We start from the raw sequence: 112,609 nt of genomic DNA, 5'->3' as shown, positions 1-112,609 counted from the left end.
TGGAGAGAAATTAATGCATCCGGGAGTTAGACATCATTTCCGAGCTTGGTGAACCACTGTTGATTATCCGCCAATCCCCGAGCTTTGCTTTGTTCGAGCATGGGAGCTAGCAAATCCGAGGCCGCCCAAATTTCATTCTGTACGTACCATTTGATGTTCAATATCCATCCAGTCACAATATATATAACCACCTGGGTGGCATCGGTCAAGGCGTCTGGGAGGTACATGCGATGATGGCACTGGATGCATCAAGAATTGTCGCGGGTATGTCGATCAACTTTGGTGCCCTCATGGCCAGGACACCTCTCGAGCAACTTTCCTCTCTCTCTTCATTACGCCCCGTGTCCTTTGGGGAGATCAATTTGCTATATCTTGCAATATCAATCGGCATCTGAACTGTGATGAAGCAATTTGACTGATAAAACGAATTTTCCGAATGCAGGAAGACTCACTGGGATTTTTATAGCCTTATGAGCCGATCAACCAATTGATCACAAGCCATCACCGATCAGTGTCTAGGTTTTGGGAAGGTATAACTGGGTCTCCTCCTGTCTTCTGCATTGAATTTCTGTTCCGTATAATCACATGCCACATGAGTGACAGTCAGGGCCCAAGTGCGCAAGAGGGTTATTTCATCATCGGAAGTGGAAGAAACATCCATGATTGAATTGATCTTGTGAGATCAGAAGCTGAATCCTGAAGTCCGCACTTGTGTTAAAGGGGTGGAGATTAGAGGATCAGATAAGGGAGCCTTGGATGATCTGAGCTTTCAAAGATCTATTTCTCTTCATCTATTGCTCAATGAAATACCACCACATGATTGGAAGTCTGTTGGATGTCAGATACTCGTTTGTCGAGACCCGGGCCTGGATCTCGGTACTTCACTCGATTTTGATACCCGGGACACCATAGTTGGAACTTGTCTCGAATCTCGGGTCTCGGGTCTCGGGCGTCGGGTCTCGGGTCTCGGGCATCGGGTCTCGGGTCTCGATGGTCGGGACTCGGGCTCGATGGTCGGGACTCGATATACGGGACTCGTTGGTCGGGACTCGATACTCGATTGTTGGGATTCAATGGTCAGGCGTCGGTTTCATGACTCGGTAGTCGGGACTCAATAGTCGGGACTCGATGGTCGATTTTCGGGATTCGATAGTTGGGGCTCAGATATTGGTACACTTCACTCAATTTCGGTGGTCGGAACTTGGCATTTGGCATTTGGCATTTGGTAGGCTTGGATGATGTTGGCTTTCAAAGAATCTATTATCATCCATTGCTCAATGAGATACCAGATGATCGGAAGTGTGCTGGACATCACATATTTGTTTGTCGAGACCCGGGTCTCGGAACTCGGTACACTTCGCTCGAGTTTCCACTTCACCCCTTTGCAAAGCTCCGTGCCATACCACATCATTAGATGACTTTGAATAATCACCTCCTTTGATTTGGATGATATACAACTAGCTGAGCTCCATCAGTCTACAATTATCATTCTCCTGGGCCACCCGTCTATCTTATATACCCCCCAGTCGGCCTACCCATCGATGCAATATGAGGTCTACCCGTCGGCCCACCTGTATATAATACATCTTTACCGCTCCCTCGGCCCACCCGTCCTACAAAATATATTAATTTCGTCGGCCCACCTGTCTAATAGATATATATCTGGGCCCACCTGTCTATGTGATAACAAGCACCCTTGATATACCCGGCTATTTGATACATATCTACCTTGGTACAACCCATCTACATAATATCCAACTACCTCGGCCGATCCGTCTATTGAAAATTCATGTCCATCGGCCCACCCATCTACTTTACATATTCCCCACCTGGGCCCACCCGTCTCCATCGGAATAATAACACTCCCGGCCCATCCGTCACAGTCGAGGATATATCTACCCTCAGGCCCATGGTACGCTGGCCCGTATCATACGGGATATTATGCACGTCCGTCCACTCGTATAATACGGAGATATGTTACTGCAATATGTGGTATCCGGACATTTTGGTCAAAACCGAACCCTAGACCTCATCCGACGCGAGTATACATGGCCGGGTATACGCACCTATGTTAAGGACTACGTCCGGTCCTGCACTACCTGCGCCCGAGCCAAGGTTCTGAGACATAAACCCTACGGATTGCTCAAGCAACTACCCATACCGGAAAAGCCTTGGAATTCCATATCCATGGATTTCATAGAGCAACTTCCGGACTCATCAGGCTTTACAGCCATCCTCGTTATCATAGATCGTTTATCCAAACAAGCAATATTTGTTCCGACTCACGATACCATTACCTCTCCGGATCTCGCTCGTCTATTCCTACTTCATGTGTTTTCCAAGCACGGAGTTCCGTCCCATGTCACCTCGGATCGCGGTACAGAGTTTGTATCCCACTTCTTCCGATCCTTAGGAAAAGCATTGGATATGGTCCTCCACTTCACATCCGGATATCATCCGGAAGGGGATGGACAAACCGAGCGTGCCAACCAAACCCTGGAACAATACCTTCGGATATATTGCAATTATCAACAGGACAACTGGTCGGAACTACTTCCCTTAGCAGAATTTGCCTACAATAACGCTCCAAGTGCTACTACCGGAGTATCGCCTTTCTTTGCTAATAAGGGTTATCATCCGAACATATCCGTCCATCCGGAACGCGATCTATCCTCCATCCGCGCTCGCGACTATGCTATAGACCTCGACGACCTTCACCAATTCCTTAGAGAAGAAATGGCTCACGCCCAAGAGAGATATCAAGGACCTGCGGACGCTAAACGGAAACCTGCTCCGGATATCAATATCGGAGACCAAGTCTTTGTCAAGGCTAAGTACTTCCGGTCCACTCGTCCGTCTAAGAAACTCTCGGAAAAGAATCTAGGTCCGTTTGAAGTCATATCCCGTCCGGGTACCCATTCCTTTACCATCCGACTTCCCGAATCCATGAAATCCGTCCACCCCGTCTTCCATGTCTCACAGCTAGAACCATCCGTTCCGAACACAATTCCCAATCGGATCCAGCCTCCTCCACCTCCGGTCGAAGTCGACGGAGAACCAGAATATGAGATATCCGAAATCCTAGACTCTAAGCTGGACCGTCGTAGAAGACAATGCCAACTCTTATACCTCGTCCGATGGTCCGGATACGAAGGAACAGACGAAGAGACTTCATGGCTACTAGCCACGGAACTCGGAAACGCGTCCGATCTAGTCTCGGATTTCCACACTGCATATCCAGACAAACCCGGTCCTATTGCTATACAATGAATATACAAAGCGGATATACAAGTACATTAGTAGCAGAGAAGGCAGATCCGAAAATCCTCAGCCATCCATCTCCATGTCCCCACCCGATCCGGATCCGGATTCTTCAACGTCCTTGTCAGTGGCCTCAGAACGAGCCGCCTCTGTAATCCGGATTCCATTCCGGATCCCCTCAAGAAGGATGGTCTGGAACTCCCTCTGCTGCTCCAAAAACGCCTCCAAGTTAGTATTCATCCGCTCTATAGCAGTCCTACTCCCTTCCGCCGCTCTGATGCTCTGCTGGAGCAATCCGTTGGTCCGAGCCAGTTCCGCTACAATGCTGTTAGCGGCCGCGACCCAGGCCTGATCATCATACTCCACTTCCACCTCATCCACTACTACCGTCCTCATATCCGGATCCGGAGTCGGACTCTGCTGGCGCTTCTTACCCTTGCCTCTCGGAGATGGGTTCTCAGCAGCGCGCTGCCTCTTCTTAGACTTGGAATCCGTAACGGTTCCAGGTCGTCCGGGACAAGGAGCCTTGTCCTTCCGGCACGCGTTACAAGCCTTGATCTATCCGGATGTTAAGAGTCACGGATCCGAAGATTCAAGGATGACTTACCAAGGAATTGCTATCCGCATCGGACCACAGACAGGCCCGACCCTTCTTAGCGCAGCGGGTACAAGCCCCATCCTTATCCGCTGAGATGGCGCGAGACTACGGATCCGATAAGGGACGGATCCGATAGAACAAGTCATAACTCACCATTTCCGCCACTATAGCCCTGCGCCTAGCCTCCTCCGCTTCCCTTCGGGCCTCAGCCCGTTCAATCTTCTTAATCCCTGCCAAGCGCTTCCGTTCCGCCTCTTCCGCTTGTTGCTTCAGCTTTTCAGCCTCTTCCTCCTTCTGAACCTCGGCCTCAGCAGCAGCCAGCGCGGCCTGGATATCCGCCAGAGTCTGCTTAGCGGTCTTCTTAGAGCCGGATCCGTTATCAGTCATGGTTGAGATAAGCTAGTGGTAGTGAAAAAGTAGGGAAAGGAAGGAACACCCTGCGACGCTTTGGCATCCGTATATCTGTCAGAATCCGAACTCAGCAACTTCTCCCATCAGCTTCTCCATTGTCTCGCACTCATACCATCCGTTCCGGATCGCTGATTCTTGTGCCTCTAGGGATCGGCCCTAAGGGGGGGATACTGTCATATACCATATATCCGGTTACAGATCCGATGATCTGGATCTCAGATCCGATCCAGATCCGATGAACATATCCGTCGTCCGGTCCACAGATCCGCTTTGATTCTTATTTCATTTCCTGTTCATATAACTCTAACTATCGTTCATCCCCTTTCGGTATTCCTGTACACCGGTATACCGGTTATCCTTTACTTCCGCTTTGCTTACTGATCCGCTACACTTACGAATCCGCTTTTACTTGTACTTCATTCCCGGTTCATGATTCGTGATCCATCCAACTTACCAATACGCTCCACTTAGACTTTGCTTATACTTTCGTACATAGCCTCGCACCTTTGCTTATTGATCATTCTGTTAGCTATCCGTAGTATATAAACCTTTGTATATGCGCTGTAGTAGATCAGTTCGAATATCATCTTAGATTGCACTCATTCCGTCTGGACTCTGAGTCCCTCCGTTATCCATCCGGACTTGAGTACGCTACTCTTGTCTACTCCGAGACTTAGGATAGATTCCTATAGTCTACATATCCGCCTCTGTCTTCGGACAGTCCTCACCCGTTAGTTTCTAGTCCGGATCCGATCCGGATTGGCCGTTACTCTATACGTTCGATATCCGGAAGTCTTAACGGATCCATTGCAATACTTATCTGTTTCACTAGACGCGATACTTTAGCTCTCTGAAATAAGGGGCAAGACTCGGGAAAGGGGCACAGCGCACGAGCTGAGGCCGAAGCCCTTCGGATCCGATACTACTTGAGTACGGTCTTAACACATGACTTGTTGGGGTAGATGCGCTCCATCAGAGTCAGCTTCAACTGAAGTCCCTCGCACTGCAGGTCCCCTAAGAGACGATTGTGTTTGCATTGAACTGCTGGCATTTGTTAAGGTCATACTCAAGAGGTATCGGATCCAAAGGGCTTTGGCCCCAGCTCGTGCGCTGTGCCCCTTTCCCAAGTATTGCCCCTTATTTCAGAGTACTAAGGTATCATGTCTAGTAGGACGGATAAGTATTGTATCCGATCCATTAAGGCTTCCCGATATCAGACAAGTAGAGTAACAGCTAATCTGGACAAGGTCTGAACTAGAAACTAACAGATGAGGACTGTCCAAGGACACAGAGGTGGAGATATAGACTATAGGAGTCAATCCTAAGTCTCAGAATAGTCAAGAGTAGAATACTCAAGTCTGGACAGATAACAGAGGTCAAATGGAAGGACTTAGAGTCCAGATGGAATGAGTGCAATCTAAGATGATATTCGAACTGAGGTGTTACAGAGTTGTACAAGAGTTTATATACTGTAGGTAGCATAACAGAATGGTCAGTCAGCATGGAACAAAGCTATGTATAAAGCATATCAAAAGTCTATTGGTAAGTCTAATGGATCAAAGGAAATGAAGTTTGGATATGAATGCATAGGGTGGATCAATAAGCAAAGCGGAAGGGAAGATAACCAGTGTACCAGAGAAGGTAACGTCCAAAAGGGGATAGACGCTGATTTAAGGTTCTGGGTTTGGGGATGAGTTGTGGACTGGTAGAACTGCATTGTGGACTGGATAGCGGATCAGTGGACCAGATCAGACTAGTGGACCGGATCTGTGGACCGGATCTGGATCTGATCTGAGATCAGAATGCATGGATATGATAGCATTGTTGCTTGAGTTTCCAGGATCTGACATGTATTTGGAAGTATGACCAAATTTGTGTGAAGGAAAATTCAATTGTAGATGAAAACAGATGGTGCAACATGTGCATGAGCAGACAGTGCTCAAAGAACAAGCGTGCAACGTGTAGAACAAGCCTCATCTGTTAGACACTTATATCCAGATTGAAAGGTGAAGGAAAGTCAAGCTCCAGAGGTCGAGCTGCTGATACTATGGATGTAGGGACAATGATCCCGGCAGGCTTACTGTCTCATACCGTAGTACAGGTGGCTGCTCCAAATGACAAGAGAGGTACTGACACACGAGTGCAACTAGACTTCAAGCAGTTATTCTACAAACTGGGTGAGGACTATACATGTGGTGGATTGGCTACTTAGTATATATGTATGGCTACTGCGCACGGACCATGCTACCTAAATAGGCAGGTGAACGATTCTATTCCAACAAAAGGGGCCTCTAAGGATAATGCTGAGTCATGAGGATAAAATTTTGACCAGCGTCGCAAATCGATTCAACTTGTATAAACAAGTTTAACCCCGATTTAACTGTTTTTTTGGTATTTTCATAGAACACCTTAAATCCCTTGACATCCTTTTTTTGCCTTAGTCACTCCTTGTCTACATCTTAAAATATTCTTATTTTTGACCACCTTATGTATTTGCCTTGACAGAGTATTCTAAGGGAAACACTGTGGATAGTAGTTCCAGTGAAATTCATTGGGTGAAATCATATGATAATGGTCTGAAACTCAGAGCACTAGGTGCTGAAATCAAGGTGCTGAAATTGCCATTTTTTACTCTGAAATTTTACTCTGAAAAGATACTCTGAATTTATGCTAGAATGACAAGCAAAACTATTCAACCATACCCTAGGAACATCACTTGAGCCAATTTACCTGTGATAGGTCATAATTGAACCAAAGACCTCATGTTTATAGGTGCAGTAATCTAACCACTAAGCCATAAGTCCTGTACAATGTATACATGGTGACACCAATATATACTGAAAAGATGTCATAACAAAAATGTGAAAATTCTGCTGTGACGATGCCAGGTCATTCAATTATCAAGCTCCACAGCAGATTGATCTCCTGAGCTAAAATGCTAGTAGGATTGGAGTATGGTGCTGAATTCTGATTCAGTAGATTTTCTACTGAAATTCAAAATCAGCACTCCAATGAAATTAACTGCATCCAATTTCAGTGGAAGTTACTCTGAAACATTCAGCATCAGCACATTTTCCAGTGATTTTCATTGGAACTACTATCTACAGTGAGAAGTTCCTCATCTCCTTGGTTTAAGGGGATGGACCTCCTTTTCCTCCTCATTGTAAATGTGAATGAATGGCCTTGAATTTACCTTATTGTGCAAAATAAGGTAAGTAAGGAACAAGTTAAGTATGAAAAGGAACTTGGTGATTTCCTGATGGATTGCACACAGCTCAAACTTCAAGCTAGTGCAAGTTAGGAATACTATGAATGCATGATGTATCCCTGTGTCACAATTTGTGATAGTCATGCATGCTTACTTCTAATAGGGTTGCCAAAGCTGACAGTCAAAGCAAAATCAATATCTACTCAGAATTTTTTGTATAAATACCAACATGATTTGGGAGCTGGCAGAGGGACAAATTTCAGCTTTGAACAGGCAATGCTGCAGAATCAGCCACTTGTGATGGCAGAGAGGTAAGGCGGGGACTAGAGTATATTATATTGCTGTGTAAGTACAGGGCGGCCTGACTTGGGTCTGACAGTATGTTGCGACAGTGGATACTGGAGATGGCATGCAAGATTCACAGAGGCGCACGGCACGGTGGTGCTCAACAGCTTAATCTTTTGCAGATGAATAGACATACAGCAATAACTGCCACATGCAGTGCGGGGTGAGCTGATAGTTGTACAGACACGGACGACACAGTGATGATAGGTGGAATGAGCAAGGCGGCAGTAAGCGAGCGTCTCATAATTGCCGCCAGCACTTGCCCAGTTACTTATAAGGTTGACTCGGAGCCTCGGCCGATTTTGTTCGTTTGAGTGTCTATATCTGATCCTTCGACGTTGCCAACCGCAGAGTCAATAAACTGTGCAGTCACTTTAAGGATTAGTAGAAAAAGGAACACGATTTCTTGGCAGCACTTGGTTCAGGGTTTCGCCGATCACTGACGTGGTTGGGGTCCAGCACTGCATAGTGTGCGTTCCGAAAATAACAGTATCACTCTCCTTTGCAATTAGATCTCCTAAGCCAGCTACTTATCTCCCGGCATCCAGTTTCGCGTTCCCTAGTGATGAGACTCTGAATTTCTCTCATATCCATGTGACGCCTGAGCCCAGCTCCAGGGATCGCCGTGTCACCTATTGTAGGCCGTATGCAACATCGGGTTGGAATCACACATTTCCAAGTGTTCTTCTCCCAAGAAAAGAGAAAGTTAAACCTGAAGTCTGCTGGCAATGCGCTGGCAATCCAGATGTCATCTGTCTGAAGGAGTATTTCGTGTGGACATCTTATGCAACAAAACATTATTCAGGACATAAAAGCAAGCTGTCTTCGTACCGTACCCTTCAGATTTATTTTTGGAGTCCCATACCACATCTCACAAATAATGCGTCTCTCCTTCGTCCTCGCGGTTGTTGCCACTTTCAAGTTGGCAGCGTCTATCGCTATCCGTGATGACAGTGATTGTCCCGAGGACTGCGCCTGGAATAATTGCTGCTCTGGCTATTATTGCGAGGTTATACCTGCTGGCGACACTGATGTGAGTATGCGTGGTTTTCATCTGACCCCGTGGCTCACCGACGTGGTAGGCGTACGTATGTACACTGGGTGACGGATCACTGGGCTACTAGAACAGTGAGTCATATTTCCGTTTTCGCCCTGGTGCACACTGCAGCGTGGTTGACGATACGACATGTAAGTAGTTCGTTTCTGAGTGCTCGGCTGTCATGGTGAACAAATTTCACCCTGCTGGAGCATTGAAGACCTTAAATTAGAGGAACATCTCAAACACTTGACTGCATAAAATATGACTGAAGTACTTACAACGTGTTGTTTTTCGTCTCGTTGCAAGCTTGCAAAATATAATTTATGAAGCCTCGCATGATGGGATGGACAGTCGGACATAATACATGTCAGCCGAAGGGAGTCTGAATAATGCACAGTACTTGCGCGGTCACCATGATGCCATATGTGTAACAGTGGATGAATCAATGACTTACCGCAGCGTTTAGAACTACGTTCGAAATCTAAATCGTAACGGTGCCAGCGCCAGCGCCTGACTTGCTTATTTCTGGCATGTTTTGTTTCCATCGAATTAAATGCAAACTAGTCTTGGGCAAGATTATTGCAAGTGGCCCACCACGAACTTCCGACCTCTTGCAAGCAAAAATGCGAGCACTAAGTGTCACTGTCAGAATAGAGGCCGACAGATGGCCTGTGAGCTGTCACGGTAACATTCATTAGTGTAATGGAACAATTGAGGGTCGTGGATTGTCTTGTTGTCACAATGCCTCGCAAGATCATCAGCAGAGGTGTCGGAGATCCGGCCGAAGACAGAGGGATGAGTCTATGAGAATACCTCTCAGACTCAAAGTGAGCATGACCGAAAGTCATATATATGCCATCAACTCCTATGCACAAAGAGATGCCATCAAAGACGAGACCCTTGACAGTGAGAACTCAAAGAAGTCTGAAACCACGAGGAGAAATTGTGGGGCACAAGCCCAGACCGGAGTATGATATTGGAGGATACAAGGGATCATAATAGAGGAGATATGAAAGAACTTCATGTGCAATATGATTGTGCCAGGACAGACAATTCCCGCTACAGCAGTATACTACTTAGCGGGTTTTGTGGTGTCATGGCCGTTTGTCCAAAACACACGCCTGTTTGATTCGCACGGCCCTGAAGGGACACTTGAAAATCCATGCTGTTCTTAATAATTGTGTCTGCCTACACCGATCTTCGTTAGTCTTCGACTACATATGTCTTCTATTGATTGTTACAAAGTCCTCGTATCTTCCGCTGATATCCCTGCTCTTATTCGTATCTCCTGATTCCACCGTGTCGTCGTCTTTTCTGCACAATTGCAGTGTGCCACAATCTGTCACCAATCATAACGGGGGTACTTGTCGAATCTGGCCTGGCGCGCGTCCCTACAGTCGATGGTTGGTGCAATTCCCGACAGGCCTTTCGACCCGTGGTGTGATGTCGAGTTTTGTCGTGATTGGCTCGTGCTTAAATGTTGGTTGCGTCCTGCCTTTGAGTCTTTACCTCCATGTAAGTTTTTCCCCTCCCTTGCGAACACCCCCTTATATTTTGTTCATCAGGACAATTTTGGTCCAGGCGCCTTCGCGCATCCCCCATGTGATGGATGAGGACATTTGTCTACCTTCCACTGTTAACGTTATATGTGATTACCCTGAATATTATGGTGCTCTTTATTATCCCCAGTATCATCCCGCGATATCTGCTACTCCTCAGACATTCTGTGCTTGGCTTCTGAAGTGTCTCGTGTCCCATCATCGCCGCTCTTGCTTAGTATGTAGACTCCCGCTCATCGCACTATTCCACCATCCGTCGACTCTCCCTTGGTTCGTGCCGAGGTGTTTCTTTTTCGCACTCGTTCGAACAGTATCCCCCTTGGCTCTATTCAAGTGAAGAGACAATCAGATCTCATCTGGATACTGTTTTGGCCTATCCTTCATCTCAGTCTGTCCCATGTATTCCAGTTCTTTCTGTCGCCCGCCGCACCAAATCCAACTTTGTCGCTGCGATTCGCGTCCACTTCCTTGAGCTACGTGCATCGCTTCTGGCGAAGTCTGTTCCCGATGTCTTGCGTGAACTCGCGTCAGTGCAACTTCCGGTTGAATGTGATTGGTAAAAATACTGATGGCTGGTTGACATGATGGAGTCAAAGTTGGCAAGCCTGGTGGACGGATTGAAAATTTACACACAGATAAATGATTGACAAAACGTGATCAACAACAGCAAGGTTGAAATAGGAAGCAGACGGTGGAGTCGGGAACTGGCGCATCTGAGGCGCTAAATACCAACATTCGGGGGCTGGCAGAGGGACAGATTTTGGGTTTGGAACAGGGTGATGTCACAGAATCGGCCGCTTGCGATGCCAGAGGTAGGTAGAGTACACTATATTGCTGCGTAAGTACGGGGCCTGACTTGGATCTGATAGCATGTTGCGACGGTGGAGATGGCAAGCAAGATTCACACGAGACGCACGGCACGGTGGTGCTCAACAGCTTCATCTTTTGCAGGCAGTGCAAGGTGAGCTGATAGTTGTACGGACACGGACGACACAGTGATGATAGGTGGAATGACCAAGGCGGCAGTAAGCGAGCGTCTCATAACTGCCACCAGCACTTGCCCAGTTACTTATAAGGTTGACTCGGAGCCTGGGCTGATTTTGCTCATTCGAGTGCCTATGTCTGATCCTTCGACGTTGCCAACCGCAGAGACAATAAACTGAGGAGTCACTTTAAGGATCAGTGAAAAAGGAACACGGTAATTCCCTGGCAGCACTTGGTTCAGGATTTCGCCGATCACTGACGTGGTTGGGGTCCAGCACTGCATAGTGTGCGTTCCGAAAATAACAGCATCACTCTCCTTTGCAATTAGATCTCCTAAGCCAGCTACTGATCTCCCGGCATCCAGTTTCGCGTTCCCTAGTGATGAGACTCTGAATTTCTCTCATATCCATGTGACGCCTGAGTCCAGCTCAAGGGATCTTGTCACCTATTGTAGGCCGTATGCAACAACGGGTTGGAATCACACATTTCCAAGTGTTCTTCTCCCAAGAAAATTTCGGGGAAAGAAAAAGTTAAACCTATCTGCTGGCAATGCGCTGGCAATGCAAACGTCATCTGTCTGAAGGAGTATTTCAGGTGGACAGCTTATGCAACAAAACATTATTCAGGACATAAAAGCAAGCTGTCTTCGTACCGTACCCTTCAGATTTATTTTTGGAGTCCCATACCACATCTCACAAATAATGCGTCTCTCCTTCGTCCTCGCGGTTGTTGCCACTTTCAAGTTGGCAGCATCTATCGCAATCCGTGATGACAGTGGTTGTCCCCTGTACTGCGCCTCGAATGCGTGCTGCTCCGGCGATTATTGCGAGGGTGTAACTGTTGGCCACGGTTATGTGAGTATGCGTAGTTTTCATCTGACCCCGTGACTCACCGACGTGGTAGACGTGGATATGTGTAGGGGGTGACGGGCCAGGCTAATAGAACAGTAAGTCGTATTTCCGTTTTCGCCCTGGTGCACACTGCAGCGTGGTTGACGACACGACATGTAAGCAGGTCGTTTCTGAGTGCTCGGCTGTCAGGGTGAACGAATTTCACCCTACTGGAGCATTGAAGACCTTAAATTAGAGGAACATCTCAAACACTTGACTGCATAAAATATGACTGAAGTACTTACAACGCGTTGTTTTTCGTCTCGTTGCGAGCTTGCAGAATATAATTTATAAAGGCCTCACATGATGGGATGGACAGTCGGACATAACACACATGTCAGCCGAAGGGAGTCTGAATAATGCACGGTACTTGCGCGGTCACCATGATGCCATAGTGTGTAACAGTGGATGAATCGATGACTTACCGCAGCGTTTAGAACGAGGTTCGGAATCTAAATCACAACGGCGCCAACGCCAGCGCCTGACTTGCTTATTTCTGGCATGTTTTGTGTCCATTGAATTAAACATGCGTCGCAAACTAGTCTTGGGCGAGATTATTGCAAGTGGCCCACCACGAACTTCCGACCTCTTGCAAGCAAAAATGCGATCACTAAGTGTCACTGTCAGAATAGAGGCCGACAGATGGCCTGTGAGCTGTCACGGTAACATTCATTATTGTAATGGAACAATTGAGGGTCGTGGATTGTCTTGTTGTCACAATGCCTCGCAAGATCATCAGCAGAGGTGTCGGAGATCCGGCCGAAGACAGAGGGATGAGTCTATGAGAATACCTCTCAGACTCAAATTGAGCACGACCGAAAGTCATGTATATGCCATCAAAGACGACACCCTTGACAGCCAGAACTCAAAGAAGTCTGAAACCACGAGGAGAAATTGTGGGGCAAAGCCTAGGCCGGAGCATGATATTGGGCGATACAAGGGATCATAATAGAGGAGATGTGAATGAACTTCATGCGCAATATGATTGTGCTAGGATAGATAATTCCCGCTACAGCAGTACTTAGCGGGTTTTGTGGTGCCATGGCCGTTTATCGCCAAAACACGCCTAACAGTTCAAACGTTCATGGTGTTTGATTCGCACGGTCCCGAAGGGCTGTTTCTAATAATATTTTGTGTCTGCCTTACACCGATCTTCGTTCGACGTTAGTCTTCGACTACATATGTTTTCTATTAATTGTTACAAAGTCTTCGCATCTGCCGCTGACATCCCTGCTCTTATTCGTATCTCCTGATTCCACCGTGTCGTTGTCTTTTCTGCACCATTGTATCTGTCACCAATCACAACGGGGTGGTTGTCGAATCTACTTTTGGCCTGGCACGCGTTCCCAACGTCAATGGTTGGTACAATTCCCGACAGACCTTTCGACCCGTCTATCTGAGTGGGTGTGATGTCGTGATTGGCTCGCGCTCAAATTTTGGTTGTGTCCGGTCTTTGAGTATTCACCTCTATGTAAGTTTTCTCTCTCCCTTGCGAACACCCTCTTATCTTTTGTTCATCAGGATATTTTTGGTCAAGGCGCCTTTACGCCTCCCCCACGCGATGAATGAGGATATTTTTCCACTGTTCACGTTATGTGTGATCACCGTGAATATTATGATGCTCTTTATTATCCCCAGTATCATGCCGCGATATTTGTTACTCCTCAGACATTCTGTGCTTGGCTCCTGAAGTCTCTCGTGTCCTATCATCGCTCCTCAGTGTGTAGACTGCCGCTCACGGTTTGTATTTTGTTTGACGGTGCCGCCATTGTAGTGACCCTCCATGATGTGTCTGTTTCACTGTCGCTTGCTGATGTTGAGAGCGCTGGTTATCGCACTGTTCCATCATCCGTCGACTCTCCCTTGGTTCGTGCCAAGGTATTTCTTTTTCGCGCTCGTTCGAATCAATATCCGCCTCGGCTCTATTCAAGTGAAGGGACAATCAGATCTCATCTGGATACTGTTTTGGCCTATCCTTTATCTCGATCTGTCTCAGGTATTCCAGGTCTTTCTGTCGCCGTACCAAATCCAACTTTGTCGCCGCGATTTGGGTCCACTTTCTCGAGCTACGTGCATCGCTCTTGGCGAAGTCTGTTCCCGATGTCTTGTGAGAACTCGCGTTAGTGCAACTTCCGGTTGAATGTGATTGGTAAAGATACTGATGGCTGGTTGACATGATGGAGGAGTCAAGGTTGGCAAGCCTGGTGGACGGATTGAAAATTTACACACAGATAAATGATTGACAAAACGTGATCAACAACAGCAAGGTTGAAATAGGAAGCGGGCGGTGGAGTCGGGAAATGACGCGTCCGAGGCGCTAAATACCAACATTCAGGAGCTGGCAGAGGGACAGATTTTGGGTTTGGAACAGGGCGATGTCACAGAATCGGCCGCTTGTGATGACAGAGGTAAGGTAGGGTACATTGTATTGCTGCGTAAGTACGGGGCCTGACTTGGATCTGACAGCATGCTGCTGACGGTGGAGATGGCATGCAAGATTTGCACGAGACGCACGGTGGTGCTCAACAGCTTAATCTTTTGTGGATATACGGCAATCAGGGTGAGCTGATAAGTATACGACACGGTGATGATAGGTGCAATGAGCAAGGCGGCAGTAAGGGAGCGTCTCATAGCTTGCTCATTCGAGCGTCTATATCTGATCGATGTCGATATGGTTGACCGATGACGTGGAATTTCACTAGCGGCAGCCAAGATTGGAACTGATTTGAAATCCACGGCAGACTTGTCACTTGGGGCATACAACGTCCTGTGGCGATCAACCAGCAATCGCGGAACAACGATCATACTCGTAGTGTGCAAGTCTTCAGAGGCGCAGTCGCACAGAAGTACAAGTTGAATTCTGCGTACAGCGAGATACAAGATCGGCACATAGTCAGGAGAAGGGCTCTTGCAGGTAAAATTCGTGCGAGTTTGTGATTGAAGAGGGAAATGTCGAATCTATTTATGTCGAAACCCAGAATGCAAGGCTGGCTTGCTTCGCAAGTATACGGTATTTGCCTGGCCAGGTAGACAAAGGAGCCAGAGGGATGCAAAACATTATCTTGTGACACCGGTGGTCTAACATCCATGGCTGAATGTTTGCACGTAAAACGCTGGAGCTAAGGGGGTAAAATATGTTCCCTTGATTTGCCTCTGCTAGTCGTTATTCATATACAGTAGAGCAATCCTCAATACTGGTGAGTCTGAGATGTTGAAAGAGATATCCGCACATATTGGTGGCACTGGTGCGATGCAGCACAAATCATCAAAAGAGTACCAAGACTCTAGGAAGAGCTGCCTAGCCATGAAGGGCCTGAATGTGAAGGAAAACAGTCATGTGCTGACCTTTGATGACTATCACCCGTGGTAACTTTAACACACGTGACCGAACACGGTCGCGACTGTGCCTGCCCTGAATTCGTCTTGGTTCGATTCGATTGTTGAAGCTGCTTAAGACGTACATCGTGCTTTCCAAATACTGATGAGCTTGTACTGACTATTTGACAGTGACAACGACGACGACAATCTAGAACTGACAATTCACAGAACAGACGCGGGCGATGTCGAGCCTCGACCCGCGCTCGCCAGGTTATTATGGCACAACGACGTATTCGTCTATCTCGAATGACTCTGATTCGGGTCAGTGGCATGTTACCTGTCCTTATCAATATTGAATTCACCAAATTTTTACACATAGACACCCCCCGTGCATCTACAGATTCATCCGCCTCTCCAGGCCTCCTCCGACGCGTTGCATTCAGTCCCCCTCCCCGATCTGAAACCAGCTTCGAAGCTCACGCTCACGACGATAGTTTCGGAGAACATGCTGAAGTCGAAGCAGCTCTCACCGATTTTGACCTTGACGCTGAGATTAATGCTACCCAGGACACCGTCTCCCAATGGTCCTCTTCCCGCCCGTCCTACACGTCCTTGAGTACGTCTACTCCGTACAGTGGTACAGGATCCTATACTGGTACTTCTGCTTCATATTCGGCGGACACCGCAACGGCAACAGGAACTCATTTCACACGCGACCCTCGAGTCCTGAGCACCATCTCAGAACGCACCGAGCACCCCAGCCGACCAACTTCCTTTGCCCAGAACCGTCTTTCTGCACACCGCCTAAGCACAATATCCAACCCGCATGCCCGATCAGCTGTTGAATCCCCTGTAAATGCCAACAGACTTAGCACGCACTCCCAGGGACACACACGCGGTGCCACAGATCTTCCCACAACTAGCCGTCGCACGGGCGACCTTATTGCATTTTTCGAGGACCGCGCAGGTACCCCCAGTAAAGAAAAGGAGAGAAACACCAGCCCATTTTTACCTACAACCCAGAGTACGCCTCATTTAGGGAGTACCACGGGGTATACCTCAACTGGATACGGTTATACCACGGGATTCACTTCGACTGGGTACGGATATACCACAGGGACGGGGACAGGTGGCTATACCACCACGGGCTACACCACATCCCGCCCCTCCTCTGTCACTAAAAGCAGGTCCGACGATTCGCGTTCCACAGTCTCGACTTCTTCAGGTGGAGGTGGGACTGACCTGAGCTTGTCGAGTTTGTTAAGTCCACCAGTACGCGGATTAGGCACCCCAACCGGGACGTATGGTGGCAGTGGGACAGCGACAGCGACAGGGACGACACAGCTAAGCCCAAGCGATTTTGCGAGTACGTTTTCGAGTGCATTTGGGGTTGCTAGGGGTGCGTGTGCCAATGCTTCTTCTACCCTCACCTTTACACCTTTACTTCGTGCTGACACTCTTCTCGATACAGGCAGACAAGATGATACCACACCCACGCGCCAGACCCAGACCGCCCTCCGTCGCAGCACGGTTCCCCTGAACGAGGCCAACACGAGCCCCAGGAGCCCGTTAACGAGCGTACGGAACATCGTAGCTGCGTGGAAGGAACGCACACCAGGGCTAGGGAAAGTGAAGAGTGAGAGCAGTGAAGGCGGGAGCGAGCTGTCTCCACCTGGGGCATCAAAGGTATGTGTGATTTTGCAAGTTGGCGTATACGCGTGCTGAGGGGCTTAGATGGAGGGCTTGTTCTCTCTTCGTAGACGCGCATCGCGGCAGGGGGCGCGGGGACAGCCGCCAGTGACGCCTGATAAGAACGGTGGGAAGGGCCATGTAGGAGGCACCAACAGAAACAGGGAAAACGAAGGAATCACTAGCAGTGGAAACAATGTCATAAGGAGGAGAGTGAGCTCTACGAGCAGCCTCATACCCCCGCCTTTTGATATGACAGATCTAGGGGCAAGAGAGAACCGCGAGGTGTGCCTTATTCTAATTTTGGCTTCAAGTTCACATCTGACCCTCATACTCAGCCCATCCGCATCGGTACCCTCTGGTATCTCAATGTGCATTCCCCAACGCCTTACCGCTGGAAAAAATGCTCCGCACTACTCTACCCACACGTGCTTATCCTTTCTTGGAGTTCCTCGGGGGGCGGTCGGGGCGTAGTGAGCTTAGATCTGATCAATTGTACAGAAGTGAGGAGTACCCCTGGCTTTACACACCCTGGAGCGAGGGGCGATGTCGGGGGAGTGAGTGCAGCAGCGCAGGTACGTGCACTGACGAGTTGATAATCAGACGGAAAGCGCTGATATGGAACGTATCGGTAGATGACTGAGGATGGCGTGAGTCTTGTGGAAGTATTGTGTCCGTTCCAGCTGTTGTATAGTGATGGCGTTGAGCGACTTGCGGCGGAGAGTGCGAGGGAGAGGGTGAGGTGGGTGAGTGCAATTTGGTGAGTGATCCGTGTTACACTTAGATTTGGATAATTCTAATGAGTATCTATTTAACCTACGCGGCGATATGTACACAGGGAGGCACTTGACCGCTCCTTATCGCTCCCCAATCGCTCCCAATCCGGTTCGCCCACAGGCAGCATAGGCACCATCCACTCCGTGGCCTCTACCACATCCACGTCTGCCGGGAGCAGGAGTACTGTGTTCGTACCTCCACTGCATACGATCCCGAGTCTGTCGGATTTGGGGAGTGATTCTGGGGGGTTAAGTCTAAGTACCAGTAGGGTGCCCAGTGTGGGTGGCCATGGGCGCACTGCGGATGATTCGTCGTACCTTTATCCCTCTGACCCGCGCATCATCGCTCCATCCCGATCTTCATCCTTGCGCCGCACCTCATCTCTCACAGACCTGGACGAGGAGTTTGCTAGTGCTGTGTCGCGTGCTCGTTCTGCAAAGCCTGGTCTAGGCTTTGGTCTGAGCTTGGTCAATGAACGCATGAGTTCAGAGAGTGGTGGAATACTGGGTGTGGTTGAGGGAAGCCCTGTGACTGTGAGCAGTGGCCCCAGATTGGGGGGCGATGTTCGCGTTACCCCGCCTCCTACTGGAAAGATAAGGAACCGAGCTCTCAGTGTCAGTGAGGAGGAATTCTTCAGCGCCGGTTCACGCACGTCCAGCGTACCAGGCTCTCGTCCCGAATCGGACTTTTTCTCAGCAGACAGCTCCAGGACAAGCAGGAGTGGCGATGGCCGGACAACGACAGGCTTAGTGACAGACGGGACTGCGTTTGAGTTCACGAGTGGCGAGTCAAACACGCAGATCGTGCCTAGCACGCTGAGCTACAGACGCACGGAGAGTAATTCTTACTTGGGGGACTCGCATGACGGCAGTGGGAGCTATACGCCATATACATCTAGCGATGGGCGTTCGCGAACACCGTTCTCGTCGAGCGACAGCCGGTCAAGAACGCCGTACACCTACTCATCCAGCGGATACACGAGCAGCACGCCCTACACGTACACGAGTGGCAGTTACGCCCCCGCCTCTACTTCACCGTCCTTATCTCGTACCCCTGAGGTTCGGAGACGGCGGTACGGTGCATACTCTACGAGCGAGGAGCCATCTGATAGGGAGTATTCTGCAACGACGAGATCGACACTGAGCGGATGGACGAGGAGCAGGACACCCACAACGACAACGGAGGGATTTTTAGCTGTGGAGGAGAGGGAGAGCAGTGGAAGTGAGGGATACACCACAGCCCATGCGTCGCCCAGCCCGAGCACTGCGTCATTTAAGAGCCTTCCAACGATCCCAAGCGAGTCGGACTACCAGACGTTGGACACGTGCAAGACTTGCGTGAGCTCGGAGTTCGTAACTGCGGAGCGGTGCGCAAGTGATGTGGAGACAGACTATGTGACAGCGGAGAAGTGCAAGACCGAGACCGAAACGGATTTCTGGACAGCGGAAGTGTGCAAGAGTGACAAGGATGAGACACAGTATGAGACGGCGAGCGTGTGTCTTACGATCCCGAGCGAAGAGGGGTTGAGCACGCCGAGGTCAGGATTGATTCTGGAGCTTCCTGCTGAGGAACCCATGGACGAACCTATTGACGAGCCCACTGAAGCCCCCATTGGAGCCCCCATTAACGTGGCCATTGACGTGTCCGTCGACGAACCCATCGGCGTACTTATCGACATGCCCATCGACGAGCCCATTGGCGTACTCGTTGAAGCGTCCACCGACGAGCCCATTAACGTGCCCATTGAAGCGCCCACTAACGTACCCATTGACTTACCTATTGACGTGCCCATTGAAACGCCCATTGACGTGCCCATTGGCGTGCCCGTTGGCGTGCCCGTTGATGTGCCCATTGGCGTGCCCGTTGATGTGCCCATTTACGTGCCCATAGAAGCGGCCATTGACGAGCCTATCGACTTGCACGAGGAAGAGGAAGTGGATGAGGAAGTGGATCTACCCCCCCGCCAAAGACACCGAGCGAAGTCCCCAGTATCATCTCTGAGGAACCAGCGCTGGAGGTGTCGGTCACGCCTGAGGCTGTCACTGCACAGGAAGAGATCGCAGAGGACAGCCTGCTGGGGAGCGCCCCGCCTACCACCCAGGCGCCCGAGACACCGACTCCCATCGTCAGTTTCCACACCGACTCGTCATTCTCCTATACCGAGAGTGATCTTAGTCCTGCACAGCCAGAGCTTGACACGTCTGTCTCGAGTTTGACAGAGTCGAGCGACCCCTTCGTTATCGCGTCACCTCGGACCGTACAGACACCAGTTCTCTCGATATCTGACCATGACGAAGAGGCAGTCACGCCATCTATGCACCCATCTCAATGGCCTTCTGAGACGGATGTGTCGTTTGATTCGTCTGCACTGCAGCCTACGCCTAGTATACAGAGCGCCGCATTGCAGGAGGGTATCGATGGGAGCTTTGAGACATCGTTTATGCGCCCGAGTATATCGCCGCTGAGCAGCATTGCGAGGCTGACGCCTATCACGGAGACCATTTCTTCCCTTACACCGTCTCCTAGGCAGATGTTCCACCCAGTTGAGTTGGTGTCTTCGCCATCCAGTGGACCGACTCCGCTGACGATGTCGACGAGCGCATCGAGTTCGCTTTCAAGGACCGCGTCCACCGTGAGTGGTGTGTCAAGTATTGCGATTGAGGCGGAGGAGGAAGATGCGGTGAGCGTAAGAGCTGCCAGTGATATTTCGACGGTGCCGTCTTTGCTGTCGACGAGAAGCGAGGAGTCGGTGCGATATGTGGGTAGTTCTTTATTGTGTTGTGGTTGGAATGCTGATGTGATGTGTTGATTTTTTTGCTGTAGATGCCAATGCCCTCCCCGCGGGCTGTGCCTCTCCCAGTATCCCCTGCCCCTACTTCGGTGTCGATGAGTGTGAGTGTGACGACACCGCACGAAGATGTTCCTTCCATCCATTCTGTCCTCGAGACGGAGCACACGCACACGCACACTGAGCAAACTATCACGCACGATATTGACCGTCTTCTTCACCATATCCAAGAGATTGATCAGTTCCGTGGCCAGGAAACGCAGGAAATCGCAGAGAATGTGCGTGCTATTCGAGACGAACTGTATGATTTGTCGGAGTACGTCCGTACGAGGCTCGTCGTGGAGAGATCGCCACCTGTGCCAACTAGAGACACATCTGTCGGGGGCAGCAGTGTGCCCTCGACGCCAAGAGGACCGCGCCCGAGGCCGGGTCTCACCCTTGTCGAGATGTCCCCACCCCCTATGCACCCCTCCTCCCCGAGTTCGCCCAGTTCGGTCATGTCGTTCTTGTCTTCACATCACTCGGATGATGACTTAAGTCTGTTGGAGACAGAGGTGGAAGCGCAGACCGTGGAACGCTCATATTCGATCTCCAGAGAGCCATCTTGGCCCTCCTCATCGTCCTCATCTTCATCCCCGGTCACACCATCAGAAATTTCTTCCAGCGAGCCATCCCCTGGTCCAAGCTTGTCGGCCACGTCTTCGTCATCACCGACTCCTCCACCCTCGTCACCTACGCCTTCGACGGCGTCGACCACCACTGTGCGGCAGCGTGATAGCATTACGATTGAGACGCTGAGAGACATGTTGATCTCATTGAGAGAGCAGACGACTGCGCTTTGGGAGGGCCAGATGTCAACAAACCATATGCTGGACGAGTTGCGCGAGACACGCTCAGGTCCTCTGGACACCACGGAGTTCAATGACCGGTTTCAGGCCATCGAGGTTCTTTTGCGTCAACTCATCGATAGACGAGTCGAGACTGAACGACCTGTCCATATCCAGCCGCCATCAGAGTCTATTTCTGATGTCGGCACAGATGTAGACGCAGAGGATTTTCAGCAGCGCTGGCAGGATTGGACGCGGCTCCTGAGGGACCGCGTCCCCCTTGCTGCACCCCAGCCACGCAGAGCTCGTGGAAATCTTGACGATGAGCTGCTTGCATTATTACAGGCACCCCCACCCCAAGTGCCTATAGGCGTCCAGCCGCCTCCAGCATTGATCCCCTTCGCTTACCAACCTGCGGTACGTCCTCCGAGGTCGAGGAGTACCAGTCCCATATTACGGCCCTCGACGTACCCGATTGCCACAGAGCCAGTGCTGTTCTCACCCGAGATTCAACACCCACGTATCCGCCGTCCTCCTCGAGGTCCACGTGTCGGTGAAAGACTGCCCGACCGACCCGCAACTGAAACTGAGACAGTATTTTCTGGTCCGCGTAGGCCGCCTACTCAGCCACCGGTGCCACCACCACCACCCGGAGATTTTTCCGATCCCAGACCTCTACGCCCGATGCCTCCTCCTGAGCCAGTGAGTACTACTGTTGAGTGAATCTAATCAAATACCAACCTTTCGCTTAGATCCCCTGGCCGGGAAGAGCTCCAAGCGCGCCTGCTGACCTTGGGGGCCATGACGACACTCGCGAGCCTCAAACCTGGTACCGTCCCCCAAGATCACAGGGCTTAGTACGTCCTTCAACGGATTTGATTTCAAGATGTAACTTTGATCATTCTGCAGGGCATGCCTCCTCAGCCTGTTATTCCTGGTCAACAAGGTGGTCGCCAATACGTGCCAATGCCTCCGGGACCGGTAAGTAAATCTTAAGGTATAATCTCCGAGGTTCTGATTGCTCTCCCCTAGACCGTAGTGCAATTACCACTCTTTGACACATTGATGAACATCCTTCGGGCAAGTTACGCTATTGATATCCTGTCGAGACGCTAATTATTTTTTTTGCGTTAGGAACATCGTCTTGCCCAACTTGCGACGGTAGATCAACAACGAGAGTTGATGAGGTACATGAGAGGTCTGAATGAATGGCTTGAAAGGGACGTGCAGGACCGTCAAGCAGAATTACGGGGGGTGACCGCTCGTGTTGATGAGCTCAGAAATGATCTTGCACGACTAGGATTAGGGATGCAGCCCGGAGTGCAGCCCGGCGTGCAGCCACCAGGTGCGCAACTGCCAGGTGTGTTCCCAGGTTATGGAGTGATCCCTGTTGGACCTATCCCCCATCCACCTACTGGATTTGTTCCTCAGGGAGGCCCACGGCCTCCCGTCATTCCCACCTATGATGGTTCTCCTCCGCCAGACCAATATAGTCCTTTCATACCCGATGAACCCCAATGGCGTAGGCCGCTGGGCATGCCAGAACCTCAGCATTACCTTCCAGGTGCGCAAGGACCAGTAATCCCCGGTGCTTCTGGTGGTTTTCCCCAACCACAACATGGCGATCGGCACGAGCGCCGCCCTGGCGATGAAGATGAAGGATTTATTCCCACGAGCTCTCCTCAGTTTAGCGATGCTGGGCTCCCCACCAGACCATTCGTGCCAGAACATACATTCATAGTTCAACCGAGTGATGTTGAAGGGAGTGATGATAGTTCGGATACCCAACACACCTATGCGCCCGACGTACACCACGTACCACACCCTCCGGAGGATCAAATGTTACACATTCCACAAGATATCCCTGACGTGATACATTCCGGGGAGCATACACACAGCCATGGAAGCCCTCCGCCTCAGACTATCAATATCAATGTGCCTCCACAATATCCTCAGGAGCCTCAAGTAGGTGTAGATCAGCGTGCGCCAATACAGCAGGGGCTTCCATATGTGATACCACCGCCACCCATGTTTCCAGGGCCTGGTGGCGGACCCGAGTTTCAAGGACCTAGTTCCGGACCCCCCCTGGTAATACACCCACCGCCTAGGTCCAGGTCTGGATCTAGTTCCGGGAGACGCCCAGTGGTCATACAACAAAGCCCTCCTGTCGTATTACAATTGCCGCACGGCGAACAGGTCGCCAGACATCCCACTCGCCAAGAATTTGATGTTCCTCCTTCGGGTGGCGGCGCTGGCGGTCCAGTAGTGAGGTTACCTGGTAGCGTTGGACACGTTGATCGTTCACGATCTCGGTCTCGGTCACCTCGTGGATGGTACCGCGATAGACATAGATATCCTCCATACGACGATCCTTATTATCGACGAGGTCGACATCCTTACTCTCCTGATTATGATCACCCAAGACATTGGGATGACCGTCGACGCCGATATTACTCACCTGAATATGGCCCCCGTCGCCGTTATTATGACGACTACTCTCCCCGACGGGGAGGGCCGCGTGATTACTACTCACGATCGCCTTCACCACGACGAGGCGAGAGATATAGAGATGATGACCCAAGCAGGAGAGAGGGTCGCTCACCGAGTCACAGAGCTCCCACACGTTCTGAAGGAGACCCAAGCAGGAGAGGCGATCGCTCACCGACTCACAGAACTTCCAGACGTCCCAGTCACGACGAAGGCGATCGCTCACCGACTCACAGAACTTCCAGACGTCCCAGTTATGACGAAGGCGATCGCTCACCGACTCACAGAACTTCCAGACGTCCCAGTTATGACGAAGGCGATCGCTCACCGACTCACAGAACTTCCAGACGTCCCAGTCATGACGAAGGCGATCGCTCACCGACTCACAGAACTTCCAGACGTCCCAGTTATGACGAAGGCGATCGCTCACCGACTCACAGAACTCCCACACATCTCAGTCACGACGAAGGTGATCGCTCACGGACTCGAACTCCCACACATCTCAGTCATGAAGAAGGCGATCGCTCACCGACTCACAGAACTCCTTCACGCCCACGGACTTTCACTCGTCTCAGTCACGAAGGCGATCACCCACCGACTCAGTATTCAGAAGAGGATGTGCTTGGTCCTAGCCGCCACACATCTAGTCATGGCCGTCGTACACCTAGTCATGGCCAACGTACACCTAGTCATGGTATCCCTGCTTCTCCGCGGTTTGAGGATCCTCCGCGGTCACCAACTGTCATCAGGATTGAGCAAGAGCGCGGGTACCCTGAATCACCCACCGGTCAACCAGTGATCATAGCTCCGGCCGAACAACTCCCATTTCGTGGTACGTGGGTTACTGTGGACATGGACTTACTCTGACAAACATTCCAGAACGACGTTCTAGGAGCCCCACTAGTGAGCTTCGACGTCAACTGCGTCATTCCCCTGATGTATACATTCCAACAGTATATTCAGTGCCTTCTGTAAGGGACGATGATGGACGGCGTAGCCGTCGAACACCTCCAGTAACGGAACATGATGATGGACGACCACCACGCCATCGATTGTCCCCTGCAAGGGGTGACGAAGCTGACCCAGGTGGACGTCGCAGTGCTTCACGATTTCCGGACGACGAAGCTGGCTCACGTCGCGCCGCTTCGCAAGCTCCGTATGATGAAGCTGATCCCTACGGAGATCGCGCTGCTTCACAAATTCCGGATGATGAAGCTGACCCAGGACGTCGCGCTGCTTCGCGGGTCCCATCACGCACAGGATCGCAAGCAGGACGTGTGCCAGCCGTTATTCAACAGGATGATGGCAGCCGCCAAGAGAGCGAGATGGTTCATATCCCACCGCCTGGTGATCATGGACACCCGCCAGATCATGATCCTCATGTGCACTTTGACCCAACGGCTACCGAATTCGATGATGCCCTTAATCGGCGGCACGAACGACTGGACGAAGTGGAACGTGAACTCAACCAGGTCGTCCAAGGCGCCCATGAAGCTGAAGACCGTCGTGAAGCGGAGTTCCGAGATAGTGAAGACCACAGAGAGCAAATCTTCCTCCAGAACGAACAACGTCGTGATAATGAGGCAAGACAGCGCGGTGATGAACTATTTTCTCAACTGGAAGAGAGAGCGCGCAGTGTACCCCCCTCTACCGGTTCCTCCTCCTGGATCAGGGGATAATGCTTCCATCCTCGAATCAATTCACTCAGCTACTCACGAGGCGGCTTCTCGCCATTCCCGCGACATTTTGGAGACGGTTGGACTTGAGCGCGAGCAGGCTGCTCGCGAAAGGGAGTCTTTTGCATCCGAGAGGGAGCAGGAACGTGCTGAATTTGCTGCTGAGCGCGCTCGCATGGATGAAGAGCGCGAACGAAGGGTTCACGAGCTGGAAGAAGAGCTTACGCGCGTTCGTGGGGAGCTTGACAGCGAAAGGCAGCTACGACAGACTGAGAACGAGGAACGGACGGCTGCTGATGAACGTGACGAAGGCATACGCGCGCAATTAGGTGACATCACACAACTGGTCTCGGAACAACGCGATGAGTGTACCAGGAAAAAGGAACTTATGGATCAGCGATGGGAAGAAAAGCAGGGCAGGCGTGCTGAGAAAGATGCGCAGTTCCATGAACTGAAGGATATGGTCTCCAGGCTTATTCAAGACCGTGAGGCGGATCGAATTCAAGAGGAAGAGCGCAGACTACGGGAGGAGGGCAAGCCCGACATTCAAGTGGTGCTCGATGAACTCACCCGGCAAAATCACGAAATGCGGGAGGCGCTTCAAATTCTTTCTCAGGGTGTGTCTTGGGCATGTCTTTGAGTGGTGCTTTATTGACTTCATTCCTCATGGCAGACTGGCGGGCTGACAGTGAGCGGCGGCATGAAGAAACTCTCGACGCTGTCCGTGCTACTGCCCGGGAGCAAGTCCCGTTCAATGTGCAAATGGTGAGTACTTGTGAACTGTGTATTTCTTTTTTTAATGCCCATACGAAACTGTTTCTAGTATCTTGACGAATTTAGCAAAGCACTCGCGGCTGAGGTCCGAATGCTCCTTGGAGAAGTTGGCAAGCTTCGTGAAGAACGCCGTAGCATCCAACAGTGAGTTTTTGCTTGAATACGTCGTTCATGTGCCTGAACATCTATCTCTTCCAGTGAACTTGGATACCTGATGATGATGAAAGCTAAATACGGACCAGGAGGGGAGTTTGATCCTGACTGGTAAGATGTCTCGACTTCAACGTAGGCCGTTCTTATCTGTTTTGACAGGAAACCGCCGATGCCTGGTCCTGGTGGGCCTGATGCGCCGCCACCGCCCGAGGCACCTCCCCCGCCTCCTGAAGAACCTGGGCCTACTCGTCCGGCATGGCGCACAATCCCGCGCAACACGAGGCGCATTCGCAAGCCGCGTCCCGACCAACCACCGCCCCCTGAACCTGGTCCTGCACCTATGAGGCAGCCTGTACATTCCTGGGTCACCTGGCATCGTGAGTATCGCTTTCTCATCGCATCGTTAAGAAGGTGAATTGACGCCATGGTTACTAGCAAATCCTGCGCTGGCACCTACGCCGCCGTCGATTGAGCCTAACCTGATTGTACCTGACCAAGGCAGCCCTGGTCTCTTCGGACCTCGCTCGCCACGCAGCTACCGGTAAAGACTCATTGATTCGTCACAAAATAAAACCCAGGAACGATATTCTACGCATCATATCTTACTACTATCTTGATGACATCTAACGAGTACCTTTGCCTCCTATCTTTATCTTGCTCTTCATTTATCCTCCCCCGCATCTGCTTTTATTTTTGTGTTCGTGCTCTGCTCTTGGTTATGCTGCATGTTTTATGATCTTATCGTATGGCTTCTCTGAAGCTGGACTCACGTTCTATTAAATTTGTGAATGGATGCATACTTTTCATTTTCGAACTGCAAGCCAGGAGGTTTGGCTGATGGGTCGTAGCTATGCGAAGAAAAATGCAAGTATGAATGTAATACTGGTGCTCGTTGAAATAATGCAAATAATAAGTACTGATTGTCCATGATCGACTAGTGATAATCGGGCGAACATGGGATTTTATGTAAAACTTCTGCTGCTGAGTGTGCTCGTGGTAGTAAGGACGATAATGCGACCACAGGAGACGTTACTGGGCCGCTTCTCGGGTGATGGCGCCCTCAAGCACCAACTTCAACTTGGTTGCAAAGCCCTCTGTAAGAAGGGTCGGGCCATCAGAAGTGCAAAGGCGATAAGATGGCATGGGCTGGTACGTATCAGGAAGAATCTTTCAAGGACCTGATGAGCGATACTGAGTAGAACGCACATCATCCAAGCTCACCTTGCTATCCCGCACTAATACAGAGGCGATGATATCATCCGGGTTGCCTATTCTGCCTAGCGCTGGAAGGTTGCGGCTGTCTGTGACATTGTTTTTGGTTCCAGCCGAACGTAAGCAAAAGTAGGAGACGTCACGTACCATGTATATGCATCCAGCCTTGTTGCAATTGCAGTGCACCGTTAATCCAAATGTCGTCCACTTTTTCCCGTAACCCGGATTGAATTGCCTCGTGCATGATTGCACGAAACTTGGCTGTGTAGACAGTCAGTGGGTATATGCGAAATAATGTAGTGTGAGTGACGTACGGTTCTCTACGAAATCATTTAGCCCGGCTTCCGCGTCCGCTTCTCCTGCAGTCTCTGCAGGCAACCATCCCATGACAGGAGCACTGAATCGGGGGTCGGTGGTGGTTGAGTGAGGAAGGAAAGTGCATAGGCTGAGCCTATCATTGGAAGCGAAACGGGGTGGTAGAAAAGGTCGGGCCGAGATGGGTCTGATATTGCTTGATTTGAAGTTGAATAGCGCGTGAAGAGAGCATGCGTGCGACTGGTTGGAGACGCAGCTCGGGAAGCGTGCGCTGAGGGGATACGGATGGAAGTGAAAAAGCTGAAGGACCTTCTACACGGCAACGAGCTGGACGGTCGTATCGTGCATGCAGCGAACCGTACCGCCGCGTTAGTTGATGCTCGTAGCATGTTAGTGTTTGAGCCGCAAGGTTGGTCCCCGAAGCAGTCAATAAAATCCCGTCATGGTAATGATCGAGATCGGTAATCGCCGATTTTGATTTTCGATTAACCGTCACGTCATCTGCAACCTCCGCGACCCTAGTTCAAGGACCAAAGTTGAGTTTTCCAAACTATGATATCATGTTATATTCTTTTTCACCCGCCATCATGATATGACACCGAGTATAACGATACTTGAACAGATGCCCGTAACTTCGCACTGATTTCCAAGATATCATATCGTGACTTCAAGTGGTATCCCATTGGATTCTGCTAATGTGTTGTCGACATGTATTCTATATGGTGAGTATTCAATGTGTTCGTCCCTCCCATGCCATCTGGGTTTTTCGGAGACATTACGGGCCAAAAATCATATGCGACCAAGCGTGCGTTATACCTCTTGCAAACTCTACCTGCTAATGGGGTGCTGGTGGATTCACATTTTACTGCTATTCCTCTGGGCTTATAGAACTTCCTTCTGTTATCAAAGGTCTATCGCTGTTTTATTGTTTGGCACTCCATCTGCCAGGCTGGGTTTTCATCGTACCAAGCTTACTGTGATGCATCTCCGTAGGTTAGGTCGCAATTTCTCAGGAAGTGGTATACTCTGATGTTGCCTCGAAGTGACCGGTGTTTCTGCAAATTACTATATTGTGCAAGCCAGTACTGGTTCTGCGGGCATCTTCACTAAACCGCTTGGACAGTGGATCACTGCGTTCGTAGTTTTGACTATTACCGCTAATCTCTTGAGTTTCAGGTAAGTATGTTTCCATGAACACAATACAGAAGCGCGCTGAATGTGTACAGGATTACTGGCATATCATATCTGAGTAATTGACCGCGATAGTTCTGTAATTCGTGATACGAAGAGCACTAATTATATGATGCCGATAGTGCGCGTGCTCATGGATGCCGCTATTTTGTATTCTGCAACGGTTGTCACCTAACTTGTTTCCTTTTCTCGAACAATGGAGTCTGGACGGATGGTTTTGGCGGACATGGTAGTTCCGCTGTTAACATCTATCATAAAAACTGATCATCAACCCATTGGGTCGCGTCAATCATGGCGATTTCCTTCTACATGGTGCTCATTCGCTTCGCAATCACCAGGCAAACTCGCAGTTACCTCTTAACTGTCCTGTCCCTCCAGGAACAACCAATGAGATGGAATAAAGCAAACTACGGCCTTTGCAGGCCAGTATCTGCTAGCTACGCTCAAACACGGTATCTCGTCATATGGAATAGGGTTAATGCCGTATTAGAAAAATATTGCGCTTTTTCGCAGCGATTATTCATGTTGTAACTTTACTGATCTATCGCTCGTTCGTTGTACTTACCATCATTTGATGTACCGAATATTGTAACTGTATTCCCCTGTCGCTCCTATATCCCATGTACAAGCACATTTTTAGATATCTAAATACTGATTCATTCTCTTGACAATGATGTCTCTTTATGCTTGTCCGCATGAATCCACATGACGTCAAGGCATCCACGTAGCCGTGAGACTGTATTAGGTAAGCAGCTGTACAGTACCGTCAAGCCCCACCAATAGTACCCCACGCTTCCAAGGCGTTCTCCTTAGACACTTCCATCATCAAACAGGTATGTCACAATCTGGTTTCTGTTACTTCTCGATTTAACCCTCGGGTATCACCAGGATGAGAGATAAGTGGAAGAAAAAGCGTTCCCGTAGGCTCAGACGCAAACGCAGAAAGATGAGAGCCCGCTCCAGTTCGTATTCATTCCATATCCTTTCCGTCATCCTCTCACCAGACTAAATCAACAGAGTAAACGACTTAGCAGAGTGAGCCTGTGACGCTAAGGCCTCAACAAAATCTGCGGTGTGCTAACGCCGGGCAGGTCTTGCCCCGTCCTCCTCCGCGCGCCAAACATCTTTGGAGTGGGACGGATTCTTCTCAGCTGGACATACTGCTGGGGGGTGCTGCTGGTCGTGAATTGTACTCTTGACAAATGAATCAAATGTTGTTCTGTCCCATTCGTTTTGCATGCTCCTGTTATATATTGCAATTGTATTGTGATGTCAGATTGCCGTCAAGCATGAGTTTTGTGAACCAAAATAGCTTCGACTGCTAAGTATACGCGACGCGTCTTGCAAGATTACGCCTGAGAATTCCAAATTCTCATCTGAATGTTGAACGCATCTATCAACTGTCTCTCCTATCATCACTAGCTACAAAGCATTACTGCACCCTTGTCTCCGCAAAAACCAAGAACCAATTTTCGAATTGATAATGAAGCGTGCCAACACATCTACATCTACTCCCAAAATCATTCTCAAACCGCGCCTCGCGCAAACGCCAGCTACGCCGTCTGTCGTAGATGAAGAGGATGACGACTCTGTCGAAGAAGGCGAACTCCAGACCAAGAGAGAGGATTCAGAGGGTGTCCTTGACGAAGACGAGCCTGGTGATGAGGAACCCGAAGAAGGTGCTGCCGAAGGTGAAGGAGACGAAGGTGAAGGCAGCGGAGCGGAGGAGGTAGGGCCTGAAGGCGTGGAGCCACGACCGTTCCCTCGCCCACGGGGACGCCCGCGTGGAAGAGGTCGAGGTGCAGCCCCCACTGGGCCCGGTCGCGCAAGAGGACGCGGGAGAGGAAGGGGACGAGGACGAGGGCGGGGTCGTGGGTCTTTGACTATTCGACTACCAAAGCGTGACGGCGAAGACGCTGACGACGCTGAAGCAGAGGAAGGGGAGCAAGATGGTCGTCCATTCATGCGAGTAGGAGGAAAGGTGTACTTTATTGACGGGGATGAGTTTGTCGCGGACCCGGACGAGAAAGGTGACGAGAAGGTTGACGTGGATGGCAATCTTCTAGGAGGTGTGTACCATCTTTCTACCTGCTCAGTCTCTTGACCTTGTTGAAACCTGCGTCATGGAAAATCCAGGTCGTAAGTTCAAATGCCACACCTTCGTGCTACCCCAGCGGCACCCAAGCCGGCAGTATATGCTCGCCATCGATGCCGCGCGTGCGTCAGGGTTTCGTGATTCTCTATATTTCTTCCGGCGTAATCCACTCGCGCTCAAGCTCTCCGCCACGCAACCCGAAAAGGAGTTCCTCATCTCCGCAGGCAAGCTCGGTGCACACCTGAAAACGCGTAGTGTCACCCTCGTTACCGCACGCAGTGCATATAAACTCCATGGTGCCAAAATGATCCTAGGTACGCTCTTATTATTTTGCAATGAAATACGTCCAGAATTTATTATTTCTGGCTATAGATGGCCGCTGGGTCACAGACGACTACTACGAATCGAAATGTCTCGCTGAGATCACAGAAAAAGGACTTAAGCCAGGCGACCTCGTCGGCGAGCTTCCCGACCCCCTGGGTGCCTCATCTCAAACCGCACCTTCAGGCCAGCAGCCCGCCACCTCTACGTCATCGGGTATATATCGAGCGGGAGGACCTACGACCATTTTCGGGAGCACTGGTTGGGGACCGTTTAGTGATGGTCCACACAGCGCGGTGCGCAAATCGCTGCTAACAAGGGAGGGACTCACGGAAGAGAACTGGATGATGGAGGCTGCGCGGCGTGTCGGAGATGCCGGTGATGACTGGACGCGGATGAGAAGGGAGGCAAGGGTTGCGTGTGGTGGGATCCTCGGGGATGGACTTGATAAGGGGAAGGGGAAGGAAGTGCAGGCGGCCGATGGAGAGGAGAAGCGAGGGGCAACTGAGGAGCTGGAGGGTGCGGAGAGGAAGAGAGCGAGATCTGAGGAGTCCCAGTATCCGCTTGGCGTGTATGAGCCACACACAGGACTGGTGCATTGTATGTATATCTCTATTGCTGTTTTTTCCCGTGTTTTTATTTTATTTTCTCTAGATCGCGCAGATACGCAACCTACCCGCTGTCACTGGGAACAAATTGGACAGCGGAAGATGCTTCGGGGAACGAAGGCAGGAAATGGCGCTTGGGCGCTTGCGTGGGTCGATACACATATTGAACTGCCCACGCCAAAAGAGGCAGATCCATATGCACAAACGAGAGCAGACATTTTGGAGGCAGTAAGGGAGATGTGTTAGGAGATCAGTTCCTGTCCCCGCTGTTTACACAATGGATAAGGTCATGCGGTGTTGCCTGATAAAGTTTAGTTATATTCAGGGGTCCGTATTTTTGTTTTTGTACTAAGCTTGGACTGATTGTGTAACGAAAACACCGTCACTATGCATGTAGGGTCATTATCGATCTTTACGAGCTTAAGGCTTGAAGCTTGAAAGCTTGATACCTGATACTATTGAGAGTGTCTGATAAGGATCTTGTACGTTTTTTTTCGCGTTGCCAAACGGCAATTCACTTGACGTCCTTCAACTTGAAGTGCAGACCGCGTCGACTGGATTTGAGTTTGAGTTTGATGACCTTGCACAGTTACCACCCATCCTGGAAATGCACTGCTAAATGTCTACCCGATCTAACCATGCCGGTGAACTTCAAGTCTACCATTATGCATATGGCTTGTCCTAACAAATCTAATTCATTGCCTCCCATTCACTAGTAGCGGCAACCCGTCAAGTGGTCTCTGGTTGCTTAAGTCCAACTTTATGGTAAGGTCGGCAACCATCGACTCGAACGGATCTCTAATAATAAAAGCTGTCACTGCCAACTACGCATGTGACATGACCATGCGACATGTCAGGGACGAAAGACCCTGACGCCGCAGTGTTGTGTTTGGACTCTGTGGGTACATAATTGCTTCAAATTCAGACCTGTTATGCTGTGATCGTACGTACTTATCGGCGAAATCCCCGCAATGCTGATATAACCCTGTGTCATCAGTGAACAAGTGCTTGCGGAAAATAATGCCGTTTTCTTGTTTGACAATATCGGTACAAGTCAAGTATAAATAAGTCAGATCTTCGGTACTGAATTGAACAGATTCTTCCCCCTACCAGGTGCACGCCGTCTTATAGCAATGCGGCTAATCTCGTGGTTTATAACGATGGTAACATTGTCTGGATCTTGCCGTATTCAACGTCAATAAGAACAATATCCGAGTCTGACGGTACTGCCTTTGGAATCGAGCGCCGTGACCTTAATCAATTGATTTTTTTTCTGATGCTGATAGACGCTGAGAAATGTTCTTTAGTGGCGGCGGTTTTCGTTGTTCTATACCGGTCTTCCTTCGTGCCCTTTGCCCAATATCATCCGTCTGGCGGTGAGTTTCGCCTTTCACTGCAACTCCAAGTCAAGGGATTGGAATTAACCACACAGCAGAGCAAACGATGCGACTGCTACATACCTCGAGACTAATATTAGAAACGCCCACGGACACGGATGTGCAACCCTATGCCATCTTATCTCACCGATGGCTCGCCGACCATAAAGAATTATCTTTCCAAGACTTACAACGCACGCAAGTTCCTCCTGAGGAAAGCCCTCACGGTGATCATGCGGTATGTCATTTCGTTCGAGCTTCTGCTTGCTGGTATTTACCACCAATTCACTTCAAGGGGGCCGCCTTCCCTCCCAGCGTTCAAGGCAAAGAAGGCTTTAAGAAATTTCAAGGAGCGTGCGATCGTGCCTCTCTAGATGGCCTCGATTATATCTGGATTGACACTTGCTGCATTGACAAAACCAGCAGTGCCGAGTTATCAGAAGCGATTAATTCCATGTACGCATGGTATCGGGACTCCGCTGTGTGCTATGTTTACTTGCACGATGTCGGTACTGAGGAGGACCCCCAATCTGGTTTCGAAGACACTGATTGGTTCCAAAGAGGATGGACCTTACAAGAGCTAATCGCTCCAGATAATGTCTATTTCTTTAACAAGAACTGGATTATGATCGGGAGCAAGGCGACATTTGCGCATATCCTGAGTGAAATCACCTACATCCGCCAAGATGTTCTACTGGGTAACCCATACGTTCCTAGTATCGCGGAGAAGATGTCATGGGCCGCAGGACGAAAGACACAGAAAATAGAAGACAGAGCTTATTCACTGATGGGGTTATTTGGCATTCACATGCCTATCATTTACGGAGAAGGAGAGAAGGCTTTCAGGCGCCTGCAACTCGAGATCATGAAATCATCTGATGATCAAACCATTTTCGCCTGGCACGATTCACTGGAGTACCATGATTCTGTCAGAAATCGTGGATTGTTGGCATCTGCACCTGACGTTTTCCCGCGGGCTTCTCCGGCCGTCACCATGGAATATTCCCATTTTATCAACATTCTTCATCGCACTTCAGGGAGTCACAGCCTCTTTCGTGACCTGCCGCGTAGCTATTCCATTTTGAACGACGGCATTCACATTACTCTTCCCATGAGGGAAGTCGGAGATGGGTGGCTTGCCATCCTAAGATGCAAAAGGGAAGGTCAAGAGTTTCCCTGTGGGATCTACTTGAAAGAAAGACCAGGTTGCGATGGTTTTCTTCGGACTTTGCCCACAAAGCTTCAAGCACTCAAGCCCGCAGATCTCAAAGGCCTTGTCCCATATAAAAGACGTATTGTGATCGACCATCATATACTACCAATCATTAATCGCCGACCATTCTTCACTTTTCAGTCTAAAGGTCCCGTTTCGGAGCACCGCGGTTACTATATATGCCCTAAGCCGGGAGGCCATGACGTGGGTCAGAGGGTTGACCACCAAGTTCTTAATCCCGACACTCGGATTGAGCTTTCAGATGACGTGCGGTGTGCCTGCATTTACTCGCAGGACTCACGTGGCAACGTAATTGTCCTTCTCATTGGCATCGAACATCACCGTCCTTGGGTACACCTTCTCATAGATGTCGATGATGACCTACACCAATATGTCGACACTACACGACTTCGCCGTCAAACCTTCGATGACGCCCCTCAGCCTCAGAGGCCTCATATATCTGCTCCTACTTCCACCCAATCTAGCAACCAAGCCGATCCACTTGCGCCATCTTCCCCTACTTCCCCCCGATCTCCTTCTTCTCCTCTTTCACTGTTTACCTCCTTTACTTCCGCCGGAACCAACCAGTACAGACCCCGACCTGAGAGGCATTCCACCGCCCCTCCTCTTACTCAGCCGCACAGAGGTGGTACTGGGTGTCCTGTGTGTTCTATAATTGAAAACCACCCCAAGAAGAATATCATCAAGAACCGCAGGGTTGATTGCGGGTATGGGACGATGTCAGGCAATAAGATTGAGGTTAATATCCGAAAGGGACAGGTTCGCCCCGTCTCTGAGGCGATGCTTGGAGTTGAATATGTCATAACGGTAGCTGTATCTCCCCTAGCCCTTTTGATTTAGCGATGTGGCCGAAATTTACCTAGAGTACACGTACAGAGTATACTAATACCCTCGGGTACCAGTGTAAATTCCAGTACGTACAGCTGTGTACAGAACGCTTACCAGGCTGGACTTATATCAACAACAAGTCGGATCACGAATTTTCAAATTTCAACTTCCGATGGTCGATCGCGATCTACGATGGACCATACTCGCATGCTTACGAAGAAGCTGTGGGGAACTTATCCTGGTATCTGCCGAACATTACACGATTGACAGGTGAACTCAGCTGGGCTGAGCCCCCGAACTGAGCCTAAGAATTGAGCGCTGACTTGGTCTTCTTCTTGGAAGCTGAAGCAGTTCCGTTATCAAACCTGTGATGAGTGTCCATATAATATGATGGTCGCTCGGCGCTCAGGGTCCTCCGAGTCATGCTTAAAAGTGCGAGAAGGCTGGTCATTTCCTTTCCTACAAGAATATCATGCCCCCTAATCAATCACCGCTCAATTTCTTCACCAGTACCTCTGCTTACTCTCGATTATCATGGCCGCATTATGACCTTGGTTTCGCTTCCGGAATAGCAATTTTTTTCGGAGGCGAAGCAGCCGTATCCACTCTTGCATTACAACCGCTTTATGGTCGCACTGGCATATGGCATGGATGGTACAACACACCGGGATGCCACACAATTGCGTGGGAGATGGTTAGAACATTGTTGCGGGGTCCCTTCTCATCGTATTCAGAGAGACTCACGCTTTCTCTCGGCCTAGATGGCAAGAAAGGGCCCAAATACATTGCATCACATTCGGGAACGGTCATGCAACATACTCGCCATCTTGCGTACGTGCTTGATAAGAGCGACTGTAGGAGCATGGGGTGCGAGCCAGTGGACGTGGGTCAGAGGCATAGCCCGACGCCAATGCAATTGATAATCATGGACTTCAAGAACACAGTGCTGACGGGAGATGACACACTGCCCCCAAGAAGTTCTCGTTACTCCTCATTGCCCATAATCGCTAGTATTGCAAGCATCGGAGCTTGTGCCACTTGTGCCCATGTTGAGGACTGGTCGTCCTTCGTGATGATTCTGCTCGGGATGATCTCCTCTGGAATCACTTCTTTCATCATGTCCACCGGGAGCGTCACCCTTGAACGGCTCCAGCCGGCAGATGGAGTTCCACCTGGAGACGGCATGCTACTGTCGGATAATCGCATCGTGATATTGAGAGGAAACGAGGAGGACGTAAACGCTGTGACCAAGGGAAAACTGCGACTGAAAATCAAAGGAGGGGGTTACACCCTCCTTTTCTGCGCGTCCATAGCGTTGTTGCAAGTTACCCTACAGCTCATCTACATGCCTTCCGGATCGCCAACAGGACAACTCATGTTCCTGTTATCGCTCCTAGTGTCCGGGGGATGCAACCTATATCTATCAGCAAAGGAAGATGATGTGCAGTCAAGTGCCCTCATTACCCTACTGAATACTCCGGAGGTGAAAACGTACCAAACCAATTCTAGAACAACCGCTGCCGTTCTGGCGTGCCTAGCACTCTGTTGGAAGTCTAGCATGCCAGCTACGCAAGTCCTCCAGCAGATTGTCCCCATCGGGCCAAGACCGTGGGAGGCCTTGTCTGAAATCCTCGTGGAGAATATAACTAGCAGGAGCGAGGGATTCAGATATTGGCTTAGAAACGATCTGAGCGATCAGGAAAAGCAGCTTTTGACCGAGCTCATCGGTGATGCTCATGCAGCGTACGATCAGTATATTCAGGATTACGGTGGACGTTGAATAGTTGTATTCTATTATTCTTGCTTCCTGGTACTGTATAGTGATTCACCTTCATCACTCAGCCACACGATTATGTGACAACTGCGTTTGAGGTTCTACATGACTCGGATGCAAGTTGCTGGTGACGTTCGATATTAGTAGCGGTTCGCTTTGCCTCAGCGTTTGTTTCACTCTCGCTGAGGTATGTTATTCTTTTGTAGTCTGTATGCACTAGCACTTGTACATACTTACAGAGTTTAGTTCTGAGTCTTCTGACTTGCTGAATATGGCGTTTGTTTCACTCACTGAGTTCTGACTCGCTTTGCTAAGCCATCAGCTTATACGCGATATGCTCGTTCGGACCTAGATCTGCATGCGTTGCTTGTAAGCGTAGCATACGCTGGCTTCTTCTGCCGGGGTTGTGGATCTGATGGTTGTACATGCTCGAAGAAAATAGATACATCTCACCTGTCCGAGTCGGCCATACTTATATAATGACAAAAGACAAGTTTCTACAACATATCATGCACGACATGCCACCTATCATTGGCATTGCGTCCACCACGTCATGTCACTGTGTGGGCACGGAGAGGAAGAGAGCGAGAGCTGAGGAGTCACAGTAGTATCCGCTCTGCGTGTATGAGCCACATACAGGATTGGTCAGTGCATTGTGTATATATCTCCATCGCTGATTTTTGTTTTGTTTTCTCTAGATCGCGCAGACACGCAACCTACCCGCTGTCACTGGGAACAAATTGGACAGCGGAAGATGCTTCGGGGAACGAAGGCAGGAAATGGCGCTTGGGCGCTTGCGTGGGTCGATACACACAGATGAGAGCAGAAAATTTGGAGGCAGTCACAGGGAGATGTATTAGGAGATCAATTATCGGTCAAATTCTGTCCCCACTGGTTGCACAATGGAAAAGGTCATGCGGTGTTGCCTGATGAAGTTTAGTGATACTCAGGGGTCCGTATTTTTTGTTGTTGTACCAAGCTTGGACTGATTGTGTAACGAAAACAACGTCACTATGCAATGTGCATGTAGGTTATTATCGATCTTTACAAGCTCAAGGCTTGCAAGCTTGATACCTGATAATATTGGAAGTGTCTGATAAGGATTTGTACTTTTTTTCGCGATGCCAAACGGCAATTCAGTTGACGTCCCTCAACTTGAAGTGCAGACCGCATTTGAGTTTGTCTCTTGCACAGTTACTACCTGTTCTGGAAATGCACTGCTAAATGTCTGCACGCAATCTAACGATGCCGGTGAACCTCAAGTCTACCGTACATTACGCATATGGTTTGTCCTAACAAATTTAATTCATTGCCTCCAATTCACTAGTAGTGGGAGCGGCAGCCCGCGAAGTGGTCTCTGGTTGCTCAGGTCTAACTTTATGGTAAGGTTGGCAACCCTCGACTCGAACGAATCTCGCTGCCAACTAAGTAGTACGCACGTGGCACGACTATACGACATGTCAGGGACGAAAGACCCTGACTCTGCACAGTGTTGTGTTTGGACTCTGTTGGTACCTACTTGCTTCAAATCCAGACTTGTTATCCTGTGATGGTACGTACTTATTGACGAAATTCTCGTAAAGCTTGTGTCATCAATGACCAAGTGCTTGCAGAAAACTTTATAAAGATTCCATGCCATTGTCTTGTTTGACGACATTGGCACATCAATCAAGGAAAGTCAAATAAAGAAGGCAGATCACGGTACTAAATTGAACAGATTCTCCCCCCTACTAGGTCCACACCGTCATATGGCAATGCAGCCTCGTTTTTCATAACGATGGTAACTAATAACTGGATCTTGCCGTACGAAAATAAGCACGGCCCATCCGAACCTTGAAGGCACTGTGACCTTATCGATTGATTTTTTTTCTGATGCTGATAGACGCTGAGAAATGTTCTTTAGTAGCAGTCGTTTTCGTTGTTCCATACCGATCTTCCTTCGTGCCCTTTGTCCATTATTATCCGTCTGGCAGTAAATTTCCCCATTGACTGCAACTCCAAGTCAAGGGTTTGGAATTAACCACGCAGCAGAACGGACAATGCGACTGCTACATACCACGAAATTAGTATTAGAAACGCCCACGGGTGCGCGACCTTATGCCGTCTTATCTCACCGATGGCTCGCCGACCATGAAGAAATATCTTTCCAAGACTTGCAACGCATGCAACTTCCTCCTAGTGAAGGCCCTCACAATAATTATGCCGTATGTCATTTCGTTCGAGCTTCTGCTTACTGGCATTTACCATCAATCCACTTCAAGGAATCCACTTTCCCTCCCAACGTTCAAAGCAAAAAGGCTTTGGGAAATTCCGAGGAGCGTGCGATCATGCCTCTCGAGCTGGTCTTGAGTATATCTGGATTGACACTTGCTGCATTGACAAAACCAGCAGTGCCGAGTTATCAGAAGCGATCAATTCCATGTACGCATGGTATCAGGACTCCGCTGTGTGCTACGTTTACTTGCACGATGTCGGTGACGATAGGAACCTCCAATTTGGTTTCGAACACGCTGATTGGTTCCAAAGAGGATGGACCTTACAAGAGCTAATCGCTCCAGATAATGTCTATTTCTTTAACAAGGACTGGATTAAGATCGGGAGCAAGGCGACATTTGCGCCTATCCTGAATAAAATCACCCACATCCGCCAAGATATTCTGCTGGGTAACCCATGCAATCCCAGTATCGCGGAGAAGATGTCATGGGCTGCAAGACGAAAGACACAGAAAATAGAAGACAGAGCTTATTCATCTGATGGGGTTATTTGGCATTCACATGCCTATCATTTACGGAGAAGGAGAGAAGGCTTTCAGGCGCCTGCAGCTCGAGATCATGAAATCATCGGATGATCAAACCATTTTCGCCTGGCACGATTCACTGAAACATCCCAATTCTGTCAGAGATCGCGGATTGTTGGCATCTGCGCCTGACGTTTTCTCGTGGGATTCTCCGGTTGTCGCCATGGATCATTCCCATTTTATCAACAGTCTTCTTCGCATTGTGGGGAATCGCAGCCTACTTCGTGACCTGCCGCGTGGTTATTCCATCTTGAATGACGGCATTCATATCACCCTTCCTATGAAGCGAGACGTTGGAGATACGTGGCTTGCCGTCCTGAAATGCGAAGGGGAAAAACAGGAGTTTCCCTACGGGATCTACTTGAAAGAAAGATCTGATTGCGATGGTTACCTTCGGACTTCGCCCACAAAGCTTCGGAAACTCGACCCCGCAGATCTCGAAGGCCTTGCTCCGCGTAAAATACGTATTGTGGTCGACCACCATATACTACCAACCATTAATCGTCGACAATTCTTCACTTTTCAGTCTACAGATCCCGTTTGGGAGCACTGCGGTTACTATGTATGCCCTAAGCCAGGAGGCCGCCATGATGTGGGTCAGGGGAGTGGCTACCAAGTTCTTGATACCGACACTCGGATTGAGCTTTCAGATAGCGTGCAGTGCAGCTGCGTTTACTCGCGAAGCCCACATGGCCAAGTAACGGTCCTTCTCATTGGAATCGAACAACACCGTCCTTGGATACACCTCCTGACAAATGACGACCTATACCGGTATGTCGACACTTCACTACTTTACCGTCGAACTGTCTACGGCGCCCCTCTTGTGTCTTCCCCTACTTCCACCCTATCCAGTAGCCAAGCCGATCGACTATCTCTTGCGCTACCTTCCCCTACTTCTCCCCAATCTAATCCTATTCTTCCTTTTGCGCTGTCTCCTCCTCGTTCACCGTCTTCTTCTCGTTCGTTGTCTCTCTCCCATACTTCTACGGGAACCAACAACCACAGATTCCCACAGAGGAATTCCACCGCCCCCTATTCTCAGCTGCACATCGGAGGTGGCACTGGGTGTCCTGTGTGTTCTATCATTCAAAAATACTCCCTCGACATGAATGTCATCAAGAATAGCAGGGTTGATTTCGTGTTTGAGACGATGCCAGACAAGCAGATTGAGGTCGACATCCGAAAGGGACAGGTTCGGGTCTCTGAGGCGACGCTTGAAGTTGACTATGTCATAACAGTAGCTGTATCTATGCCCGAAGCATAATTTTGATTTAGTGGATGTGGCCTAATTTTACCTGGAGTACAAGTACATAGAGTATACGCCGGGTACCAGTACAAATTCCAGTACTTAACAAGATTTGTACGGTATTGACATAGCCCATGTGCATCGATTATAAAGGATTGCGTTATCTTAAACAGCAAGAGTGATTCCTGTGGGGAAGTGTCATTGGTCGTGCCTAAAACAGATCACAGCCTTGACCAAGGACTGACCACAGCACTCTTGATATTATCTTCAACGTCGAAGACTTGCCAGTGTGCAGGTCCTGAAGAAGTGTTACACTGACCCCACTAGTTCGGCTCATGAGTCGTGGCGCCCAGGTACTTTTGGTTGGAGGTCTTCGGCGAGGCTGAAGTTCCGTGCATCTACCTTATCTCAAACCTGTGTGGGTGTCCATTATGATGGTCACTCAGGGTCCTCTGAGTCATACAAGAAATACTTAAAAACTAGAGGGCTAACCATTTCCCTTCCTACAATGATATCATGCCCTTTGAATCGCCTCTCAGTTTTCTCACCGGTGCCTCTGCTTCCTCTCGATTATCGTGGTCGCATTTCAACCTCGATTTCGCGTCCGGAATAGCAATTTTTTTCGGTGGCAAAGCAGCCCTATCGGCGCTTGCATTACAACCACTGTATGGTCGTATATGGCACGGATGGTACAACGCACCTGGATGCCATGCAATTGTGTGGGAGCTGGTTAGAACATTGTTGCAGGGTTCTGTCTCATCGTATTCAGAGAGACTCTCGCTTTCCCTCGGCCTGGATGGCAAGAAAGGGCCCAAATACATAGCATCGCGATCAGGAACGGTCATGCAGCATACTCGTCATCTCGCGTATGTGCTTAATAACAGCAAGTGGAGGGGAAATGAGTGCAAGCCAGTGGTCGTGGGTGAGAGAAGAAGCCCGACGCCAATGCAATTGATAATCGTGGACCTCAAGAAGAAAGTGCTGACGGGAAATAACACGCTGCCCCCAAGAAGTTCTCTTCACTCCTCATTGCCCATAATCGCTAGCGCCACTAGCATCGTAGCTTGCGCCATTTGTGCCAGTGTTGATGACTGGTTGTCCTTCAAGATGATTCTGCTTGGGATCGTCTCCTCTGGAATCACTTCTTTTATCATGTGCACCGCGAAGATCACCCTTGAACGGCTCAAACCGGCAGATGGAGTTCCACCTGGAGACGGCATGCTACTGTCGGATAATCGCATCGTGATATTGAGGGGAAACGAGGAGGACGTAAACGCTGTGACCAAGGGAAAACTGCGACTGAAGCTCAAAGGAGGGGGTTACACCCTCCTTCCCTGTGCGTTCATAGCGTTGTCGCAAGTTACCCTGCAGCTCGTCTTCATGCCTTTCGGGTCACTACCAGGACAACTCATGTTCCTGTTATCGCTCCTAGTGTCTGGAGGATGCAACCTATATTTATCAGCAAAGGAAGATGATGTGCAGTCAAGTGCCCTCATCACCCTACTGAATACTCCAGAGGTGAAAACGTACGAAGCCAGTTCTAGAGCATCTGCTGCCGTTCTGGCGTGCCTAGCGCTCTGTTGGGAGTCTGGCACGCCACCTAAGCAGATCCTCAAGGAGATTGTCCCCATCGAGCCGAGAGTGTGGAAGGCCTGGTCTGAGTTTCTCGAGGAGAATATCAGAAAGAAGAGCACGCACTTCATGTATGGGGACAACGAGTCAACGGGCGACCTGGACAATCGGGAAGGGAAGCTTTTGCTCGACCTCATTGATGACGCTCATGCAGCGTACGACCAGTATATCAAGGATCACAAATGATCATATATCCATTACATAGTTGTACAGGTGTCTGCGCGGTGCATATGCTTGAGTCTGCACACTGTAACGGTCACTAACAGCAAGCTTCATTAGAACTTTACCAGCAATACGCATTTTTTTTTTCCTTCGGACCTTCTGCATTGCTTGTAAGCATACATTGGCTTCTTCCACCGGGCTCCTGGGTCTGATGGCAGTACATGTTCGAAGAAAATAAATACATTTTACATACTAGGAGCAACACTACAGCTGACCGCCTTGCACTGAGTCGGAGTCGGACTGACCCGAACAATAAACGATAAAGGCTCAGCGCTCAGGCACTAAATTTGAGGCCCTTCTGTGAACCCTTTTCTATTTCCTTTGGGGGTTCGAGGATATGCCAGCCAGTACTCGGGTGCCTCGGTAGGATTGTGTCTCCAGAACTAGCCACAATAAGTTCCAAGTGCTCACTGCAGTCGAACATTCAGAACTTCGAGCTTCAACGGTTATTTGTCAGAGCTCGTTGATGACGCTCACTGGCATGCCCACTCAATGTACCCGACTCAGTACGATCAGTATATTAAAAATCACAACATATTCATCACATGGCTGCACCTGCGCCATGTCCACATCCCCGTTACCTTTCCCAAAGCAATGTAAAGGTTGTTTTCTGTCAGTTTTCAATATTTAAAAAGCGATATACGAAAATTGCTTGTTCTCAACTCGACGTTCCTGTCGTGACTTCATACAGACCGTCTGCAGGACGCCAACCGAGCACCTCACTCCAGAACTCCAAGATTGGCTGCCATTCCTCCCTCAAGCTTGCGCGTGGCATACCCTCACCCGCACGCTCCACATCCTTCACCCGAGAGAAACCCTTCCTGAATGCATCTAGCGCCCCATTCTTGAGCTCACGTGGGCGGTGAAAAACAAGAACAGGTGTCTCGCATGGTTTCGAGAGCGTTGGGTATGAGAGCAGCGGGCCAGAAATCGTGACGAGCGAACCCAAGGGTCGCACCGGGGTCTCTTTGCTGGTCATGCGCGACTGTGATGAAAGTTCTAGCTCCCGACGCCACCACCGCAGACATGCTTCGGCTGCAACGCTTCCGCCCTGCGCGAATCCGAACAAGTGGATGCGATGTGGAGGCCATCCACATTCACTCGTCAGATAAACTGAGGACATTCTTCAGAAGATTGAGTGCGGGACTGGGGTCTGGCCGTTCGATGAGATCACCGAGCTGGTCGAAGGAAGGATACCACTGAAAAGCCTGTTCGTACAGGAACGGGACGCTAGTACATTGTCAAGTTCGATACACACACAACCAGGATGATCGAACAGACACGTACAGATCAGGTGCGCGGAGCGCGAGGGTGGCTGTTTGCGGAAGCTTGAGTGATCTCCCAAGGCGCGCGAAGGGGACATTAGTATCACCTGTTCACCGATGACTTGGTTCGGATTAGTTGCTCTAGCTAAGTGGTATGACGCCGCGCTCACCGAGCCCGTGCAGAAGAATAAGGAGATTCTCGTCTGTTCCGTCGTCACTAGGGGAATAGGAGAATTGCGTATGGATAGAAGAGGTTTGTGGAGCAGGTTTTACACGCGGAGAAGGAACGGATGCCTCTGCGAGGACGTGGATGTCTGGGGAATCCATTCAAGAGTTTCGTTAATAAGCTGTCTTATTAATATCTATGAATATTTTGTAAGTGCCCAAGTTAACTGGATGGCTCAACTACGAACTAAGTCAGACTCGTAAACTATCTATCTTATCTGCTCATGACACGTGCCAATCTAGCTGGCTCTCCAGATTAGTGCCAGTGACTCCGGCCCATCAGACGAAAACAAGTTCCTTGTTATGCTGCAGGAACCTACATAATTAATGTGGCTACAGTGTATTTATTTCCACGACACCGTTACCGGTTTTGGTGGTTCTTCCCAGTTGAATTTGAATGGACCACTTGGTGGAGAGCACTTTTCAGGTGCAGGTGCAGGCGTAGGTGCAGGTGCAGGCGCAGGTGCAGGCGCAGGTGCAGACGCAGGTGCAGGCGCAGGTGCAGACGCAGGCGACGAAATTCTAGGGTAGTGGTAGTGGTGCCTTAACATTTTCTCGTGGAGTTTGGTCAGGATGTCAGCCCCGTGCGGGAGGTTAGCGCTAGCGATCTTCTGAATAAGTGTCGGAAAGTCTTTCATGATAGTGGGAGTAACGATGTTCTGGAACAAAATCTCGACTTCCATCTCAAGAATGGCGGGAAACCTTTAGAAGACATGTCAACATCCCGATGGTAGCACAAATGTATGATCAACTAACTTGGATGTCAGAGACGAAGAGAGTTCCTGTAGGACATTGTGCTCAGTTAGACTGGAGCGTATCGCAGCAAGCGCTTTGGCCTGTAATTTATCGTGTTTTATCTGGTACAGTCCCGAGTATGAGTTCACGTGGATTATCAAAGGTTACACGAGACACACCTTGCATGCCAGGCGATACATAGACTTCGGTGAGCATGGTGGGGCCTCACCGAGGCTGCGACATCTTACTGACTTGCTGGCTTGTGATCGCAAAGGTGCAAAAACGATCTCGTCAGTGTACAGATAGTCTAATAAAGCCTGCCAGCTATGGAAAGTCAATGAGCAACAGAATCTAGCGCTAGGCTGTTAAACCGCACGTTTTGAACGCAGTATCTGTTACTAAGACTCTGCGGCTTGGAATGATACGTTGCGCCCCTTTGGTAGCAGAGTCCTTGATCGATGCCGTTCGAGATGCTCGCTCCGCAGAGACTTCCGCACACTTTTCATCTTCAAAAGGTCAACCTAAGGTGGATATACTGTGCCAAAATGGGTGGAGCCACTTACTGTCTTGTACAGTTTCGTCGGTCTCCTCCTCCTCTTCATCAAGGTCACTATCGGACGCGTAGCCATATTCATCGAGAGATATCGCTGCCTCACAAGCGTGATAGTCTTGAAATTCGACCACGGTAGAATCATTGGGCGTTGTTTCGGAAAGTACTGAAAGTGTCTGCTGAACTTGACTGAGTGGTAACAGAATTGCGAAATGGCTTACAGCTACTAAAATACTCTGAACCCACTGTGAGGGCTTCGTCATTGGCAAACAATGCCTGAAGGTTGGTAACGTTGCCCTGACGCTTCGATCGAACGGAGAAGAGGTAAAATTGGGTGTCAAGAAGTTCCCCAATAAGCGACTTCCTTAGCAGAGCATTAATCCGCGCCTGGTTGCTCGACATTGCAGAGCTACAAACAGGCACACTGGCAGCGAGAACGGAAATGGTCGATTGAGATGGAGATAGAATTCTCAAGGGACTTCGATAATATCGAGGATGCCGTATTTATGTGACAAGCCTAATACTTAGGTGGTCCGAACAATGGTCGGACCGAGACGATACGTGTCGTGTTATATGCAAAATGAAGGTCAAAGGGGAAGGACTTAGAAACAAATGGAATGTGCATGGGAGGACAAACATCTATGTTTGGACTCGTCTTGAGAGACACTTCAGAGCGATGCTTTTGGGATAGTCTAGGGACACTCTCGTACACCATACGTACCATGCTCTTTTTAGTATTTATGACTGTCGGAGATGCGGTGCGCAAAGATCTTGCGGTTATCAGAGAGATAGATGCGTACTATAGGGATCAGATTCAGATTGATACTGCGCTACATAAAAATCAAGCTATCTAGTTTTCTGAGATCACCGATAACGAGTGATATAATTCTTTGTCTGCAAAGTTATTCAAGAAATAGTCGTCAAACACCTCCAGCGAGTTCCCGGAATTTACGTCCTTGCCCAATGGTCCTTGATACACAGGTATAATCTCCACCGCATGCGTAACGTCTGTGAGAGGGATTATGGATCCGCGCCTGATCACCCTCCCTGGCTGGGAAGGGAATCGATTATATGATCGTCTAACCATCCACATACCCGTGGATGGCTCGGGGCCAGGTACAACGAAGTCAAAATGCTGGATGTATACCAGTACCTGAGACAAGCGCTCAGGGAGCTGCGCACGGGAACCTCTAGGAAGAATTGGCTGGAATATGGCTCGTATTTGAGCGACATAAGACCCTGTAGAACGATATAAGGCCGCATCAGGAAGTGTCACTGCTGGTAAGTTTAAATACGCACTGTCATTATCACCATCGACCCTCTGGCTAAATAACATGGCGTCACAGTTCCCTCCAGGGAAATTACTGGAAGGTGGTTCGGCATGAATCTGTTGGCTTGGCATGATTCTACAAGTGTGGAAGGCGGAATGTAGCTGGATCCGAAATTTCAACCATGTATTGAATGATACATGATCAGGGAGTGTGCAGCCATTGCAGGTTGCATAGAGGTGTAAAGCATGCGCGAAATCAGGGAGATTATATAATGACTGCAGCTGAGACGCATCGAGGCGGCTGCGATCTGCTTTCATGGTCACGTTGAAGGCAATCCGTGCGTTGTCCGATATGATACCCTTCAGGAAATGATTATGAACAGGGCGCGGGCCTTGTAGACGTAGCTGGGCAGCTGGGTTCACATTGGAGACCCAAGCAAGAGTAGGATCTGTTTCTGTACTGGCGATCTCTTCATCTTCAATGATGACAGCATTGATGAGCGGATCCTGATCAGGAGTAGACGTAGATGAAGATAACAATGTGTAAAGGTCGAACAGCCGGATAGTCTCCTCCCGATCGAGGATGCGAGCGATCTGCAGAATGAAGTCTCTCTGACGACTCGTGCGTTCAAATGGATGTTTGCAGTGAGTTATCAAAAGACGTTCTGATACGTCTGCTGTCCACTGCAGGAGTGAACCGACATTGAAGATCGCGCGAGCAAAATTTTGCATGAGTTCTAGTTTGGGAATGAAGAAGTCGTCCTTAGCGCCACCTTTTCCCTGTCGGGCCTCTGCGTCAATGATAGCCTGCTTATGATCGTGGAAGTCCCGCAGTGCTTGAATCATGGAGGCGATGCTGGATTCGGTGTGGAGAGGATTCTGTGCAAGGTAGATAAAATCGATCATCGCACGCACAGCGCGGATGAACCCAGGGCTTGCCATACCCCACAGCGTTGGCACGATTGTGCGCTGGATATCACGGTGCTCTCGTCCAGTCATTTGGTTGACATGAGAGACACCCCCAGAGAAATGGCGCACACCGGTGCGCTTGTGGTGACTCTTGAACCGTATGTCAAGTTCATGACCCATGACCTGTTTAATCCACTTAAGAACGTGATCGAAAAAGAACTTATGCAGCGTGTGCAGAATCTCCGGCGTCAGAAATTTTGCAGGATTACAGAACCTCCAGTTTCTCCAGAACGGCAAGTGCACCCCACTGAGGTGAAGCTTTTTGGCCTCTCTAAGGAATATAATAAGATCCCATGGGTCAACACGGTTGCAAAGCGACTGAATAAGTGCATAAGTCTCCATTCCGTTCCATGGAGGATGTGGTGTTTCATCGCCAAACTCTTTCTGAGTCGCTGTGGTGACAGGAGAAGAGTTTTTCATGACGCATGCGATCATCAGTTGTTCGGGGAGATCAGCTATGTGACTGATAAGAGGGGTGAAACAGTATCGCAATCTGGCCGAGGGATCGACCATATACTCGCCAACACGGGCTGCGACCTTCAAATTAGAGCATACAAGATCCATGCATTTGTGCCATAAACGCGACCGGAGTAGAGTTTGAAAGTCGGAGTTGACGATGAAAGTTGGTATGGGCATGAATGCAGTACATCGCCATGCATGCGATGTCGCCTTCATGCGGACGTCGGCCTGAATATTTCCGATCGTTAGAAATAGTGGGTGCATCTCAAGGCCACCCGTGTGTCTTGTAACTGGGGTTTTGTCGGAGGCAGCAATGATTGGAACAATAGTCGCCCCTTCGGGTAGTTGATCCTAAGTTGAATGTCAAGCGTCAGTTGCTTGAGTCATGACTCTAAACCAAAGCGCAAATACCTGAATCTCCCATGCATCATTTGACGTCCAGAATTCTCCGAATTGACGCTCTTGTCCTTGATAGATACGGTGAGGGTCATAGCACATATGGTTCGCATAAATGGGGTTTGCAAAGAGCTGCTTCGTAACCTCCAACCCGTCCCTCCAAATAAGGTGAATCGGCTGTTCACTTTCGTAGCCCTTGAGCTTAAGCTTTGTACTCTGCCACTTTGGCCCACGGCCAGGAAGCTGCTGCATGTAGAAGAATAGTTCATCCTTCAACTTGAATTGTGGCCGCTCTCTTGTCTTGAACTGAAGTATGTGAATTTAAGTATTTATTTGATAGTAATGAGACATACCCAATCCAACTTGAGGAATTTGTCGATCTGCGTCTGGGAAAGGTTCTCGACGAGGAATTTTGCAAGCGACCATTCACCCAGCCCATCAAATGGATACCATACATTGGTCTCTCTGGCTTCTTGAAGAGGATGGCTTTGCATTTCTTGGAACATATTTTGCGGAGGAGGTTGATCTGGAAGCAGGTAATGGTAGCCAGAGGTGGGGGTGATATTTTGCTGATAAGTTTGTCTGCTCTGGCGGTCGCTGTAGAGCCTGCGGGACAGGCAGCATCAATCCGTCAACGAGGTTCTCTGGCCAGCACGAATCTGCACTGTTTAGATGTTCAATTACTGCCTCAGCTGACTGGCATTGTTTCTTGCAGTTAGGACACAGAGTGACAGTAACGTTGAAGGGTGAACTGGAGAAAGAGATCGGTGAGTCATACAATACCTCATAGTACTACTACTTACTCATCAAACTCAGAATCAGGTTCCTCATACTGAAAACCAGGGTTATATGGATCATAGCACTGAGGATACGCCATAGGGAGTGAGGTACTGCCAGTGTGACAAGAGCTGCAAAAGCGTTAAGTCCTTAAAACTCCGACCGTTGTTGGCTTGCTGCTGTCAGTGACTTCAAAGCGACTTCATGCTACAGTTATGCCATATCCATATCCTCCACAGACTCCGTGCCAGGATCCAGTAAATGGCGAAACCCCTCCAACCAGCCCACTGCATAGCCCAAAATCTAGCCTACTTTTCCCAAAGGTCGATTACGCCGAAGCTTTCACTCGTATCTACCATGATAGCCCCCAAAGCTCCTCTCCACCCAGCAGCCTTTGTCCTTCATCGCCCCCAAGTATCTGTCACATCCTTCCAGATACTGTCAAAGACTCAATGAAGTTCTGGCAGCATCTGTTACTTCCTCTGGGCACCATGACTTTGGACACGCTGATGTCAGTCCACCTATGAGAAAGCATGAGGGGCGACACCATATTTCACAGTCTGGTTACCACCCTTACGTCCGAAAAAATCCCCCCACACCGCAGGCAGTGCGCAAGATAGCAGGCATGATGGGAAGATTAGCTACCAGTACAAATTCAGACCATGACGACGATGAAACGGTATGTCACTATGTTTTATGCAGCGACTCTCAGTGACACATTGTCATTGTTCTAGGCTCGCCTAATATTTTCGCAGGGCCTGCAGCAGATGTCTACTGAACGTGTTCGCCGTGCTGCTTATTACAAGGAAGCAGAACTGGAATACCATCGGCATCTCTCAATGACTTTAGCTTGGGAGGCGGAGAAGAAGCTCTCAAGGCTCAAATACAGTGGCTCAAAAAACTGTCCGCATGTTTTGACATTTTTCACTATCTATGATATTGTGTGAGAATGAACAAATTCCTCAAGGACATACTTATACCACATTGTAGTATGGCTTCAGGGCTTTTATTTGAGCTCTACACCGTGGGAATCGGCGGAGATATGGTGGAGATATAAGGCTTATAAAATGATGACTCATGTGGACAGTTTTTTGAGTGTATATTAAAACTATATAAATCATTATTTATGACACCATAAAAATCATGCCACTATTATATAAATTATAAAGTGGTGTCATTATGTTATTTTATGACTATATCTAACTATATAAACCAGAATATCTCATGTATCATAGTCATAATCACCATGAAAGCCATCTCCTCTGCTCAAAGAGATAATATCCTCTCTCTGTCTTATGCTGGCCTCTCTGCTCGCCAAATTTCCTCTAGAACTGGAATATGCAAGTCCACTGTGGCCAAGTTCATCAAAGAAAGCCACCCAGACAAGGAAAACTCTTGTGGAGGACGTCCATCCAAGCTTACCTCTACTGACAAAAGGGCTATTATCCAACATATCACTACAGGAAAGGCTGATAATGCTGTCCAAGCCACCCATTATATCAATTCCACCATCACTACCCCTGTCTCTTCACAAACTGTGAGGAATGTTCTCAAGGCAGCTCATCTCAAGGTGGTAACAAAGAAGAAAAAGCCTCTTCTCTCCATCAAACATAGGCAGAGAAGACTAGCCTTTGCCTTAGCTCATCAACACTGGACTGTAGAGGACTGGAAGCATGTTATATGGTCAGATGAGACCAAAATCAATAGGATTGGGTCAGATGGGAAGGTGTATGTATGGAAAAAGAAGGGAGATGGCCTAACAGACAGAGAGGTTAATGGGACTGTCAAGTTTGGAGGAGGTTCTTTAATGGTATGGGGCTGTATGGGATGGAATGGTGTGGGAATGCTTGCTGAGGTTGAGGGGAAGATGAATGCTGAGCAGTATGTGGACATTTTAAATGACCACTTGCTGCCTAGCTTGGCAGAATCAGGGATTGATGAAGAAGATATCATTTTCCAACAGGATAATGATCCCAAGCACACATCCAGAAGAGCTAGGGAATGGTTTGAAGAACATAACATCAATGTTCTTGACTGGCCAGCACAGTCTCCTGATGTCAATGTCATTGAACATCTCTGGGGAACACTCAAGAAAAAGCTTCAAGCCTATGAAAACCCCCTAAAGGAGTATGGGAGCTTTGGGAGAGAGTAGCAGTGGAATGGGGGGAAGATCACAGCTGAGGATTGCCAGAAATTAATTGAGAGTATGCCTAGAAGGATAGAGGCAGTAATTAAAGCCAAGGGAGGTCATACAAAATACTAGAATACCTGGTTATTACTGTAAAATACTTGAGTCAAAAAACTGTCTGCATGAGTCACTATTTTGTGAGCCTTGTATCTCCACCATATCTCCACCGATTCCCACGGTGTAGGGCTCAAATGAAAGCCCTGAAGCCATACTACAATGTGGTATAAGCATGTTTTTGAGGCATTTGTTTGTTCTCACACAATATTATAGATAGTGAAAAATGCCAAAACATACGGACGGTTTTTTGAGCCACTGTATTTCATTGATGGCGAACAGCAGGAGCAGGAAGAACAAACCATTCGGGCATTTGAGGAAGCGGCGCTCTTTACACGTATGGTTGCTGATCACGACACAGAACGTGCTTCCCAGGATCAAGAGTTCATTGCTGTGATCCAACAGGACGAGGTGAAAAGGGGTGAAACGGTTGAATGCTGAACTCGATGAGCTTGGCATCTTTCTTCCCTTGGACCCATCGGCTTCAGACCTCGACAATGCTGACACACGCTCTATCGGAGATCCCCGCAACTTTGATCATCCATCTGTCGGAGACCGTCCTGAGAATCAGCTGGTGATAGGGGAGTGAATCAGAGCGCAAATATAATTTTATTCGCCAATACCAATGTATGTACGTTGTTTCATGTGGCGGCATGCGCTCATTTATTTATAGGATGTAGCTTGAATGATAGGATTGGATAGCTGTAAGGTGGTAGTACATATGCGAACATGTTTCTTTGGCTTTCGACTATTTGATATGTTGACGTCTTTGTTTGTTGTTTGTAGAACCATATTACCTTGAATGTAGTGCTTCGTAAACTTTGTTTCATGCCTTTTACTATTATGGACACTGAGTACTGATTATCGATTGATCGATTGTTCTGCACTTGACCACCATGTCCTCTCGCCAAAATGCACCGTCTAGACGCAGGATTGTACGGGTGAGTAATTTGGGATCTATCTCTTAGTACACTGACTCACAGCAACATGATAGGATGTCCCTATTGTTCGACAAGCAGGACTGAATATCGCAGGGCATTCATCGACAGATCAACTTGGGTGTACGTCAGAGACACCAGAGTCAATGGACACACCGGAATTACCCCCTCGCATCCATTATCACCCCATTTTCTCGCACGACGGCTACAGCTCGATGCCGCCTAACTACCAGGATGATGTGCCTTTACCAAGGGAATCGCACCTCACCAGGACAGCACCCCACGCTTCGGGGCCTGACCGAGTCCATCAAATGTTTGAACCGTCTCGGTTTCGTATGGTATATACATACATGCCTCTTCGCGGTGCAGAGAAATCCCGCCAAGAATACACTGATGGTGTCGTTTATGTAGGCCCTACATTTTTGTACTTTGAGTTGTCACTAACCATACCTTTAGAGAGATGTTACGACAGGGATACAAAAAACGACTGCTCGACGATTCCACCTCCCTCCGCTTAGACCCCCGAGAGAGTCACTCGCTACAAATTTGGAGATCACGCCAATTGCTACTACTAGTACTAGCACCCCTCAATCCTCTGTATCAGCCCGTACGGTGCGCGAGCATGCCCCTGCCACAGTACCTGTGGTCGACAAAGCGCAGTCGAAAATTATTGTCAAGGACGCGAAGGAATATGTGATCGCTGAAACATTGAATACATGCGGATTTCACGATTCCTCCAGTCGCTTAACCGTAGTATGTACCGCGCTCAGCAGTGCATGTTTGTCTGTCATCACGGAAGGTGAGTACTGTCATTAATACAAGATCGATAGTACTAGAACTACTTAACGGCTAGATCACTCGATTGAACTATGGATCAACGAAAACTTATCTATGTTGTACAAGACCGTTATCACGCCCATGTCGACGATACTAAATCGATTCAAGCACTGCGCACAGGACCTCGTTGGCAATCTTTACAGGCTTCAAATGTCAATTTGGACAGACCCTGCAGTCCAGGCGAATCACAATAAGTCGACTGTTGATTTCTTCATCGGCAACAATAGCCTTAACTACATATTTGGTGATCCGGTGAGAGTACATACCATTTCACAGTTTCTATCATTCAGAGGATGACGAGACGATTGTCAGCTTGAAGATGGTAGAGAGGTCCGGTACCCGTTCGAGCACGAAGGGATAATCCAGATCGCAGACCGTGCCGCCTTTCATGATGGCTATGACAAGTTTATCTACTCGGACAGTAGCCTTGACAACATCATGGCGATGTCTGCAACGGCTGCATGTTGCAGCTTGCAGGAGTTTGCCACTGGTGTATTCAAGCAAATTGATTTCACTTACGCTAGTTTTCACGCCATATATACGAAACTCATCAATTTCATTCGTGTTAACATTAGGAGCAATCCAGCGTTGTTAGCTAGATGGAATAGATTGTTTCAACTTCTTCGCGCGGGAGCTCGTTGATTGCTAGATTATCTTGATGTGGCTACATAGTTATCTAGACATGATAATCTTAATCTAAATGGCTTATCTTGGAAATTTTGTCAGAACTGAGATACACATATACTTCCACCAATCGCATGAGTTCGCTAGTGAAGTCGTAAGCGTTCGTAAGTGTTCGTAACACGCGTAAGTTAAGCGTTCATTTCGTCGTTTTGCAGATGAAGGATGGAGTTTAAGCAATCGGACGCACAGATAAGGACTGGAAGTTACTAAGTGCTCGTGTTCTGCACGAGGTGAAACTGTGAGATAGTGAAATAGGGACGTAAAGTTAATAATTAGGAAAGGATGTACATATTCATAGTATGTAGTAATACAGCCATACGACCTCGCAAGTCAACCCATGCACGCAGCGAGCGCTTTGAGAGATAAAATCTCGAAACATATGTCGGAAAGCAGGTAGGTTTAACGTAGCAAAGGAAACGTGATTTTCGCGTAGAGTTGACCTCGAGGTCTATTTGTGTCGAGTTCCTTGTTGTAAGAGCCTATTAAATTATGCCATACTATTCAGTTTGTGCACACCCCATCTCATGCAGTCACACAAATGTAACGGAAAGTCGCGATATCGTCACACTAGCTGGTTTCAAAGTCCGTTCGGTGCTAGACATTAAGGAAGAAGGTACGGGGTGTACTGGCTATGTAGTAATCTAAAATATGTATTGTGTGTTGCCAGAGTAATATAGACTCTCGTCATCATTGAGATGCCCAGCTGGGGGGAGAGAAATACTTGTTGAAGGTGTCGAGCTTTCAGTCGGCCCACTGGCACGGTTCCCACGATATCACAAGCACTGAAAATCGAGGATTACTATCTAGTATCTGCAAGGGCTTGCAACGAGTGCTAGGATCCTGCAAGTGAGCTGAGATCCGTGAAGAAAGATCACTTCCAGATCTTCTTTCCGTTTAATTATATAATTTGAGGTGACCATCGATAAATGTTCTTGTTGCAATGTTGTTGTGAATGCGCGCAATACGAGCTTATTTGTCTTTCCTTTCTCGAGCTTTCACCCTCACCATTGTCCGAGATTTCTGTCTCCCCTCATTCTCACCTCTATCGACCCATCAGTCATGGTTTTCGCGTCTCATGATGCATGAGCATTTGCAGCGTCGACTCCCTGTTGCCACTATAGTGTGTCTGAGTTTCAAACTCCGGTACCGGCAGGTGACATTGAGAGTGACACAAGCCATTGTCACCACCAAAAATGCATCTCTTTTGTTTCTTGTTATATCGCATCCGTTTAACCTCGTAGGGCGTTCTTATGATTTATAATTTCATATGCATGTATTAGCTTGAAGATTTGTAGCAGAAAAGTGTTGTTTTGAACGATGCACGAGGTGTAGGGAGTGCACGAACTAGTGTCAACTAATAGTACTGTTTTTCTCCGCCCCCGGGGGAGTTGACTTGACATTTTTTCATGGAGTTTGGTCAAGATTTCAGCCCCATGAGGAAAGTCGGTACTGCTAGCGCCAACGATCCTTCGAATAAGTATCGGAAAGTCTTTCGTGACAGTGGGAGTAGTGATATGCTGGAACAAAATCTCGACTTCCATCTCGAGAATGGCAGGAAACCTTCAGAAGACAGGTGGACATCCCAATGATAGAAAAAAGCACGACAAACTAACCTAGATGTCAGAGACGAAGAGAGTTCTTGTAGGACATTGTGTTCAGTCAGACTAGATCGTATCGCAGCAAGCGCTTTGATCTGCAATCCATCATGCTTTATCTGGTACAATGCCAAATATCAGCTCACGCGAATAGTATCAAAGGTTACACGATACGTACTTTACATGCCAGGCGATACATGGACTTCGGCGAGCATAATGGGGGCTCATTAAGGCTTGAATTTTTCGTTGTCGGACTTGCTTGTGATCGCAAAGGTGCGAAAGTGATCTCATCGGTGTACAAATAGTACAACAAAACCTGCCATCTATGTCAAGTAATAAACAAAAGACCCGGGCGCTAGGCTAGTAAAGCGCACGTCTTAAATGCAGTATCTGTTACCAATACTCTGCGGCCCGGAATAGTGCCATGTTGCATTTCTTGGGTATTGGAATCCTTGATCGATGGTGTTCGAGGCATTTGTTCCGCAGAGATGGTTGCGCGAAGTGCGAACTTTTCATCTTCAAAAGATCGACATAAAGTGATCCCTTTTCCAGTATAGATGAAGACACCTACTGTCTTGGACGGCTTCGTTGTTTCCTCCTTCTCTTCTTCTTCGTCGAGGTCACTATCGGACGCATAGCCATATTCATCGAGAGAAATCCCTCCTGACGATGCTGATCTTGGAATTCGAACCAGTTAGGATCATTTGGCGTTTCTTCTTCGGAAAGTACTGAATTGTCTGTTGGACTTGGCTGAGTGGTAACAGAGATGTAAAATGGCTCACAATCACCAAAATACCCTGAGCTCGCAGTGAGGGCTTCGTGGTAGGCAAACAGTGGTTGAAGCTTGGTAACATTGCCATCGGGCTTTGAACGAGTGGAGAACAGGTAGAATTGGGTGTTAAGAGGTTCCCCAATAAGCGATTTCCTCAACACACTGGTAGTGTTCATCCGCGCTTGGTCGCTTGACATTGTGTAAGTGTATGAAGGTGTATGCTGCTGAAAGAAGCTGAGAGAAGAAGGGTGGAATTTTCCCAGTATCCTGCGCAACGAGAAGCACTTCGTTGAATTGACTTTAAAAGGCCACTAACCATTAGTCAACCCACGCACGCAGCGCGTTGTCTTATCGATGAGATGAAGATCTTGAAACACGAGTCGGGAAACAGGGGGAATCAGGTTAAGCATGGCAATTGAGGTGTAAATCGTATGCAGGAATGATCTGGTCTACACATGTATATAATAAAAATGTAATAGCACCACAATCAGCATCATCGCGAGCAAGAACTCCCCGGCCCACTGGACGCTCAGGCTATCGAAGCAGCGGTTAGTGCCAGAGTCCGAGTCGGGACCAAAAACGTTGTTATGATCGTACTGCGTGCCAGGGTTGGCCTGAGGACCGGGTGGATATCCACCGGCACCTTTCAACCGAGCACACCTACATAAGTTTGACCGTCATGCAACATATGTGCCAGTTGAAACGTTGAAGGCCAAAACGTTGCAACGTTCCGATTATAAACCATCCGTAAAAGGTAACTCCCTCCCCAACATCACGAGTCCACAACCACCATCAACCTAGACCTCCTAGAAAAACCCTGACGATTCTGCGGCCTTCCGGACTACCGGGACTAATAAATCCTAGCACTATGGCACCTCATGATATAGCTGTTATCATTGCAGATTGGCATAGGCGCCCTTTGCATCACGCGCGATAAAGTGTTGATCCGAATGCATGTGGTCGTTGACTATACTTATATCCTTTCAACGATATAAGTACAAGTGATTTATCCCCACAATCGGCAGAACCACGCTCGCAATCAAGATGGCCACACCTGTCGACTATGGTGATTTGGAGTTCACTAGACCCGCCAAGCAGATCAAGGCCGTAAACTTGCCGGCAGTGCCGCAGCGTATTTTTGATGGTATGAAGCAGTATGAAGATGCTGCTCGAGGTGTGTGGCGGTTATATCCTTGGAAGTGCACTCTGATATATCTGGTTCGCAAGGTTTTGCAACCCTAGGTTTTGAGCGGACAGCCAAGGATGCCAATGGCAAAGAAATTCTAGGAGGCATCATCGTTGCGCACAGGCCTGCAGACGCCCAAGTCACTCAGCTGTATCGCATGCCAACAGATCCTTTCAGCACCGAGATGAGCCGGCTCACATACTTTGATATTGGTTCTGGCAGGACAATATCGGCGTTCCACGGAATTCTTGAGGATGACTGGCGGGGTGTGCGCAGACGTGGAGGAGCCATCATGGTTATGGATCTCAACGGAAATGAACATTTTCAGCTATGGCACGTACCACGTACAGCTTAAGATCCTGTCTGACCAAAATCGCAGGCGTTACTGGGAGGATTCTCTTGCCGACCAAGTTCTTCCGAAAGTACAAGGAGAGCTGGATAATGCGCCTGGCCTGGGACGCATCGAGAGACTGACCTACGATGACTATAGATACGGGTCAATTGTTATGTCTCAGACAAATAAGTATGTCTATCTTCGTTCGTTCAGTTCGTATCTGATCGAATCTCGTGGGACAGCCTTATGGCTTTTGCGTCGAACAAGGAGAACAACAAGGATACCCTAGTGTATGTTACCAGGCTGGTAGACTCCAATACGGGCGCAAAGGCAGACGCCTCCCCCTTCATTCTGCCCTCACGCTTGGTCGCACCAAGCACCGGGGAAGGCACGACCATGTACAGCCCGCAGAGCTTTTCCCTTGACGACAAGTATCTGTTGATCAGAAGGCAATATGGCTCGAGCTACAATGCTCTATATGCTGTCGACATCTCTGAAAAACAGGTGTTACCTCCCAAGCTAATCGAGTTCCCAGGAGCGACTGAGAAAGCAGAAGATAGCACGTTTTACGATGTTGCATTCTCCCACAACGTTAATCTACCCCACTTGATCTACTGCACCACGAATGGCTACGGTGATTTTGCCTCAATCGTCACTTACGACCTTGACACGGCATCGGTCACCCACATCACCACTTCCGGTGCCGCAATTCAAGCTATACGACCAATTTTGTGGGAAATTGAAGACCTCAAGGTCACTAGCGACAATATCGTATTCACTGTCAATGTCGAGGGATGGACCTCCCTCTTTTTCATGCCTCTATCTGGGTCTCACAAGAACACGGTGATTGAGGTCAAGGTCGCCTGGGAAAGGGGTTGGCTCACCTTCCAAACGAATGACCTCAATGACAAGCCGTACGAATTAACGCTGCATCTCACATCATACCACTCCAGAGGGCGAATCACCTACTTGGATCTTCTTCCGTTGTTGAACAATGTCAAGAAAGATGAAAATGGAAACGCCTACGTGCTCGCTTCTGTCTTACCATATGTACAGGCAGCCCCACCTACGGTGGCACATGAAGTTCCGCCCACTCTCATCAGATATAAGAGCTTCGATGGCTTGGAAGTCCCTGCCATATATTACCGCCCGGCCGGCCAATCAGTGACTCCAGTCATTATTCACATTCACGGTGGCCCGGAATCTCAAGCTACCGCCAATTACCGCACGTTAGTCATGTTTTTTCCTCAGCGCAAACTGTAGGCTGACGGACTTCCGCAGGCCTACGCATAGTTACCTGTTGAACGAGCTGAAAATTGCGGTTATCTACCCCAATGTGCGCGGAAGTTCGGGATATGGCAAGAAGTACATGGCCGCGGATGATATTTTGAAGCGCGAAGATTCTGTCAAGTACGGTATATCTACACCTTCTCGGGGACAGATGACTCATGTTTCCTAAGGGACATTGGAGCGTTACTCGACCACATTGCATCCAACATGCAGAATGAATTGGATTCATCCCGCATTGCTGTAGCAGGCGGATCCTGTGAGTAGCCTTCTGATGATCCCTACCAAAAAATTGACCCTCGCCGTTTGAAGATGGTGGATATATGTCCTTGGTGCGATACATCTATCTTTTCAATAAGCACATCGTTCTCACATCCAAGCACTGCATGTAGGCGACTCTGACATATTACTCCTCAAAGCTCGCCTGTGGCATCGAAAACTTTGGAATCGGGCACTGGCCTTCATTCTTGGAGAATACTGCGGCAGTCCGGCGAGCAGCACGCAGACGCGAGTATGGTGACGAGACCATCCCAGAAATCAGAGAGTTCCTTGACAGGATCTCGCCGATCAATAACGCCTCGAAGATCACGATACCCCTCTTGATCACCCATGGCGAGAACGATACTCGAGTGACTGTGCATGAGGCTGTTAGCATGTACAAAGTTGTGTCAAAGAATGTGCATACCGAGCTCATCATTTGCGAAATGGAGGGCCATGGTATGTCTTTTCGCATATGTCGTGTGATGATGCTGATGAGTGATGTCTTTTGTAGGATACAAACAGAAGAGCGTGATCGAGTTCACTAATGCCGCTGACATCTTATTCTTGGAAAGATACCTCCTTTCTAAGTGAAATCTGTAGATTTCGCCACGCTCGAATACTTGCATGTTCTTTTTTCTAACACACGGTACCATCAATGGTACGAGCAAAACTTAAGAGTGACTTTGCGAACGACGAAACTGAGGCGAAGAAGGAACGAAGCAAATTCGACCAGGCTTGCAGCCAAAAATACTGGGCGAGCAGTCATGGAAGTCTTGTTTGCGCCGATTAATTGCGACCGTGATGACTGAGAAGCGGGCAAGTTACATGATACCCCTGAGAGAGTACTCAGGCAAACCCTTCCAGCGATGAAACGTGATACAGGCTGCAAGTGGAAGGAGAAAAAGCTCGGGAGCACCGTTGAGACCCCTCCGACTCGCGCTGATGTTTTGGTCAATGGGATGGTTCGAGCAGTAACTTACTTATTCCCGTAGATGGCATTGAGCCATCAGCGAACTGCAATACACGGTATCCGTGAGGCGCACTCGTTCAGAATAATGCATCATGGGAGCCCATGATATTGAGGTATTGCTCGAATGAAGTGATAACCAAAAGTGACGAACGGCCAAACATTCACTATTCCTGCTTACCGTAGTGTCGTTGTGGCCATGGATTTTGAAGAAGAATAGTGATACAATGCCGCATAAAATCATCCAGTCTGCACTATTATCACTAGAGATGAAGAGTGCAAGTGAAGTATCTAGTTTTTCCGGCGGAATGAGCAACCTGCGAAAGGTTAATGCATTAAAAAACGTCGCAATTGGATAACATACCCTCAGTCAGTCTTGCCTTACCACCCGTAGGTTGGCAGAGGACACTTGCACACGAGCCACAAAGAACTACTGATTGTGCATGAGAGAATACAGTGGTGATAGCAAAGCATCCTAAAACAAATAGCCGGGTGAGATGAATGGTGTCGGGTTTGGCTCGACGGGACGCACCTGGGCATTTTACGTCCATGAAGTATGAGTTAGGGGATTGCACGAGACGCTTGAGCTTGTGCTGCTTGCGTTCATGTTCTGCAGAGGGGTTCAATAGATCGACAGCGAGAGTCTAAACAAGGTTCTGTGAGGATTTCGGACAAGTAGAACGGACTGCACCATACCATTTTGACGAGCTTTTGGTGTTTTCGTTGTCAAAGTTATCGAGCGATACGCTGACTCAAAACTTGATGATATGCCTGGTAGGGACTTAAGGTTTGAGCGGAGATTGAACAAGCTTTCGGGATTACCCGCACTATGTCGGGTCAACTGTTCTGAATCTGAATTCAATCCAATCTCATGATAATTGTTCCTATACCCAAATTTAAAGAACATCAGCGCTTGAATGTTCTGACAAGGACCAGGGAGATGATGCGATATAAAACAATAATATAACACTCAGGCTATCATTGGGATATCAAGACGTTAACCTGTTTTGTGCAACTTTTTGTATCATCGTAACTCACATGGTCTTTTTGTTCTCGCTTCGTGACCGTTTACGGAGGATGCTCTGCTGGTAGCGTGGCTTTTAATTTGTTTCATTATGGCTGCGCCTGGAACGCATATAACTCAAAGGTCAGCGGACCAGTTACCTCCCATACTATCCTTCCGGGTTTTGACAATCCACACACAGCCAGGTTCGTTATCTCTGTTGACTTCCGTTGCGTTCCGCTAACATGCTTTATGTCCCCTTCTTCATCTAGTCTGTTAATTAGTGAGCTCGCTTTTTTCCCTTCCGAGGGTCTCGTTTGACATTAATATCAATTCAGACGTTTCGGTCTTCTGCTCAGATTCAATCTCGTCGTCTTAATCAAAACTCAGGACTGCCGAGACTACATCGTATTCTCACGTATCCTTTCAGCGCGTTTCATCTATCATCGCAGGTCGATTTCTGTTATTACCACCTAGTCAATCTTTCCAATCACTTTCTCGTCGTTGGCTGTTATTATGACTGCTACATCCAGCCTTTCCATTACTCTTGCTCAGGCTATCACTTATCTCACTCGACCTCTTACCGTTACGCACCCTGCTGCGACCATGAACAAGCTTCAGTCTGTGCTTGAGGCGAACTTGACTGCACTGTTCGCCCCGACATGGACCCCCAAGGAACCACTTCGTGGTTCCGACCAGCGTTGCCTCACTCTCTCCCCTAATTGCCTCCCTCCACGTGCCATATATACCGCATGCCTTGCATCCAGTGTTCATTGGTTCGACTGGATTGCAGCCTTGGGCGGACGTGAGTTCGACTTCCATGTCGATCCAGGATGCATCTCTGTGCAGTTCGGGAGGGGTACCAAACTCATTACGATCTGGGCGGGGGAGCCGATGGCTAAGGCTGTGTCTGTCGTGCACCATACGCCTTTTAGCCAGCTGCCACCCAACAACTCAAGGTCTAAGACACTTGCCCAGCAGCTCTGGGAAAATGACCGCACAGAAGATGAAGAACTTTTTGCCCTGATCGCTGACGAAATCAATGCACCCACTTGGATGACCCCTGTTGTTAACCGTTTCCCTGCTCCTGCACGTTCTGAATCGCCTCTTTCTGCTGTATCTACCGATTCGTGCTCGAGCTACTGCTCGTCTGACTTGTGCTTCTGTTTCTCTGCCACGGCTACCTCGTCTAAGAAGAGCAACAAGCAGTCATCCCAACTTACGCGCCGCGAGAAGGCAAGGCGGGCTTGTGTCTTTGTAGACACCTCCAAGACTGAAGTTACCCCCTACGACGGTGGCAAGACCACTGTCCTGACCGGTGGTGTGATGCTGGGAGCTGTACCTCCCAAGGGCAAGAGCCGCCCGTCTACTTCTTGGCGTCGCACGTAAACGGCCATGCCCCCCTTGATCACCCGTTGCCGATGAACATTCCCATGGGCCATGGGATCGCACTATGCGTTTCCCTATACACCCATTCACGCCCCGCACACCCAACGAAAGACAATCCGGACAAACTTCACGACCCACTACCATACCATATCATTTAACGTCTACTATAACATCTGTACTGCATTTATTGCTTTGTTTTCGCAATCCTGATTCAGACCCAGGGTGTATCACTTTCATTCGCTATCGACTTGCTGTGTTAGCTTGCCATTGACAGTCTTCGAGAAGTCCGGGCATTGAACATATGACATGCATACCCGATAACCTGTAATACGCAAGCGGCTTCCCCCCCTCTGTTGAGCCTGCACATGATGCCGTGCATTAGATACGACGGATCATAACACTAAGTCTGTAAGGGGTATCTTGTTCGTTCGATCATAAGACTCAGTGGATATAGCGAATAATCATGTATAGTAGTAACGGAAAACAAGAGAAACAAAAGGCGCACATTGTTTTGCCGTCACTGGACGCAGCGCACGTTTGGCTAATTCCAATGCTTGTTGCTGCTATTCAAGTTGGCCTTGAGTGCACGTTGGGGTTAACATCCCTGGACGGTGTGGTCCTCCGCAATACGAGGCGAAGGATATTAATGAGTGGACGACTAAGGACTGAAATTTGAAACTCCGTAATGAAGGCGAAGAAAGGACTTCTAGAATGATGTGTCGCGGCAATAAACAGTGCTTGACCTCTCGCCCTACTAGTAGAACTTTTGGTAGACAACATAATGAGAGCTATAACTCTGGTACAGCTCCCCCCAGAGCTTTTGTTCCTTATACTGGTACCTCTCGACGCGCACGACCTAGTACGGGTACGAAAGGTAAGTGAACACATGACTCTTCTCACTATGCTGACATCCACCATAGACGTGCAAAACGCTGAAAGAAACGGTCGACCATTCGGAGATGCTGCAATATATCATCGACCTCGGTTACTTCCAAATGGAAGCCTCTGAAATGGACGTGCCGCCAGCTACACGCCGAGAACGACTTAGACAGCATGACGCTGCATGGCAACGCTTCGAATACAAGCAGAAGTACACGCTCCCAGCAGTGATGGTGGGACCTCTATCTGATATCTTGGGTGGTGTATATGGCTCTGCTGGATCGAAGGACTGCATTATCTTTGCTTGTATGCCGTTCGGGACTGACTCCAGTGATCTACATAGCTGGAATTGCCCTGTTGATGCTACGACCTTGATGGACTTTACTTTCTGTCCAGCGCAAGATCTACTTGTTGTAGTGGCACTTTCACCAGACTCGTGAGTGTTTACACTCTTTTACTCAGTCCATGCTAAACTGTGCGGGAAGCTTGACTTATGCATACGATATCCATCTGAGGTCACTGACAACGAACGACGCCCACCCTGATGCAGCACAACCAATCCTGAAGGCACTCGACACGGATACCATTGGCCACGCAATACCCCAATCCACCAGTGCGGAAGTCCATATCATGGGGAGCTACGTTATCGTGCTATTGTGGAATGTCGTGGTAAAGGAGAGAGACTGTATGCAAATGTGGGACTGGAAATCCAAGAATGGTTACCAGGTAAATAAGTGTTTCAAGTTAACTCGGCTAGAGACTCACTGATACCACAGTTCAGTCTTTTGTTCAATGATGGTATCCACGACTGGTCATTCATTGCAGAAGATCAGTTCCTCGTCCTTGATATCCACGGGATCATGGAAATATATTCCATTGCCGACAAGTCAAAGCCCCCTCGATGCACCGCGAAACTCTCATTACCTTCTCTCATGGATCACTTTTCATACACAGAGGTATCCGTAGGTAAAAATATTACTTCTGGCTCCATGCTTTCCCATCCTCGAAGATCCTACCAACCTCCATGCCCATTTCACCCGAGTACGAGTGATCAACTCATAGTCATCCATGTCGGTGTTGAATTCAGAAACGAATTGTTCCGCTATAGCTTCTTTACCCTGCGTAGTGCCATCCTGGAACTCGAAAGCTTATTTTGCAGGACCTACGGCCAACCGACCTTGAATGGTCCCAAATTGCTTTGGTCGATGTGGGGGCCGCGGTATACGACGTGGTTCCGTGCTACGAAATTACGCATAAATGACATGGACTGGGTGTCTTCACTCTATGGTTTCCGCGTTGTGGATCCCCTCGACAACAGCGCTTCTGATGCACCACTCGAACCCCGACGGCTACGTATCAGAGATTTTAACCCACACATCGCTCGGCATTATCACGCACAAGATAAACCAGACTACCGCGGTCGACTTGTACAAGGCGAGCTAACTAACACGATTTCTCGCCCATTTACGGAACCGCTAGGATCTGCACTACCGTATCACGAGATCGTTAGCGAGGGGTTGTTTTATGCGGATACTGCTCATATGGACGAAAGTAGGATTATGTTAGTGAAAGTGAGTCGCGACTTATCATTGATTCCCTCTGCTTACAATGAATTGCGGTAGAGAGATAGAAGAGGTCAACAAATCGATATATTGGTATTCTGACTAGTTCCTAATGTTGACGCCTTGGGAAGTATGGTCCTCAGGCGGCCACTTAATGCTGCATTACCTAGATCTGTGTCCTACATATGATTGTCGTATGCTGCCATTCCAAGTCATAACGTGTGGAAGAAGACTCATGCTGAGTTGCGCCCAAGGGGCCACACTGGGTGCTACATAAGTCGCTCTGCCAGGTTTTGCGTAGTGCCTGAGATGCATCACTGAAGTACTGATTCCCTGGCTAAGCGCGCCCGCTGTGGCCATATTCATCAGTCAATTAGTGTTATGTAATCCAGAATCACGGAGGCTCCTCCGACATTTTTAGCCTGGACTTTGATTCTGGCCAACGAAGTGATTATAGTCATTATACCAACTGCAAGCGATCCTTGCGCCAACATGGCGAGACCTCACGAAGAACTCTACGAATTGTGCGATTGCCTACGCTCTGTTAGCGTTGGGCTAGACTCATACGAGCCTGAATCCCAAGACCTGCCAATCATCGACTCATCAGAAGAAATGGGTGAAATTGGTGTAGTAAAGACTCAGAATCGAGAAGTATTACCTGGGTTACGGTTTCTACGAGAAGAGGTGAAACGGGACCTGCAAGTTCTCCAAAAGGTGTGTCCAGTCCACCGTAAGGATACTTTGTTCATTCAATAATTCTAATCGATCATGATGTGCAGTAGTTTCTCGATGACCCAGAATCAACATCTCTTCCTCCTCTCTCGACCAATGCACCATATCTCGTTGCAGTATGGCAGGAACTGCTTCAGGCTCGCGGAGCTGTTGCTATATATCGGACATTCCACACCACCGCTCATCCTCAGGCCTCCCGTAAGCCCAAGAATGGCTCAGCCAAAGAGCATGGCGTCAAGGTCGATGTGGTCGCTGACAACGGGAGACGTTGGATCAGAGTCAATACGTAAGTTCATCCAACATTTCACCTAGAATAACTCTGGACGAATTTCCAGGATAAAGAACAGTCGCATTTTAATGGAGTTTCGCGAAATGGACTCGTATCTTACCAGCTCTGACGAGGACGACGGCGATGGGCACTCTCCGCTCAAGAAGGAAAATTTGATATCCCAAGAGTTTGACAATTCCGTGCTGCGCATGGGTCGTGAACTTCTGGAGGCTGCAAGGGCAAACCCTCATGGTTTCAACGAGATTCCTTCAGTTACAATGCGTCTAACCCGACTGGATCCTTCCCTCTCCGACACCAACCACGAAACGAGTGATCCCAGAATCGCTTACACAATCGACTGTCTCCAGAGAATGGGCATAGATGTCCAATTAGGCGAAAGGCAGGACATCGTAGAGGAGATGGAAAACACTTCTGCGCAGCCAATAATTTTCGAGCCCACCACTCATATCAACCTCGATCTCTCAGCATTGATAGCGCTTATATCCGATACCACTCACTCTCATCTGCCTCGTGATCCAGAAGATGCCAACGCACGATTCATCCCGCCCCAACGATATGTAGAATGGAAAAAGCAGCGAGTACGAATGCTTTCCGATTCTCCAGATGCAACAAGCACATGGGAGGACTCCGGAATTCACTCAAAAGTGTTGGCAGACCAAGCCCATCAAGAGATGAAGAAGGGCCTCTTGCAAGATATGCACGATCGCTTGAGATCCATCTCCCCTGATCTGCAAAATATCCAATTCTGGACAACACAAGAGGCTCGCCAACGTTGTCTCCAGATCGTATTCAAGATCGCGGGCACGAGAGAACGTCAGCGCGCCGAAGCACTGCTCTCTTGTTCTATATGTTCTCAAACGACTGCCATACCCACCCATAATCAATTCTGGGTGCATTCACGATACCCGTCTAATTTCATTCCATTGATGCCTGTCAGGTTGTACCCATCTTCAGAGCCCGATACCACTTCTCTCGGGTCCTTTCAATCAAATCCTTCATCACCTTTCATGACGTCCCTTGCCTCGACCTGTTGGAATATACTATCCCAAGAAGATATCTCGAGACTTCGGGAATCACAAAGTCCGCCTAGCCACTCAGCTGCGCCTTACTTAAGTAACGACGAGGGTGAGATCCCACCGGCAGCAGTTACTTTGGCAAACCCAAAGCTCACGGTCCACACGGTCCAAAGTATGCTTTGGGGCGCAGCACTTGGATGGACGACATTGACCACAAATAGATCCAGTGTGAAAGTGCTCCTCAAAGAGATGAAACGATCCACTGGAGGTAGCGCGTTGACCTACGAGTTCCCTGATGGAGACGAGACCGCTCGCGCGTCCAAAGCCGCAATCTGGATAGTGAAACCACGGAGCTTAGCTGAAGGATCACGATCAGATTGCTGTAGCGAGTGATTTCAGTGGGGGGAAACGGTTTAGCGCGGGTTTCTATGAATAACGACACAGTCCTCGATGGAAACCAATCGGAAGTAAAACTAGAACTACATGTACGGCCACAGAAAGCTTAGAGATCCAAGGTAAGTGGCTGAAAGTTGAAGGGACGATTTACGATAGAATATAGCATGATGACCGTCAGATAGTAGTAGGAAATAAGTCCTAGTAAATTCATAATTGAGATGTTCTCATGCAAAGGGCCGCGCCGTCACAGGCGTCACAGGTCGTGCTGTGAGCGGTGTAGTGGGCCGCGAGAGCTCGGAAGCAGCTGTCTCAAAGGATGTCACCGAACTTGAGCGCGAGTCGTCCGATGGTAGCGGCGAGCGTGATGACGAAGATAGTTCGAATTTTGTCTCAACTCCGGATGGGGAAGATGGAGGTGATCCGGATATGATAGAACCTGAGGTTGATTGTCCAGCCTCATCCGCAGCAGCACTATTATAGACGAGGGCTTCCTGTTGTTTCTCTCTCTGGTACACTGGTACTAGACGGGTTGTCAAGGTCAGCTGATGGTGACCCACTGGCTTGACCTGGCGAACTTGATACAGTGGCGTCGAAGTCAGGTGGTGGTGCCATATTAGACCTTGACGCTGAAAATGCTACAGCGTCCGGACCGTATGGAACACCGAATCTTTCCAGTGCATTCCTGGAGGTGATGAGTTTGATCTGCTCAGGCGTCATGCCACCTTTCGGCACCCGGAACTCCGAGCGTACAACAGTATGCGTGAGAGGTGCCGATATTGAGTTCAAAGAGATGGTTGACGGGGATGTCATAGGTACGGAATGGTCGTGGGGTCGGAAAGCCTTCAAAAGCGTCGAATGAGAGCCTGAACGGTTGCGCCCATGTCCACTAATTGTTGATGCCACGGAGAGGGATGAACCGTTGCGAGCGTGGTCAGGAGTGGCAGCCCTGTTATAGATCGAAATAGGCGGATTTCGTGACGGACTCCCGAAGGGGTTGAAAAGGAAGCTGAATCTAGAACGCCGGCCAGGGGCAGCATCATCGATGGTAGAAGCCTCCGATGCAGAAGGCTCATTAGGTAATGTGTTGGGAGTGTCGTGGCCTACAACCTCAAAGTACGGGGGCGCTTCTCCTCGTGGGTCTTCGGACGTTTGTGTAGTGTGCAATGGTAACAATCCAGAATGACTTTCTTGCGAGTCATGCGATGTGCTCACGCTAGCGACGTCTACGCTTCGTCTCATTGTTACGTCAACAGGGGCGTTATATATGAGATTTGTGGAAGAGTTATCCGCCTGTGTGATACCGTGCGACTCGAGGTCAAGACTACGATGTGCCCCTCTTGATTCAGGGTGCTCGTCGTCGTCTTCTTCTTCCGGTAGTTGCATAGGATCGTGGTCGTCATCCATCTTCAAAGGTCCTCTGTGATATTCAGGGTGTCAAAAATGTGGGTGCTACAGGTACGTAAGTATGCACACCTGTAGATGACAAGTTCCTGGTCGCCCGGTTCCAGCATGTAGGGTGGAAGGGATTTTGTAGAAATCTGACTTGGAGTCCGTGCGGGCCTCCGGCGCCTTGCAGGGCGAGCTGAGGCTCCCTGACCAGCAGGTTGGTTCCGAGTGCTCGCTGCGGCGTTTGCGTTGACTTCTACCCGCGTAGCCCGTCTGACGCATCCAATCAATGTCATCACGGCGACGACGACTCCAATTATCAATACAGGTATCTAGATAATTGGTTCTCCGGTTTAAGCATGGCTAACGTTGGGGCTCGACGATGGACAGTACGCACCCATACGGTTGTAGAAACGCCATTCCCGTCACTTGTCCCTTGATTGTTATCGCGTCGCAGCACTTCGCTTGTTGGTCTTGCAGATACAAATTGGGGGTATCGCACGACCAAAAGGGCCAGCCAGAAGAACGTGCGGATACAGAACAAAGTTGGAGCAGATGAGAACATACCGCGGCCAAGGAGGTTACTCAGTGTGGTGTCGTGAAGAAGTCGTTAAATTATGAATAGCATGCAGTGCGCAGCGCTACTGAAACGTGCTGCCAGTGGATCCGGAGGGTGTTTTTGAAGCGAGCAAGTTTTATTTAATGATAATGAAGTGGTAGTAAGAAGCAGATCCATCATTCCAGTAAAGTTTGCACTATATCCACGCCGAGGCTGTACAAGCGCCCGTGCTAGGTCCAAGTCCCACCAATAATGGTCTCCAATGATCCTACCGACGGTCGCATTGCCTAGTTGATGATAATACTCACTTCATGCCCTAAAAAAGAACCTGTCTCAAGGGTGGTTTACACAGTGGACAGGATCTCCCTCCCACCGGAACAACCGTTGGATGCCATAAGTTAACGTACGTTAATATTTAAGATCGACTAGTTCGACTGTTTGGTCGTCTCCGTCGTGGTAAGTGCACTCGTCAAACGACGAGTCTGCGTGATCACATCAAACGATTATATTCATTCGTCAATAAAGCTTTAAAGGACTGTCTAGGGGAGACTATGATTCCGACCATTTCATTAAAGTACGCCCTGAAACTTGACTTTGAGATCCATTGGAAATTTACTCAGTTTAGCAGTTTCGCAATAGTAGTTGGAGCCTTTGAATGGAGCATTGCAAGACAGCATTGCGAGGATAGGCCAATTGTCTCCAATTGTTCCTCTTTCTCCGCTATTTCGGGCTGATGGTCTTCTTCTCTACCAGTGCAGTGTAAAACACCGCCCTGAGTTATCAGGGACATCCACATGGTCCGTGACCGCAGTTGAACGTCCAATACTCGATTTGATGCTAAAAGAATGAGGTAAAATTTCCTACCAATTACTCTAATTCCCGCACGACTCATTCACGGTTTCCTCGAGTTGGCGTAGCAGGGACGTCTGCGGTTTTGCAAGCACCAAATGCCATGGGTGCGATCGAGAATGTGGCATGTGTTAGCAGGGTAGGCGTCATAGCATTGATCAATCATTATGTATCTGATGCAGCGCCTAGTGGCAGACACGGTTACATGCAACAGCATGTATCAACTTGCATTTCAGCAGGACCCAAAAGACGGACCCGATGATCGGGCTGAACATGAAATTCAACCTGATCACTCACCGTAGATGTATGGCGGACACAAGATGATTCTGATACAAAAATGTGAAAATCAGTATGGTACAGTCGAGGCTGTCGTGGGACCCACTTTGAATCTCATGTGAATACGCGCCGCATTACACATCGCCCTTGCTTGAAGTGCATAGCTATTAGCATACAGTGCCTGGAAGTGGTCGAGTGATACATATGGTGATATTAATGGCAATCAGCAACGCGTGCCAAAGGCTATGATACCACAAGCGCCCGCCGCAAAGACCTGCCCTTATCATTCTGTTATTCTAGAACAATATTTTAGGCTCACAAGAGAAATTGAAACACAACAAAAGAATGTCAGTTGACGGATTGTTGCAGGTGTTTCAAGTTTTGTTTCCTGTATTGGTCAATACGCCTAGCCGAATTCAAATATTACCGCACAAGACACTGCCCCGCAGTCCGTACCTTCGCTCAACAAAGAGCTACTAGAGGAAAATCATCGTGATGTGACTTCAACAATGTTCCGAAAGACTTACTTCTGCTAAACATCGGCTTACCAGATGCCCAGCAAAGCGATTCACCAGATGAGTTAGCAGGTCTTTGCCATACTCGCACTTCCGAATGAGGGTGTAACTGAATCTTTGAATGTAACGCGTACTTCTTTCTCCGCCTAACCCTCCCAGCACCGAAAAAAAAAGGAAATCATCAAGCGACAAGCCGCTGGATGTCTTGCCCCTGTTCTGAGGCATCCACTGAGAATGCGGGGTCCACGAGCAGTGAGATCTCTGGCAGCAGACAGGAAGTGGGTACTAACAATATGATTGCCGTTCAACAGCTCGTCCGGAGGAGAGGACGGCAATGAGGGCTTTTCTAATCTCCGTCGCGCGTGCGAAATAGCAGGAATTGCATGGGTTGACTGTCATCCACCGGGGAATCGCCGGCTCAAAATAATATATCAAAGTCATGCTAGTGATTGTCCGAGAGAGGAAGCAGGAGTATCAAGTACCCCGTTACTATGACTCCGAGCTTGCTCGTGTCACACAGATAAAAAGTCTGAGCGACTGACTTTGTATGATAGTGTAATCTAAAGGGACAAATGTTAGATAGTATGATATTGGGATCTGGCGCGGTTTAATTACTACTCCGAAGATAAAATGGGTCTAGAGAATAGCACTTGGGAGATCAGGGGATCCATAAACACAAACCTTCAGCCGAAAGGAAGCGTGAATACAGACCGAAACGCGAAAGAGTGGGGAGGACAAGCGACGCGTAAATGAGGATGGGCGCAGGGGAGCTATAGAAATATTCAAAGAACGTGTTGTCGAGTTTGAATGCCGCAGGTCCAGACGTGCGCATAATTCACTAGCAGAGAAGCACACACGAAGAGGATCTCCTTGTGACCGTTCAAAAGGGCTGTTTCGCGCGTCGCGCGACGCCCGTGATCCACTCGGAAAGGCTATCTCTTTAGCCATATGTGGGGCACGGTTTGCATTTTCCCTCATCGTCACGGTTTCCCTTTCACCCGGTCACCCTAGAACATCCGCCCACTTTGATGACGCACCCGTAGATCCACTCCAAACGCAATGCGGCAAATTAATGACGTAAAAGGTGTGGTCCGATTGAGGCCATGATATAGAACGAATGACTGTTCCCCTTCTCTTTTGTTAGACTGAGGCTGTCGTTGCACTATCGAGGTAAATCCGTGCGACCTCAGGTGAGTGCGTGGTCGCATCGAGATCTATTCAGCTTGAATTAGCATGCAGTGCACAGCTGCGCTATTCGTGCCTGACCCTGCTGGAACAAGGAAGTGGCGGTCAAGCAATACCCACGCAATCAAGCAGCAGTCAACTCACACAGAAGGTTAGGTCAAAAGAATGCCGTCGTAAAGATGACACGCCCTTGTCATTCCACAAGACTATTGTATACACATAAGCGAAAGTCAAATGTGTCAATGTCAGCTGTCTATGTCTGTTTCAGGTATTGCTTGTTTCCTGTCCATTGTTGGTACAACCCTAGGTGAATTCAATATCACTGCAAAGGATATCATAGGTATGCTCTACTCCGTCTCCCGTACTTCTTCTCCAGGAAAGCTGATATTTCTTGGGCTGGGGGAAAATCATGACGTGAACGTTGTTGTAGAAAACGAAAAATCACTTACCGAGCTCCACTGGTGATTCGTGTGGGATCTAAGTGACAGCCGCCTCAATCAGACTTGGACATGGACACAAAACATCTGCTTACCAGATGCCCAGCAAAGTGAAATACCACGTTGGATGAGTTAGCAGGTCTTCGCCACACTCGCACCCTCGTTGCTTTTTCGCCCCCGAGTCTGAAACGAACGTCAGTAGAGCAGAGTTTATGGCTGGGGGTAACGCACCCCTTGTCTTCGGGCTTCCCTGGAACAATCCAACGTAGTTCTATTCGCTCGTCCACCTTTTCCAGTAGTTGCCATGCTTCATTTGATCCTATACGATCTACGAACACCAAAGCCTCGTGTAGACCTGACATCTTTAGCTTCACGCCCCCTTGTGAATCCTCGCACAAGCCATATGTAATATATAGCTGCAGGGTATCAGGATGCCACGCTCTGAAGAATGGAGAGGCCTTGAACGAGCGTAATGCCTCCTCACTTGTGACATTACTTAAATACTTAGAAGTCACTGACACGAAATAATGACTCACCGTGATGGCCAACGTTCACGCCTAGCAAGGGCAGCGGAAATGAGCCTAAGTAAATTGGAGGAGTAGTGGAGACTGCTAGCAGCTACAGGGTCTATAAGAATTATGGAGGAGAACACTGCAGGGAAGTTGACAGCTGCTAGTATCCTGCATCAATATTGTCAATATTGATCAGAGTAAAACGCTAGCGATGACAACATACGAAGAGCAGCCGCCGAATGAATGTCCAACGGCGACCAGGGAGCGGGATGAAAATCCCTTAGTCTTCCTGGATTCACGGATAGTCTCCGGCAGAAGTTGTAGATGCGTCGGTAAAATCTTTGAAGATGTATCTTCCGGTAGATAGTATAACAGAAAGTGTGCAATGTCCCGCGCGTTGTCTCGCCAATCAACTAGAAACGAAGGTTAACCTCAGCCTATGGATGAAGTGCGCGGGGTGTCTCACATATGCCACTGAGATTTGTCTCGTTGACAACTGCAGCATCACCGTGCTGAACGGCTTCCCAAGACCACACCTCGTCAATCAGTGAAGCTGTGGATGACGATAATAGATATCGCAGGGTTGCTTCCCATATCTATAACACATTCAATGGCTGTTCTTGGACACACGAATTGTGTCAAATAAATGAGTACCTCCTTGGGAAAACCAATTGCGTGAGCGAATAACAGTGTCAAGCCCTTCCTCCCATCTTGAACTCTCTTGACATATCGGTTAACACAATTCCATAACGGCCGCTCGCTTCTTTCTCCACCTAACTTTCCCTGCACGAAGCGCTCTTGTCGCTCCCTAAGTTCAGTGGAAAGCTGCTGGATATCTCGTTTCCGTTCCGCGGCATTTGTTGTGAATTTAGGGACCACAGGCAATGGGATATCCGGAGTGAGCCTTGGACAACCAGCAGGTACGAGGTGGGTGCTAACGATATAATTGTCATTGAATGGCTCGTTTCGAGGCGACGGTAATGAAGGCGCTTCCAATTCTTCGCTACCGTAACGCGTGCGAAAAGGCGAGAATGGCTTAGGGTTCACAGTCGTCCACGGCGGACTAGGTTCAAAAGGGTATGTCGAGGTCATGTTGGCGGGCATCTGAGTCGTTCGTTCGAAGCGGCTTGACCTGGGCTAAGAACATTGATCAACGACCGATGACCGCACTAGTTGACATCCGGGGTGAGCGTGGAATCACGGAATAATTGGTTGGAATCCGTATCTTCGCCGACGCCAGGCTACTTCGTTAGAAACCACATCTGAAAAACACCCAACTTCTCGCTTAAGCAGCTTAAGCTGCCAAAGAAGTTTGATGGGTTACGACCTGCACCTTGAAGCATCCGGTTGGTTGGAGATGGCTTATAATGAGGTAAAGTCGCAGAGATCTAAGGTAGGGCTCATGCAGGATCAACTAATGCCACCTGACCAAAAGTGACTACACCGAAAATCGTTACAAACGTTGTCACGACCCAAAAATAGGATTGTGACACATGTACATAGGGTTATGGTTAACAGAAGGATTTCCGGAAATGTTGCGTAGACAATGAACCAAATATAACCTTGATGCCAACCTTCCTGGGTACTGCTGACAGCCGAGCCAACGTTCGCACAAGGTCTGCGCAAGGGACGAGCAACCAAGGAAGTGAAATGACACCACAATATTAGCACCGTAACATGTAAGCAACATTAACATCAGCTCCCATCGACACTTCATCGCCATTGCATGTATACCACGGTGACAACAAAATTCAACCAATATCAGCATGACGTGGTGGATGCCATTGCCAGCGGTATCTCATGCCTATATATGTTGTAGATAGGCTTGCAGTGACAGCGCAAAATATGGGAGCAATCCATCATTATTATCACAGTGTATCTAAAGTATAGTAGGACATGACAGAACAATCACCAAATAAGTTTGCTATGAATTGTCTTTTGCCAGTCCACAGTCACGGAGTTGAGGGATGGAGCAAGGGACATTGTACTCGGGTATTTTCATAAGTCAGCTTGGAGGACCTCTGTAAAAAATCTATACAAATCAATGATGAGATCAAATTAACGGAGAAGCAGTGAAATGCACTTTTTAGTGAATTCTTCGGCTGCCTGAGTCATAGATGTATTCTTCTTAGCATCGTCCCTGAGCTCATCTAGAAGAATGTCAATATAGCTCCAGTATTGATTGAACGTCCAAGTGCACTGTGTGGTCACTGAAGGACTGGGATCGCCATTGTCGCCCTCCGCATCTGCTGGCACATGTACATGGTCATTGTTCGAAGTGACTTCCTCTTGAAGCTTTGCACTCTCTGCAACAACAGTCCGGAATTGAATCAGCGAAGAACACTAGATTGGAGTGAGCGCAAAACATGGTGGAGTCATGAATTGACTTACCAGAAAGGCCACATGAGACCAGTGTGCTGAAGTAATCTCAGTACAGTTACCCGATAATGACCGACAGAGTGCATGAATATTTGATTCTCTATCAGCGGAAGTGACGATCTGTGTTCGAAGCATTAAAAATATAATGACAGCTCAGGAATTGACAAACCTTTTGTTTCATGCTTCCATGCTGCTGCATAAACAGTTCCTTAATCATCGAGTCCAACTTATTCATGAGCTCAAGATCCTGTAGGGTGACAAGGGGTATCTTGAACACAGAAGGGTGTTTCTTTACAAATTCCTGAAAGATTGTTAATTTTTATTTCAGATAAGAATAAAGAACTCACAAAGAGATTCTGAGACAATAAGCAGGCACGAAGCCTGTCGGTGAGTGATTGCTTGAAGCAATGTAAGAGTATAGTAAACATAGGAGAGTCGGACCTGTACCTTGAATTCCGCTGAGCTAACGAGCTCATGAGCATCATCTCTCGCCTTTCATTTGTCTAGGACAATGAGATGTCCCATGACATTTAGTAGCATCTCCTTTTTGGTTTTCTGCATGATTGAAGATAAGAACTACTTATACTGTACATCCTGATGACTTACTGTAGCAAATTGATCTAATGCATCATTGAGTAATCCATTAGTCCTGCAAACGTCTGTAGCACAAGTTTTGAGACACTTAATTTCAGCCTCCACTGACTCTGTGGATTCAATCCCGTCGTCTGACCTCGCCTTGGGTCACAGACCAAAGTGGCATTCAAGCTGCAAGTGGGGATGACGGCGGGCTAGACGTTGCAGCTTGAGGGAACACAGGCACAGGTGCCTGTTGGAGCTGGAATTGACTGAGATAGCTCATAATCACCAGGCAAGCACTGTGCAATGAACACTGAACAGAGAAACTCCGAGTCAGCCCGAATGTGATGCATTGACATGTGACTGAAAATCCATTGGCATACAATTGGCATATGCATACATTGGTAAAATCTGCCTACCCGTACTCCTAACTTGTGCTGAAGGAAAAAAAAAATCTAAAAATACGATGTTGTGAATGATACTTGGTGCGAAATCAGCTGGGCCAGGATACAGGATTGACATACTCTAAGATAGCATGAAGTCTGGGGTGATTATCAGTGACAGTGTGTTGCGTGATTATTTTTTTATACACGTCCTTTGATACATACTTAGGGTGTGCTACACTGTCTCCCATTTCACAGATCTCTGATGGTTTTTGGACTGCAAGAGTCATCCCAGTGGTGGATGAGAGGAATTTTTTCATGGCAGTATCAAGGGACGCCCCTGGTGCGTTCAACAGTGTATGGGCAGTTTGCAAGTGCTCAGCGGTTGTCTGGGAGGAAGCCAGTGCCTCCCTCCAGAGGAATGACTGCGTAATACGAAAGGTGTTCTTCGCACTTGGGAAGTCCAGATGCGGTGGCTAGCTTCGCTTGCGCGAGATCAAGTAAGTGGCGGAGTAAAATGTGATCCAAGAGTTTGGTATCCTAACCAATGGTTCAAGCATCATTATTGCATTAAATATTTGATACTTACCGCACTGCTGACCTACCCAGCAGTTTCAATGTGCTCGTCTTCAATCTCCTGGATCCTCATTAGCATGGATGCCTTCTCCTTCGCACTAGCTTCCCTCTCCTCCACCTGGATCTTCTTCTCCTCGAGAAGCGATCCCTCCAGGTCCTTAATCTGCGAGTTGTTCTGTTGTTGGGTATCCTCCAGGTCCTTAATCCGCAGTCTGTCCTCTTGTTGCCTGTCCTCTAAGAATTTGATTCGTGATTGGTCAAGGCTGCGCTCTTGCTTGAGGATGCTGGTTTGATGCTGAGTATACTTCAACTGTCACTCCACATCCTTGGTGTATTGCTGGAATTTTTTTTTCGCATCCTCATCCCTCCGCAGCTGATCGCATTGAAACTTCTCCAGTGTTGTGTGAAAGTCAGCCTGTTGCTCTTCCCTCATTTGGTCCTTAAGTTTGAGGGCGTTATTCATTGATAGCACCAGGTCAATCAACTCTTGATTCTTTGAATGGGCGGGACTTGCCAAGGATTGGGTCATGGTTGCTGCGAGCGAGGGAGAATTAGAGAGTTGTAGCTGCCGGGAGGGAATGATAGCGAGAATATGGTCCGTCGAATCACACACACTCTCGAGGGTGGTCAAGTTATCTTGAAGCATGGAGGTACCATGTACATCTGGAGGCAGCATGAATGAATATTCATGCTAACAGCAACATGCTTACTTGTGGTGAGGAGGACAGAATCTGGATCAGGATGAATGTCAGGAGCTTGTATGTAACCATTCTCTGTCAAACTTGAGTGCTGCATGGCGCTGGAGACAGGCTCTCAGCTGGCCGACATTAGTTATTGAATCTCCAATCCGATAAGAGGCAGCGGTAGCCTTTTCAACATAGAATGCATGGACGTCGATATCGGTAGTCATGTTGCAATGGAATTGATGTTGGTTTGTGAGTCTGTCGTGGTTTGTGGCGAAGTTCACTGGTTTCAGCCCAACTGATATCATCTGTTTCCACTGGCTATGCTATAAATAGGTTCTATCAGTTTTATCGGTTGTATTGTGCGTTTCAATGAATCATATTTTCGTTAGACTGAGGCTACATGTAACAGGTGTATTGTAAAAGTGTGTACTGTAGACCTAAGGTCCCGCATGCAAATGAGTGTTTGCAGGGGAGGGAGGTGGTTACATCAAGGGGCCTGAGGGGAATACATACGGCAATGGGTACATTGGGTAATGGTAGGTGCCTGCATATGCTGGCATCGGAGGAGGATGGGAAGCGGTTAGATGTACTGGCGTCGGGGGGATAGAAAATGACGGACATGCAAGTGGATGGAGCGCTGGTTGTGGTGCTGAGGATGAATGCATAGGTGGTTGAGAGGAGGGGCCCACAGCTGCTTGCTGCACCTTCTTACTCTTCCCACATTGCTTGGGCTTATGGGTAGCGCATTCATGTTCAAATACTGGGGGGGGGGGCACTACCAGCACATTCAGCTGGGTCTGTGGTTCCAGCCTTCTTTGCTCTGACAGCCATTGCCACTTTTAACTGTACTTCCTGTCAGTTTGGCGAATAAGGGAGGCTCATTGCTATGCGAAGGGGGTGGGGGATGACCTAGGATATGAGGGCGTAATTGTGCAGTGAATGGGCATTTAAAACAAAACGGCTGGTGTTTTCGTGCATAAGAGATGTCTTGGTCTTCGTCATCTCGGTGTCATGCATGGTATGCAACTCATACCATGACAGATACACAAGAGGTGTGATAAGGAAGGTATAATAGACCCTACTGTATCCTATCACCAAGTTACCCCATCATTTTCCCCTTAGTTATTAGCTAGTATTTTCACTTTCAATCATCACTTCCATTTTTCCATGTATTTCTATTTTGTTCCATGACATTCCATCTCTTTCTATTTTCCTCAGGCATATTCAGCCAACAGACTTTCTTTTCAGCCACCAAGCATGTTTGTAAGCATGTCATGTGATTGGTAGATATCATGATTTGTAAAGATTGAGTTTGACTCATCATGTTTTGTCATGTTTTGTCATGCTTTGTAAGATTTCTAACTGTATTTATAAGCTACTTAGTAAGAAGGCTGACTCAGCACACCAAATGGCATTGTTAGTAAGCACATCCTTACCAATCCATGTGATGACTCATGCCATGATTCGTCATGCTTTGTAAACTACACTGTATTTATAATGTAAATTAGTAAACAAGCTGACTCAACACACCAAATGGCATTATTTGTAAGCACATTCTTACCAATCCATGTGATGATTCATGCTTTGTAATCAGGGCCTCCAAAAGGTATATAAGGAGCCCAATTTTGCCATGCAATAAATCGAGCACTTCTCACCTTCACTCATCTCAACAGTGTGAGATTAAGTAAGAACCTAAGTACAGGCAATTCATTAGCCTCAAAGTAAGACTAAGAAACATTTATTCAATTATATACTACAGGGGTTGATTATATAATCTATCAGCTAATCTAACTAAGTTTAACCCATACTATTTTCCTCTGTCTTTTACAGGAAGGGAGACACGATTCACGCTACACATTTCACGCTACACGCTACACGAGCACGCTAACTCTCAGACACAAATCATACCATAGACTCAGTATACAGAATCAAATTGTTTTAAACTAACCAAGGAACAAGGAAAGAAGGTATATTGAAATAAATTCTCCCAAGAACTCACACGTTATCTACCACGAAAACTAGAAAAGTCGTAGACCGTGTACTTAAGGACTGGCAATAAGTCTTATCCTATATAGTTGTGTTGTCACTATATAAGCGGTGTACATAAGACCCTTAAGTAAGAGGACATCGGTGCATTCTTGTTGTACATTGACAGATACAAACTCGCCGCAGCTTGATGACGCACAGTCATGCTGTACATTTACAGCAGATAAGATGTTCTGAAGTCTAAATTAGCTGTTTGCGAAGAATGAAGAATGGGCCACTCTTACCGAGGGCAATAGCAAGTGGTCTTCATCAGCAAGTTGCAACTGAGGTAATTGCAGCTGGGGGTGGATATCAGGTAGAAAATGAAGAGGCTGGACAACAATGTGACTTGCAAGATGAGGGCTAGATTCTGAAACAATAATCTCGACGATCTTTCCGATAGACATCTGAAATTGCATAATATAACAGCGGCATGGCAAAAGTAAAATCCTCACCTCAGTAGGCAGCTGTCCATTGCCACGCAAAATGGCATATTTTTCGATGGTGACCTTGTCCCCATTCACAGCAATGACCGAAGATGCTTGAAATATGGTGTTGTTTGACTTCATGGCTGACTGGAGCATGCTTGAGTGTGTTGACGTCCATGGCACAGGTGAGGTCTTTGATGAAGTTGGAACTGTTGCCATGCCTCAAAAATTACATACATGAGAATTAAGAACAGACATGTTGCAACGAACTCACCTGGATGATTCTCGTGCACTGTGGGAACACCCAAGAGGTGCCACTGCTCTGGGTGATTGGTGATATAGTTGAGGACACCTGGAGCAGTGTGCACCCACTGCCTGCTTTTTGTCTCCATCCAAAAACCCCCAGTAGCGATATGCTTAAGAATATCATTATATGCAAACACATTGCATGAGTCGCGACTCGGAGCTTGATGGTTGCTATGAACACAGCTGAGTTGGAAGACATGGTTGAAGGACTCGAAGTGTTCAGTCGAGAACAAGATAGGTGGCCCAAACCTTCGGATATAGGCCAGAATATGGAGTAAAAAATGAAATTTCAATTTGGTGAGGATAATGCTAGGCGCACACTGAACCAAGATATTGAGGAAATTGTCAATAGTGCACATGAGACAAGCCTGGTATTGTAGACTTGAAATTAGTTTGTATTCATGGATCAGGGTTGGGAAAGGTAGCATACCAGATATTCCTTGACATCATCAATTCTCGTGTGCCACAGCAAGACCACCAGCTGTCCAATGACGGTCCATCCATTCAGGACAGTAGATGGAACAAGATCATATATAAGAAAAGGCATGAGCTGAGCAAGACTCTTGAAGTGTTTGCCGATCAGGCTACCACTGTACCAACAGATATTCTCTGCACAAGAGTGGGTGAATTAAGGCCATCTTTGTTGATGTTGTCCAATCTGGTTTGAAATATCTTGATGAGGTGTGCTTTGTCGAGGATCCAGATAGTCTGACCCCAAAAGTACTTCACAATGCCAAGGAGAATGATATGGAGAATCTCTGTTGGCATGTCTTGATGGACATTGAGCCCTGTCATGCTAAGCAAAGGGTTAATATGATCTTCCACAGAGAGACTGCCCAGCATTTCCTCGAACTCCCTCTCCAATCTCTGTCTGACTTCTTGTTCGTTGATTGCCGGTTTCCCAGGTTCTCGTTTTCACAGATACTTCCTGAGTTCCAGGAGGTGGTTCACAATTGATGCAGAGATAGTGTTGTGGGTGCCAGTCGACGAGACAGCATTCTGGACTTTTGTAGTTCCACCAGACAACTTCAAAAGCTCAATCTGCTCGAGAATCTGCTGAATTGTTTCTTCTGGTCGACGAAGCTCTCCAATCTGATGTGGCGCTTCAGAAAATTGATCACCTGCAAATACAAAGGCTTACTTTGAATAGTTTAAGATACCCTTCATCAGACTGTTTCATAGATGTCATCTCTCCTACTTTGCATGTGCGACAGAAGTAATTGCAGTGCAAACTGCCGTGGCTACACTCTTCCACCTGCATAGGGTTATCTCCTGCTTCAAATAGGCCATAAGGGATGAGCATAACCTCATCTCTGTATTTGCAGTCGTACGCAACAATGCCCTTGTCCGTGGCAGCCCTGATGGACACATCAACATGACAAATCGACTCAAGAAATTGAAAGAGACAAACCCGATTGACTCTTTGATGGCTTTGATGATCTCCATGGGTGAAGCATGCGGTTAGGATAACACAAAACGAACACAGAATTCCTTTTCAAGCATCTCACATGGCATGGAGGCATTAGACATGTACACCGCATGGTGTTTGTTCCACTGCTTCGATACATTCCCAGAGACATTGTCCATGAAGATTATGAGGGGAATAGTCAGGATGAGTTGACCGTTTGACTTTTCGCACAGGGGGTTAGGCATTTCTGCAGCAAAGGACCGTGATGTCACTAGAAACCTATGAGTAGTCACCTAAACAAAAGTAGAAGTTACTTACATGTAAACCCGCACAAATGCATGTCGGTCTGCAAGTCTATGTAGGTCCGCTGAAACGATGAAACTTCCAATATGATGCACTCAGGATCTACTGCAAAACCTGCCTGGAAAGGGGTAAGATGTTGCAATTTAGACTTGGATGGTGATTGTACCTCCGTCTGTACAACTGGATGTCCCAATGCAAGGACCTGCAGTGATGGTCACTCAGCATTGCAACTAGAGATTTTGCCTTGAAAGAAACGTGTAGGGATAAAAATCCAGTTGTCAACTGAAGCAGCTCATTCCAGAAGTAGATATTGTTGTTGATGCGAACGGATGGGATGAGTAGTTCTTCGGGAAGCTCATGGAGCATCTTCGATCCATGGTGCACTTGTGACATGTTCCCTCTCCCATCTTCAGGATAGTCATGCACGCAGAAGTGAGTGAGAGGATTGGAATAGTCCTGGTGAGGGAGATCAATCAGTGTCTACACCAAAGCAGATGGACATACCTTAGCAATTGCAGAGCCGATTGAGTTTATATAGAAGATGTTACCAGAAGATGCTGTAACCTTGCAAGTTGGATTTCTGATGCAGCTATGAACATGATCTTGAGCTTTGCAAAGCGCATACAAGGTAGGCACATTTTGAGCACCCATTTCACACGCCCAACTAAGTACAGCTTTTTTCTGTGCCTCTGAAAATCGCAGGCGTGTCAAACCAAAGAGGAGGTCTGTGATAAAGGTCTGGCAGGGTTCCATAAATTCATTGATAGATCAAAATGAAATGAAACATACCACTTTCGAAGGCCACGGATATGTGGAATCATCCATGCACAGTTGATTGTTGATGTGATCCTCTGCAGCACAATGAGTCATTTCTTGCATGATATATGCAGTATCTACAGTGGCTCAAAAAAGTGTCTCAATGTTTGTGGATTTCCATGTAATTGCTGTATTATGAGTCAGGGCGTGGGAATATGACTAGGCCATAGGGAAGTGTGGGAAAGCTCTGCTTCCTAGCTTTATGTTTGGTCCCTATAGCATGGGAACATTATGTTATTGAGTGAAGATGTGGTCATTTTAATATGGTGACTCATTGAGACACTTTTTTGACTTTCAGTTTAACCAACACAATCTCTATAATTCTAGTACTTGGTGTTTCCTCCTGTTGTTCTAATTGCTTCTATCACTCTTCTATTCACACTATCTATCAATTTCAGGCATTCCTCATCAAAAATCTTGCCCCACTCTGCTGCAACTCTCTCCTACAGCTGAAATAACCCCTATGGAGGATCTCAATAGACTGTAAGTGATAGCTTAAGTAATTCCCAGGGCTGTTCAATAGGGTTGAGGTCTGAGGACTGGGCTGGACATTATAGAATACTGATAAAATAGTTTTCAAACCATTTTATGATCAACTTGAAGTATGCTTAGGGTCATTGTCTTATTAGAGGGAAGTGTCTTCATTATTAATTCTTGATTCCTGCATGCTCCTGAGCAGACACTCCTCCAAAATTGAAATGTGCTGCTCTGAATTCATTCTCTCCTCCACCTCACAGAGAATTCCTACTCTATTCCACCTCATACAAACCTATACCATCAAGTATCCTACTTCATACTTTAGTGTTTTCTTGACTTTGCTTTTTTCTAGTAGTTCTTCTGCCTTTTATCATACATATTCCTGGCCATCTGACCCCATCCTATTGATTTTGTCTCATATGACCAGTTAACCCTATTCCAGTGCTCAACAATCCAATACTGAGGCTTTACAGCAAAGGCTAGTTTCCTCCCTCTATAGGCTGAAGACAGGAGAGGTTTTTTCTGCTTGATTACAGCTTTAAGGTTGGCTACCTTAGGAGTATTCCTGACTATTTGAGTAAAGAGAGCAGTGTAGATGATGTAATTAATGAATTTGGTGCCTTGAGTAGCATTGGCAGCCTGCCCAATTAGAATATGATAAACAAGAGATTTTTTGTTATGGGGTGTGAGCTTGAAAGGACAATCTAGTTTGATATTTGTCTTATCTGGAATGACTTTTTTAATGACCATAATGAGAATAACCCTGCTCAGACCAGTTTTAGTAGCAATCTGCCTGGTATACAGATTAGAAGAGCTGAAGATAATAATAGGGGCTATTTCAGCTGTAGGGGAGAGTTGCAGCAGAGTGGGGCAAGATTTTTGATGAGGAATGCCTGAAATTGATAGATAGTGTGAATAGAAGAGTGATAGAAGCAATTAGAACAACAGGAGGAAACACCAAGTACTAGAATTATAGAGATTGTGTTGGTTAAACTGAAAGTCAAAAAAGTGTCTCAATGAGTCACCATATTAAAATGACCACATCTTCACTCAATAACATAATGTTCCCATGCTATAGGGACCAAACATAAAGCTAGGAAGCAGAGCTTTCCCACACTTCCCTATGGCCTAGTCATATTCCCACGCCCTGACTCATAATACAGCAATTACATGGAAATCCACAAACATTGAGACACTTTTTTGAGCCACTGTACATACCTTCGTCTTCCAAGGACAGCCCAAATTCATTATCATCTGGAGGAGGGTCCAGCATGTCATTTTTGTCGAGTCCAAATTCATCTGCGAGCAGCTGAAGAGAGCATGTAAAGAGTGTATCTCCCCGGTTTCGAGCAGCAATAAGTTCACTGTAAAGGTCAGGTTCCTCAATCGCGAACATTCATGTTGATGTATCCCACAGTTGCAGTAATTGTTTGTGGTCATGATTGTTGTCATCATCCTCTGTGCTCATCACTGAAGGGGGGGAAGGTGTTGTTGGTCTCTCTGGGTCTTCCAGTGGTGGTATATCATAGGCCAGACGGGAATGAGCAGCGGGAGTGAGGTGAGGTGACAGTGACTGGGCAGGCAGTGGACAATTTTTCTTCTCCTGAGTGCACAAACTGAGAATAAAGCTGTCTTTATGAAGTTTTGTAGTGCAGTGGTCAGCAACATGGCAGGCCTTCATAGCTCACAGTTTCCCATTGTGCTGCGGGCAGACCTTGCATATCGCACGTCCACTGAGTTTCTGCAATGAAAATACTGAAGAATATCATTGTAAGTCTGTTACTGGCATAAAAAGAATTCATACCTTGGGGATCAAGGGGAATTGACCGCTGACAACCTATCCTGGCCATGGTATGTTTCAGAGCGCTCAAAGTAAAGGTCAGAGTTAAAAAATCAGGCGACACGCTGTAAACATGTTTGATTGATCACAATTCACAGGGGACCTTCAGAACTTATGAAGCTTCAGAAGCTTCAAGCCTCAATGCCACGGTTTCAACAACTGTCATCCATGGGAATATTGCCTTGTCTTTGATCAACACAACTTTGAAGAATATTGGCAGTCAATAGAATAACTCTTACCGCACGGACGCATGTCTGTTGTCACCAGCATCATCCACACCTCACCTCTCCCAGCCAATGAAGGTGTCAGCTTCACGCCCATTTCTCTCTCCATATCTTTCCAAGGAAGTACAGCGCAGTCAGCACTGCTGAATTTTGGTACCATTGTAAGTACTCTTTATTTGGATTCCTTGACACCCTTCACCTTGTCTACTATTAGCCACTACAGGTCACAATTCAACTACCATGAGAATTTGGAGGGCAGGTGGTGCCTGTAATTCGCCATATTTCCTGGACAGAATTGGTTGAGTCGCAGTCTGTCTCACAGCGCATGGTGAGTCTCAAAGGGTGCACACCACCAACACGCATTGAACCTTACATTGTAGATACCCTTCTTGCCACTTCCGCCATCTTTCAATCCCTTGTGTGAGGCCAACTGGTCTGTGCTCGCCAGACAGGTGGAAAGTTGGCTGGTTGACACCATTCGAGATGTTAGAGCGCCTGAGTGGGCCTGGGGCTGCGATGCATTCTGGATGGCATTCATTGCCGCCAATCCAGACTTTCCTTGGGGGTCCTGGCCTAACTGTAACCCTAAGATCAGTTTGGAAGGGAAATTCATTGAGTCTTGGACAGTGGACAATCTGACTATACCGGCTGATAGCCCTCTCAGCCAACACATCCTAGATAAGATTCGCACAAGTATATGGGATGATTTTCAGCTTATTTTTCCTTTCCCCTCGTACTTGTAGCATTCTGTTCTTATATAAATTATACTTGTTGTTTGTAAATTATATCAATCAACATGTATGCTCAAGCCGCCCTCATCACATTGTGAAGCACCTTTTGAGTAAATATGATAATATCTATTGCAAAAGCACAACATGAGAACCAGACCTCAGCGCTCAGCGCTCAGCATTTGACCCCATCATAATGTTAGTATATGATAGTGTGCCGTTCCCAACACCATGCTCGTCAGAGAGGATCCCAATCTCTGCTTGACTGTTGCAACCAATATCCTATTATGGTTTGCTTCATGTCGTCATTACAACATTGACGGAAATCCTTTGGTAAATATATATATATTGATAGTACTGGGGTTCTCACAGATCCCATAAAGGTATGATTACACATGTTAGGTTCAGGTTTATCCTGATTAGCAGTGTAGTTTGCATGACTTTTGAGTGTATAGCTAATGGCTGTTGCAGAACTTACTTCTTGGCCTAAAAAAACCATAGTGTTTTTCGTTTTTCTATTTTGAACAACCCTATGGTTCTGGATTTTTTTTAAAAAAAATTGAGAATTTCGAGTGCCATTAGAAAAGTACATGTTATGACCTAGGAATTGGATTGTTTGTGTGTGACAAGTCAGGGGGTAACAGTATGAAAATGCACTCCACTTGTCAAACTACCATGACCACACTGCAAATTGCACCATGCCAAAACATGCACTGGGTTGCACCAAGAACCTTGGAGGATATGCTGACAGGAATGCAAAGAAAGCTAGACTCAGTGCACAAAAAGAAGAGAAGGAACATATGCAGGCAAGCCTCATAGATGCACTTCTTTTATTTCTATTTGACATCCTTCTAGCCCAACAGAAACACTAGCACAGGCATGCCTGGGATCCCATTCTCAAACCCATCCTTCAGCCCTCCACTGCATGACTCGTTGGACACCTCACCTTGTGATTATCCCATAGACATGGCTGTTCCTCCATTCTGGCTCTACTAGTGCAGACCTATTCCCTGAATTATTCCTTAAGTTCTCTCTAATTCCATTTTTGCCAAGCTCGGGAAGGCTGGACTCTAACATAGCATCACTTTTAATTTTAACATTAATCACAATATAATCTAGCCTATCCATTTCACATAGGGATCCGCATGGGTTTGGGTAACCCATATGGGTACCCTTGGGGTATGGGTGGGGGTCTTGCACTGGCCTACCCCTACCTGCACCTGTACCCTCACCTCAGGTTGACACAAAAACATATCTGTAGATTACTAAAACTCTGCTACTGTACAGATGTCAAACTTTAATTGATACATGGGCACCTATGAAATGAGAAAATCTAATCTACTACCCCACAACTATTCCACTAGCCACCATGCAGCTCAACTTGTTCTTCAAAACTTTGAAATGTGTCACGAAACTGACTGACAAAGCTAAGGCAGCCCTGGAAGATAAGCTTGATGGTTCCTTCTCCAAGAAAAGGAAGACCAATATGACCAATATGAGTGGAGCAAGCATGGCACCTGACAATGCTAAAAAAGCCAAGACTACCCAACCAAGTGGATCCACCACAAACATAACACCTCCGAGTCCACCAATGGCAGCCCATCAAGCAGTGGTCCTTACTGAGGAGGAAGAGGAGGCGATATATGAGAATGCCATTGTAATTGATTCAGACGAGATCAAGGAGCCGAGATCATTGAGTCCTGAAAGTTCTGAAGTAGAGAGTGCCAAAGATGAGCCAAGTATGAGAACAATTCAACACTGCAAACATTTTGTTAGAAAAGTATAGAACAATTAATGAAAGAATGACTCTCACCAGTGTATGTGTTCTTTGATCCAATGCCCTGCATTGTTGAAACTGATGGATGGCACGCACATGAATTCAAGTGTAGTGCACAAGGATGTAAAGCTACCATCCATTGGTTCCTGGATAAAAAAGATGCACAATGTCATGCATGGTATGCAACTCATACCATGACACATACACAAGAGGTGTGATAAGGAAGGTATAATAGACCCTACTGTATCCTATCACCAAGTTACCCCATCATTTTCCCCCTAGTTATTAGCCAGTATTTTCACTTTCAAACTTCACTTCCATTTTTCATGTATTTCTATTTTGTTCTATGACATTCCATCTCTTTCTATTTTTCCTAGGCATATTCAGCCAACAGACTTTCTCTCAAGCCACCAAGCATGTTTGTAAGCATGTCATGTGACTGGGAAATATCATGATTTGTCATGCTTTGTAATATTTCTAACTGTATTTTTAATCTACTTAGTAAGAAGGCTGATTCAGCACACCCAATGGCATTGTTTGTAAGCACATCCTTACCAATCCATGTGATGACTCATGCCATGATTCATCATGCTTTGTAAACTACACTGTATTTATAATGTAAATTAGTAAACAGGCTGACTCAACACACCAAATGGCATTATTTGTAAGCACATTCTTACCAATCCATGTGATGATTCATGCTTTGTAATCAGGGCCTCCAAAAGGTATATAAGGAGCCCAATTTTGCCATGCAATAAATCGAGCACTTCTCACCTTCACTCATCTCAAACAGTGTGAGATTAAGTAAGAACCTAAGTACAGGCAAATCAATAGCCTCAAAGCAAGACTTAGAAACATTTATTCAAGTTATATACTACCTTACAGTGGTTGATTATATAATCTAGCAGCTAATCTAACTAAGTTTAGCCCATACTATTTTCCTCTGTCTTTTACAGGAAGAGAGACACGATTCATGCTACACATTTCACGCTACACAATTCATGAGCACGCTAACTCTCAGACAGAATTCAATTGTTTTAAACTAACCAAGGAACAAGGAAAGAAGGTATATTGAAATAAATCCTCCCAAGAACTCACACATTATCTACCACGAAAACTAGAAAAGTCGTAGACCATGTACTTAAGGACTGGCAATAAGTCTTATCCTGTATAGTTGTGTTGTCACTATACAAGCAGCATACATAAGACCCTTAAGTAAGAGGACAATGCCCTTCCCATTGACACCTGGAACAGTGCAAATATGTTCAGGCGAATGTTTCAGATGCGGTACACATGGGCATATTGGATCAATGTGCCCCCTCCCAGCAGACTGTGCAATTGCCGAAGAATGAAAGTATGTGGCACAGCACCTGTACATGGATCCTCGGCATGTTCAATAGGACCTTGGCTCCGCAAATCAACTTCATTATAGATGAGACCATAGATCAGGGAAAAGAGAATGGGTTATTGGCGTAGAGGACAGCTGAACTGACCCAAGGACACTTAGTACCTCAACTGTCTGGACAGTCAGCCCTCGTGTGCAAGGAAGAGACACACAAGGACAAGCATACCTTCCCTATTGAACATGTTCAGTCTACAAATCATGTTGTTACACAACCATCTGACAAGCAATACGACATTGTTGATTTGTATTTGACAGACAAAGGAGAAACTTGGCAGAACTGCCAACCATTCCAGCAGCACATCAGCATTCATGGGACCACGAGGAGAGGTTGTATGGGTCAAAGTGCTCTTCAACGAGGGTGCAATGGTTAGTGCAATGTGCGCAACAGTATTTGACAAGATAAAACATTGTTTGGGAGACTGGAAGGCATCAACAAAGCAGTTAAGAATGGCCAATGGCATGTTAGTCCCATCAAAAGGGACATGGAAAGGCAAAGTTGTGATAGCGGGAGTCAAAGCACAAGGAGAATTTGAGGTCTTCAACAGTGGTGGAGGATAGAAATTCCTGTTAGGAAAGCCAATGCTGCAAGCATTCAAGGCCATACACAAGTGCGAAATGGATACAGTCCACATAACAGGGAAGGGAACATTGAACAACCAGAACCAGGAAATGCCAGCAGAGACTGAAATGCCCAAAGATAAGACCCAGAAGGAAGGAAGTTTCAAGGAGCACACCATCCCAATATGCATCCTGTCAGATGATGGACAAATATCAGAAGACGCGGTCAAAACAATGTGTGAAGTGATACCAGCAAACTTCCTGGACAATGACACAGAGGTCTTCACAAGGACCGCAGACCCGAGGAACCCTAAAAGGGTAGCATACATAGTAAAGGCAGTACAGATTGGTAATGACCTCAGCCCAGAGGAACGAGAAGAAGTCAAGGAACTCATCTCAAGATACACAGACATCTTTGCATGCTCGCTGTCAGAGGTTATACCAGTTCCAGGAGCGGTACACTGCCTGAACATCCCAGAAGGGACCACATTCAACTTACGAGTCCATCAACGAGCCCTTACACCTCTGCAAATGCAGTTCCTACATGGGAAAATCAATGAGATGCTGGCCGCAGGCATCAGTCGAGAAAGCACACCCAGAGACTGTCAAATGCTGCACCACCACAGTCTTAGCCCAGAAAGCACATGAGCACAGGAGGACTCACCTTAGAAGAATTATAGTATAAGGTCAATGAACAATGCGCTGTCTTACTAGGATGTGAAAGGCAATAAAAAAACACCAAATTTCACTTATCCTCCACGGTCAACGGTTCAGACAAATACCAACGGTTGATAACATGGTTGTTCGTGGGGGTGCAAATATAGATTGCTTTCTCCTTGAGCAAATTTACCAATGACCAAAAAGGGGTGAGATATTCGGAAATCTCAGGAACAATGCCTGTTAACTGGCTTGATGCAGTACTTAGGGTTCTTCAGGGATAATGATGCAACAGTATGCAGATTACGGAAAGTTATGTGAATTACAGTGATACGTGGTGAGTCAGAGTGATATCTCTGGGATACTCCTTATTCTCACAATCAGGGGAGATCAAACTAGGAGTCGGATACAGTTGAATCAATCAAATATGTGGCTTCAGAACCAACCTTTCTGCTGCTCAGGATCTCACAATGAGTAATGATGCAGTCCAGACTAGAATACACCTTCTTGATGTAATCTTAAGTGGCCAAGCTCTTAATATTGTTGACTAAAGTATAAGTCCTATATATCGTCCTCAATCATTAAAGTATGTGGATTTCTCCCCACAGAATTGATTTCCTGTGTTGTAAAGAGAATTGCAGTGAAACTACACTAGACGACTAGTAACTGTGCACTAGCTAGAGTAATTTAATGTGACTTAGAGGTAGCCTCAGGTAGTCAGAACGTCGTGGGAAACAGTGACAAAAGAGTGGAGGGAATAAACTAATATTCACTCAGTATTCACACAGGTATTAAGGGGTGATGTTAAGACCGTACTCAAGTAGTATCGGATCCGAAGGGCTTCGGCCTCAGCTCGTGCGCTGTGCCCCTTTCCCGAGTCTTGCCCCTTATTTCAGAGAGCTAAAGTATCGCGTCTAGTGAGACGGATAAGTATCGTAACAGATAAGTCTTGTATTGCAACGGATAAGTCTTGTATCGCAACGGATAAGTATTGCAACGGATCCGTTAAGACTTCCGGATATTGAACGTATAGAGTAACGGCTAATCCGGATCGGATCTGGACTAGAAACTAACGGGTGAGGACTGTCCGAAGACAGAGGCGGATATGTAGACTATAGGAATCTATCCTAAGTCTCAGAAAAGACAAGAGTAGCGTACTCAAGTCCGGACGGATAACAGAGGGACTTAGAGTCCAGACGGAATGAGTGCAATCTAAGATGATATTCGAACTGATCTACTACAGCGCATATACAAAGGTTTATATACTACGGATAGCTAATGGAATGATCAATAAGCAAAGGTGCGAGGCTATGTACGAAAGTATAAGCAAAGTCTAAGTGGAGCGTATTGGTAAGTCGGATGGATCACAAATCATGAACTGGGAATGAAGTACAAGTAAAAGCGGATTCGTAAGTGTAGCGGATCAGTAAGCATAGCGGATCAGTAAGCAAAGCGGAAGTAAAGGATAACCGGTATACCGGTGTACAGGAATACCGAAAGGAGATGAACGATAGTTAGAGTTATATGAACAGGAAATGAAATAAGAATCAAAGCGGATCTGTGGACCGGACGACTGGATATGTTCATCGGATCTGGATCGGATCTGAGATCCGGATCATCGGATCTGTAACCGGATATATGGTATATGACAGGTGAGAAACTTTCTGAGAGATACGCAAACTCTCTAAAAAGGGATCTTATTATTCAAAGAGAGAAACTATGTCCCTTTATATACTACTCTACAGGTGGCTATGCAACTACTAAATATGGAATAGTGACTCATAATGACTTGGTATGAGTCATAACGGAAATGACTCATAATGACTCCATGTGACTCACTATGACTCAGTGTCCAAATGTTCACTTAGAGGTTACCGCTATTTCAGAACTGTCCAGAAACTATGACTAATCATTAAACAAAATGTAGATTACGTAAGAAGATTGACACTGCTCAGATGATGACTGCGCAGATGTTGAGATGTTAAGATGTTAACATGAATATGGCTCATTAGGTGGGAAAATGTACAAGAAAATTCCAAAAGGTGCGGGAATGTGCTTACTAATGAAAGGATAAGGGTTTTTAACACAGTTTGTTGACTGTGCTAAGTATGTAATATGAATGATTAATTCATGTAGCTATGAAAAACCTTCAAGAAAATTATAGTAAATTGTAATAAAGCCATAAGAAATTAGAACTGCCTTTATTGGCAGTATTAGGTTGTATGAGAGTATGTTATGTGTCTGTGATCATGTACGAAACAGGTTTCGTGCGTGTCAGCGCACAGAATGACCAGCCACTGGCGTTTGTACTGCCAGAGTGAGAAGTTCCAGCAGAAACACCGCAGAGCATACCATCAGGCCCGCAAAAGTGGCGCATATGCCAGAACTTCAACAAGGTCAACTGGCACACGGTGATCGCACCTATGCCACAAGGAGATATTAGAGCCAAGCAATAACAGTTAAGTGGATACAAGTACGTCTCGGTATTCGACTTCACATCTGGATTCTATGCTGTAGAGATCCCACAGGAAGCAAGGCCATACACCACCTTCTATGCAGAAGGAATGCTTCTATGTAGAAGGACGGGAGTACTTTTGGTACAAGAGAATGCCAATGGGCCTAACTGGAGTGCCATCAACCTTCTGCGAGATGACAGCTACTCACCTGCATGACCTACTTGCAGACATGACAATGGAGCTCTTCGTTGACATTGGAGGAAGTGCAACCGATTCATTCAGGAAGATGTTCAAAAAGCTAGAAAGAATCTTCCAGTGATGCAGAGAATGTAAATTGTCACTATCGCCAATGAAGTGTCATCTGTTTATGACAGAAACCATGTTCGCAGGGGCAACAGTAGGGCCACAAGGCATCCAACCAGACCTAGAGAAGCTCACAGCCATTGTAAACTGGAAACATGTTAAGACCGTAGCTCAAGGGTAGACGGATCCGAAGGGCTTGGCCTCAGCTCGTGCGCTGTGCCCCTTACCTGAGTACGTGCCCTTAATTTCAGAATGAAGTCCAGATGGAATCCGACGAAGTCCGAAGGACTTCCGGAGGCTGGCTACTCTGGTTGAGTGCTGGAGGACTTCCGGATGAGCGCGGGAAACTTTCGGATGAGTATAGGAAACTCTGGAAGAGTTTCCCCTGCTGCATTAGATCCGAAGGTAAGCTCCCTAGATGGAAACACATAGAAGATAGGCTGCAAGGGACAGAGTCCAAAGCAGGATAGGGTAGGAGGAGTGGTCCGAAGGACAGGACGTCCGGAGGTCCGAAGGTTAAGACGTCCGAAGGTTGCGTTGTCCGAAGGTTACGACGTCCGAAGGTTGCGACGTCCGAAGGTTGCGACGTCCGAAGGTACGATGTCCGAAGGTTACGATGTCCGGAGGACCGGAGGAGTGGACAGGATTCTAGGACAAGAGAAGAAGGGCTACAACGGACAAGGTCCGGAGTAGAAACAGACGGAGGTAGACTACACTATGGTAGAGTCGGATAGACGGGGTTTAGACAGAAGTCTCGGAAAGACAGGAAGTGCCGGAAAGGCAAAGCTTCGGCTTAGGGAGTCAATCCCTAAGCATGGATATAGACGGAAGGATAAATCTGGAGGACCGGAAGGTTGGCCTGGGGAATCCTTCCCTAGGCCTAAGGAAAGGCAATACTAAGATGGACCGAAGTCCGAGATCAGAATGAGTGAAGTCTAGGATGCGAGAGAGCAAGTCTATGTTGAGCAGAATCTAAGATGATATTCGAACTAAGGAAACTTTACAGGAGTTGTACAGAGGTTTATATACTGGACGGGATCCGAGAGGATCAGTAAGCTGAAGACAAATGCTATGTACGAGCATGTGGAAACATATTGGTAAGTATGAACGGAACATAAACAAATGAACTTGGAGATGAACAAAGTACAAGGATCAATAAGCAAGACGGAAACACAGATAACCGAAGTCCGGAGTCAAGAGGATTACCATAAGGAGATAGACGCTGATTTAAGGTTTGAGCTTCGGATATGAGTATAGGTTGGATCCGGAGGTCTAGAGATATCGGATGAGGTGTCTGGATATCGGATGAGCGGATCTGGAGATCTAGGTGAAGACAAGACTAGGATATAGATCATGGATATCATCTGGTAGTCTAGGGAAGGTAAAGTCTCAGGTAGGATGAGCTCGGATCCGATGGGATCAAGGGTGGATGAAGCAGGCTTAGCTGCGGAGGTCCGAAGGTATGGATATATGGATGTATGAAGGTGTACGGATCCGAACCAATAGTGGACTGGAGGACTGCAGGCATGGATAAAGGTATGGAGTCATGGATAAGGGTATGGAGGTCCGGATGTGCATCCGGAAGGCGTCCGGAAGGCGTGGGAACATCATCGGACGTAGGTCCAGAATACGGGATATGACAAAACAGCCCACTGACACACTTAACTTAGAATCCTTCCTTGTGTTACAGTCAAGTACGCCCCTATTCATTTTCCTTCTCTTACATCATTGTATTACATCACGATCGCATCCTGCCGTCGCTAGATGATCTATTCTTGCTATCTCTGACTCGTCTTATCTCTGACTCGTCTTATGATCTCATCGTACCGGCCCTAAAGTCGTTACCGTTCACTATATAAACTCCTCCTGTACTATGTAGTTCTTTACTTTAATCTTACTAGGTTTTACCTGGAATCTCCTTCGCTTAAGACCTCCAATCTTAAGTCGTATTGAATGCGATTCAAGTCAAGGACACTCTCCTAGACTTGTCTTAGTGAAACCACTGAACTTCGGTATACGCTGAAGTCTTGAACCGACCTTGGCCGATTACTCTTATCGAGTAGCCATACGTCAGAACCCACCTAGTTCGTAACAAAAGATTAAAGTCTTTCACGAATACATCGCTATCACGCGTTGTAACTTAGAACAGAACAAACCCTGGTCATCACGACAGATAGAACTCCAGGTCCCCAGACGCTGAAAACAAGCTGACGTCATTAACACCACTTCTTGGCGCTTTGAACCTAGGTGCTGTACCACCCCTACCACCTCTGAATCCCCCGACGTCTTCCACAAAACCCATTGAAATCAAAATCGGATCTCCCCCGGTCTTTGACGGGGATAGAGATAAATCTGAAGGATTCCTGATGTCGTGCATGTCTTACCTCGACATCAACGAAAAGATCTATATCGATGATAAACAGAAAATCATTTTCGTAACCTCCTTCATGAATGAAGGGAACGCACGCTACTGGAAGGAAGATTTCCTCAGGCAAGCGCAAGACCCCAACAATAAAACCACCGCAGGCCTTGTCAAAGGATATGGTACATGGACCGAATTTCTTGCCGACTTCAAAAGCGCGTTTAGGCCGCTTGATCCCTCAGGAACTGCGCTAGCCAAACTCCGCAACCTGAAACAGGGAACCGAACTTCAAGATTATATCTCGGAGTTTTTGATGCTCACACGACGGGCAGGAATTCAAGGGGACGTCGCTAAGAAGCAATTCTTCCTAGACGGACTACACCCAGGACTGCTCGCTCGCCTTTACGGCACGGGCGATGTCTCTGACGATTTCGAAGTTGTCCTCTCCACTTGTATCAACCTCGACAACTCATGCCTTCACCTGAACGCCATTAGGGCACGCAACCAACCCCAGAAGAAGAAGAACTTCGGATCCAACCGATACGTGCCATCTAAAGACCCCAATGCCATGGTAATTGATCGACTTTCTGAAGAAGAACGCGCAGAACATTTCCGGACCGGAAAATGTTTCACCTGTCACAAGACCGGACATCTTTTTAAGAACTGTCCGGAGAAGAAGAAAGGAAAGACTCCGGTACGCCGCAAAGAAGTAGAAAGCAGCGATGAAGAAGAAGAAGAAGAAGCAGAAGTCCGCCGTCTCAACGAGGATTTTTGATATGGGAGACTGGATCAACGTCAGTATCTCTCAATGTACCCATAAGACTTGTACGAAAAGTTGGTGAACGAAAAGAACTTCGGTTCCCCTTTCCCTCATTTCGAAAACACGTCTGAAAACCGTTGAAACCACCGCAGTTGTTGATTCCGGAGCGGCCGGAACCTTTATCTCAGAAGACTTCGTCAAGAAACACAAGATCCGAACCCACGCCCTTAGTAAACCTTTCCGGGTTACTACCAGCCGATGGAAGCTATTCCAAGAGCGGGAGCTATACGCCGATACTGCATTCTCACCATCAAAATTGATGAGCGAACTATGATAGGAAAGTTTAACGTCACATGCCTTGGCAGAAGAGATCAGATCCTCCTTGGAATCCCCTGGCTACGGGCCATGAACCCGGTTATTGATTGGGCAGCCGAAACTCTCATCCTTTCTCGGACAGAAAAGAGTAATCAAGTCGAAGAAGAAGTCGACAAAGAAAGGAAGAAGAACAATCTCCCACTTCTATCTCGACAAGAACCCACAGATCGGACTTGGAAGCAATCCAAACTTAGGAAAGCACCAATCGTCGAAACCCCTGTTGTTTATCCTAAGGCAACCATCGAAGAAATCGTTGACTGAAGAAGCACCATCCGTCCCTCCTATTATTGATTCACCCCCTGATCTACTCCCCATTCCCGATGATGACGATGAGACCTTTGATACCAAGGAAGACTGTCTGAACGCAAGAGAACTTTGCCGCACCAGTGCGAGAAGTCTCTATGTACAACCTAGATGATGACGAATTCCTGGTGGAATATTCCCTTGACGCATCCGAACTCCGGGTAATTTCAAATACTACCATGGATACGCCATTGACCCCGGACGGTACCAGTCGTTCTGAACAGAAACCCACGGTTAAACCTTTGTCACGGCCCACGGAATACGCGAAAGTTAGTAACAAAGCTCAGCAGTTCGCTCTAGCTGCGGGCTTAGAACAAAAGAAGAAAACTTTCGAAGAACTCGTACCCTCCTATCTCCACGACTTCGCCGATATCTTTGCTAAAGATGGTCTTAATCAACTCCCTCCTGAACGACCCGGTATTGACCATCGTATTGAAACGAAACCCGGATTCATTCCCAAGACGTCGAAAATCTATCCCCTCTCTATCGCCGAGCGAACCTGCTGTCAAAGCATTCATTGATGAAAATGTAAAGAAAGGTTTTATCTCGGAATCCAAATCGCCACAAGCCAGCGGTTTCTTCTTCGTAGGAAAGAAGAGCGGAGATCTCCGACCCTGTCAAGATTATCGGTATATCAACGATTGGACGATAAAGAACGCCTACCCTTTGCCGCTTCCCTTATCCCTTGTCGCACGGTTACACGGAGCAAAGTATTTCACCAAGATGGACGTCCGATCCTGGTTATAATAACATCCGCATTCACCCTGATGATAGATGGAAAGCCGCGTTCACCACGGAATTCGGACTCTATGAGCCGAATGTCATGTTTTTCGGGCTTTGCAACTCCCCGGCCACGTTCCAAGCCTACATGAACCGTACTTTCCAACAAGAAATCAATGAAGGATGGCTAGTGATTTATATGGACGATATTCTCATCTTCTCGGATAACCTCGATGAACATCATGCTCGTACCCGCTGAATTCTCACAAAAATCCACGCAGAACGACTCTTCTTGAAACCGGAAAAATGTACCTTTGACGCGCAAGAAGTTGAATACCTCGGCATGATCATTCGCCCTGGATGCGTAGCTATGGACGTTGCTAAAACTGACGGAATCCGCGATTGGCCAATCCCTTTGACAGTTAAAGAAACCAGGTCGTTTCTGGGTTTCTGTAACTTCTACCGGAACTTCATCCCTCATTATTCCGATATCGCACGACCCCTTATCGATCTTACAAAGAAAGATAACATCTTCCTTTGGTCCACACCGTGTCAAGAGGCATTTACGACGCTAAAAGAATGTTTCCTAAAACAACCCGTCCTCCGTAACCCCTGATCCATCTCGACAATTCGCGGTAGCCACCGATGCATCCCTTGTTGCAACGGGTGCTGTCTTACTACAGACCGACGAGAATGGCGTATATCACCCATGCGGATATCTCTCCCAATCCCTGAACTCCACTGAAAGAAATTATCAGATCTTCGATTGCGAACTCCTGGCCATTATCCGTGCACTCCAAGAATGGCGTCATTATTTGGAAGGAAACCCCCATCCAATCATTATTTTCACCGATCACAAGAACCTCCTCTATTTCCGTACCGCGCAAAAGTTAACCCGTCGCCAAGCTAGATGGCAGCTCCTTCTTTCTTGTTACGATATTGAACTCCACCACGTCCCGGGAACCAAGCTTGCTGCACCTGATGCTTTGTCACGACGACCTGATCACGCACCAGACACCGTCGATAACGAAGACATGACACTCCTTCCCGATTCCATGTTCATTCGCCTCCTTGACCAAGAGCTTATGACCACTCTTGCGAACCCTGATCCTGACGACACCGACCCCATCTTCCAAGCCACCTCCGATGCCTTAAATGGCCTTTGCCTTCCTCCCATGAAATTGGCTCTCTCTGACTGGACAATCAAGGATGATGTCCTATTCTACAAAGACCGTGCCTACGTCCGCCCAGCTGGACGCCACTCTATTCTAGAACGAACCCATGACCACGCCACAGCGGGACATCCCGGTCGTTTTAAAAACCGAAGAAATGGTTAAAACGCGACTTCTGGTGGCCGTCCATGGGAACCTATATCCGGAAATACGTCGAGGGTTGCGCCCTTTGTCAGCAAATGAAATCCGATACCCATCCTACAACCCCTCGTTGGTCCTATCCTCCTCCTCAGTCCTCTACTCCGTTCTCCCAAGTCTCCGTCGACCTCATCACCGATCTTCCCCATGTAACGGTGTGGGTAACACAACAAAGGTGAATGCAAGTCAGATGACAGCAAACACTCTCTATGTTTGGTCTTGATTATGCCGTGTTGATATGTTTGACCCTTAAGGAAGCAAAGAAAGCAAGGATCCACGGGATGATGCTGATCAACCCTGATCAAAGGCGACAAAGGGCGATGTAAGCGCGAGAAACGCGCTCAAGGCGCGCGCGGAAAGTGAAACGCGAAAAATGCGCGAAGCGTGGGAAGGTGAAAGTGCGAAAGGCGAAAAATGCGCAGAGAACTTGGGATGGGTAGTGCAAGCAGTGCACAAGTGTAGAGAGACAATATATGGTGAAAAGCACGGATATAGATGGATACTGATACTGCCACTAGCTTTAGACTGATGCTAGGGCCTTAAGACAACGACGGACGCATGCATTGCATGGAAACTAACTGCCAAGTACATGGTGGTAGAAAGATGGTGGTAGTAAGATGTGTAGTAAGATGTACATGAAAGTATGTAAGTTCTACCTAAGCGCTCTCCCAGGGCTCGGAGCCGAATAGGGAGCGCTCTAAGTATGTAAGTGAGGTAAAGTGATGTAAAGTAAGGGTGCATAACGAAATACAAAGTGTAATAGGCTAAATATGGTCTGATAACGAAAAGGGACACACCTAGGAACTGGTTGGATGATGGATGGATGTTCCTGGATGATGCGCGATGGAGTGCACTTAAGCGTGAGAAATGCGTTAAGCGCGCGCGCGGGGAATGCTGCGCGTTGTGTGGGAAAGTGGCGCGCCTATGGCGCGTTTCGCGGGAAAGCTGCGCGTTGTGTGTGGAATGACCAAAACAAGATAGAAGTCGCATATGGATGATGGTGCGAGTCGTGCAGTAAAGGCCAGTTGCCAGAATTCGTAAAATGAGCCCATATGAGCCCACAGAAACGCGAGTCTCTACAACGGGTTCGACTCTATCATGGTCGTGGTAGACCATGGTCTTATGAAGGGGGTAATTCTCATCCCCTGTACGAAAACTACACCTCACCTCAGAAGGCGTAGCAAAGAAATTCTTCAAATACATCTATCGCCGCTTCGGGCTCCATGAGAAAGTAATCTCAGATCGAGGCCCACAGTTCGTATCCAAATTCTAAAGCCCTTGCAAAACTTTTGAAATATGACATCGCCGCTTCCAACCAGCCTATCATCCGCAAACAGACGGTCAAACCGAACGCTTGAATCAAGAACTAGAAACCTACTTCCGAATCTATTGTCGCAACAACCCAGAAGAATGGGTTGAACATATCCCCATGTCCGAATTCGTTCACAACCATCACAAACATGACTCTCGCAACGCATCCCCATTCTTCCTTATGATGGGATACGAGCCACGGGCTCTCCCCCATGTACTCCCAGACTCCACTGTTCCCTGCCTGCAGAAGAACGACTTCGTCTCCTTCAGAAATACGAGAAGAAGCTATCTCTTGCCACAATCTTGCAATGTAGCGAATGGCTGCACGATCATACGGAAAGAAGTACCAACCATGGAAGGTCGGCGATAAGGTTTGGTTATCAGGAAAGAATCTTATCACGCAGCTACCATCACGAAAACTCGCCCCAAAACGCTACGGCCCCTTTACCATCACCGCAGTACTATCGCCGATCACATTCACACTCCAGCTACCAAAGCAATGGAAGGTTCACCCCACGTTCCATGCTTCCGAATTATCATCCTATCACGAAACCGAAATCCACGGTCCTAATTTCCCTGATCCTCCACCTGATATCATTGATAACAAGAAGAATACGAAGTCAAAGCAATCTTATCACACAAGGGCACGGGTAAACGAAGACGCTATCTCGTATCCTGGAAAGGATATTCATCCGCCAGTAACGAATGGATTCCCACGGAAAATCTTGGCAACGCCTCCGCAATCCTCACTGCTTATAAGAAAGCTCACCAGTTATAAGAATCGTTGCGAAAAGATGTCTTTCTCAGAACTCCGTACTCTCCAGATTTGCCTCTTACAACTTCAAATTCTCGTCAGAACCATTGATAACATGTCCGAAACCCTTGCTACTTCCCCATCCACATCGACCGTCACTTTGACCGAAACCATCGAATCCCCAAACTACTTCACCATCCTTGACGATATCGAAACCAACACGCTATTTGAATCCGCCCTCCTTTCTGAGCAATACGCTATCGAGATAGATCGCCTCCTTGCTGAACAAGGAGCCCTCTCTAGCACGCTCCTCATTAACATTATTCGCGCCACCAACCTCATTAAGCGTACCGCAGGCCTTCTTAGTGAAAGTGAGAATGATCAACGCTTTAAAGCTATTTTCCGTCATCTCCATATTCGCATTCGCAACTCTGCGATACGTCTCATGCCTGCCTCTACCAAAGAAGTTGTTAGAGAAGCCATCCATATCGTCACTGAACGAATTGCAACAAACCCAATCGCCAGACCGCCATCCCCTCACGTCGCAGTTCCCATCCCTCCTCCGGTTGAGACTTTATCTCCCGTTGAGCATACGCCTGATGCTATCGCTCCTCCTAATGTACCAATCATACCGTTTGCTCTCACAGTTGCCCCGGCGACAACCACTCCTCGCCTACGTCCCACTCGTCGACGACCCTCCAAACGAGAGATCTCCGTCTCCCCTCCTTCACGCAACAGCACCTTACGCTCCAAGACACCATCCCCCCCTCCGCAATCATCCTCCGTCACCATCGTGAAACCGAACCCATTGATAATTTCAAATGTCGCTACTGTAAAGAATTCGGTCATCGTCACAAGAACTGCCCAACGTATTTCTGCCACATATGTCGTAACCTCGCCCCAGGGCATCTTTCGGTCTTTTGTAAAGACCTTAAAGGCGAGAAACCTATCCCATTAGTATGGACGGATGAAGGCTTCTACGAGGCTCTCGCTAAATGGGAGGCTGACAAGGACGCCGCCTTGGAACAGATCTCTATCAAAGAAGATGAGAGAATGTTTATTCAATGCGCAGGTGATCGTGACAACTATGACGCTTACGATAACTTTGATTGTTGAAATCGGTGATTTTAACGATAACAACGGGGTAATGTTACAGTCAAGTACGCCCCTATTCATTTTCCTTCTCTTTACATCATTGTATTACATCACGATCGCATCCTGCCGTCGCTAGATGATCTATTCTTGCTATCTCTGACTCGTCTTATCTCCGACTCGTCTTATCTCTGACTCATCTTATCTCTGACTCGTCTTATGATCTCATCGTACCGGCCCTAAAGTCGTTACCGTTCACTATATAAACTCCTCCTGTACTATGTAGTTCTTTACTTTAATCTTACTAGGTTTTACCTGGAATCTCCTTCGCTTAAGACCTCCAATCTTAAGTCGTATTGAACGCGATTCAAGTCAAGGACACTCTCCTAGACTTGTCTTAGTGAAACCACTGAACTTCGGTATACGCTGAAGTCTTGAACCGACCTTGGCCGATTACTCTTATCGAGTAGCCATACGTCAGAACCCACCTAGTTCGTAACACCTTGGGCTAACAAGCCACTTCTACAATCTAGTGCAGAGCTACGCAAAATGAGAGAGATCACTAAGAGACCTCATCAAAGTGGCACCACTCAAGACTCCATATATGAAGACCACATACCGTCACATTCTGAGAGACTTCAAGCTTGAAGAACATTGGACAGAAGCCCACACAATAGCATTTTTAGATCTAAAAGCAGCATTAGTGTCAAGACCCATCCTCCAAGCACCAAGATATGATGGATCAAACTTCATAGCCACACCGGATGGATGCCAAGAAGGGTTCGCAGCCATACTAAGTCAACAAGTACATCAGCAAAAACCATCAGGCAAATGGGTAGAACACCTGATCCCCATTGCCTTTGCATCCAAGCACACATTGAGAACAGAGCAGAAGTACAAACCCTTTATCCTCAAGTTCACAGCTCTAAAGTTTGGCCTTGACAAATTCTCGGACATGATATGGGGATACCCTGTAGAGATAGAAATGGACTGTCAGGCCCTATGAGATGTCCTGGTCAATGACCAACTTAATGCAGTGCATGTGAGGTGGAAGGATGGGATTATAGCGAATCACATTGTGGACATGCAACACATACCAGGTAAACTGAATGTTATCACAGACGGACTCAGCCGACAGTGGGAAGGTCAGCCAAGAGACTCTGGACTAGAAGATGGAAGTGATTGGACTGTCAGTGAAGATTGGGAAACAAGCTCAGGGTTAGTCAATGATGTCCTACTCACTGAGTCAATAAGCCAACAAAAACCAGTAAGTGAACTTCAGAAATGTTTTGCTAATGAACCAGTCTTTCTAGAAGTAGTAGAGTCAATAATGGGAGCGGACACAATGAAATCCCTATGCAACTGCAAGCGCACAATGCACAGAGCATTACAATACCTGATTGAGGAAGGGAAATTGTGGCGACTGCGAGGGAGGAACAACCGTACGAGCCCGCAGCAAGGTAGAGTGTATCACAAAAGAAGAAGCAAAACAAATGGCACAAGAACAGCACAAGAATAAAGGGCACTGGGGTAGGGACACCATTAAAATCACACTAACAGACCGAATCTATAGTGCCAAACTCGACGCGTCAATTCTAGAAGCAATAGGAAACTGTGCTAAGTGCAAGAACTTTGGATCACAGCACTTACACTCACTTCTAGAGCCAATCACATGCAGGCATCCATTTGAACTGTTAGTTGGCGACTATCTGACACTCCTGAAAGCATGGGGGTACCATACCTTAGGTGTCTATCTAGACACATTCTCTCAGCACATTTGGGTATTCAAGTATAAATCGGCAGGAACAGCATGCACGACAATTGATAGTCTATCCACAACTTCACACCATCCGAGACCTTCATGAGCAATGGAGGAAGACACTTCAACAACACAGAGGTCAAAGATTATTGCATTAAGTGGTCTTGCAAAACTCACATTGTGGCAGCATACTCACCATGGATTAACGGTCTAGTAGAAGGCACAAATAAGATTTTGTTGCATGTACTCAAAAGGTTATGTGCACCAAATCTCGGCAAAGACAATTATGAAGCGATATCCTGGGACAAGCTACCAAGCACCTGGCCAAACCACTTAGAAGAAGCAGTTACAGCACTGAACTACTGGATATTACCAGCACTGAAGTTCTCACTGAAAGAGCTACTCCTAGGCCAAGTAATCAATACTCTGCAAACAGACCTTGCTAACAGTACCTCAACAACCAAGGGAAGTAATATTCTCAGAAGGACAACTGGTTCAATTCTTTCACAGTAGCCTGCACAATACACTCGAAGCGAGACACAAGCTTTTGCTAAGATGGTCTCTCCCACATCGCATAGTTGAAAGACTATGCAACTCATACCACCTAGAAACAGCTCAAGGCAAGCCGCTGTTACGAACTAGGATAGTTCCAACAATAGATAAGAGTATTCAGCTAAGGTCGAGTCAAGGCTCTTGCGTATACAAGAGTTTGTAAGACAAGGCAAGGAGAGTGTCCTTGACTTGAATCGGTTTCAGACGACTTAAGATTGGAGGTCTTAAGTGAAGGAAGTTTCAGGTAAAACCTAGTAAGATTAAAGTAAAGAACTACATAGTACAAAGCGAGTTTATATAGTGAACAATAACTGCTTTAGGGCCAGTACGATGAAGTCAGAATGAGTCAGAGATAAGAACGAGTCAGAGATAGCAAGAATAGATCACCTAGCGACAGCACGATGTGATCGTGATGTAATACAGCTGATGATAAGAGATGAGTCTAGTGACGGCTATGATGGTGATTGTGACGTAATACAAGGTAAGAAGAGAAAATGAATAGGGGCGTACATAGACTGTAACATTACCCCATTTTTATCGTTGAAGTCACCAATTTCAACAATCCAAGTTATAGTAAGTGTCATAGTTGTCGTTGTCTCCCGCACATTGGGAGAAGAGCTTCTTGTCTTCTTTGATGGATATCTGCTCAGTTTCAGCGTCTTTATCAGCTTCCCACCTAGAAAGGACCTCGTAAAATCCTTTGTCTGTCCAGACTAAGGGTATCACCGGTTCTCCTTTGAGATCTTTATAAAGACCGATAGATGTCCTGGCGCTAAGTTGCGACATACTCGACAATAGTATGTAGGACAGTTCTTGTGACGATGGCCCATAAGACCACAATTACGACAAAGGAAGTTATCGCCGGGTTCAGTTTTCATGATGGTGATGGAGGAGGACTGTGGTGGTGGTGATGGGGATACGGAATGTTCTTGTTTGACCTTGGAAGGTCGGCAGGTAGGGTATCTACGGATTGTGGTGGTCGTTGGGGTAAGTGCAATAGGAGTTGATATGACAGGTACAGCAGGAGGAATGAGAATGCTAGTCGTATGCTCAATGGAGGTTGATATCTTGACCGGAGGTGGAATGGGAATGCGATATGGGGAGATGGGGGTCTAGCGATTGGGTGGAGTGCAATTCGCTTGGTGACGATGTGGATAGCCTCTCGAATAACCTCTTTAGTAGTAACAGGCATGAGACGCACTGCAGTATTGCGAATACGTATGTGAAGGTGGCGGAAGATGGTCTGATGATGGGGGTCATTGATGAGTCCGGCAGTATGGCCGACGAGATTGGCGGCACGAATAATGTTAATGAGGAGTGCGCTGGATAGAGCTCCTCGTCAGCGAGGAGACAATCTATATCAATGGCGTATTGCTCAGAGGTGAGAGCGGATTCAAATAAGGTGTTGGTTTCAATATTGTCCAGGATATCAAAATAGTTGGAGTTAACTGATTCGTCGGTTAATGTGGGTAGCGGAGAATGTCGGGGAAAGTACTGGAGATGAAAGATTTTGAGCGGCAGTGGTCATAGCAGCAGAGATTTCTTGGACACGTAAGAGGAGGATTTGAAGTCTTTCAATTGAAGAAGGCATGATTTCGATGGGGTTCTTATAATCGATGGGCTTTCTTATAAGTAGCGAGGATAATTGAGGCGTTGCCTAGGTTCTCTTCTGGAATCCATTCATTGCTGACAGAGGCATACCCTTTCCAAGATACGAGATAGCATCTTCGTTTACCCGTGCCTTTGTGCGATAGGATCGCTTCAACTTCATATTCTTCTTCGTTATCTATGACGTCAGGTGGTGGATCGTGGAAGTTCGGACCGTGGATTTTGGTTTCATGATAGGATGATAGTTCAGAAGCATGGAACGTGGGGTGAACCTCCCATTGTACTGGGAGTTGGAGTGTGAACGTGATAGGGGAGAGTACGGCTTTCACGGTAAAAGGTCCATATCATTTTGGGGCGAGTTTTCGTGATGGTAACTGTGTGATGAGATTCTTCCCTGATAACCAAACCTTATCTCCAACTTTCCATGGTTGGTACTTCTTTCCGTATGATCGTGCAGCCATTCGCTGCATTGCGAGATTATGACAAGAGATGGCTTCTTCGCGTATCTTCTGAAGAAGGTGGAGCCGTTCTTCTGCAGCTGGAATGGTGGAGTCAGGGAGTACATGAGGGAGAGCCTGTGGCTCATATCCCATCATAAGGAAGAATGGGGATGCATTGCGAGAGTCGTGTTTGTGGTGGTTGTGGATGAATTCAGACATGGGGAGATGTTCAACCCATTCTTCTGGGTTATTGCGGTAATAGATTCGGAGATAGGTTTCTAGTTCTTGATTTAGGTGTTCGGTTTGGCCGTCCATCTGTGGATGATAAGTGGTGGAGGCGGCGATGTTGTATTTCAAAAGCTTAGCAAGGGTTTTAGAGAATTTGGATACGAATTGTGGTCCTTGATCTGAGATTACCTTCTCATGGAGTCCAAAGCGGCAGTAGACGTATTTGAAAACTTCTTTGCTACGCCTTCTGAAGTGATGGTTTTCATACAAGGGATGAGAATTACCCCCTTTGTAAGACCATGGTCTACCACGACCATGATAGAATCAAAACTGTTGCATGGGGGCAAATCAGTAATGAGGTCGACGGAGACTTGGGAAAAGGGAGTAGAGACCGAAGAAGGGATAGGAACAAGCGGAGGAGTAGTAGGGTGGGTATCTGATTTCATTTGCTGACAAAGGGCACAACCCTCAACGTATTTTTGGATATAAGTTCCCATTGAGGGCCACCAAAAGTCGTGTTTAACCAGTTCTTCGGTTTTAAAGTGACCAGGGTGTCCTGCCGTGGCATGATCATGGGTTCGTTCTAAAATAGAGTGTCATCCGGCTGGTCGGACGTAGGCACGATCTTTATAGAATAAGACGTCATCCTTAATTGTCCAATCAGAGAGAGCTGATTTCATGGGAGGAAGACAAAGGCCATTCAAAGCGTCAGAGGTGGCTTGGAAGATGGGGTCGGTGTCATCAGGGTCAGGGTTCACAAGAGTGGTCATGAGTTCTTGGTCAAGAAGTCGGACAAACATGGAATCAGGGAGGAGTGTCCATTATCGACGGTATCTGGCACATGATCAGGTCGTCGAGATAAGGCATCTGGTGCGGCGAGTTTGGTTCCTGGTACATGATGGAGTTCAATATCGTAGCATGAAAGAAGAAGTTGTCATCTAGCTTGACGACGGGTTAACTTCTGTGTGGTACGAAAATAGAGGAGGTTCTTATGATCGGTGAATACTATTACTGGGTGTGCATTTCCTTCTAGGTAATGGCGCCATTCCTGGAGTGCGCAAATAATGGCAAGGAGTTCCCGACCGAAGATCTGGTAGTTGCGTTCTGCAGGGTTCAAGGATTGGGAGAGATATTGTCACGAATTCCAAACACAAATCATTATTCTTTCTTGAACACTCATGAAACCTCCAAAGACATTCGTAAGACACCCATTAAGCGCCCATCACAAGCGCCCGTCGATAGCGCTCAGTCAGCGTCTGTACCCATAACATTTGCAAACCCTAACCCGAATTCCTCATACTCAAACATTCCATATCCGAACTTCTCTATTCCTTTAGCACCCACTACCTTTATCTCCGACATTCCTGATTTCGACTTCCTTTCACAAGCGATCAGATCACGTGACTCTAGAACCTCTGAGAATCCTTGCACAGCAGTGACACATTTCATGACATCATAAGGTGTAGTTATATTTAGATCATCGTACAATTCCTTTTCTATTTAATGATTGGCTAGTTAGTTCAGACTCAGATTCATTCTCTGTTTCAATATATGTATATAGGTAGCTCGTTGTCGTCAGTAGTTCTTTAGTTCAAACCTCTTTTGTATTAGCTTACTGCTAGCAATCCTAAGACGTACCTGCTATCCTCTATTCTCTTGTTGTGATAACCTTGTTTGAGTCCTAGTCTCTGCCCCTGCGTTAATTCATTATAAGGGTTGTGACAGATATCCGCATGGGTGATATACGCCATTTTCATCAGTTTGTAATAGGACAGCACCAGTTGCAACAAGGGATGCATCGGTGGCGACTGCAAACTGTCGCGATGGATCAGGGTTGCAGAGGACTGGTTGTTTCAGAAAACACTCTTTAAGTGTCATAAATGCGTTTTGACAGGGTGTGGACCAAAGGAATACATTATCTTTCTTTGTAAGATCAATAAGGGGTTGTGTGATATTGGAATAATGGGGGATGAAGTTTTGATAGAAGTTACAGAAGCCAAGGAACGATCTAGTTTCTTTGACGGTAGATGGGGTTGGCCAATCGTGGATTCCATCGGTGTAGAGACTTGATCCTGAGTAGCCTCACAATGGCATATATTGCACTGTAGGTCGAGTCTACAATACTATGCATGCAACGCGACACTAGCGCGATAAACGCGACGTTCGCATGACGCGCGCGACTTAGGCGACACTTCCGCGACATAGGCGACACTTGCGCACGCTTTAGGCGAATTTTCCCGCGCCTAAGCGCTATAGGGCGCCTGACTTCCCACTGTGTTTTCCCATGTCCAACCAAGTTCCCAGGTATGCATTTCTCCATTTATCATTTATTTCAACATTGTACGATGTTTATTTTCACTTGGTACACATTTTTCATTACACATTTTTTACTTAACACGACACACATTACCACGGACCACCATCATCATAGACAGTCACCATCTCCGAGTTTTTATTATGTTTTGAATAAATCATCGCAAGCCCTAGTAGCAGTTAGCTCTAGTGGCCATATCCGCATCAGTTGTCTTATCAGCATCTCAGTACACGTCTTAACATCTCACTATCGCTCGCATACCGCTTTCACCCAGTTCCGCTTTTCGACGCGCGACTTTCCCGCGCTTCGCGCGCCTATAGCGCCTTTGTTCCCGCGCTTTCGCCTTATCACGCGCTTTGCGCATTCCCCCTAGAGTTGACCAGTGGATATTTGCTTTCTCCGCTTCCCCTAAGGGACAAACATATCGCACTCATATTTTCCTCCCTTCAACAATTATATCAGCTGCACCCTCAGCTGAGTTGAAGATCCTTCATCAGTTTTGGCAACATCCATAGTGACGCATCCTGGGCGAATGATCATACCAAGATATTCGACCTCTTGTGCATCAAAGGTACATTTCTCCGGTTTCAAGAAGAGTTTTTCTTCGCGTATTCTGTTCAAGATTCGACGGGTGCGATTATGGTGTTCATCAATGTCGTTCGAGAAGATGAGGATGTCGTCCATATAGATTACCAACCATCCTTCATTAATTTCTTGTTGGAACGTGTGGTTCATGTAGGCTTGGAACGTGGCCAGGGAATTACAAAGCCCAAAGAACATGATGTTTGGCTCATAGAGTCCAAATTCCATGGTGAATGCGGCCTTCCACCTATCATCTGGATGAATATGGATGTTGTTGTATCCGGAACAGACATCCATTTTGGTGAAATACTTTGCTCCGTGTAATCGTGCGACAAGGGATAGGGGAAGTGGCAACGGATAAGCATTCTTGATCGTCCAATCATTGATATACCGATAATCTTGACAGGGTCGGAGATCTCCGCTTTTCTTTCCTACAAAGAAGAAACCGCTGGCTTGCGGTGATTTGGATTCTGAGATAAAACCTTTCTTTATGTTTTCATCGATAAATGCTTTGACAGCGGTACGTTCGGCGATAGAGAGGGGATAAATTTTCGACATCTTGGGAATGAATCCGGGTTTTGTTTCAATATGGTGGTCAATACCGGGTCGTTCAGGGGGTAGTTGGTTAAGACCGTCTTTAGTGAAGATGTTGGTGAAGTCGTGTAGATAAGAGGGTACGAGTTCTTCGAAAGTTTTCTTCTTTTGTTCTAAGCCTGCAGCTAGAGCGAACTGCTGAGCTTTGTTACTGACTTTTGCATATTCGGTAGGCCGTGGTAAGGGTTTGACTGTGGGTTTCTGTTCCGAGTGACTGGTTCCGTCGGAAGTTAAGGGTATGTCCATAGTGGTATTTGAGATTACCCGGAGTTCTGATGCGTCAGAGGAATACTCCACCAAGAATTCGTCATCATCTAGATCATACATAGAGACTTCTCGCACTGGTGCGGCAAAGTTCTCTTGTGTCCAGACGTCTTCCTTAGTGTCAAAGGTTTCGTCGTCATCATCAGGGATGGGGAGTAGATCGGGGATAGGAAGAACGGGTGATGCTTCTTCATCAACGACTTCTTTGATAGTCGCTTTTGGGTAAACGACATGGGTTTCAATAACTGGTTCTGCTTTCCTAAGCTTGGATTGTTTCCAAGTTCGATCGATAGGTTCTTGTCGAAATAGAGGTGAAAGGCCATTCTTCCTTCTCTCTTTGTCGACTTCTTCTTCTACTTGATCACTTTTCTCAGTGTGTGAGAGGATAAGTGTTTCTGCCGCCCAATTGATGATGGGATTCATAGCGCATAGCCAGGGGATTCCAAGAAGAATTTGATCTCTTCTCCCGAGGCATGTGACATTAAATTTTCCGATCATGGATCGTCCATCTATCTTGATGGTAAGAACGCAATATCTGCGT

At 47.5% G+C, this 112,609-nt stretch overlaps 33 protein-coding genes across 33 annotated transcripts; 19 read left to right on the top strand and 14 right to left on the bottom strand.

The window, feature by feature from the left end:
* Window positions 1–13,812: 13,812 nt before the first annotated feature.
* On the top strand, window positions 13,813–14,531 carry DFJ58DRAFT_409978 (uncharacterized protein). The gene is made up of 2 exons (XM_041380266.1): window positions 13,813–14,014; window positions 14,070–14,531. Exon 2 carries the CDS (start codon window positions 14,079–14,081, stop codon window positions 14,433–14,435), a length of 357 nt encoding a protein of 118 aa, XP_041249831.1. The 5' UTR covers window positions 13,813–14,014; window positions 14,070–14,078; the 3' UTR covers window positions 14,436–14,531.
* DFJ58DRAFT_409983 (uncharacterized protein) lies at window positions 14,532–15,184 on the bottom strand. The gene has a single exon (XM_041380267.1). The coding sequence runs from the start codon at window positions 15,098–15,100 to the stop codon at window positions 14,627–14,629; it is 474 nt and encodes a 157-aa protein (XP_041249830.1). The 5' UTR covers window positions 15,101–15,184; the 3' UTR covers window positions 14,532–14,626.
* Window positions 15,185–15,752: 568 nt separating this feature from the next.
* On the top strand, window positions 15,753–20,350 carry DFJ58DRAFT_409880 (uncharacterized protein). The gene is made up of 7 exons (XM_041380264.1): window positions 15,753–15,934; window positions 15,993–17,012; window positions 17,085–17,299; window positions 17,348–17,587; window positions 17,641–17,877; window positions 17,938–18,062; window positions 18,141–20,350. Exons 1-7 carry the CDS (start codon window positions 15,856–15,858, stop codon window positions 20,293–20,295), a joined length of 4,071 nt encoding a protein of 1,356 aa, XP_041249829.1. The 5' UTR covers window positions 15,753–15,855; the 3' UTR covers window positions 20,296–20,350.
* Window positions 20,175–26,119, top strand: DFJ58DRAFT_409903 (uncharacterized protein). Its single transcript, XM_041380265.1, has 7 exons — window positions 20,175–20,837; window positions 20,903–22,396; window positions 22,447–22,551; window positions 22,604–22,675; window positions 22,727–22,774; window positions 22,829–25,013; window positions 25,061–26,119. The coding sequence occupies exons 1-7, from the start codon at window positions 20,394–20,396 to the stop codon at window positions 25,858–25,860; spliced, it is 5,148 nt and encodes a 1,715-aa protein (XP_041249828.1). The 5' UTR covers window positions 20,175–20,393; the 3' UTR covers window positions 25,861–26,119.
* A 126-nt stretch (window positions 26,120–26,245) lies between these two features.
* Window positions 26,246–27,329, top strand: DFJ58DRAFT_651708 (uncharacterized protein; the record flags this gene model as incomplete). Its single annotated transcript, XM_041381634.1, has 6 exons — window positions 26,246–26,474; window positions 26,531–26,622; window positions 26,681–26,775; window positions 26,830–26,895; window positions 26,944–27,161; window positions 27,220–27,329. The coding sequence occupies 6 exons, from the start codon at window positions 26,246–26,248 to the stop codon at window positions 27,327–27,329; spliced, it is 810 nt and encodes a 269-aa protein (XP_041249827.1).
* A 105-nt stretch (window positions 27,330–27,434) lies between these two features.
* On the bottom strand, window positions 27,435–28,700 carry DFJ58DRAFT_885100 (uncharacterized protein; the record flags this gene model as incomplete). The annotated part of the gene is made up of 5 exons (XM_041394623.1): window positions 27,435–27,951; window positions 28,006–28,085; window positions 28,144–28,257; window positions 28,311–28,355; window positions 28,376–28,700. The coding sequence occupies 5 exons, from the start codon at window positions 28,698–28,700 to the stop codon at window positions 27,814–27,816; spliced, it is 702 nt and encodes a 233-aa protein (XP_041249826.1). The 3' UTR covers window positions 27,435–27,813.
* Window positions 28,701–29,061: 361 nt separating this feature from the next.
* DFJ58DRAFT_651814 (uncharacterized protein) lies at window positions 29,062–29,304 on the top strand (the record flags this gene model as incomplete). The annotated part of the gene is made up of 2 exons (XM_041381643.1): window positions 29,062–29,160; window positions 29,221–29,304. 2 exons carry the CDS (start codon window positions 29,062–29,064, stop codon window positions 29,302–29,304), a joined length of 183 nt encoding a protein of 60 aa, XP_041249825.1.
* Window positions 29,305–30,834: 1,530 nt separating this feature from the next.
* Window positions 30,835–33,064, top strand: DFJ58DRAFT_760936 (chromatin remodelling complex Rsc7/Swp82 subunit-domain-containing protein). The gene is made up of 4 exons (XM_041388455.1): window positions 30,835–31,571; window positions 31,639–31,911; window positions 31,970–32,518; window positions 32,573–33,064. The coding sequence occupies exons 1-4, from the start codon at window positions 30,986–30,988 to the stop codon at window positions 32,770–32,772; spliced, it is 1,608 nt and encodes a 535-aa protein (XP_041249824.1). The 5' UTR covers window positions 30,835–30,985; the 3' UTR covers window positions 32,773–33,064.
* Window positions 33,065–33,536: 472 nt separating this feature from the next.
* DFJ58DRAFT_409812 (heterokaryon incompatibility protein-domain-containing protein) lies at window positions 33,537–36,109 on the top strand. The gene is made up of 2 exons (XM_041380263.1): window positions 33,537–34,140; window positions 34,198–36,109. Exons 1-2 carry the CDS (start codon window positions 33,970–33,972, stop codon window positions 35,974–35,976), a joined length of 1,950 nt encoding a protein of 649 aa, XP_041249823.1. The 5' UTR covers window positions 33,537–33,969; the 3' UTR covers window positions 35,977–36,109.
* A 30-nt stretch (window positions 36,110–36,139) lies between these two features.
* On the top strand, window positions 36,140–38,028 carry DFJ58DRAFT_760927 (uncharacterized protein). The gene has a single exon (XM_041388454.1). The coding sequence runs from the start codon at window positions 36,437–36,439 to the stop codon at window positions 37,742–37,744; it is 1,308 nt and encodes a 435-aa protein (XP_041249822.1). The 5' UTR covers window positions 36,140–36,436; the 3' UTR covers window positions 37,745–38,028.
* A 2,289-nt stretch (window positions 38,029–40,317) lies between these two features.
* DFJ58DRAFT_409764 (uncharacterized protein) lies at window positions 40,318–42,281 on the top strand. Its single transcript, XM_041380261.1, has one exon. It carries the CDS (start codon window positions 40,492–40,494, stop codon window positions 41,797–41,799), a length of 1,308 nt encoding a protein of 435 aa, XP_041249821.1. The 5' UTR covers window positions 40,318–40,491; the 3' UTR covers window positions 41,800–42,281.
* A 16-nt stretch (window positions 42,282–42,297) lies between these two features.
* DFJ58DRAFT_741730 (uncharacterized protein) lies at window positions 42,298–43,599 on the top strand (the record flags this gene model as incomplete). Its single annotated transcript, XM_041387155.1, has 1 exon — window positions 42,298–43,599. The coding sequence occupies one exon, from the start codon at window positions 42,298–42,300 to the stop codon at window positions 43,597–43,599; it is 1,302 nt and encodes a 433-aa protein (XP_041249820.1).
* Window positions 43,600–44,207: 608 nt separating this feature from the next.
* On the bottom strand, window positions 44,208–45,293 carry DFJ58DRAFT_760918 (uncharacterized protein). The gene is made up of 4 exons (XM_041388453.1): window positions 45,071–45,293; window positions 44,923–45,007; window positions 44,757–44,865; window positions 44,208–44,686 (listed from the first exon to the last, which is right to left on the bottom strand). Exons 1-4 carry the CDS (start codon window positions 45,225–45,227, stop codon window positions 44,294–44,296), a joined length of 744 nt encoding a protein of 247 aa, XP_041249819.1. The 5' UTR covers window positions 45,228–45,293; the 3' UTR covers window positions 44,208–44,293.
* Window positions 45,294–45,310: 17 nt separating this feature from the next.
* DFJ58DRAFT_409724 (uncharacterized protein) lies at window positions 45,311–46,919 on the bottom strand. The gene is made up of 6 exons (XM_041380260.1): window positions 46,632–46,919; window positions 46,424–46,576; window positions 46,237–46,366; window positions 46,040–46,184; window positions 45,882–45,982; window positions 45,311–45,827 (listed from the first exon to the last, which is right to left on the bottom strand). The coding sequence occupies exons 1-6, from the start codon at window positions 46,810–46,812 to the stop codon at window positions 45,470–45,472; spliced, it is 1,068 nt and encodes a 355-aa protein (XP_041249818.1). The 5' UTR covers window positions 46,813–46,919; the 3' UTR covers window positions 45,311–45,469.
* A 355-nt stretch (window positions 46,920–47,274) lies between these two features.
* Window positions 47,275–50,381, bottom strand: DFJ58DRAFT_713602 (uncharacterized protein; the record flags this gene model as incomplete). Its single annotated transcript, XM_041383935.1, has 9 exons — window positions 47,275–47,304; window positions 47,339–47,649; window positions 47,710–48,292; window positions 48,353–48,967; window positions 49,073–49,459; window positions 49,520–49,810; window positions 49,858–50,073; window positions 50,120–50,255; window positions 50,308–50,381. The coding sequence occupies 9 exons, from the start codon at window positions 50,379–50,381 to the stop codon at window positions 47,275–47,277; spliced, it is 2,643 nt and encodes an 880-aa protein (XP_041249817.1).
* A 115-nt stretch (window positions 50,382–50,496) lies between these two features.
* DFJ58DRAFT_722230 (uncharacterized protein) lies at window positions 50,497–51,338 on the top strand (the record flags this gene model as incomplete). Its single annotated transcript, XM_041384872.1, has 4 exons — window positions 50,497–50,695; window positions 50,749–50,960; window positions 51,016–51,224; window positions 51,272–51,338. 4 exons carry the CDS (start codon window positions 50,497–50,499, stop codon window positions 51,336–51,338), a joined length of 687 nt encoding a protein of 228 aa, XP_041249816.1.
* Window positions 51,339–52,660: 1,322 nt separating this feature from the next.
* DFJ58DRAFT_722228 (uncharacterized protein) lies at window positions 52,661–53,112 on the top strand (the record flags this gene model as incomplete). The annotated part of the gene is made up of 3 exons (XM_041384871.1): window positions 52,661–52,690; window positions 52,740–52,934; window positions 52,975–53,112. 3 exons carry the CDS (start codon window positions 52,661–52,663, stop codon window positions 53,110–53,112), a joined length of 363 nt encoding a protein of 120 aa, XP_041249815.1.
* Window positions 53,113–53,419: 307 nt separating this feature from the next.
* On the top strand, window positions 53,420–54,940 carry DFJ58DRAFT_722227 (uncharacterized protein; the record flags this gene model as incomplete). Its single annotated transcript, XM_041384870.1, has 5 exons — window positions 53,420–53,464; window positions 53,518–53,868; window positions 53,918–54,260; window positions 54,315–54,550; window positions 54,611–54,940. 5 exons carry the CDS (start codon window positions 53,420–53,422, stop codon window positions 54,938–54,940), a joined length of 1,305 nt encoding a protein of 434 aa, XP_041249814.1.
* A 1,406-nt stretch (window positions 54,941–56,346) lies between these two features.
* DFJ58DRAFT_760908 (uncharacterized protein) lies at window positions 56,347–57,799 on the bottom strand (the record flags this gene model as incomplete). Its single annotated transcript, XM_041388452.1, has 6 exons — window positions 57,360–57,799; window positions 57,246–57,305; window positions 56,952–57,093; window positions 56,756–56,900; window positions 56,596–56,696; window positions 56,347–56,542 (listed from the first exon to the last, which is right to left on the bottom strand). Coding segments are annotated over exons 1-6 (831 nt in total), but the record flags the coding sequence as incomplete, so codon positions are not given.
* A 262-nt stretch (window positions 57,800–58,061) lies between these two features.
* Window positions 58,062–61,198, top strand: DFJ58DRAFT_910614 (alpha beta-hydrolase). Its single transcript, XM_041395194.1, has 9 exons — window positions 58,062–58,523; window positions 58,577–58,868; window positions 58,915–59,058; window positions 59,112–60,098; window positions 60,151–60,279; window positions 60,330–60,415; window positions 60,469–60,488; window positions 60,549–60,873; window positions 60,929–61,198. The coding sequence occupies exons 1-9, from the start codon at window positions 58,394–58,396 to the stop codon at window positions 61,006–61,008; spliced, it is 2,193 nt and encodes a 730-aa protein (XP_041249812.1). The 5' UTR covers window positions 58,062–58,393; the 3' UTR covers window positions 61,009–61,198.
* On the bottom strand, window positions 61,184–62,227 carry DFJ58DRAFT_696367 (ribosomal protein S27-domain-containing protein). The gene is made up of 4 exons (XM_041383475.1): window positions 62,081–62,227; window positions 61,917–62,028; window positions 61,749–61,859; window positions 61,184–61,701 (listed from the first exon to the last, which is right to left on the bottom strand). The coding sequence occupies exons 1-4, from the start codon at window positions 62,081–62,083 to the stop codon at window positions 61,676–61,678; spliced, it is 252 nt and encodes an 83-aa protein (XP_041249811.1). The 5' UTR covers window positions 62,084–62,227; the 3' UTR covers window positions 61,184–61,675.
* Window positions 62,214–63,776, top strand: DFJ58DRAFT_713600 (uncharacterized protein; the record flags this gene model as incomplete). The annotated part of the gene is made up of 3 exons (XM_041383934.1): window positions 62,214–62,227; window positions 62,921–63,295; window positions 63,323–63,776. 3 exons carry the CDS (start codon window positions 62,214–62,216, stop codon window positions 63,774–63,776), a joined length of 843 nt encoding a protein of 280 aa, XP_041249810.1.
* A 732-nt stretch (window positions 63,777–64,508) lies between these two features.
* Window positions 64,509–66,394, top strand: DFJ58DRAFT_760892 (uncharacterized protein). Its single transcript, XM_041388451.1, has 5 exons — window positions 64,509–64,650; window positions 64,697–65,091; window positions 65,141–65,381; window positions 65,432–66,226; window positions 66,278–66,394. Exons 1-5 carry the CDS (start codon window positions 64,558–64,560, stop codon window positions 66,317–66,319), a joined length of 1,566 nt encoding a protein of 521 aa, XP_041249809.1. The 5' UTR covers window positions 64,509–64,557; the 3' UTR covers window positions 66,320–66,394.
* Window positions 66,395–66,709: 315 nt separating this feature from the next.
* DFJ58DRAFT_651747 (uncharacterized protein) lies at window positions 66,710–68,647 on the top strand (the record flags this gene model as incomplete). The annotated part of the gene is made up of 3 exons (XM_041381638.1): window positions 66,710–66,931; window positions 67,000–67,235; window positions 67,285–68,647. The coding sequence occupies 3 exons, from the start codon at window positions 66,710–66,712 to the stop codon at window positions 68,645–68,647; spliced, it is 1,821 nt and encodes a 606-aa protein (XP_041249808.1).
* A 477-nt stretch (window positions 68,648–69,124) lies between these two features.
* Window positions 69,125–70,601, bottom strand: DFJ58DRAFT_836862 (uncharacterized protein; the record flags this gene model as incomplete). The annotated part of the gene is made up of 3 exons (XM_041392318.1): window positions 69,125–70,067; window positions 70,124–70,368; window positions 70,434–70,601. 3 exons carry the CDS (start codon window positions 70,599–70,601, stop codon window positions 69,125–69,127), a joined length of 1,356 nt encoding a protein of 451 aa, XP_041249807.1.
* A 447-nt stretch (window positions 70,602–71,048) lies between these two features.
* DFJ58DRAFT_760886 (uncharacterized protein) lies at window positions 71,049–71,887 on the bottom strand. Its single transcript, XM_041388450.1, has 5 exons — window positions 71,634–71,887; window positions 71,504–71,583; window positions 71,349–71,445; window positions 71,224–71,290; window positions 71,049–71,169 (listed from the first exon to the last, which is right to left on the bottom strand). The coding sequence occupies exons 1-5, from the start codon at window positions 71,717–71,719 to the stop codon at window positions 71,086–71,088; spliced, it is 414 nt and encodes a 137-aa protein (XP_041249806.1). The 5' UTR covers window positions 71,720–71,887; the 3' UTR covers window positions 71,049–71,085.
* A 1,801-nt stretch (window positions 71,888–73,688) lies between these two features.
* On the bottom strand, window positions 73,689–75,788 carry DFJ58DRAFT_760869 (Alpha/Beta hydrolase protein). The gene is made up of 8 exons (XM_041388449.1): window positions 75,024–75,788; window positions 74,836–74,965; window positions 74,593–74,782; window positions 74,394–74,537; window positions 74,089–74,340; window positions 73,953–74,040; window positions 73,870–73,897; window positions 73,689–73,816 (listed from the first exon to the last, which is right to left on the bottom strand). Exons 1-8 carry the CDS (start codon window positions 75,471–75,473, stop codon window positions 73,755–73,757), a joined length of 1,344 nt encoding a protein of 447 aa, XP_041249805.1. The 5' UTR covers window positions 75,474–75,788; the 3' UTR covers window positions 73,689–73,754.
* Window positions 75,789–76,367: 579 nt separating this feature from the next.
* DFJ58DRAFT_836860 (uncharacterized protein) lies at window positions 76,368–79,078 on the bottom strand (the record flags this gene model as incomplete). Its single annotated transcript, XM_041392317.1, has 13 exons — window positions 76,368–76,401; window positions 76,453–76,712; window positions 76,761–76,868; window positions 76,918–77,049; window positions 77,096–77,146; window positions 77,196–77,240; window positions 77,355–77,397; window positions 77,849–77,866; window positions 77,933–78,160; window positions 78,313–78,567; window positions 78,601–78,848; window positions 78,897–78,946; window positions 78,994–79,078. 13 exons carry the CDS (start codon window positions 79,076–79,078, stop codon window positions 76,368–76,370), a joined length of 1,557 nt encoding a protein of 518 aa, XP_041249804.1.
* A 2,739-nt stretch (window positions 79,079–81,817) lies between these two features.
* DFJ58DRAFT_617832 (uncharacterized protein) lies at window positions 81,818–82,030 on the bottom strand (the record flags this gene model as incomplete). The annotated part of the gene is made up of 1 exon (XM_041380990.1): window positions 81,818–82,030. A coding segment is annotated over one exon (213 nt), but the record flags the coding sequence as incomplete, so codon positions are not given.
* A 104-nt stretch (window positions 82,031–82,134) lies between these two features.
* DFJ58DRAFT_713597 (uncharacterized protein) lies at window positions 82,135–83,381 on the bottom strand (the record flags this gene model as incomplete). The annotated part of the gene is made up of 6 exons (XM_041383933.1): window positions 82,135–82,290; window positions 82,344–82,599; window positions 82,654–82,820; window positions 82,870–83,086; window positions 83,140–83,168; window positions 83,202–83,381. The coding sequence occupies 6 exons, from the start codon at window positions 83,379–83,381 to the stop codon at window positions 82,135–82,137; spliced, it is 1,005 nt and encodes a 334-aa protein (XP_041249802.1).
* Window positions 83,382–83,446: 65 nt separating this feature from the next.
* Window positions 83,447–84,264, bottom strand: DFJ58DRAFT_651687 (uncharacterized protein; the record flags this gene model as incomplete). The annotated part of the gene is made up of 4 exons (XM_041381632.1): window positions 83,447–83,605; window positions 83,671–83,895; window positions 83,944–84,177; window positions 84,229–84,264. The coding sequence occupies 4 exons, from the start codon at window positions 84,262–84,264 to the stop codon at window positions 83,447–83,449; spliced, it is 654 nt and encodes a 217-aa protein (XP_041249801.1).
* Window positions 84,265–87,176: 2,912 nt separating this feature from the next.
* DFJ58DRAFT_651804 (uncharacterized protein) lies at window positions 87,177–87,539 on the top strand (the record flags this gene model as incomplete). The annotated part of the gene is made up of 1 exon (XM_041381642.1): window positions 87,177–87,539. A coding segment is annotated over one exon (363 nt), but the record flags the coding sequence as incomplete, so codon positions are not given.
* A 1,354-nt stretch (window positions 87,540–88,893) lies between these two features.
* On the top strand, window positions 88,894–90,059 carry DFJ58DRAFT_836857 (uncharacterized protein; the record flags this gene model as incomplete). Its single annotated transcript, XM_041392316.1, has 6 exons — window positions 88,894–89,263; window positions 89,414–89,479; window positions 89,679–89,723; window positions 89,804–89,840; window positions 89,929–89,965; window positions 90,015–90,059. 6 exons carry the CDS (start codon window positions 88,894–88,896, stop codon window positions 90,057–90,059), a joined length of 600 nt encoding a protein of 199 aa, XP_041249799.1.
* Between the last annotated feature and the right edge of the window lie 22,550 nt (window positions 90,060–112,609).

Source organism: Suillus subalutaceus (assembly GCF_016647625.1).
Source record: "Suillus subalutaceus strain FC151 chromosome Unknown DFJ58scaffold_6, whole genome shotgun sequence".
Taxonomy (NCBI): Eukaryota; Fungi; Basidiomycota; class Agaricomycetes; order Boletales; family Suillaceae; genus Suillus; species Suillus subalutaceus.
The sequence above is the reverse complement of the archived record's forward strand: the minus strand, read 5'-3'. Positions and strand labels throughout refer to the sequence as shown.

Coding starts and splice junctions, on each gene's coding strand:
- DFJ58DRAFT_409978 (XM_041380266.1), top strand. CDS start 14,079: ATGATGTGTCTGTTTCACTGTCGCTTGCTGATGTTGAGAGCGCTGGTT.
- DFJ58DRAFT_409983 (XM_041380267.1), bottom strand. CDS start 15,100: ATGATCGTTGTTCCGCGATTGCTGGTTGATCGCCACAGGACGTTGTAT.
- DFJ58DRAFT_409880 (XM_041380264.1), top strand. CDS start 15,856: ATGTCGAGCCTCGACCCGCGCTCGCCAGGTTATTATGGCACAACGACG. Junction 15,935..15,992: donor CTCGAATGACTCTGATTCGG/GTCAGTGGCATG, acceptor TTTTACACATAG/ACACCCCCCGTGCATCTACA. Junction 18,063..18,140: donor AGGTGGGTGAGTGCAATTTG/GTGAGTGATCCG, acceptor ATATGTACACAG/GGAGGCACTTGACCGCTCCT.
- DFJ58DRAFT_409903 (XM_041380265.1), top strand. CDS start 20,394: ATGCACCCATCTCAATGGCCTTCTGAGACGGATGTGTCGTTTGATTCG. Junction 20,838..20,902: donor GCGAGGAGTCGGTGCGATAT/GTGGGTAGTTCT, acceptor TTTTTGCTGTAG/ATGCCAATGCCCTCCCCGCG. Junction 22,397..22,446: donor CGATGCCTCCTCCTGAGCCA/GTGAGTACTACT, acceptor CCTTTCGCTTAG/ATCCCCTGGCCGGGAAGAGC.
- DFJ58DRAFT_760936 (XM_041388455.1), top strand. CDS start 30,986: ATGAAGCGTGCCAACACATCTACATCTACTCCCAAAATCATTCTCAAA. Junction 31,572..31,638: donor GGATGGCAATCTTCTAGGAG/GTGTGTACCATC, acceptor TGGAAAATCCAG/GTCGTAAGTTCAAATGCCAC. Junction 32,519..32,572: donor ACACACAGGACTGGTGCATT/GTATGTATATCT, acceptor TATTTTCTCTAG/ATCGCGCAGATACGCAACCT.
- DFJ58DRAFT_409812 (XM_041380263.1), top strand. CDS start 33,970: ATGCGACTGCTACATACCTCGAGACTAATATTAGAAACGCCCACGGAC. Junction 34,141..34,197: donor GCCCTCACGGTGATCATGCG/GTATGTCATTTC, acceptor ATTCACTTCAAG/GGGGCCGCCTTCCCTCCCAG.
- DFJ58DRAFT_760927 (XM_041388454.1), top strand. CDS start 36,437: ATGCCCCCTAATCAATCACCGCTCAATTTCTTCACCAGTACCTCTGCT.
- DFJ58DRAFT_409764 (XM_041380261.1), top strand. CDS start 40,492: ATGGGGTTATTTGGCATTCACATGCCTATCATTTACGGAGAAGGAGAG.
- DFJ58DRAFT_760918 (XM_041388453.1), bottom strand. CDS start 45,227: ATGGATTCCCCAGACATCCACGTCCTCGCAGAGGCATCCGTTCCTTCT. Junction 45,008..45,070: donor TATTCTTCTGCACGGGCTCG/GTGAGCGCGGCG, acceptor ATCGGTGAACAG/GTGATACTAATGTCCCCTTC. Junction 44,866..44,922: donor GCGCTCCGCGCACCTGATCT/GTACGTGTCTGT, acceptor ACAATGTACTAG/CGTCCCGTTCCTGTACGAAC.
- DFJ58DRAFT_409724 (XM_041380260.1), bottom strand. CDS start 46,812: ATGTCGAGCAACCAGGCGCGGATTAATGCTCTGCTAAGGAAGTCGCTT. Junction 45,983..46,039: donor TGTATCGCCTGGCATGCAAG/GTGTGTCTCGTG, acceptor GGACTGTACCAG/ATAAAACACGATAAATTACA. Junction 45,828..45,881: donor TCTTCGTCTCTGACATCCAA/GTTAGTTGATCA, acceptor TGTCTTCTAAAG/GTTTCCCGCCATTCTTGAGA.
- DFJ58DRAFT_910614 (XM_041395194.1), top strand. CDS start 58,394: ATGGCCACACCTGTCGACTATGGTGATTTGGAGTTCACTAGACCCGCC. Junction 58,524..58,576: donor GTATGAAGATGCTGCTCGAG/GTGTGTGGCGGT, acceptor CTGGTTCGCAAG/GTTTTGCAACCCTAGGTTTT. Junction 60,489..60,548: donor ATGGTGGATATATGTCCTTG/GTGCGATACATC, acceptor CACTGCATGTAG/GCGACTCTGACATATTACTC.
- DFJ58DRAFT_696367 (XM_041383475.1), bottom strand. Junction 61,860..61,916: donor CATGGACGTAAAATGCCCAG/GTGCGTCCCGTC, acceptor TATTTGTTTTAG/GATGCTTTGCTATCACCACT. Junction 61,702..61,748: donor TAAGGCAAGACTGACTGAGG/GTATGTTATCCA, acceptor AACCTTTCGCAG/GTTGCTCATTCCGCCGGAAA.
- DFJ58DRAFT_760892 (XM_041388451.1), top strand. CDS start 64,558: ATGAGAGCTATAACTCTGGTACAGCTCCCCCCAGAGCTTTTGTTCCTT. Junction 65,382..65,431: donor AATCCAAGAATGGTTACCAG/GTAAATAAGTGT, acceptor CTGATACCACAG/TTCAGTCTTTTGTTCAATGA. Junction 66,227..66,277: donor GTAGGATTATGTTAGTGAAA/GTGAGTCGCGAC, acceptor GAATTGCGGTAG/AGAGATAGAAGAGGTCAACA.
- DFJ58DRAFT_760886 (XM_041388450.1), bottom strand. CDS start 71,719: ATGTTCAGCCCGATCATCGGGTCCGTCTTTTGGGTCCTGCTGAAATGC. Junction 71,584..71,633: donor GCATGTAACCGTGTCTGCCA/CTAGGCGCTGCA, acceptor TATGACGCCTAC/CCTGCTAACACATGCCACAT. Junction 71,291..71,348: donor GGGCGGTGTTTTACACTGCA/CTGGTAGAGAAG, acceptor ACAATTGGAGAC/AATTGGCCTATCCTCGCAAT.
- DFJ58DRAFT_760869 (XM_041388449.1), bottom strand. CDS start 75,473: ATGCCCGCCAACATGACCTCGACATACCCTTTTGAACCTAGTCCGCCG. Junction 74,966..75,023: donor CAATTGGTTTTCCCAAGGAG/GTACTCATTTAT, acceptor AATGTGTTATAG/ATATGGGAAGCAACCCTGCG. Junction 73,817..73,869: donor CGAATCACCAGTGGAGCTCG/GTAAGTGATTTT, acceptor ATTTTCCCCCAG/CCCAAGAAATATCAGCTTTC.